This window comes from Salvelinus alpinus, chromosome 14 (genome assembly GCF_045679555.1).
Source record: "Salvelinus alpinus chromosome 14, SLU_Salpinus.1, whole genome shotgun sequence".
Lineage (NCBI taxonomy): Eukaryota > Metazoa > Chordata > Actinopteri > Salmoniformes > Salmonidae > Salvelinus > Salvelinus alpinus.
The window spans coordinates 49,173,858-49,318,036 of NC_092099.1; the positions used below are offsets into that span (position 1 = coordinate 49,173,858).

General features: G+C 44.6%; 1 protein-coding gene and 1 non-coding gene across 3 annotated transcripts; both read left to right on the forward strand.

The window, feature by feature from the left end:
• Window positions 1–14,863: 14,863 nt before the first annotated feature.
• Window positions 14,864–94,905, forward strand: LOC139539010 (SH3 domain-binding protein 4). 2 transcript variants are annotated; one of them, XM_071341666.1, is made up of 5 exons: window positions 14,864–14,999; window positions 53,166–53,392; window positions 53,561–55,950; window positions 89,187–89,375; window positions 93,255–94,905. In XM_071341666.1, the coding sequence occupies exons 2-5, from the start codon at window positions 53,269–53,271 to the stop codon at window positions 93,477–93,479; spliced, it is 2,928 nt and encodes a 975-aa protein (XP_071197767.1). In that variant the 5' UTR covers window positions 14,864–14,999; window positions 53,166–53,268; the 3' UTR covers window positions 93,480–94,905. The 2 variants fall into 2 exon arrangements, with proteins under 2 accessions (XP_071197767.1, XP_071197769.1); XM_071341668.1 differs by having other exon boundaries at window positions 14,867–15,004.
• On the forward strand, window positions 49,245–49,321 carry trnaa-ugc (transfer RNA alanine (anticodon UGC)). Its single transcript has one exon. It is a non-coding gene; the product is annotated as a tRNA-Ala (tRNA).
• Window positions 94,906–144,179: the final 49,274 nt, after the last annotated feature.

Here is a 144,179-nt window from a genome sequence, read left to right on the forward strand (position 1 = left end):
GACACCTAAGTATTTGTAGTTGAACCGTCCAGAGTAGTGATGCTGGGCGGGCGGGCAAGTGCAGGCAGCGATCGGTTGAAGAGCATGCATTTAGTTTTACTTGTATTTAAGAGCAGTTGGAGGCCACGGAAGGAGAGTTGTATTTCATTGAAGCTTGTTTGGAGGGTTGTTAACACAGTGTCCAAAGAAGGGCCAGAAGTATACAGAATGGTGTCGTCTACGTAGAGGTGGATCAGAGAGTCACCAGCAGCAAGAGCGACATTATTATGAGATATTATGTAATGTATTGTGATGTATTATGTAATGTATTGTGATGTACTATGTAATGTATTGTGATGTACTATATAATGTATTGTGATGTACTACGTAATGTATTGTGATGTATTACGTGATGTATTGTGGTGTATTACGTAATGTATTGTGTTACATTATGTAATGTATTGTGATGCATTATGTAATGTATTGTGATGTATTACAGTATGTAATGTATTGTGATGTATTTTGTAATGTATTGTGATGTACTATGTAATATATTGTGATGTACTATGTAATGTATTGTGATGTATTACAGTATGTAATGTATTGTGATGTATTATGTAATGTATTGTGATGTTTTACAGTATGTAATGTATTGTGATGTATTATGTAATGTATTGTGATGTACTACGTAATGTATTGTGCTGTATTATGTAATGTATTGTGATGTATTATGTAATGTATTGATATGCATTATGTCATGTATTGTAATGTATCATGTAATGTATTGTGATGTATTGTGTAATGTATTACGATGCATTATGTAATGTATTGTGATGCATTATGTAATGTATTGTGTTACATTATGTAATGTATTGTGATGCATTATGTGATGTATTACAGTATGTAATGTATTGTGATGTATTATGTAATGTATTGTGATGTATTATGTAATGTATTGATATGCATTATGTCATGTATTGTAATGTATCATGTAATGTATTGTGATGTATTATGTAATGTATTGTGATGCATTATGTAATGTATTGTGATGTATTACAGTATGTAATGTATTGTGATGTATTATGTAATGTATTGTGATGCATTATGTAATGTATTGTGATGTATTACAGTATGTAATGTATTGTGATGTATTATGTAATGTATTGATATGCATTATATAATGTCTTGTGATGTATCATGTAATATATTGTGATGCATTATGTAATGTATTGTGATGCATTATGTAATGTATTGTGATGCATTATGTATTGTATTGTGATGTATTATGTAATGCAGTGTGATATATTATGTAATGTATTGTGATGCATTATGTAATGTATTGTGATGCATTATGTAATGTATTGTGATGTATTATGTAATGTATTGTGATGTATTATGTAATGTATTGTGCTGTGCTGTATTATGTAATGTATTGATATGTATTATGTAATGTATTGTGATGTATCATGTAATGTATTGTGATGCTTTTTGTAATATAGTGTGATCAAGTACAGTGCATTTGCAAAGTATTCAGACCCCTTGACTTTTTCCACATTTTGTTACGTTACAGCATTATTCTAAAATGTATAAAATATATTTTTTTCTCATCAATCTAAACACAATACCCCATAATGACAAAGCAAAAACAGGTTTTTATAATTTTTTATAACGTTTTTGCAAATGGATTAAAAATAAAAACACTTATTTACATAAGTATTCAGACCCTTTGCTATGAGACTTGAAATTGAGCTCAGGTGCATCCTGTTTCCACCGATCACTCTTGAGAGGTTTCTACAACTTGATTGGAGTCCACCTGTGGTAAATCCAATTGATCGGACATGATTTGGAAAGGCACACACCTGTCTATATAAGGTCCCACAGTTGACAGTGCATGTCAGAGCAAAAACCAAGCTATGAGGTCGAAGGAATTGTCATTTACATTACATTTACATTTAAGTCATTTAGCAGACGCTCTTATCCAGAGCGACTTACAAATTGGTGCATTCACCTTATGATATCCAGTGGAACAACCACTTTACAATAGTGCATCTAACGTTTTTAAGGGGGGGGGTTAGAAGGATTACTTTATCCTATCCTAGGTATTCCTTAAAGAGGTGGGGTTTCAGGTGTCTCCGGAAGGTGGTGATTGACTCCGCTGACCTGGCGTCGTGAGGGAGTTTGTTCCACCATTGGGGTGCCAGAGCAGCGAACAGTTTTGACTGGGCTGAGCGGGAACTGTACTTCCTCAGAGGTAGGGAGGCGAGCAGGCCAGAGGTGGATGAACGCAGTGCCCTTGTTTGGGTGTAGGGCCTGATCAGAGCCTGAAGGTACGGAGGTGCCGTTCCCCTCACAGCTCCGTAGGCAAGCACCATGGTCTTGTAGCGGATGCGAGCTTCAACTGGAAGCCAGTGGAGAGAGCGGAGGAGCGGGGTGACGTGAGAGAACTTGGGAAGGTTGAACACCAGACGGGCTGCAGCATTCTGGATGAGTTGTAGGGGTTTAATGGCACAGGCAGGGAGCTCAGCCAACAGCGAGTTGCAGTAATCCAGACGGGAGATGACAAGTGCCTGGATTAGGACCTGTGCCGCTTCCTGTGTGAGGCAGGGTCGTACTCTGCGAATGTTGTAGAGCATGAACCTACAGGAACGGGTCACCGCCTTGATGTTAGTTGAGAACGACAGGGTGTTGTCCAGGATCACGCCAAGGTTCTTAGCACTCTGGGAGGAGGACACAATGGAGTTGTCAACCGTGATGGCGAGATCATGGAACGGGCAGTCCTTCCCCGGGAGGAAGAGCAGCTCCGTCTTGCCGAGGTTCAGCTTGAGGTGGTGATCCGTCATCCACACTGATATGTCTGCCAGACATGCAGAGATGCGATTCGCCACCTGGTTATCAGAGGGGGGAAAGGAGAAGATTAATTGTGTGTCGTCTGCATAGCAATGATAGGAGAGACCATGTGAGGATATGACAGAGCCAAGTGACTTGGTGTATAGCGAGAATAGGAGAGGGCCTAGAACAGAGCCCTGGGGGACACCAGTGGTGAGAGCACGTGGTGCGGAGACAGATTCTCGCCACGCCACCTGGTAGGAGCGACCTGTCAGGTAGGACGCAATCCAAGCGTGGGCCGCGCCGGAGATGCCCAGCTCGGAGAGGGTGGAGAGGAGGATCTGATGGTTCACAGTATCAAAGGCAGCCGATAGGTCTAGAAGGATGAGAGCAGAGGAGAGAGAGTTAGCTTTAGCAGTGCGGAGCGCCTCCGTGACACAGAGAAGAGCAGTCTCAGTTGAATGACTAGTCTTGAAACCTGACTGATTTGGATCAAGAAGGTCATTCTGAGAGAGATAGCAGGAGAGCTGGCCAAGGACGGCACGTTCAAGAGTTTTGGAGAGAAAAGAAAGAAGGGATACTGGTCTGTAGTTGTTGACATAGGAGGGATCGAGTGTAGGTTTTTTCAGAAGGGGTGCAACTCTCGCTCTCTTGAAGACGGAAGGGACGTAGCCAGCGGTCAAGGATGAGTTGATGAGCGAGGTGAGGTAAGGGAGAAGGTCTCCGGAAATGGTCTGGAGAAGAGAGGAGGGGATAGGGTCAAGCGGGCAGGTTGTTGGGCGGCCGGCCGTCACAAGACGCGAGATTTCATCTGGAGAGAGAGGGGAGAAAGAGGTCAAAGCACAGGGTAGGGCAGTGTGAGCAGAACCAGCGGTGTCGTTTGACTTAGCAAACGAGGATCGGATGTCGTCGACCTTCTTTACAAAATGGTTGACGAAGTCATCCGCAGAGAGGGAGGAGGGGGAGGAGGATTCAGGAGGGAGGAGAAGGTGGCAAAGAGCTTCCTAGGGTTAGAGGCAGATGCTTGGAATTTAGAGTGGTAGAAAGTGGCTTTAGCAGCAGAGACAGAAGAGGAGAATGTAGATAGGAGGGAGTGAAAGGATGCCAGGTCCGCAGGGAGGCGAGTTTTCCTCCATTTCCGCTCGGCTGCCCGGAGCCCTGTTCTGTGAGCTCGCAATGAGTCGTCGAGCCACGGAGCAGGAGGGGAGGACCGAGCCGGCCTGGAGGATAGGGGACATAGAGAGTCAAAGGATGCAGAAAGGGAGGATAGGAGGGTTGAGGAGGCAGAATCAGGAGATAGGTTGGAGAAGGTTTGAGCAGAGGGAAGAGATGATAGGATGGAAGAGGAGAGAGTAGCGGGGGAGAGAGAGCGAAGGTTGGGACGGCGCGATACCATCCGAGTAGGGGCAGTGTGGGAAGTGTTGGATGAGAGCGAGAGGGAGAAGGATACAAGGTAGTGGTCGGAGACTTGGAGGGGAGTTGCAATGAGATTAGTGGAAGAACAGCATCTAGTAAATTGCAGATAAACTACACTTTGAAAGTATTCAGACCCCTTGATCTCTATTGTCCATAGAGATCCGAGACAGGAAACATTTCTAAAAAACAGTTTTGCTTTGTCATTATGGGGTATTGTGTGTAGATTGATGAGAAAAACAACAACAGTTTATCCATTTTAGAAGAAGGCTGTAACGTAACAACATTTGAAAAAAGTCAAGGGGTCTGAATACTTTCAAAGTGTAGTTTATCTGCAATTTAAAAACGTGGTTACACACTTTCGTCCTCACTGTCCTCTGTGGTATTTGACAGTAATACCTCCATTACATACTGTATCTGTGGCACTTCCACATGTGTCATTGAAGTACAGCGCATAGATCCCAGAGGATTGACAGAAAAGGGTTAACGTAAATGCAAAAGCAGCTGACTGAAATTCTTATTACACTTCCTCTATTTTACAGTTACTTAAAAAGTCAATTAAAAAGGCCATTATCTTTTCATTTTTCAAATGTAATATGAAAACAAATTAATTTTATCCTTTGTGGTTTTTGCTGTCATTACATTAGTTTTTTGTTTTTGTTTAGTATTTTTCATCTATCTGTTTATAGAATTGGACCATTATTTTTCTCTAACTCCTGAAGGTGAGGTTTGATGTTTCTCCGTCCTCTTTATTCCCACTTGTCCAACACTGAATGTCATCTAAATGTCTTTTTGCCTTTTTATATTCATGATATCCCACTTTATACTCTTCGACCAATTTCATTGAAATTGCAATGGAGCAAAGTGTGTGGATATTTAGTAGAAAAAAGAAAAGTCTGACTTCACATACTGAACACAAATATAAACGCACCATGCAACAATTTCAAAGATTTTACTGAGTTACAGTTCATATAAGGAAATCAGTCATTTGAAATAAATTAATTAGGCCCTAATCTATGGATTTCAAATGACTGGACAGAGGCACAGCCATGGGTGGGCCTGGGAGGACATAGGACCGCCCACTGGGGAGCCAGGGCCAATCAATCAGAATGAGTTTTTCGCCACAAAAAGAGATTTATTACAGACAGAAATACTCCTCAGCTTCATCAACTGTCCGGGTGGCTGGTTTCAGATGACCCCACAGGTGAAGAATTCCATTCCAGCTATTACAACTAGCCCATCATCCTATAGCTCCTCCCACCAGCCTGCACTGCTGCTGGTCTGTGGATGTTTGGATCATGCTGCTGAGGACTTCCTCATATTTTTGAATATATTTTTTTGTATTCATGCTGAGACAAAGGGCTCGATTCAATCAGGTCCGCTTTAGCCAACATCCGCATAGCGATTGTTTTCGTAGTGTCAGAGTTTGAACTTTGTTTGAGCTGTCAAATCCACAAGTGTCTCCTGGCATTCAACTTAAAGCGGGCATTGCCATTGTTGCATAAAGATACATCCCATGAAGCCTTGTTTAAAAGTCCGAACAATGGAATGTGAGATGTAATCTACACCTCCATTAGGATTATATATATCCTCATTATTTTGTTTAGTGATTTTCAATTTGAGTGTAATCATTTCTATATAGCCTACACTTTCTCATTCTGAACTTCTAACGCGAGTGGGGCGGATGCGACTTTGTGGCAATGATCGCAAGAGCAGCTGCTTAACGATTTGACTGCTCCAACGCAGTTCCACCTCTCGAACTCCATTATCAAATTCACTGCCAACACGACAGTAGTACCCTGATCACTAAAAATGACGAGACAGCCTACAAGGAGGAGGTAGACACTTCTGACGGTGTAATGCCAGGTAAACAACCTCTCCCTCAATGTCAGCAAGACAAAGGAGCTGATTGTGGTCTTCAGGAGGAACCAGGCTGGGCATGCCCCCATCCTCATCAACTGGGCCACCGTGGAGACAGTCAAAAACATCAAGTTCTTTGGCATACACATCTCGGAGCTGAAATGGTCAAACTACATGGACACCGTGGTGAAGAAGGCACGACAGCAAATCTTTAACATCAGAAGGTTGAAGAAATTCAGCCTGTCCCCGAGGGCCCTTAGTGTTCTATTCGAGCACCATCGAGAGCATACTGTCGGGCTGCATCACACCCTCTTCTCCCCACTTCCATCACTCAGACGCAGACAGTACTGGAGCATAATGGCTAAAACGAACAGACTGGCCAATAGCTTCTACCCCCAGGTTGCTGAATAGCCACCACAAGTCAGGAACTTGCTCCCCCTGTCCCCCTCCTGCCCACACCTCCCCATGAAAACACAGCCATGGAAACACAGCAAATTTGAGGGATTACAAGAACACAAACTAGGGGATAGAGCGAGGGAGTTGAAGAAAGAGAGATTGATATATACGTAAAAATACAGGTGAAGTCGGAAGTTTACATACACCTTAGCCAAATACATCTAAACTCAGTTTTTCACAATCCCTGACATTTAATCCTAGTAAAAATGCCCCGTCTTAGGTCAGTTAGGATCACCACTTTATTTTAAGAATGGGAAATGTCAGAAAAATAGTAGAGAGAATTATTTATTTCAGCTTTTATTTATTTCATCACATTCCCAGTGGGTCAGAAGTTTAAATACACTCAATTAGTAATTGGTAGCATTGCCTTTAAATTGTTTAACTTAGGTCAAACGTTTCGGGTAGCCTTCCACAAGCTTCCCACAATAAGGTGGGTGAATTTTGGCCCATTCCTCCTGACAGAGCTGGTGTAACTGCGTCAGGTTTGTAGGCCTCCTTGCTCGCACATGCTTTGCTTTTCCAGTTCTGACAACAAATGTTCTATAGGATTGAGGGCTTTGTGATGGCCATTCCAATACCTTGACTTTGTTGTCCTTAAGCATTTTGCCACAACTTTGGAAGTATGCTTGGGGTCACTGTCCATTTGGAAGACCCATTTGCGGCCAAGCTTGAACTTCCTGACTGTTGTCTTGAGATGTTTTTTCAATATTCCCACATCATTTTCCTGCCTCATGATGCCTTCTATTTCGTGAAGTGCACCAGTCCCTCCTGCAGCAAAGCAACGCCACAACATGATGCCGCCACCCCCGTGCTTCACCGTTGGGATGATGTTCTTTGACTTGCAAACCTCCCCCTTTTTCCTCCAAACATAACAATGGTCATTATGGCCAAACAGTTCTATTTTTGTTTCATCAGACCAGAGGACATTTCTCCAAAAAGTACGATCTTTGTCCCCATGTGCAGTTGCAAACCATAGTCTGGCTTTTTTATGGCGGTTTTGGAGCAGTGGCTTCTTCCTTGCTGAGCGGCTTTTCAGGTTATGTCGATATAGGACTTGTTTTACTGTGGCTATAGATACTTTTTTACCCGTTTCCTCCAGCATCTTCACAAGGTCCTTTGCTGTTGTTCTGGGATTGATTTGCACTTTTCGCACCAAAGTACGTTCATCTCTAGGAGACAGAACGTGCCTCCTTCCTGAGCTGTATGATGGCTGCATGGTCCCATGGTGTTTATACTTGCGTAATATTGTTTTGTACAGATGAACGTGGTACCTTCAGGCGTTTGGAAATTGCTCCCAAGGATGAACCAGACTTGTAAAAATAGAAACAGAAATACCTTATTTACATAAGTATTCAGACCCTTTGCTCTGAGATTAGAAATTGAGCTCAGGTGCATCCTGTTTCCATTGATCATGCTTGAGATGTTTCTACAACTTGATTGGACATGATTTGTAAAGGCACACACCTGTCTATATAAGTTCCTACAGTTGGCAATGCATGTCGGAGCAAAAACCAAGCAGTGAGTTGAAGGAATTGTCCGTATAGCTCCAAGACAGCATTGTGTCGAGGCACAGATCTGAGGAAGGGTACCAAAAAAATGTCTGCAGCATTGAAGGTCCCCAATAACACAGTGGCCTCCATCCTTCCTAAATGGAAGAAATTTGGAACTACCAAGACTCTTCCTAGAGCTGGCCGCCCGGCCAAAATGAGCAGTCAGGGGAGAAGGGCTTTGGTCAGGGAGGTGACCAAGAACCCGATGGTCACTCAGACAGAGCTCTAGAGTTCGTATTTGGAGATGGGAGAACCTTCCAGAAGTACAACCATCTCTGCAGCACTCCACCAATTGGAGTTTGCCAAAAAGGAACCTAAAGACTCTCAGACCATGAGAAACAAGATTGTCTGGTCTGATGAAACCAAGATTTAACTCTTTGGTCTGAATGCCAAGCGTCACGTCGGAGGAAACCTGGCACCATCCCTATGGTGAAGCATGGTGGTAACAGCATCATGCTGCGGGGATGTTTTTCAGCGGCAGGGACCGGGAGACTAGTCAGGATCGAGGCAAAGCTGAACGGTGCAAAGTACAGGAAGATCCTTGATGAAAACCTGCTCCAGAGCGCTCAGGTCCTCAGACTGGGGGGAAGGCTCAACTTCCAACTGGACAATGACCCTAAGCACACAGCCAAGACTACGCAGGAGTGGCTTCGGGACAAGTCTCTGAATTTCCTCGAGTGGCCCAGCCAGAGCCCGGACTTGAACCCGATCAATCATCTCTGGAGACACCTGAAATTAGCTGTGCAGCGACGCTCTCCATCCAACCTGACAGAGATTAAAAGGATCTGCAGAGAGGAATGGAAGAAACTCCCCAAATACAGGTGTGCCAAACTTGTTGTGTCATACCCAAGAAGAATCCATGCTGTAATTGCTGCCAATGGTGCTTCAACAGGGTACTGAGTAAAGGGTCTGAATACTTCTGTAAATGTATATTATTATTATTTATTTTTGGATAAATTCGCAAAAAATTATAAAAACCTCTTTTTGCTTTGTCATTATGGGGTATTGTGTTCAGATTGACGAGGGGGAAAAAACAATGTAATCAATTTTAGAATAAGGCTGTAACGTAACAAAATGTGGAAAAAGTCAAGGGGTCTGAATACTTTCCGAAGGCACTGTATATATGTATAGATATAGAGAAAAGAGAAAGTGCAATAGAGAGAAAGAGAAAGCGGGAGAGTGAGAAGGAGAGAGGGGGGGTGGGGGAGAGAGAAAACGATAGAGAGGGGGGAGCTTTAGGTATGTGATACATTCATTTGGAGATGATATTCAGCCATTGGGCAATATACTCCAGAGCACCCCTACAACTCCAGAGCACCTCTACAACTCCAGAGCACCCCTACAACTCCAGAGCACCTCTACAACTCCAGAGCACCCCTACAACTCCAGAGCACCTCTACAACTCCAGAGCACCTCTACAACTCCAGATCACCTCTACAACTCCAGAGCACCCCTACAACTCCAGACCACCTCTACAACTCCAAAGCTCATCTACAACTCAAGAGCTCATCTACAACTCCAGAGCACCTCTACAACTCCAGAGCACCCCTACAACTCCAGAGCACCCCTACAACTCCAGAGCACCCCTACAACTCCAGATCACCTCTACAACTCCAGAGCACCCCTACAACTCCAGAGCACCTCTACAACTCCAGAGCACCTCTACAACTCCAGAGCTCATCTACAACTCCAGAGCTCATCTACAACTCCAGAGCACCCCTACAACTCCAGAGCACCTCTACAACTCCAGAGCACCTCTACAACTCCAGAGCACCTCTACAACTCCAGAGCTCATCTACAACTCCAGAGCACCTCTACAACTCCAGATCACCTCTACAACTCCAGAGCACCCCTACAACTCCAGAGCACCTCTACAACTCCAGAGCACCTCTACAACTCCAGAGCACCTCTACAACTCCAGAGCACCTCTACAACTCCAGAGCACCTCTATAACTCCAGAGCACCTCTACAACTCCAGAGCTCATCTACAACTCCAGAGCTCATCTACAACTCCAGAGCTCATCTACAACTCCAGAGCACCCCTACAACTCCAGATCACCTCTACAACTCCAGATCACCCCTACAACTCCAGAGCACCTCTACAACTCCAGAGCTCATCTACAACTCCAGAGCTCATCTACAACTCCAGAGCTCATCTACAACTCCAGAGCTCATCTACAACTCCAGAGCTCATCTACAACTCCAGAGCACCTCTACAACTCCAGAGCACCTCTACAACTCCAGAGCTCATCTACAACTCCAGAGCACCTCTACAACTCCAGATCACCTCTACAACTCCAGAGCACCCCTACAACTCCAGAACACCCCTACAACTCCAGAGCACCCCTACAACTCCAGAGCACCCCTACAACTCCAGAGCACCCCTACAACTCCAGAACACCCCTACAACTCCAGAACACCCCTACAACTCCAGAGCACCCCTACAACTCCAGAACACCCCTACAACTCCAGAGCACCCCTACAACTCCAGAGCACCTCTACAACTCCAGATCACCTCTACAACTCCAGAGCACCCCTACAACTCCAGACCACCTCTACAACTCCAGAGCACCCCTACAACTCCAGAGCACCTCTACAACTCCAGAGCACCTCTACAACTCCAGAGCTCATCTACAACTCCAGAGCACCCCTACAACTCCAGAGCACCCCTACAACTCCATACTGTGTGAGGAGAAGTGAATGTGTTGACTCTCTCCTTGCCTCATAGGGGGCAAGCAAAGCCTTGGGGATTCCTCAATCAATATTTAATGTTGTTTTTCAGCATTTCACTCAAGGCGGGCCTTTTTTGTATTGCGAAGCGATAACTCCTTTTATTACCATTTTGAAAAGTGTCCCAATATTATCTGCGTTAAAGCATGTCCGCTGTCTCGCACACTACTTAGGCGAGAGGAGACTAAGGCTGTTTAAAAAGGCATCCCGATTCTTGATAATTTTTCCACTAATTGGTCTATGACCAATCACATCAGATCTTTTCACATCAGCTCTTTTTCAGCGCTTATCTGATTAGTCAAAAGACCATTTATCATGAAAAAAAATATCTGATTTGGGCTGCCTGTCTAAACGCAGCCATACAGAAACTTTTGGAGGTTGTAGAATTATTTACACCGCAGCACTCAGTTCTAAAGGTAGGTATTGTGTGTGTGTATGTGTGTGCGTGTGTGTGTGTGGCTATATTGTATTCTACAGTACCTTGTTAATGACCTAATTCAATTAGAGTAAAACAAGAAGTGGAGAAAAGCACAATGTGTGTTGCTTATCAATGGCTGTGGAGAGGTTGGTGTTCCTGTTCTTTGTGTGGCTGCTTCCACCTTTTCTTCCAGAAGTGGTACAGTAGTTTCCCTCTCTTAGGTTATGCCAGATGTAATGAGTTTTTTTTAAATGGCCATGTTTACAGTTGTTTTGATAGTTACCATTCACCACTTTGTCTTTTTTGTTGTTGTTTTATATCCTCAAATTCAGCTATGAAACGTGCTATTAAATATACTACAGTATGGATGGACTGTCATTCGACAATTTACCAATTTCACACAAACAATCCTTTAACCTGTAGACGTTTACTCGCAGGACAAGAACCGATACCGAAAACTGAGTCCAACACTTAGACATGAGTGATGACACTCACAGTTTATGCTCCAACATAAGCAAAGCCACAAACCAGTTTTGAGGACATGACAGAACATGTGCTCCCCACTGTAATTCTGTCCATGCACATATTGCCCCTGAGCAGTTCCACCTCCTTGCAAGGGTCACAAGACAGAAGTAGATATGTATTATATTCATAAATATAAACTTGTCACGATCGTCGTAATGATGAGACCAAGGCGCAGCGTGCATAGAGTTCCACATACTTTTAATAAAGAGAAACTCACTAAACAAAAACAATAAAGAACAACGAACGAACCGCTATACGAATAGTGCAGACAGGCTACTAAACATAGAACAAGATCCCACAAACACAAAAGGGAAATGGCTACCTAAATATGATCCCCAATCAGAGACAACGATAAACAGCTGTCTCTGATTGGGAACCATATCAGGCCAATATAGACATACAATACACCTAGATGACAACACCCCTAGACATACAAAAACCCTAGACATACAAACTAGCGTACCCACCCTAGTCACACCCTGACCTAACCAAAATATATAGAACAACAGAGGTATCTAAGGTCAGGGCGTGACAAAACTGGATGGTTCGAGCTCTGAATACTGATTGGCTGACAGTCTCTGGTATATCAGACCATAAACACTGGTATGACAAAACATTTATTTTTACTGCTGTAATTATATTGGTAACCAGTTTATAATAGCAATAAGGCACCTCGGGGGTTTGTGGTATATGGCCAATATACCACGGCTAAGGGCTGTGTCCAGGCACTCGCAATGCGCCGTACATAAGAACAGCCCTTAGCCGTGGTATATTGGCCACATACCACACCTCCTGAGGCCTTATTGTTTAAATAGGCATTGCTTACGGCTTTGCTAGTCATGAGGCTTTTACTCCAGTTGCTTATGGTCTGAGGCATGTGATGTTTGCAAGTTTTTATGTCACATCCACAAGTACAGTGAATTACCCATAATAGTGTAAGTTGTATCTGTATAACGGATTCATTAGCTAATCAATCACACAACTTCTATTAGATCAATCACACAACTGACAATATTTTAATCTGTAATGCAACAATTTCTATGTGAAACAGGACTAAGATCAACTGGATATCAACTTGAATACCACACTCTCTCTGCCAAGGAAGACAGTTGTCCCACCCAGAAACGCTTCCATTGAATTGAATTTTGATTGAATTGGGCTTTCAGTCCGTAGAAATAGAATAAGTATATATCTATGCCTCAGACTTTACACAGGCTGCATCAGGTATCTTCCTGTCTTTGTTCTGTGAGCTCAGTTTCATTGCTGGCGCATGCCTGCTGCTGTTGTATGTTTAAATAGCAGTTCTGTCACTCAGGATGTGGAGTCAGATAAGCAGCCAGGTCCCACTCTCTGGTTGATTAGACACTGGCTCCCAAAGCCAATTACTCAACACATCCCTAACTCGTTATCTATCAACCGACCCAGCTTTTTTAAAACGTTATTATAATTTCAGCCACTAGTTTTGAAAGTGGTGCTCACGAGCCAAAAACATTTTTTTTTGTGTACTACGTCATCCAAATGTGTAACACGTGTCATCCAATTGTCTACCATGTGTCATCCAATTGTGTACTACGTCGTCCATTTTGTATGATATGTTACGTCCTGCAATTTTTAGCAATTCTTATTATATGTTATTGTATGCTGCTAATGTCTAGTTCATTAACCTACATGTCACATTGGTTTTGCAAACACCATTTGCATATGGTCAGATAAGCCTATTTTGCCAAATTGCAGCCTGAGGCGTCTGCAAATAGGTTCTGTTTGCTCCTAGGCATAAGCGAATGTCTGTGCTTGCATACTCCCAAAAAGGCCTTCACTTGCAAAATGAGAAAAAAAGGTAGTATTACTGGTTTGTCCCTCTTGAGACACCATAGCAACAACACAGCCAGTACACTTCCTCTCTAAGAGAAATCAAGAAATCTGCAATTCATTTTTATGTTTTTGCCAAGGAGGTCTTAGTCGCAAAATTTTACATCCAGCTAAGATGTTTGTTGCAGTATTTCTCAAGTGAAAAAAGCTGCATGAAAACTAGTCGTCTCTCGTTGAATGACAACAAACACTTAATTGAAGAATCCTGTCCATAGTACCCACTCTTACTGGGAGTAGTACTGTTGACCAATCACTGATGAAGGTGAGTAGACTTCGGCCATCGAACTTCGACTTGCCTTAAGAAAAAAATGTGGTGTGAGCAAACAGCTGGTAAAAAACCCTGCCGAACACATAAACGAACAAAAAAGTCACAAAATGTGGTCATAATACTGTATATGCGCAAACTGTTTCGACTGGGAAGCAACAGGCTTTATAACCTCCCTTGTCTGTCAGACACAGGTTTGGCTCTGCATGCTTTTATCTTACCTCATTTGCACACACTGTATATAGACTTTTTCTACTATATTATTGACTGTATGTTTGTTTATTCCATGTGTAACTCTGTGTTGTTGTATGTGTCGAACTGCTTTGCTTTATCTTGTAAATGAGAACTTGCTCTCAATTAGCCTACCTGGTTAAATAAAGGTGAAATAAAAAAATATAAATACATGCCTGATCGGTATTCCGGCCATGGGTAGGCTACCCTTCCTTCCTACTATCCTCACTCCCACCTTCCCATAAACCCAGAATGGGCTACTAATGGTTAGCAATAAACAATATCCTAGCCTACACTGCAAACAAATAAGTCAAACAAATCAAGTATGTTATCTAATGGAATTACTTAAAACTTCCAAGAACCTGTTTCTTCTCCTTTCTTGCATAAAATACATGAATATTGGTTGGATGGTGTGATTCACTGAGAATAAAATGCAACCAGCCATTACCAAGACCAGTCATAGATAGTCTCTAGCTCCTGATAAAGTCCTGCTGTACTTCGTACATCTGATTTTGACATCCAACGGGTCTGTTTATGAGAACGATATGCCTATTGATCTTACAAATCTCTTACGTGGTATTTTCAAACAGTGAGGTATGATGAGAATGAGAGTAGTAGGCCATTCTATTAGATTTTTTAAAATGACATTACAGTACAGTGAAAAGTAATCTGAAACTCCTAAAATTACATCATATCCATATGAAACTACTCTGATCCATGCCCCTCCCTCGCGGTGACATCAGCAGGGTCCTGCTCTCGCTCTCTCTTCCCATCGCCAAAGACTCACAAAGGACTACAACTGGATAGTCGGAACTCGCAAAACTACGCCCGTTTGATGCATTTATTCCAAAGGATTTATTTAAGGGACTTTTACTAGGTGAGGTAAGATTTAAAAGTTCTTATTCCCATGTTTTCAAATGTTAAACTTATGCTCTCATCCAAACATAAGTGCTCGCGTCGACAAAACAGTTTGCATGATGTAGTTGCGTTCTCATAGTTTAGGAACCTCATTAGTTCATTTATGAATAACTTTTTTTTCAAAATTCAGAATGGAGACCGTAGTTGTGATGTTTATTTTAATAGAAACTATTGTCATTTTAATGTTTGGATATTTTTACGAGCCGAAGGGGCAGTGCAGCCACTTAGCTGACTAAAGGTGGGTGGGTTTTTCTGTCTTTGCGGTGCTAATTTGTAGCTCTACCTACATTGTTTCTTCTTACCACGTCATGCGCCCTATAAATCACTATATCTCTCTGCCTCCACACAAGTTTTGCTGCCAATTATAAAAACAGTTTTGCCTTGAGTAATAGCAGTCGTAAATTGTCGAAATTGTCTCCACTCTCCATCACCTATTGAACACAACAATTTAAAATGTTTTAAGAGTGGTGCATTCGTAACATTGATGTTATGCAGTGACAGTCGGTGCCGATCAAGATTAGGGAGGACGATTTTTTAATGATCATGGCCTTATTTCTATCACAATATATTGGATGACTGTCATTCATATTCCATTCACCCAGCTCAAGGCTACTCGAATATGCCATATACCCATCATGTGCTTGCTACAACCTAGCCTACAACTGAAAGTTTATAATTTAGGTGAACAGGTCTAGAGATAAATTGGAGTAATCAAGGTGACACGTTCAATAATGCCTTGTATACTCTTGCCTGTATCGAGCTGATCTTGTGTGTAAACATTAGTCCAAACAGTTAAAATGAGAGTTTCTATTGGACAAATTAATATAGGCCCCTCCCCGTTTCATTCCGTTTGCTTCCGTTTAAGAAACATTTTGCAACAGAATCGGCGGGAATGAATACACCCCTAATCATCTGCGTGCGCACACAGTTCTTTCGTAGCAGCCACATTCAGCATCATCACTTTGGTCGATGTAAACTCAGCAAAAAAATAAACATCCTCTAACTGTCAACTGTGTTTATTTTCAGCAAACTTAACATGTGTAAATATTTGTATGAGCATAACAAGATTCAACAAATGAGACATAAACTGAACAAGTTCCACAGACATGTGAGTAACAGAAATTGAATAATGTGTCCCTGAACAAAGGGGGGTCAAAATCAAAAGTAACAGTCAGTATCTGGTAGAGGTCGACCGATTATGATTTTTCAACGCTGATACCGATTATTGGAGGACCAAAAAAAGCCGATGCCGCTTAATCGGCCAATTTTTATTTTATTTATTTGTAATAATAACAATTACAACAATAGTGAATGAACACTTATTTGAACTTAATATAATACATCAATAAAATCAATTTAGCCTCAAATAAATTATGAAACATGTTCAATTTGGTTTAAATAATGCAAAAACAAAGTGTTGGAGAAGAAAGTAAAAGTGCAATATGTGCCGTGTAAGAAAGCTAACGTTTAAGTTCCTTGCTCAGAACATGAGAACATATGAATGCTGGTGGTTCCTTTTAACATGAGTCTTCAATATTCCCAGGTAAGAAGTTTTAGGTTGTAGTTATTATAGGAATTATAGAACTATTTCTTGACTATTGGATGTTCTTATAGGCACTTTAGTATTGCCAGTGTAACAGTATAGCTTCCGTCCCTCTCCTCGTCCCTACCTGGGCTCGAACCAGGAACACGTCGACCACATCCACCCTCGAAGCAGCGTTACCCATGCAGAGCAAGGGGAACAACCACTCACAAGTCTCAGAGCAAGTGACGTTTGAAACGCTATTAGCGCGCACCCCGCTAACTAGCTAGCCATTTCACATCAGTTACACCAGCCTAATCTCGGGAGTTGATAGGCTTGAAGTCATAAACAGCTCAATGCTTGAAGCACAGCGAAGAGCTGCTGGCAAAACGCATGAAAGTGCGAGCCTGCTACTCAACAACCCGACTCAAACATAGAGGAATGCTATTGGATCGTAGGTTTACTAACGCATTAGTTCTAGTTTGTTGACTATACCGTTAATATGATTACAACTTGATCCCAAAAGATACCAGTATTGCAATATTTGTTCGATGGCAAAAAGTAAAACATGAAGCAGAACAAACTATGGTCCATCAAAAAAAACTGCTGTGTGTAAAGTACTGTGTTCTATAGCTTGGAAAATAAATGTGACTCTGGATGACAACATAATTATGTTTGTTGTTTCTTTTTTTTCCTCATTAGGGCTATTTTCCTAAAAAAGTTAAATTAGCTTTGTATTTTGTTTCCTTGCCACGATTCTACTAAGTATCGTGATACTAGTATGGTCCAGGTCCTAGTGACAATAGTCAAAGGTATATGAAATACAAATCGTATAGAGAGAAATAGTCCTATAATTCCTATAGCAACTACAACCTAAAACTTCTTACCTGAGAATATTGAAGACTCATGTTAAAAGGAACCACCAGCTTTCATATGTTCTCATGTTCTGAGCAAGGAACTTAAACGTTAGCGCTTTTACATGGCACATATTGCACTTTTACTTTCTTCACAAACACTTTGTTTTTGCACTATTTAAACCAAATTGAACATGTTTCATAATTTATTTGAGGCTAAATTGATTTTATTGATGTATTATATTAAGTTAAAATAAGTGTTCATTCAGTATTGTTGTAATTGTCATTATTACAAATATATATATATTTTTTAATCGCCCCATTAATTGGCATCGCCTTTTTTTGGTCCTCCAATAATCAGTATCGGCGTTGAAAAATCATAATCGATCGACCTCTACTGTGTACTACTCCCTTCAAAGAACAGCACAAACTGTCTCTAACCAGAATAGGAGTGGGAGGCCCCGGTGCACAACTGAGCAAGTGAACAAGTGCATTAGTTTGTCTAGTTTGAGAAACAGACGCTTCACAAGTCCTCAACAGGCAGCTTCATTAAATAGTACCCAAAAAACACCAGTCTCATCGTCAACAGTGAAGAGGCGACTCCGGGATGCTGGCCTTCTAGGCAGAGTTGCGAAGAAAAGCCATATCTCAGACTGGCCAATTAAAGATTAAGATGGGCAAAAGAAGACAGACACTGGACAGAGGAACTCCATACAAAATCAGCCGTTTCCAGCCACAATAGTCATTTACATCATTAACAATGTCTGCACTGTATTTCTAATCAATTTCATGTTATTTTAATGGCACCCTAGTTCCAGAATTAATTCAGTCAACTTTCACCCGGTGAAAAAATATGCCCGCTCAGATGAATCTGATTCCCTCATTCTGTTCTCTTTACTTTATCCTATCTGCATTCAAAATTATTAAGTAAAAAAAAACATCAATGTACACACATAGTGACAAAGCAAAAACAGTAATTCTTGAATTTTTGCTAATTTATTCAAACTCAAAAAACAGATACCTTATTTACGTAATTGTTCAGACACCTGGGAGTATAATAATTAGCCTTTAAAGTGCGTACTTAAAATCTGCCTGCGGAACGGTATATAATCTCAAATGCTTGTCTTTTCCGATCATACTGTCAGTCACCTTCAAGCTTCATAATTAGTACAAAATCTCTACAAATGTATTTTGCACAACTGTTCATTCATCTTTATACAGTGAACAAAAATACACTGCTCAAAAAAATAAAGGGAACACTTAAACAACACAATGTAACTCCAAGTCAATCACACTTCTGTGAAATCAAACTGTCCACTTAGGAAGCAACACTGATTGACAATAAATTTCACATGCTGTTGTGCAAATGGAATAGACAAAAGGTGGAAATTATAGGCAATTAGCAAGACACCCCCAATAAAGGAGTGATTCTGCAGGTGGTGACCACAGACCACTTCTCAGTTCCTATGCTTCCTGGCTGATGTTTTGGTCACTTTTGAATGCTGGCGGTGCTTTCACTCTAGTGGTAGCATGAGACGGAGTCTACAACCCACACAAGTGGCTGAGGTAGTGCAGCTCATCCAGGATGGCACATCAATGCGAGCTGTGGCAAGAAGGTTTGCTGTGTCTGTCAGCGTAGTGTCCAGAGCATGGAGGCGCTACCAGGAGACAGGCCAGTACATCAGGAGACGTGGAGGAGGCCGTAGGAGGGCAACAACCCAGCAGCAGGACCGCTACCTCCGCCTTTGTGCAAGGAGGAGCACTGCCAGAGCCCTGCAAAATGACCTCCAGCAGGCCACAAATGTGCATGTGTCAGCATATGGTCTCACAAGGGCTCTGAGGATCTCATCTCGGTACCTAATGGCAGTCAGGCTACCTCTGGCGAACACATGGAGGGCTGTGCGGCCCCACAAAGAAATGCCACCCCACACCATGACTGACCCACCGCCAAACCGGTCATGCTGGAGGATGTTGCAGGCAGCAGAACGTTCTCCACGGCGTCTCCAGACTCTGTCACATGTGCTCATGTGCTCAGTGTGAACCTGCTTTCATCTGTGAAGAGCACAGGGCGCCAGTGGCGAATTTGCCAATCTTGGTGTTCTCTGGCAAATGCCAAACGTCCTGCACGGTGTTGGGCTGTAAGCACAACCCCCACCTGTGGACGTCGGGCCCTCATACCACCCTCATTTAGTCTGTTTCTGACCGTTTGAGCAGACACATGCACATTTGTGGCCTGCTGGAGGTCATTTTGCAGGGCTCTGGCAGTGCTCCTCCTTGCACAAAGGCGGAGGTAGCGGTCCTGCTGCTGGGTTGTTGCCCTCCTACGGCCTCCTCCACATCTCCTGATGTACTGGCCTGTCTCCTGGTAGCGCCTCCATGCTCTGGACACTACGCTGACAGACACAGCAAACCTTCTTGCCACAGCTCGCATTGATGTGCCATCCTGGATGAGCTGCACTACCTCAGCCACTTGTGTGGGTTGTAGACTCCGTCTCATGCTACCACTAGAGTGAGAGCACCGCCAGCATTCAAAAGTGACCAAACCATCAGCCAGGAAGCATAGGAACTGAGAAGTGGTCTGTGGTCACCACCTGCAGAATCACTCCTTTATTGGGGGTGTCTTGCTAATTGCCTATAATTTCCACCTTTTGTCTATTCCATTTGCACAACATCATGTGAAATTTATTGTCAATCAGTGTTGCTTCCTAAGTGGACAGTTTGATTTCACAGAAGTGTGATTGACTTGGAGTTACATTGTGTTGTTTAAGTGTTCCCTTTATTTTTTTGAGCAGTGTATAAATGCAGCATGTAAAGTGTTGATCCCATGTTTCATGGGCTGACATGTAAGATCCCAGAAATGTTCCATATGCACAAAAAGCTTATTTCTCTCATTTTGTGCACACTTTTGTTTACATCCCTGTTAGTGAGCATTTCTCCTTTGCCAAGATTATCCATCCACCTGACAGGCGTGACATATAAAGAAGTTGGTTGTACAGCATGATCATTACACAGGTGCACCTTGTGCAGGGGACAATAAAAGGCCACTCTAAAATGTGCAGTTTTTCCCACAACACACAACGCCACAGATGTGTCAAGTTTTGAGGGAGCGTGCAATTGACATGCTGACTGCAGGAATGTCCACCAGAGCTATTGCCAGAGAATTTAATGATAATTTCTTTACTATAAGCCGCCTTCAACGTCGTTTTAGAGATTTTGGCTGTACGTCCAACCGACCTCACAACCGCAAACCACGTGTATGGTTGGCATGCAGGGTTATGGAATGGGCAGGCATAAACTACGGAAAATGAACACAATTGCATTTTATCGATGGCAATTTTAATGCACAGAAATACTGTGCCAAGATCCTGATGCCCATTTAAGGAATCTTTGACCAAAAGATGCTTATCTTTATTCCCACTCATGTGAAATTCATAGATTAGTGCCTAATTCATTTCAAATGACTGATTTCCTCATATGAACTGTAACTCAGTAAAATCATTGAAATTGTTGCGTTTTAGATTTTTGTTCAGTATAAAATAAATAACTGATATCTTGGAGCAACATTAACCCATGTTTTTGCACAACACAGTGATCTATTTTAATAAATTAAAATGTTTTTCAGTTTGTGGGCCTGAGAAGAGTCTTGCTCTTTTACTTGGACTGAAGTTCATATTGAATAATGCATGGACTTGGTTAGTCCTTGTATGTTTTATGTAGTCAGCCGGGGCAGAGCGTCTTAGTGCACTAACGGGTGACATGGAGATCAGTCTTTTTTTATTGACATTTTTTTACTCCCTTTTCTTCTCCCCAATTTTTCAACTGGCTCGGGAGGCGAAGGTTGAGTCATGCATCTTCCGAGAAAACAGGACCCGCCAAACTGCACTTCCTAATACCCGCCCTCTTAACCCGGAAGCCAGCCGCACCAATGGTCACTTGTATAATACCAAAGCCTCTGCCTACTTTCTGCTATTTCTCAGGTCACTTGTATAATACGAAGCCTCTGCCAAAGCATAACTAATTTTTCCGTCTTTCAGAGCTCCCTCTTCAGTGACAAATGATTTAAATGGACTTCATTGTGTGAGTGAATGTGCATGTGATTCTAGATAAGCTGCTCCAACAGTGAGAACGTGCCTCTCCGCACTCTCTCTCTCCTCACTCTCCCTGTGGACATTAGTGCTGGGTCCAGCTGGTTAGTTACACCGTCCTTTACAACAGAGAGCACGCTGGCACAATTGGAATCAGACAGGGCAGCTTTGTTGGCCCTGGGGCACCCTGGGACCCTGTCTGACTCATGGATAATAGCCACTTATTGCCAAGTGTCACTCATACTAGAGGTTTGGTTGGGTCATTCTGTATCATTCCATTCAGCATGGGTTGTAAGTGATTGTGTTCTCTAAGTGTTGAACAGTTCTAATCAACAGTGATTTCTTAAGATGGAGGAGGCCGATCCCTCTAGTAGCTTCTGTTTGATGGTGTCCATGTTTCTAGTGCCCATCTCCACAGGGGTGTATTGACTGGATTACCTAGGCAACTTTTCTCTCAGCTTTATTTGTGTAACATTAGCCCATCAGCTTTATTTGTGTTACATTAGCCCATCAGCGTTATTTGTGTAACATTAGCCCATCAGCTTTATTTGTGTAACATTAGCCCATCAGCTTTATTTGTTTAACATTAGCCCATCAACTTTATTTGTGTAACATTAGCCCATCAGCGTTATTTGTGTAACATTAGCCCATCAGGTTTATTTGTTTAACATTAGCCCATCAACTTTATTTGTGTAACATTAGCCCATCAGCGTTATTTGTGTAACATTAGCCCATCAGCTTTATTTGTGTAACATTAGCCCATCAGCGTTATTTGTGTAACATTAGCCCATCAGCGTTATTTGTGTAACATTAGCCCATCAGCGTTATTTGTGTAACATTAGCCCATCAGCGTTATTTGTGTAACATTAGCCCATCAGCGTTATTTGTGTAACATTAGCCCATCAGCTTTATTTGTTTAACATTAGCCCATCAGCGTTATTTGTGTAACATTAGCCCGTCAGCGTTATTTGTGTAACATTAGCCCATCAGCTTTATTTGTTTTACATTAGCCCATCAGCTTTATTTGTGTAACATTAGCCCGTCAGCTTTATTTGTGTAACATTAGCCCGTCAGCTTTATTTGTGTAACATTAGCCCGTCAGCTTTATTTGTGTAACATTAGCCCGTCAGCTTTATTTGTGTAACATTAGCCCGTCAGCGTTATTTGTGTAACATTAGCCCGTCAGCTTTATTTGTGTAACATTAGCCCGTCAGCTTTATTTGTGTAACATTAGCCCGTCAGCTTTATTTGTGTAACATTAGCCCGTCAGCGTTATTTGTGTAACATTAGCCCGTCAGCGTTATTTGTGTAACATTAGCCCGTCAGCGTTATTTGTGTAACATTAGCCCGTCAGCGTTATTTGTGTAACATTAGCCCGTCAGCGTTATTTGTGTAACATTAGCCCGTCAGCGTTATTTGTGTAACATTAGCCCGTCAGCGTTATTTGTGTAACATTAGCCCGTCAGCGGTATTTGTGTAACATTAGCCCGTCAGCGGTATTTGTGTAACATTAGCCCGTCAGCGTTATTTGTGTAACATTAGCCCGTCAGCTTTATTTGTGTAACATTAGCCCGTCAGCGTTATTTGTGTAACATTAGCCCGTCAGCTTTATTTGTTTAACATTAGCCCGTCAGCGTTATTTGTGTAACATTAGCCCGTCAGCTTTATTTGTGTAACATTAGCCCGTCAGCTTTATTTGTTTAACATTAGCCCGTCAGCGTTATTTGTGTAACATTAGCCCGTCAGCTTTATTTGTGTAACATTAGCCCGTCAGCGTTATTTGTGTAACATTAGCCCGTCAGCGTTATTTGTGTAACATTAGCCCGTCAGCTTTATTTGTGTAACATTAGCCCGTCAGCTTTATTTGTGTAACATTAGCCCGTCAGCTTTATTTGTGTAACATTAGCCCGTCAGCTTTATTTGTGTAACATTAGCCCGTCAGCTTTATTTGTGTAACATTAGCCCGTCAGCTTTATTTGTTTAACATTAGCCCGTCAGCGTTATTTGTGTAACATTAGCCCGTCAGCTTTATTTGTGTAACATTAGCCCGTCAGCGTTATTTGTGTAACATTAGCCCGTCAGCGTTATTTGTGTAACATTAGCCCGTCAGCTTTATTTGTGTAACATTAGCCCGTCAGCTTTATTTGTGTAACATTAGCCCGTCAGCTTTATTTGTGTAACATTAGCCCGTCAGCGTTATTTGTGTAACATTAGCCCGTCAGCTTTATTTGTGTAACATTAGCCCGTCAGCTTTATTTGTGTAACATTAGCCCGTCAGCTTTATTTGTTTAACATTAGCCCGTCAGCTTTATTTGTGTAACATTAGCCCGTCAGCTTTATTTGTGTAACATTAGCCCGTCATTTTTTGGGTGTTCCAATTCTGAGTCTCGAATGTACAACCAGTGTTGTTGATAACCTGGAACATGCAGTGTCGTTTAGAAAGAGATTAGGAAGTGAAACCAGAGGCTACATTTCCCTTTGGATTCCAATGTTACCATGGCATTCCTCATACTTCATGGTGAGACTAGCAATGTGATGAGATGAGAATTCTACTGAAATGTCTGATTTTATAAAGCCTGCATTGACAGTTGGAAGACACCCTATTTTTTTTATCGAAAGAATGATTCCTTTTCACTTCATCCCTTGTGCCAATTTACAATGAAATATTTATGTTCAAAGCTTTCAAGTGAATGAAGTGGAGAGGGATAGCCAAAGCTAGTAGAGGTTTTCCACAGCCATTTAATAAGGCATAATGCCAGTTTTAGACTCTTTGCAATGTGATACACAAGCACAACATAGTTTTAATGCATCTTCAGTTAAAGTGTTGAAAGGAAATTGTATTTCCATGTATGATTTGCAAGACAGACGTTTGCATGCATAGAAATGTCGGGCTATTAGACAAATGTTTACCAACCCATTCAAATCTCCTCACTGGCTGTAAACCAATCTTAGTACCATGTGAGACAGATGATGTCACTGAAGAATCTAGAATCTGATGCTGTCATCAGAATCAGTCAATGTACACAGTGAGGCTTCTGTTATGGTTCTCCGTCAACATTGGTCTTTGATTACATTATCTTTGACCGGCCAATAGTCAATAGAGCCACACACAGTGTCATGAAGAGTGTCTCTGTATTATGTTGGAGCTACATTTGTAGAAGGTTGTATGGACCACCGTTTATCCGCAGGCTATAAGGACCACAAGGTGGTTATAAAACTCACCACACCGAGGAGTCTAGATCGATGCTGAAACATTCACCTCTGGGATAACACCTATTCTTTAGTGCAGGGATCAAATCAAATACAACAGGTGTGACCTTACAGTGAAATGCTTACTGACAAACCCTGAACCAACAATGCAGTTTTAAGAAAAATAAGTGTTAAGTAAAAAATATAAATAACAAATGGTTAAAGTGCAGCAGTAAAATAACAGTAGCGAGGCTATATACAGGGGGTACCGGTACAGAGTCGATGTGTGGGGGCATCAGTTAGTCAAGGTAATATGTACATGTAGGTAGAGAAAGTGACTATACATAGATAACCAGAGAGTAGCAGCAGCGTAAATGTGTGGGGGGGGGGCACACAATGCAAATAGTCTTGGTAGCCATTTGATTAGCTGTTCAGGAGTCTTCTGGCTTGGGGGTAGAAGCTATTAAGAAGCCTTTTGGACCTAGACTTGGCGATCCGGTACTGCTTGCCGTGTGGTAGCAGAGAGAACTGTCTAATATGACTAGGGTGTCTGGAGTCTTTGACAATTTTTAGGGCCTTCCTCTGACACCGCCTGGTGTAGAGGTCCTGGATGGCAGGAAGCTTGGCCCCAGTGATGTACTGGGCCGTACGCACTACCCTCGGCAGCCGAGCAGTTTCCATACCAGGCAGTATGCTCTCGATGGTGCAGCTGTAGAACCTTTTGAGGATCTGAGGACCCATGCCATATCTTTCCAGTCTCCTGAGGAATAGGCTTTGTCGTGCCCTCTTCACGACCGACTTGGTCTGTTTGGACCATGATAATTTTTTGGTGATGTGGACACCAAGGAACTTGAAGCTCTCAACCTTCTCCACTACAGCTCTGTCGATGAGAATGGGGCGTGCTCATCCTCCTTTTCCTGTAGTCCACAATCATCTCCTTTGTCTTGATCACGTTGAGGGAGAGGTTGTTATCCTGGCAACACACGGCCAGGTCTCTGGCCTCCTCCCTATAGGCTGTCTCATCGTTGTCGGTGATCAGGCCTACCACTGTTGTGTTGTCAGCCAACTTAATGATGGTGTTGGAGTCGTGCCTGGGCGGCAGCCATCTCCTCCAGCGCCTTTCTTTCAATCATCAATCATCACCCCAACCTACGTCCCCGATATCTCTCTTTCTCGTGCGAATCACGGGGACTTGGGCCTTGTCTGGTGTCTGAAGTAGATCCTTCTCACCCGACTTGTTAAAGAAAAAATCTTTGTCCAGTACGAGGTGAGTAATCGCTGTGCTGATATCCAGAAGCTCTTTTCAGTCATGAGATGGTGGCAGAAACATTATGTACAAAAACTTGAAAAAATACACACAATAACACAATTGGTTAAGTGCACGTAGAACGGCAGCGTCGTTTTTAATCATCATCTGAGTGGATGGTCGGGGTGCCGGAACATAATATATTTTTACACTGCAAATTGACCGCAAGAAGCGTAAACAGATGTAATATTTGAGTAAAACACAATACTTTCAAACCAATTTTGATTATATTTGGGAACATTGTTCTGCGTAAGGTGGCGTCTTTCAGATGGGACGTTAAAACGGGTGTCCTGACTCCGTGGTTATTCAAAATCCCATGGTGCTAATTGTAAGAGTAGGGGTGTTCACCTTGGTGTCATGGCCACCTAATCATCCCCCTCGTTCCTAATTGGCATATACTGTATCACTCCTCACCTCTCCACCTGATAGCTGATGTGTGGTGAAAGTTCTGGCACAAAAATGGTCGCTGTGAATCACCCAAGTGGGTGCTAAACATTGATGGTGGATGAGGTGAGTTTCCCCCTACAATATAAAGTGCTTTAAGTACCTCAGTTGGTAGAAAAGTGCTCTGCAATAAAATGCAAATGAATTACTTAAAAATCATACAATGTGATTTTCTGGATTTTTGTTTTAGATTCCGTCTCTCACAGTTGAAGTGTACCTATGATAAAAATTACAGACCTCTACATGCTTTGTAAGTAGGAAAACCTGCAAAATCGGCAGTGTATAAAATACTTGTTCTCCCCACTGTATATCTCTGTATTATGTGTGGAAATACTTGGGAACAGATTTCCTAAATTAAATCCATTGGATGTGATTTCCTGGTGTTTTACACTCTCTTTTATGTCCAACTATGAACATTTTACAGTTTTTTTTTTCTTCTGCTCGGAGAACTTGGGGGGCCAAATAAAACCATGCGCAGACCAAATTCGGCCCACAGGCCACCAGTTGGGGAACCCTGCTTTACTGCATGCTTTCAGTAGATGTGTGGTAGCCAAAGATAATCAGGTTTCAGGAAGACTGGTTACAATGGATTACAAGTGAGCTTATTATTATTATCAACTTTTTTGCCATATTCCATAGATTTTTTAAAAACTTCTCAATATTGGCTTGCAGTTTATTTTTAATTTGCAAGAGCTGAGAACAATGCACAGTCAAGCTGAGTCACAGTTGAAGTCAGGGGATGTTGGGGAGGAGACAGTGAGGCACATGGGGGATCTGGCTGCCCCTCATCACAAAGGCATTTCCTTCTTGTTGCTGCTCCTCAGGCATGTCCTGTTCATGAACAGCCCTCCTTAGACATAGAGGCAAGAACTTCCTCTGTTCCAATGTACTAGGGATGGACATTTTGAAATTATTTCACTATTCAAACAATATCATAGTATTTTTTTCGGATAGCCGGGTAGTTGAAATGCATGTTTTAAAGACGTTTATTTTTTATTTTTTTACTTCAATGGGGGCTTGTTTGCGCCACTCAGTAGAGGCGATGCACGCAGCTTGTTGTTAGACTAGCGCAAGTTAACCAATTGCAGTGACAATGTAAACAAGCTTTAACAATAACAAGATAAGTGTGAAAAGTGTTCAGGCTACCGGCACTGGTGTAAAGTACTTAAGTAGCAATACTTTAAAGTACTACTTAAGTAGGTTTTCGGGGTATCTGTACTTTTTTGACAACTTTTACTTCACTACATTCCTGAAAATATTGTACTTTTTACTCCATACATTTTCCCTGACAACCAAAAGTACTCTTTACAGTTGGAATGCTTAGCAGGACAGGAAAATTGTCAAATTCAAGCATTTATCAAGAGAACACTGCCTCTGGCCTGGCGGACTCACTAAACACAATTGCATCTTTTGTAAATAATGCTTGAGTGTTGGAGTGTGCCCAGGGCTATCCATACATTTTAAAAACAAGAAAATGGTGCTGTCTGCTTTGCTTAATATAGGGAATTTTAAAATATTTATACTTTTACTTGTATTTTTTAATATTTAAGTATATTTAAAACCAAATACTTTTAGACTTTTACTCAAGTAGTATTTTACTGGCTGACTTTCACTTTTACTTGAGTAACTTTCTATTAAGGTATCTATACTTTTACTCAAGTATGACAGTTGGGTACTTTTTCCACCACTGGCGCACTCATAACTGATTGTTTTATTAAAACGTCTAATGTCATGGTCTATCCTTGTATGTCACACAGATAATTACATTTTAAGCGAAGCATTTTCATTTAAATAGGCCTCCGTTTTTTAAACATTTTTTAAAATGAATACTCTCGCAAGTAATCAAATACTAACGTCCTGTTCAGATATTGAAATAACCGTGCCCATCCCTACTCTGGACTGTATGCCAAAGAGAATATGAACCCAAATCTCTAAGCTATCAATATCCTTTTTCTTACCACAGGGTGCAAGCTTGTACTGTGCCTGTCCTGTGTCTTTGGCCTTGAACACAAATGTACTACAATTGTAATGACAATTTTCAGCGTTCGTCTCTTCCTGTACACACACACACACACTGCCCCATAATGTTCTGAGAATGTTCCCCACTCCTCTCTGTTGAGTGGAACACTTTACATTACACAGTGATCTGCAGTACAACAGCAGGAAAGTGGCAGTCCATTTTCATGATATTAAAACTAGCGTTTGGAAGTTGTTACTCACGCTCACTCACTTTTACAGCTGTGATGACCAGTGATGTCTGGTAACGTCCTCGGCCAGCCAGCACTGTGCCACACTTGTCTGATGTGCACGGTCATTCCCAAAACAGGACAGCAGCAGCTCAAGCCTTAGGTTGAATTAATAACACCACAACGACGGTAGTACTTTACATAAAAAATATACTGTATGACATACAGTTGGAGTCGGAAGTTTACATACACTTAGGTTGGAGTCATTAAACTCGTTTTTCAACCAGTCCACACATTTCTTGTTAAAAAACTATAGTTTTGGCAAGTCGGTTAGGACATTACTTTGTGCATGACACAAGTCATTTTTACAACATTTGTTTACAGACAGATTATTTCACTTATAATTCACTATCACAATTCCAGTGGGTCAGAAGTTTACATACACTATGTTGACTGTGCCTTTACACAGCTTGGGAAATTCCAGAAAATGATGTCATGGCTTTAGAAGCTTCTGATAGCCTAATTGACATAATTTGAGTCAATTGGAGGTGAACCTGTGGATGTATTTCAAGGCCTTCCTTCAAACTCATTGCCTCTTTGCTTGACATCATGGGAAAATCAAAAGAAAACAGCGAAGAAAAAAAAAATGTGAGGACCTCCACAGGTCTGGTTCATCCTTGGGAGCAATTTACAAATGCCTGAAGGTACCACGTTCATCTGTACAAACAATAGTACGCAATTATAAACACCATGGTACCACGTAGCCGTCATACCGCTCAGGAAGGAGACGCGTTCTGTCTCCTAGAGATGAACGAACTTTGGTGCGAAAAACCCTGTGAAGATGCTGGAGGAAACGGGTACAAAAGTATCTATATCCACAGTAAAACGAGTCCTATATCGACATAACCTGAAAGGCCGCTCAGCAAGCAAGAAGCCACTGCTCCAAAACCGCCATAAAAAAGCCAGACTATGGTTTGCAACTGCACATGGGGACAAATATCGTACTTTTTGGAGAAATGTACTCTGTTCTGATGAAACAAAAATAGAACTGTTTGGCCATAATGACCATTGTTATGTTATGAGGAAAAAGGAGGAGGCTTGCAAGCCGAAGAACACCTTTCCAACCGTGATGCATGGGGGTGGCAGCATCATGTTATGGAGGTGCTTTGCTGCAGGAGCGACTGGTGCACTTCACGAAATAGATGGCATCATGAGGCAGGAAAATTATATGGGAATATTGATGCAACATCTCAAGACATCAATCAGGATGTTCAAGCTTGGCCGCAAATGGGTCTTCCAAAAGGACAATGACCCCAAGCATACTTCCAAAGTTGTGGCAAAATGGCTTAAGGACAACAAAGTCAAGGTATTGGAGTGGCCATCACACAGCCCTGACCTCAATCCTATAGAAAATGTGTGGGCAGAACTGAAAAAGCGTGTGTGAGCAAGGATGCCTAAAACACTTTTTGACTGTTTTTATTTCACCTTTTATTTAACCAGGTAGGCTAGTTGAGAACAAGTTCTCATTTACAACTGCGACCTGGCCAAGATAAAGCAAAGCAGTGCAACACAAACAACAACACAGAGTTACACATGGAATAAACAAACATAGACAATATTACAATAGAACAAGTCTATATACAGTGTTTGCAAATGAGGTAGGATAACGGAGGTAAGGCAATAAATAGGCCTTAGTGGCGAAATAATTACAATAATGCAATTAAACACTGGTGTGATAGATGTGCAGAAGATGAGTATACAAGTAGAGATACTGGGGTGCAATGGAGCAACATAAATCAAATTGATAACAGTATGGGGATGAGGTAGTTGGATGGGCTAATTACAGGTGGGCTATGTACAGGTGCAGTGATCTATGAGCTGCTCTGACAGCTGGTGCTTAAAGTTAGTGAGGGAGATATGAGTCTCCAGCTTCTGTGATTTTTGCAATTTGTTCCAGTCATTGGCAGCAGAGAACTGGAAGGAAAGGCGGCCGAAGGAAGAATTGGCTTTGGGGGTGACCAGTGAAATATACCTGCAGGAGCACGTTCAACGGGTGGGTGCTGCTATGGTGACCAGTGAGCTGAGATAAGGCGGGGCTTTACCTAGCAAAGAGATATAGATGACCTGGAGCCAGTGGGTTTGGCGACGAATATGAAGCGAGGGCCAGCCAACGAGAGCATACAGGTTGCAATGGTGGGTGGTATATGGGGCTTTGGTGACAAAACGGATGGCACTGCGATAGACTGCATCAAATTTTCTGAGTAGAGTGTTGGAGGCTATTTTATAAATGACATCGTGGAGGATCGGTAGGATAGTCAGTTTTACGAGGGTATGTTTGGCAGCATGAGTGAAGGATGCTTTGTTGTGAAATAATTAATTTTGGATTGGAGATGCCTAATGTGATTCTGGAAGGAGAGTTTACAGTCTAACCAGACACCTAGGTATTTGTAGTTGTCCACATATTCTAAGTCAGAATCATCCAGAGTAGTGATGTTGGGCGGGCGGGCAGCGATCGGTTGAAGAGAATGTATTTAGTTTTACTTGCATTTAAGAGCAGTTGGAGACCACGGAAGGAGAGTTGTATGGCATTGAAGCTCGTCTGGAGGTTAGTTAAGACAGTGTCCAAAGAAGGGCCAGAAGTATACAGAATGGTGTCGTCTGCGTAGAGATGGATCAGAGAGTCACCTGCAGCAAACCTGACTTTTTCACCAGCTCTGTCAGGAGGAATGGGCCAAAATTCACCCAACTTATTGTGGGAAGCTTGTGTAAGGCACCCAAAACATTGACCCAAGTTAAACAATTTAAAGACAATGCTACCGAATACTAATTGAGTGTATGTAATCTTCTGACCCACTGGGAATGTGATGAAAGAAATAAAAGCTGAAATAAATAATTATTTCTTAGTTCTGCCATTTCACATTCTTAATATAAAGTGGTGATCCTAACTGAATTTCTACTAGAATTAGATGTCAGGAATTGTGAAAAATTGATCTAAAATGTATTTGGCTAAGAGCTATGTAAACTTCCGACTTCAACTGTATGTATTACTAATGCGGTACGCACAAGTGAAATCTCATCACTGGACCGCTCTGTCCATCTGGGGTCCGTACATTTTTTTTGTTGCACAGTCTGTCAGGGATGCAGTGCCACTGTCAATAGGGAGCCAACAATGAGCCAACAGAATGTACCCTCCAACAGAAGAATAGCTCTACATGGAACGTTAACCACATCACCTTGGTGTATGAGTCTATATCCTGTGTGGAGGGTGATGGGGGACTATGTCAAGGGCCTTTCATTTCTAAATCAAATAGCAAAATGATCCTTAGTATGACCTTAAAACATTTCCTTATAGCTTAGTAGGACACCCCCCCGGGCTTAAATTGTAATGGGTTAGTCATGGTGGCTGAGTCCAAATCCTGTGTGGAGGATGATGGGGAATTGAGAATAGCTTTATACCTGAAGACATACTTGTTTTGATGGAAATGGCTGGAAATGATGTCATTGTTGTTTTGACTGTTGGAAACATTACACAATATCCTTTGTAGATATTGTTTTACTTTGTTTCCTTTGGACACACCATCCCTTTGAAACGTGAAAGCAGCGTCACACTTCTCTTCCCTATTTCAGTTGGACCTCTCAAGACCTCTTCACACTAATCCTCTAATGAACTGTAGGGCTGGTATCTTTTTCCATTTTCACATTCAGCAGATTCAGTATGATAACAGAAAGTAGCCTAGCTATGCAGGAGAGCTGGATTGATATGGTGCCAATTCAACAGGGATTCTTTAATTATCTTTTCACTTTCTTATGCACCTATAGTTTTTGTGAGCGTAGATATATTCCTACAGTATGAATAATGTCAGCACCAGGGCCCATTTCATTTACATTTCAGTGGACATATTGATGACTTTTGTGTTTTTTGCAGGATGTATTTGATGACATATTTCCTCATGTCACACCTCAGATGAGGAATATATGAGCACCTGTATCTGACCTGGAAGTAAAAGACAGGCATAGCATCGTCATCCGCTCCTCTGTAATACAATCTATTTGCACCAGCGCTCCCCTGGGGCCCAGAACACAGCAGGAACCAAATCACTGGATAAAATGAGTGGTGTGGATGAGATTCACAGTGCGTTTCCTCTGTGGGGATATTTGCAAAAAGGGAAAGAGTATTTGGGCTGTTCTGTCATAGCCTCAGAGCTGTATCAGAGTTTGATAGGCTAATCCGCTTACGCTGCCTTCCTGGTGCTGCGGTTGACTTACCCGCCACCATCTAGCTGCCTGCCACTCTTCTCTCTCACTCACTCTTCCCTTTGAACGTAGGCTTAAACTCACTAACACATACACAGACAACAGGCTACACACGCTGTAGACAGATCTTGACAGGCAGTGTTATAAGGCAGCCATTTGAAGTTAAGAATGTTGACTGGCAGTACTGGTAAAGTATAAGTATGAGGAGCAGTAGGGCAGTTTAATTTCAGCCGTAAATAATTATGTTTTTAATTTTCTTCATGTGACTTTAATGGTGTAATTAATTTGGCAAGTAAGGTTTACAATGAGATGGCCTGCAGTAATGGTAGATATCGGGTTTACTATGAGGTGATGGCCTGCAGTGATGGTAGATATCAGGTTTACAATGAGATGATGGCCTGCAGTAATGGCAGATATCAGGTTTACAATGAGATGATGGCCTGCAGTAATGGTAGATATCAGGTTTACAATGAGATGATGGCCTGCAGTAATGGTAGATATCAGGTTTACTATGAGATGATGGCCTGCAGTAATGGTAGATATCAGGTTTACAATGAGATGATGGCCTGCAGTAATGGTAGATATCAGGTTTACAATGAGATGATGGCCTGCAGTAATGGTAGATATCAGGTTTACAATGAGATGATGGCCTGCAGTAATGGTAGATATCAGGTTTACAATGATATGATGGCCTGCAGTAATGGTAGATATCGGGTTTACTATGAGATGATGGCCTGCAGTAATGGTAGATATCAGGTTTACAATGAGATGGCCTGCAGTAATGGTAGATATCAGGTTTACTATGAGATGGCCTGCAGTAATGGTAGATATCAGGTTTACTATGAGATGGCCTGCAGTAATGTTAGATATCAGGTTTACAATGGAGATGGCCTGCAGTAATGGTAGATATCAGGTTTACAATGAGATGGCCTGCCGTAATGGTAGATATCAGGTTTACAATGAGATGGCCTGCAGTAATGGTAGATATCAGGTTTACAATGAGATGGCCTGCCGTAATGGTAGATATCAGGTTTACAATGAGATGGCCTGCAGTAATGGTAGATATCAGGTTTACAATGAGATGGCCTGCAGTAATGATTTAATTAAAGGCATCACCTTTAGGTTGATTTTATTTGTTTTAAAAGACAAATTAAGAAACCTCATGCAAACTGCATTCCCCCCTCACTGTTATTCATTTTGTTTTGTAAACATTGGCTACTACCGATTGCCTGACGATTCGTCCTGCATTTAATTCCACTGCTCTATCCATCGGTTTGAATGTGTTGGCATTCCAGAAGTCATCGTAGAGAAGAAACGTTAGTGGGCGTGGCGTTTGACCAGCGCCACGTGGAAGGGTAGCCAGGCAGTATTACCACTGTCTAACGTGTCATATTTAAAGCATATTTTTAAATATGCACTTTTCTGAAATTGTGGGCTAGAATAGATACTGTTGCTTTGAGAGCAAGAGATGAGAGAGAACATGTAGCAAGCAGTTCAACCTGTGTTACATTGCTGTAATATCCTGCTAAAGGACCTGCGTTTGAGCATGAAATAGTCACGAGATAAATCCCTGATTAGTTGCCTGAAGTAGCCATATTAACTTTATCTCCCTATTAGGTGAACCAAGGAGGCAGAGAGAGCAGCTAAGCAGAGCAAAAATGGTGTCTGGCACATCCAATGGGACTCCAGACGACATGAAACCTCATTTCGCTCTCTCTCCAAACGCTTTCTTACTGCGTGTGCTACTTTTGCAACTACTTAGATTTACGTCTCAGGTAACATCCTTACCAGTTGTTTCTGTTTGTTGAATTCCAGACGCCACTTCCCGCTATTGTCCTTCTTGAACTGCTGCTGTGAGGTTAAGTATGGTATGGTGATCACTGGTCAAGGCCAGGGGATAGGTCTAGAGATGTACATTGGCTTGTGAAAGTATTCACCCCCTTAGCATTTTTCCTATTTTGTTGCCTTACAACCTGGAATTAAAATGTATTTTGGGGGGTTTGTGTCTTTTGATTTACACAACCTGACTACCACTTTGAAGATTAAAAATATATTTTATTGTGAAACAAACATGAAATAAGACAAAAAACAGAACTTGAGCGTGCATAACTATTCACCCGCTGAAAGTCAATACTTTGTAGAGCCACCTTTTGCACCTTTCACTCGAGTGTTGCTTTAGCAGTATGTTTAGGGTCATTGTCCTGCTGGAAGGTGAACCTCCGTCCCAGTCTCAAATCTCTGGAAGCCTGAAACAGGTTTCCCTCAAGAATTTCCCTGTATTTAGCGCCATCCATCATTCCTTCAATTCTGACCAGTTTCCCAGTCTCTGCCGATGGAAAAACACCCCCACAGCATGATGCTGCCACCACCATGCTTCACTGTGGGGATGGGGTTCTCGGGATGATGAGAGGTGTTGGGTTTGTGCCAGACATAGCGTTTTCCTTGATGGCCAAAACATTTTAGTCTCATCTGACCAGAGTACCTTCTTCCATATGTTTGGGGAGTCTCCCACATGCCTTGACCCAACCCTGATTTGTACTTCTCCACAACTTTGTCACTGACCTGTTTTGGAGAGCTCCTTGGTCTTCATGGTGCCGCTTGCTTGGTGGTGCCCCTTGCTTAGTGGTGTGGCAGACTCTGGGGCCTTTCAGAACAGGTGTATATATACTGAGATCATGTGACAGATCATGTGACACTTAGATTACACACAGGTGGACTTTATTTAACTAATTATGTGACTTCTGAAGGTAATTGGTTGCACCAGATCTTATTTAGGGGCTTCATAGCAAAGGAGGTGAATACATATGCACGCACCCCTTTTCTGTTTTTTATTTTTTAGAATTTTGTGAAACAAGTCATTTTTTTCATTTCACTTCACCAATTTGGACTATTTTGTGTATTTTCCATTACATGAAATCTAAATAAAAATCAATTTAAATTACAGGTTGTAATGCAACAAAATAGGAAAAAAGCCAAGGGAGTGAATACTTTTGCAAAGCACTGTAGACCACCCAGGGGTAGTGTGAAAGTAGATGGACACATGCATTTGATACAGACCATCAAATTCACCCAAACTCTTTATCAAAGGCGTATGTTGGCAGTCGTAGGACAGAATGGGCTCATCTTCACCACTTTGTGAAGCAACGCTGCAGTCCTCATTATACTCTTCCTTCACAGCCTGGAGGAGCACCCTTAGAATCACTCATGCTTTAGTAAAAACATGTCAGTGGATTCATAAGACATTTCTCCCATGAAAACTTAAAGAGGTTATTGAATTATAGATGGGATGTAAAAAAGCTCAGAGTAGTTTGTTTGTATGTGTCGAGACAGAGCTGGGTTCCGTTGACCCACATCTGGTTTCAAAGATAGGCCAAGAGTTGAGAGATACAGGTAACTGCCAAAATAATGGGATAAATGAGGGATACAAATTAGGGATGCACGATATATCAGTGAACATATTGGAATCGGCCGATATTATCTAAAAATGCCAACATCGGTATCGGCCCGATGTCTATTTTAACGCCAATGTGAAAAACCGATGTCACATATGACGTGCATACCTATATAACGTAGATACATGAAATATGACGCCACATAAAATGTCGCGCTACACGTGCAACACAGCATTCCTAACCTAACCCACAATGCCTGCTGTGTGGATTGAGCAGTCAACAAGTCAAGCAGTCATTTACATTTACATTTAAGTCATTTAGCAGACGCTCTTATCCAGAGCGACTTACAAATTGGTGCATTCACCTTATGATATCCATTTGAAAGAGTAAGAACATTTCAGAGAGACAACTCAAAGGTGAAATCCATTAACCTGTCTAGGACTGGCCCCCCACATTCCACTGAAAAGGCAGCGCGGGAAATTCAAAAATATTTTTTTGAAATATTTAACTTTCACACATTAACAAGTCCAATACAGCAAATGAAAGATAAACATCTTGTGAATCCAGCCAACATGTCCGATTTAAAAAAAAATGTTTTACAGCGAAAACACCACGTATATTTATGTTAGCTCACCACCAAATCCAAAAAAGCACAGACATTTTATTCACAGCACAGGTAGCTTTCACAAAACCCACAAATAGAGATAAAATGAATCACTAACCTTTGAACATCTTCATCAGATGAGTCATATAACATCATGTTACACAATACATTTATGTTTTGTTCAATAATGTGCATATATATATATATATATATTTAAAAAATCTCAGTTTACATTGGCGCATTACGTGCAGTAATGTTTTGATTCCAAAACATCTGGTGATTTTGCAGAAATACTCATAATAAACATTGATAAAAGATGCAAGTGTTATTCACATAATTAAAGATAAACTTATCCTCTATGCAACCGCTGTTTCAGATTTCAAAATAAACTTTACGGAAAAGATTAATCTGAGCACGGCGCTCAGACCACAATCCAGCCAAAGAAATAGTCGCCATTTTGGCGTCAACAAAAGCTACAAAAACACTATAAATATGCACTTACCTTCGAATAACTTTATCAGAAGGCACTCCCAGGATTCCCAGATCGACAATAAATGACTGAAAAGTTCCATAAAGCCCATCATTTAGCCACTTGTTGTTAGCATGTTCAGCCCAGGAATCCATTTTCATGACGCACGAGCAATCCCTCCAGACAAAAACTCAAAAAGTTCCGTTACAGGTCGTAGAAACAGGTCAAATTATGTTTGCAATCCATATTTAGTATGTGTTTTACATTAATCATCAATAAGGATCCAACCGGAGAATTTCATTGTCTGAAGAAAGAGCATTAGAACGAGAGCACTCTCTCTCGTGAGCGCGCCAAAAGAGACTGAAATATTCTGACGTCCACTCAGTAAAACAGCTCCTATGAGCCCCTCCTTTATAGTAGAATGTTGTTTTGAAAATCGAGTTCTCATTTCCTGTTTTGACCTCTTCTCAGGTTTTTGTCTGCCAAATGAGTTCTGTTATACTTACAGAAATAATTCAAACCGTTTTAGAAACTTCAGAGTGTTTTCTATACAATAGTAATAATAATATGCATGTATTACCTTCTGGGACAGAGTAGGAGGAAATTTCGTTTGGGCACGCAATTTGTTCAAAGTGGAAACACCGCCCCCTATCCCGATGAAGTTTTAATGCCAAGATAATGGTATTCATTGCCCTTGACAATCAACCGTTCTCTGTTGTGGGTGATGTTGGCTTTCGCGACTGGCGAACGGCCCAGTACATCACTGGGGCCAAGCTTCCTGCCATCCAGGACATCTATACCAGGCGGTGTCAGAGGAAGGCCCACCCTAGTCATAGACTTTTCGCTCTGCTAATGCACGGCATGCGGTACCGGAGCACCAAGTTTAGGTCCAAGAGGCTTCTAAACAGCTTCTACCCCCCAAGCCATAAGACTCCTGAACACCTAATCAAATGGCTACCAGGACTATTTCCGTTGTGCGTCTTCGTCGCCCAACCCCTCTTTTACACTGCTGCTACTCTCTGTTTATCATATATGCATAGTCACTTTAACTATACATTCATGTACATACTACCTCAATTAGCCTGACTAACCGGTGCCTGTATATTGCCTCACTACTGTATATAGCCTTGCTACTGTTGTTATTTACTGTCTTTTTAATGTTGTTTTTTATTTCCTTATCTATTGTTCACCTAATGCGTATGTTTTACTTCAAAATTGCACTGTTGGTTAGGGCCTGTAAGTAAGCATTTCACTGTAAGGTCTACACCTGTTGTATTGGGCGCATGTGACAAACTTTGATTTGATCACCTCAACTAACCGGTGTCTCCCTGCACATTGACTCTGTACCGGTACCCCCCTGTATATAGTCTCGCTATTGTTATTTTACTGATGCTGTTTAATTACTTGTTACTTTTATTTCTTATTCTTATCAACAACAAAAAAAATTAAACTGCATTGTTGGTTAGTGGCTTGTAAGTAAGCATTTCACTGTAAGGTCTACACCTGTTGTATTCGGCACATGTGACTATTAAAATGGGATTTGATTTGAAATAAGCTTTTAATTTGACATTTTAAACAACACCGTTCTATTATAGAATGTTGTGTGTAATGAATTTGCAAGTGCAAGCCAAGCGCCACCCTACCAACAGTAGCGCTGTCAAAGCTGTACAAAAAAGTCTGCAAACAATTAAGCACCATCCACGAATGATGTGTTTACAATTCCGCGTTTCACAACGTCCTCAAAAGATTTATCAGACTGCAAAACATCCACGCAGTATTGTTTTCCTCTGGAATAGTGTTCAATACACATGGGTTGACAATAAATGTGTCTCAATTCACATTCATTTTTGTCAAATTAACAAATGATTGTCTTTTTGTTGATTTTATAGAACATTCCAACCTCGTTTAGCATGATCTCTTCAATTATGGCATGATTATACTATTTGTATTCATTTGCATTACTGTCAATGACATTATTTTATTTTGAAGGCTAACCGCAAAGTCCACTATTGTGGCTAGCTTCACATACATGGGTCAGACCACCATTAATCAAATAAGAACTGTGTTAATTTCGAAGGTTATTTTAGATGATGACACCTAGCTATATAGTTAGCTAGCTAACTATAGCTACTATAACAGATTGTCTTTTTGCTATGTTTTTGGGGAAGAACATTGAGCTAGCTAGCTTTTTTATGACCAGCACTGTAAGTGCGTGAGACAATTTTACCAGCATCATAACATTATTACGTGACGTGCAGTCATATTCAGGTCCTGATTAGTCAACAAGCTTATTTGACACGTCATATAGTGTTATTCACGTCTCTATTTTTTGACATGCAAAGACCCAAACGGCATTCCATTGAAATCCTGGTTGGGAATGAAACGACAGAATAAATGAACAACGAAACAGCACAGCAAGGTGAAATAAATAGGTTTTGATTATGTTTTACTGGTAATGGGGACATATGTAAATGCCAACAAAATAACTTTTTAGTCTGTGTGTGTGTGTGTGTGTGTGTTTGACCTTTAATTAACTTCTTGACGCACGGATCCCTTTAGCATGATCATTTTCATCAACAACCGCTGAATTGCAGAGCGCCAATAAAAAAAAAAAATTGTTACAAATATTTATATTCATGAAATCACAAGTGCAATATAGCAAAACACAGCTTAGCTTGTTGTTAATCCACCTGTCGTGTCAGATTGTGAAAATATGCTTAACAGCGAAAACAATCCAAGCGTTTGTGTGAGTTTATCGATCACTAGAGAAAACATTACAAACACCTAGCAGCAATGTAGATTGGTCACGAAAGTCAGAAAAGCAATAAAATTAATCGCTTACCTTTGATGATCTTCGGATGTTTGCACTCACGAGACTTCCAGTTACACAATAAATGTTCCTTTTGTTCGATAAAGATTATTTTTATATCAAAAAACCTCCATTTGTTTGGCGCGTTATGTTCAGTATTCCACAGCCTTAGGCAGGTCATCAAGGGTTGACAAATTCTAAATAGTATCCGTAAAGTTTGTAGAAACATGTCAAATGTTTTTAATAATCAATCCTCAGGTTGTTTTTAACATAAATAATCCATAATATTTCAACCGGACGGTAAACTATTCAATAACAGAGATAAAGAAAATGTAGAGCTACAACTTTCGTGCGCATTAACTAATTAAAGGACATTCAGCTATCCACTGACGCGTTTTGATAAATCTCGCTCATTTTTCAGAATAAAAGCTTGAAACTATGTCTAAAGACTGTTCACACCCTGAGGAAGCCATAGGAAAAGGAATCTGGTTGATATCCCTTTAAATGGACGAAAGGCAGGCAATGGAACAGTGATTTTTCAAAATAAGAGGCACTTCCGGGTTGGATTTCCTCAGGTTTTTGCCTGCAAAATCAGTTCTGTTGTACTCACAAGCAATATTTTGACAGTTTTGGAAACGTTAGTGTTTTCTATCCTACTTTGTCAATTATATGCATATTCTAGCATCTGGACCTGAGAAATAGGCAGCTTACATTGGGAATGTTATTTTTCCAAACATAAAAATTCTGCCCCCTAGCTTCAAGAGGTAGGCAAGTCAGTTAAGAACAAATTCTTATTTACAATGACGGCCTACCCCGGCCAAATCCTGACGACGCTGGGCCAATTGTGCGCCGCCCTGTGGGACTCCCAATCACGGCCGAATGTGATACAGCCTGGATTCGAACCAGGGACTGTAGTGACGCCTCTTGCACTGAGATGCAGTGCCTTAGACCGCTGCGTCCATGTATGTGTGTTAACTATTTAACTGTACTAGAATGCTTTGAAAGGCTGCTCAAATTTTAAATATCGGTTATCGATTTTGGGTTTTTTTGGGGGCAAGGAAAAGTTGGATATCGATATCAGCCAAAAATGTACAATGTACACTGTGTACAAAACATTATGAACACCTGCTCTTTCCATGACAAACTGACAGCACCCCCTGCAAAATAGAAATATTATAATACAAAATAATTATAAAAAATGTAAACAAAAATATATTCTCTAAAATAGTTCACTGGGCATTTAACAAGTCTTGTATTAGCGGACTGATATAACCGTCTGTAGCTCATTTCTTTAAAACATCTGAGACCCCCCGTCCTCAATGCCCTGAAATCGTATTACAGTTCAAATGTTATATTTTGTCACATGCCACACCCACTGTGTGTTGTTTTTCTGACTGCACAGGGGAGCAGGCAGATGGGAGTTTTGGCACTTTACCCAAACCACCTCTCCTTGAGTGTGGGAGAGGCAGCAGATGTGACTGTTGATTTGATGTTTTGCCGTTTGGGTCATCCACAAAATATGGGGAAAGAAAACGGAGACTTGCTGAGATGAGGTCTGGCTTTTCAGTGAGTAGCAACACCTGGTCTGTTTTTGTTACAAGCGGCAAAGAATTATAAAAAGGCTTTTTTCACTTAGGTTGTCTTGAGCGAAAAGGCATGTTCTAAAAAGTAGACTAGAATAAATATTTTTAAGATTGAGCGAGAGTCACATTGTTTTGGGGCTGCAGCTCAAAGTGCTGTCTACTCCCCCTCCTGAAGGATCCGAGTCTGTCAGACAAAATGTTTACTTGAAATCAAATTGAGCTTTTTGGATATGCACTTCATTTATCATTCTGTTTCAGTATGGTTCTTTAGCTATCCCATTTCCTCTCCAATATATCTTCTTCCAGGTCTTTTTTCACATCTCTCTTAGTACAGAACCATCCTCTCCAAAGGATGATCACCGATCAAAAGTTTCAGAGGGAATGGATATGGAAATTAGCTTGACATACTATTTTTAACTAATATACATATTCTAGAAATCCCTTTCACTGAGATATCCTTGATGGTTAGATTTATTTCAAAGTACAGAAAAACTGAGTGAAGCGAAATCTCATGAAAACTGTTCAGACTCAAGGGTGTATTACTATTTCAAAGATTGTGTAACGAAAGGGCCCTACTAACATCAATAGGATATATTTCCAAGACAAGAGGAGGTAAACCACTCTCACTTTACTTTTTCCTACTAGCTCTGACTTTGCCAAGCTACTTTGAGAAAAATGTGTACTTACTATTATGACATGTGGTTATCCCACCCAGGTATCTTAAAAACTTCTTAGGGATAGGCGTCCCTCTAGCGGGACACCAGCCGACAACATCCGGTGAAATTGTAGGGCGCACAATTCAAATAAATAACCATAATATTAAACATTCATAAACATATAAGTATCTTATATAATTTAAAAGCTTATATTCTTGTTAATCTAACTGCGTTGTCCGATTTACAATAGGCTTTACGGCAAAAGCGTACCATGTGATTGTCTGAGGACGGCGCCCCAGATAATCATATTTTTCCACCAGCACAGGCTTCATAAAATCACAAATAGCGATTAAATAAATCACTTACTTTTGAAGATCTTCCTCTGTTTGCAATCCCAAGGGTCCCAGCTACAACATGAATGGTCGTTTTGTTAGATAAAATCCTTCTTAACTTCTCTGGGATATGTGGGACGGTAGCGTCCCACTTGGCCAAAAGCCAGAAAAGAAATTTGCGCGCCAAATTCAAATATATTACTATAAAAATCAATCTTTCATAAAATAACACATGAAAGACACCAAATTAAAGCTACACATGTTGTGAATCCAGCCAACATGTCTGATTCCAAAAAGGACTTACGGCGAAAGCACACCAAACGATTATGTTAGCTCAGTACATAGCCACAGAAAAACACAGCCATTTTCCCAGCAAAAGATAGTAGTCACAAAAAGCAGAAAAAGAGATACAATTAATCACTAACCTTTGATGATCTTCATCAGATGACACTCATAGGACATCATGTTACACAATACATTTATGTTTTGTTCGATAATGTGCATATTTATATCCACAAATCTCGGTTTACATTGGTGCCATGTTCAGAAATGCCTCCAAAATATCCGGAGAAATTGCAGAGAGCCACGTCAAATAACAGAAATACTCATCATAAACTTTGATGAAAGATACATGTTTTACATAGAATTAAAGATACACTTGTTCTTAATGCAACCGCTGTGTCAGATTTCAAAAAAACTTTGCGTAAAAAGCACACCATGCAATAATCTGAGACGGCGCTAAAAAACAACAACATTTCTCCGCCATGTTGGAGTCAACAGCAATACAAAATTACATCATAAATATTCCCTTACCTTTGATCATCTTCATCAGAATGCACTTCCAGGAAACCATAGTTCCACAATAAATCGTTGTTTTGTTCGATAATGTCCATTACTTATGTCTAAGTAGCTACTTTTGCTAGCATGTTTAGTGCACATGTCCAAACGCTCGCGCAGATGCAGGCGAACTCGGACGAAAACTTCAAAAAGTTATATAACAGGTCGAATAAACTGGTCAAACTAAGTAGAGAATCAATCTTCAGGATGTTGTTATCATATATATCCAATAACGTTCCAACTGGAGCATTCCTTCGTGTCTGTAGAAGTTATGGAACGCAAGGCGATTATCATGAGGAAAGCGCATGACCAGGAACTGGCAATCTGCCAGACCACTGACTCATTCCCCTCTCATCCGGCCCCACAACACAGCATAAGCTTCACTCTACGTTCTACGGACTGTTTACATCTAGTGGAAGGCGTAGGAAGTGCAAACAGATCCATATCTTACAGGGAATTGAATAGGCGATGAGTTGAACGTTGACCAGTCTCAGAATTCTCACTTCCTGTTTGGATTTTTTCTTAGGTTTTTGCCTGCCATATGAGTTCTGTTATACTCACAGACATCATTCAAACAGTGTTAGAAACTTCAGAGTGTTTTATATCCAATAGTAATAATTATATGCATATATTCGCATCTGGGACAGAGTAGTAGGCAGTTCACTATGGGCACGCAATTCATCCAAAAGTAAAAATGCTGCCCCCTATATCAAAGAAGTTAATATCCCAAAAGTCTGTTTAGTTGGCGCCATCGATTTCAGTAACCCACTCGTTCAACGTCCAGACAAAGGAGTCCAAAAAGCTACCACTAAACTTTGTCCAAACAAGTCAAACGACGTTTCTATTTTGTCCTCAGGTACTCTAAAATGTAAATAAACTATAATATTTCATACAGAAAGTAGTATGTTCAATAGGAAAGCAAAATGAGTAAGTGCGCGCTCTCTCCCTCGTGCGCCGAACGACTGATATTGTTCCGGTGCTCTTCTCACCAAAACTCCAAATCCTTGCATGTTTTTCAAAAAACAAACCCGATACCTTGAATAAAGACTGTTGATATCTAGTGGAAGCCATAGGAATTGCAATCTGGGAGACTGAATTACATAGGAACAATAACATTCCATTATAAGAGCCTGGGACCTCAACAAAAAAACTATTCTGGTTGGTTTTTCTTCTGATTTTTGCCTGCCATATCAATTCTGTTATAGTCTCAGGCATTATTTTAACAGTTTTAGAAAATTAAGTGTTTTCTATCCAATGCTATCAATTACATGCATATCCTGGCTTCTGGGCCTGAGTAACAGGCAGTTTACTTTGGGCATGTCAGTCAGGCGGAAATTCAGGAAACTAGACCCTATCCCAGAGTTAAGATGAATGCACAATTGTATTTTTTATTTAATCTTTATTTAACTAGGCAAGTCAGTTAAGAACAATTTTTTTATTTACAATGACGGCCTACCCCGGCTAAACCCGGATGACACTGGGCCACTAACTGTAAGTCACATGACTTAATTGCAAAAAAGATAGCAAGCTGTTGGTTCAATCAAATCAATCAAATTATTTATAAAGCCCTTCTTACATCAGCTGATATCTCAATGTGCTGTACAGAAACCCAGCCTAAAACCCCAAACAGCAAGCAATGCAGGTGTAGAAGCACGATGGCTAGGAAACCTCCCTAGAAAGGCCGGAACCTAGGAAGAAACCTAGAGAGGAACCAGGCTATGAGGGGTGGCCAGTCCTCTTCTGGCTGTGCCGGGTGGAGATTATAACAGAACATGGCCAAGATGTTCAAATGTTCATAGATGACCAGCAGGGTCAAATAATAATAATCACAGTGGTTGTCGAGGGTGCAACAGGTCAGCACCTCAGAAGTAAATGTCAGTTGACTTTTCATAGCCGATCATTCAGAGAATCTCTACCACTCCTGCTGTCTTTAGAGAGTTGAAAACAGCAGGTTGCATTTTCTGTATTCTCACAATACCAGAATTTTGACTCAATACTATCACGATACTCAATACCAAAACGATTCCACAGCATCAAAAGAAGGCATATTAGCAGGTCACAGTGGAATTTTATCCAGACAGATCTTTGTAGTAAAAAAAAATAAAAATGGGGGAGAATGTATGCATTAATGAATCAATTATGCAATCATAGAATCAATTTTACTTAGTTTTGACTTACCATTCTAACTGCATAACATATTGGTTGTAATTTATTGTAATGGTAAATCTATATTGATAAACTGTGTAAATCAAGATACAGCCTGCGCCAATTCACAATACAGGTGAATGCATATTTAATAGGAGTGTGTGCATGCATTGAGTTATTGAACTTGTTTTGGCTAATTTCATGGGGCTACAGATGACAAACAATCCTTTTCCCTTCCATTTGGGACTTATTTTTTTGTACTAGGCCTGGTTTCCCAATAGCAATGGAACGAAGGTTTACGAGTGTTTTAACGATGCATCATTCCTACAACACCATGCAGACAGAACGGTCGCTAAGTGCTTCATTCGAGCATGTGTCGATTACTGATGGGATCGAAAGAAAGGGAGCGCTGCTTTCGAATCACGTTTCTCCATTCAAATCTTTCCTTAACATTATAATTATTTCACAATACTGATGACGGATCAGCTCCCGCACGCACATGTTAGAAAACAGATCATGAAATATATAGAAACAAGTTAGACAGTAGCCTTGCACCCCAGTATCTATACTTGCACATTCATCTTCTACACATCTATCACTCCAGTGTTTAATTGCTAAAAGTGTAATTATTTTGCTACTATAGCCTAATCTTACTTCATTCGCACACACTGTATATAGACTTTTCTATTGTGTTATTGACTGTACATTTGTTTATTCCATGTGTAACTCTGTGTTTGTGTCACACTGCTTTGCTTTATCTTGGCCAGGTCGCAGTTGTAAATGAGAACTTGTTCTCAACTGGCCTACCTGGTTAGATAAAGGTGAAATAAAGAAAAAAAGAAGCAAAATAGAACTCAGTTGATTGATCATGAAATGTATTTCAATATGATTGAAGTAGGCCTATAGCCTACTGTTTGTTTTAATGCAGTCATCTTGATTTTCATTTGAAGCACCTTTTCATACGTCGCTTGTTTGTATCAATTGCAACGACATCGGCAACTTTGTATTTTTAGTCAACTTTGGTCTGAAGTTGTCGGCTGTCACTGAGATGCGGATGCGATTTTTTTTGTGTGTATAAAGTGACAGGAGGGCAAAATGCATCTACCGACGCACTTAACTGTTCTACAAGTGGTCTGAGGCAGGCGTTTTAAAGTGCAATGTTAATAAGGATGGTTTTTGGAAAAAACTTGGAGATTTAACAATGCTGGTACGAAGGTTCTAACGATGAATTTATCCTTAAGATGATTTGGGGAAACTGGGCCCTGATCAACAACATTTGCACTTATAATTGTGTGCTCTGTATCTTTTGCACTGTCTCTTTAAGACCCATGACCTCATTCACATACACAGGCTTGAGCAAAGAGGATCTTGACTGGAAGAGACGTGAGGCAGGGGAGACAAAGTTAAAGAATGTTTTTGGTGACCATCAGCTTTGAAATCTGAAATATTTTGTATTATGGTTACGGTACTAGGCAGGGTTGTTAAGTACAAATACTTTAAAGTACTACTTAAGTAGTTTTCTGGGGTGTCTGTACTTTACTATTTATATTTTTCACAACTTTTACTTTTACTTCACTACATTCCTAAAGAAAATAATGTACTTTTTACTCCATACATTTTCCCTGACACACAAAGGCAGGACAGGAAAATGCTCCAATGCACGCACTTGTCTAGAGAACATCCCTTGTCATCCCTACTGCTGCTGATTTGGTGGACTCACTAAACACACATTTGTTGGTAAATTATGTTTAAGTGGAGTAAGCCCTGACGCCCAATCGAAGTAACATTAAAAAAAAATCCCCATCAAAATCTGTCAGTTTAATCCACCGGATCCGTCGATGTCGCACTTCTGCATCTCACGAAAACGTCTGTAGCGGCCGAACGGTTTCACCTGGTAACTAGTAGGACTGTCACGAACGTGATGGTGTTTGCCGTTTTGCTCTACGACCCACACACACGTCTTGGGACTCATATGAAGGTAGTTTTGTGCCAACCCCTAAAAAGTGTTGAATACAGTTGAAGTCGAAAGTTGAAAGTTTACATACACCTTAGCCAAATACATCAGTTTTTCCACAATTCCTGATGTTTAAATCTAGTAAAAATTCCCTGTCTTAGATCAGTTAGGATACCCACTTTGTTTTAAGAATGTGAAATTTCAGAATAATAGAAGAAATAATTATTTATTTCAGCTTTTATTTCTTTCATCACATTCCCAGTGGGTCAGAAGTTTACATGCACTCAATTAGTATTTGGTAGCATTGCCTTTAAATTGTTTAACTTGGGTCAAACGTTTCGGGTAGCCTTCCACAAGCTTCTCACAATAAGTTGGGTGAATTTTGGCCCATTCCTCCTGACAGAGCTCGTGTAACTGAGTCAGGTTTGTAGGCCTCCTTGCTCACACACACTTTTTCAGTTCTGCCCACAAATTTTCTATGAGCTTGAGCTTTGTGATGGCCACTCCAATACCTTGACTTTGTTGTCCTTAAGCCATTTTGCCACAACTTTGGAAGTATGCTTGGGGTCATTGTCCATTTGGAAGACCCATTTGCGACCAAGCTTTAACTTCCTGACTGATGTCTTGAGATGTTGCTTCAATATATCCACATAATTTTCCTCCCTCATGATGCCATCTATTTTGTGAAGTGCACCAGTCCCTCCTGCAACAAAGCACCCCCACAACATGATGCTGCCACCGCTGTGCTTCACGGTTTCGGATGGTGTTCTTCGGCTTGCAAGCCTCCCCCTCTTTCCTCTAAACGTAACGATGGTCATTATGGCCAAAAAATACGATCTTCGTCCCCATGTGCAGTTGCAAACCGTAGTCGTTTTTTTTGCTGGCAGGTTTGGAGCAGTGGCTTCTTCCTTGCTGAGTGGCCTTTCAGGTTATGTCGATATAGGACTCGTTTTACTGTGGATATAGATATTTTTGTACCTGTTTCCTCCAGCATCTTCACAAGGTCCTTTGCTGTTGTTCTGGGCTTGATTTGCACTTTTCGCACCAAAGTTCGTTCATCTCTAGGAGACAGAACGCGTCTCCTTCCTGAGTGGTATGACAGCTGCGTGGTCCCATGGTGTTTATACTTGCGTACTATTGTTTGTACAGATGAGCGTGGTACCTTCAGGCGTTTGGAAATTGCTCCCAAGGATGAACCAGACTTGTGGAGGTCTACAATTTTTTTCTGAGCTCTTGGCTGATTTCTTTTGATTTTCCCATGATGTCAAGCAAAGAGGCACTGAGTTTGAAGGTAGGCCTTTAAATACATCCACAGGTACACCTCCAATTGACTCAAATGATGTCAATTAGTTTATCAGAAGCTTCTAAAGCCATGACATCATTTTCTGGAATTTTCCAAGCTGTGTAAAGGCACAGTCAACTTAGTGTATGTAAACTTCTGACCCACTGGCATTGTGATACGGTGAATTATAAGTGAAATAATCTGTCTGTAAACAATTGTTGGAAAAATGACTTGTGTCATGCACAAAGAAGATGTCCTAATCGACTTGCCAAAACTATAGTTTGTTAACAACTTTCATCCTGGTCCCGTGTGGCTCAGTTGGTAGAGCATGGCGCTTGCAACGCCAGGGTTGTGGGTTCAATTCCCACGGGGGGACCAGGATGAAAATGTATAAACTTTCCAATGTGTAAGTCGCTCTGGATAAGAGCGTCTGCTAAATGACTTAAATGTAAATGTAAAAAACAAGAAAGTTGTGCACTGGTTGAAAAATGAGTTTTAATGACACCAACCTAAGTGTATGTAAACTTCCGACTTCAACTGTATATGTAAAAATATATTTATACATCTCATTCCAAAATCATGAGCATTAGTATGGAATTGGTTTCCACTTTGCTGTTATAACAGCCTCCGCTCTTCTGGGAAGGCTTCCCACTAGATGTTGGAACATTGCTGCGGGCCAGTCAAGTTCTTTCAAACCTTTTCTTCGCTTTGTGCACAGGGGCATTGTCATGCTGAAACAGGAAAGGGCCTTCCCCAAACTGTTGCCACAAAGTTGGAAGCACAGAATTGTCTAGAATGCCATTGTATGCTGTAGCGTCAAGATTTTCCTTCACTGGAACTAAGGGGCCTAGCTCGAACCATGAAAAACCATTAATCACTCCACAGAACGTGTTTCCACTCCTCCAGAGTCCAATGGCGGCAAGCGTTACACCCCTCCAGCTGACGTTTGGCATTGCGCATGGTGATCTTAGGCTTGTGTATGGCTGCTTGGCCATGAATACCCATTTCGTGAAGCTACCGACAAACAGTTATTGTGCTGACTTTGCTTCCAGGGGCAGTTTGGAACTCGGTTGTGAGTGTTGCAACCAAGGACAGATCATTTTTACGCGCTTCAGCACTCTGCAGTCATGCTCAGTGAGCTTGTATGGCCTACCACTTCGCGGCTGCGCAGTTGTTGCTCCTAGACGTTTCCACTTCACAATAACATCACTTACAGTTGACCGGGGCAGCTCTAGCAGGGCAGAAATTTGACAAATTGACTTGTTGGAAAGGTGGCATTCTATGACGGTGCCACATTGAACGTTACTGAGCTCTTCAGTAAGGCCATTCTACTGCCAATGTTTGGCTATGGAGATTGCATGGCTTTGTGCTCGATTTTATACACCTGTCAGCAAGGGGTGTGGCTGAAATAGCCAAATCCACTAATTTGAAGTGTGTTCACATTTTTTTGTGTGTATAATAAAAATAAATAAATATATATATATACAGTGGGGAGAACAAGTATTTGATACACTGCCGATTTTTCAGGTTTTCCTACTTACAAAGCATGTAGAGGTCTGTAATTTTTATCATAGGTACACTTCAACTGTGAGAGACGGAATCTAAAACAAAAATCCAGAAAATCACATTGTATGATTTTTAAGTAATTAATTTGCATTTTATTGCATGACATAAGTATTTGATCACCTACCAACCAGTAAGAATTCCGGCTCTCACAGACCTGTTAGTTTTTCTTTAAGAAGCCCTCCTGTTCTCCACTCATTACCTGTATTAACTGCACCTGTTTGAACTCGTTACCTGTATGAAAGACACCTGTCCACACACTCAATCAAACAGACTCCAACCTCTCCACAATGGCCAAGACCAGAGAGCTGTGTAAGGACATCAGGGATAAATTGTAGACCTGTACTAGGCTGGGATGGGCTACAGGACAATAGCCAAGCAGCTTGGTGAGAAGGCAACAACTGTTGGCACAATTATTAGAAAATGGAAGAAGTTCAAGATGACGGTCAATCACCCTCGGTCTGGGGCTCCATGCAAGATCTCACCTCGTGGGGCATCAATGATCATGAGGAAGGTGAGGGATCAGCCCAGAACTACACGGCAGGACCTGGTCAATGACCTGAAGAGAGCTGGGACCACAGTCTCAAAGAAAACCATTAGTAACACACTACGCCGTCATGGATTAAAATCCTGCAGCGCACGCAAGGTCCCCCTGCTCAAGCCAGCGCATGTCCAGGCCCGTCTGAAGTTTGCCAATGACCATCTGGATGATCCAGAGGAGGAATGGGAGAAGGTCATGTGGTCTGATGAGACAAAAATAGAGCTTTTTGGTCTAAACTCCACTCGCCGTGTTTGGAGGAAGAAGAAGGATGAGTACAACCCCAAGAACACCATCCCAACCGTGAAGCATGGAGGTGGAAGCATCATTCTTTGGGGATGCTTTTCTGCAAAGGGGACAGGACGACTGCACCGTATTGAGGGGAGGATGGATGGGGCCATGTATCGCGAGATCTTGGCCAACAACCTCCTTCCCTCAGTAAGAGCATTGAAGATGGGTCGTGGCTGGGTCTTCCAGCATGACAACGACCCGAAACACACAGCCAGGGCAACTAAGGAGTGGCTCCGTAAGAAGCATCTCAAGGTCCTGGAGTGGCCTAGCCAGTCTCCAGACCTGAACCCAATAGAAAATCTTTGGAGGGAGCCGAAAGTCCGTATTGCCCAGCGACAGCCCCGTAAACCTGAAGGATCTGGAGAAGGTCTGTATGGAGGAGTGGGCCAAAATCCCTGCTGCAGTGTGTGCAAACCTGGTCAAGAACTACAGGAAACGTATGATCTCTGTAATTGCACACAAAGGTTTCTGTAGGAAATATTAAGTTCTGCTTTTCTGATGTATCAAATACTTATGTCATGCAATAAAATGCAAATTATTTACTTAAAAATCATACAATGTGATTTTCTGGATTTTTGTTTTAGATTCCGTCTCTCACAGTTGAAGTGTACCTATGATAAAAATTACAGACCTCTACATGCTTTGTAAGTAGGAAAACTTGCAAAATCGGCAGTGTATCAAATACTTGTTCTCCCCACTGTATATATATATATATTATATTTCCTGAACTTTCTTATATCTCCTAGATATAGGGACAAATCACTTCAAAACCTTGTTTCTTATGATACATTTTTTGTCATTCATGAATGTGTTATTCAATGCGTTTCTCTGGGCTATAGGAAGTAAAGGCCAAATTCAATATTTTTGGGGATTACTACACGGGTCCTAAAATTCCATATCAAATAGCTTATTTTGTAATGAAGTTTCAACATTTCTACATGCCTTGTTACATTATTCAGTTGTGTTCTGTGTAGAATAAGAGGTGATGCAGCCCAGACTCCCAGTGAGTTCAGTGGTTCCTCAGGACAGTATGAGAGGTTGATCTAACATGATGCAGCCCAGACTCCCAGTGAGTTCAGTGGTTCCTCAGGACAGGCTAGAGCTAGCAATGAGTAAGTGGAGCAGTCACTGTGCTCTAGCACTATAAGGGGACATGAGTTGTGCTGATAGACAGACTTCATCCTCTCTCAATCAGTGGACGACGTGAGACTCATTTGACAGAAGTGCCGAAAGTAACAAATTCTACTACCTAACCGTTGTTCATGTTCTATTATTGGAAAAAGTACATACGTTTTGGTATACCATGCAACTACTCTCAGGACGACCTGTCTTTTTGGTATAGTTTAACAGAATGTAGAATTTCAAGATTGTAGACCAAGGAGAGATGAGATTAAGACAATTCAGTGTCTATAGAGTTTCACACGAATGTCCAATAATATTTTTTGTCATTCTATAAGAAATGATCATGCATTCTTTGGAGTCTCACATTGAATGTCCTCTCCACCCACCTCGAGGAAGAGAACTTTGTGTGTGCAGGAATTACGTGGTCAGACAACTCTCACACACGCACGCACACACTAGGGACTAGGGGTGTTTTTCTTTCACTTGCCACATTCAAATTCCTGCCACATGTGAACCTTGCAAATATCTGGGGGATATTTACATCCTGTCAGCATTTGGTAATCCATTATTTGTTCCTCTTGATTATATTAGTGAGCGGGTTGCAAGTCTGATTTATTTTTCTAATCAGAATGCATCTGGCCCATTTAATGAGATTGTCAAGTGTAGCTAAAAGCTAATTAAATCCAGTTTTTTCTCTCTCTCCTCCAGACACCATGGAAGGCTGTTGATGGCTAACTCTGCCTTTGGCTAAAACGTAACTCAGGAGAGCAGCATGAACACATAGGTTGGGTGTGCAGGGAAATAACCAACAATGGCCGCCCATCGAATCAGAGCGACAAACAACAACATTGCACTGCCGCGCTGCAAGTCAGAGGGGACACTCATTGACCTCAGTGATGGAGTGTCTGAATCCAACTGTCTCACAGATGTCAAAGGTACGCTATGAGGTTGATTATTATGCGTTAATTAACTGCGTAAAAAAAAACGTTTTGCTCGTGTAAATGTACTGTACATGTACATGACTACGATAAACCTTTATGTTGAGATATTTGTCGTAATATTGATTCTCTGATTTCCTATTGTTTTATGTTCTGTTTTTCCAGTGCCTTCTCCCAGTGCCTTAAGACTGGATGCCACTGCCTCCTTCGGCACTGCCAGGGAAGTCGTTGCTATTAAGGATTACTGTCCCTCCAGCTTCACCACCCTCAGGTTCTCCAAGGGAGAACATCTCTTTGTGCTGGACACATCGGGTGGAGAGTGGTGGTACGCCCACAACAGCACTGAGATGGGTTACATCCCTGCGACATACGTCCAGCCCATCAACTACCGGGACTCCTCATTCAGTGACAGCGGTATGATCGACAGCCTAGGAGACTGCTCTGTTGAGGAGGGAGCCAAGGAGCTGGACCTCCTTGGAGATTGGCCCGGGGTGACGCTGAAACCTACTGCCCCCCAAAACGGGAACCCCTTTGCCCCCCATCACCAGCACCTTAGCCGTAGCTTCACTAACCCTTTCCTCAACGGGGCCCTTCAAGGTTCTTTGGATCAGAACAGTAATGAGAACAGTAAGTCAGTGGACCTTCTTCTATTTGACAACCTAGCCCCCTCTGTCCCACCAAACTCTACCAGCAGTAGCATCAACATCAACGGCTTTGGCAGCAGCATTTTCGATCTGAAACCCATCAGCCCCAGTTTGGGAGTGGGCCAGATGTTACGCAGGGACAACCCATTCTTCAGGAGCAAGCGATCCTACAGTCTCTCAGAACTTTCAATCCTGCAAGCTCAGAATGACGCCCCTCAGGCATCCTCAGGTTTTTTTGGAGGCCTGAAAGCCCCTGCACCTGAACAGTTCCAGAGCAGAGAGGACTTCCGGGCGGCGTGGCTCAATCACCGCAAGCTAGCCAGGTCCTGCCATGACCTGGACTCCTTGGGTCAGAACCCAGGCTGGGGACAAACACAGCCAGTGGAGACCAACATTGTGTGCCGTTTAGACAGTTCTGGAGGGGCCGTCCAGCTTCCAGACACCAGCATCAGCATCCACATCCCGGAGGGCCACGTGGCCCCTGGAGACTCCCAGCAGATCTCCATGAAGGCCCTGCTGGACCCACCGCTGGAGCTCAACAACGACCGAACAACGACCGTGAGCCCTGTGGTGGAGATCAAGCTCGGCAACATGGAGACCAAAACCACAGTCACCCTTGAGATGAAGGTGTCCGTTGTGGTGAAGAAGGAGAGCAGGCAAACGACAAAGGTCATATGTGTGAGGAGTGACTGCAAGGAGGGGCCCTACACACCAATCCCCCAAGCCTATATGTATGGGGACACCATCCAGGTCTGTCTGGATAACCTTGAGCCCTGCATGTATGTGTCTGTTGTGGCCCAGGCCCAGTCAGTTGCTCCAGAAACCACTGTTTGGGACAACGTGGTGAAGAAGGTCACCCTGGGTGTCTATGGTCCCAAGCACATTCACCCATCCTTTAAGGCTGTGGTGGCCATCTTCGGCCATGACTGTGCCCCAAAAACATTACTGGTGAGTGAAGTAGGGAAGCAGGCCCACGCCACCCCTCCAGTGGCTCTTCAGCTCTGGGGGAAGCACCAGTTTGTCCTGGCAAGGCCCCAGGACCTTCGGGTTGGTGTTTACTCCAGCATGGCCAACTATGAGGTAAAGGCCAGTGAGCAGGCCAGGGTGGTTAGGGGTTTCCAGGTCAAACTGGGAAAGGTTAGCCGGATAGTCTATGTGATCGCCTCACGCACTGCTGATGATGTCTCAGATTTCACATTACGTGTCCAGGTCAAGGATGACCAAGACTGTATTCTCGCCCAGTTTTGTGTTCAAACTCCAACACCTCCACCCAAGACTGGTCCACAAACATCTGTGCAGAGGCGCTTCCTGAAGAAGAAGGAACTAGGGAAAATTGTCTTGTCCCCTTTGGCCATCACTACCAAATACCCTGTGTTCCACGACCGACGAATCCGCAACCTGAAGTTTGGCAAGTTGATCAAAACAGTCATCCGTCAGACCAAGAACCAGTACTTACTGGAGTACAAAAAGGGGGATTACTTTGCCCTTCTGAGCGAAGAGAAAATCAAATTGAAGGGACAGTTGTGGACTAAGGAATGGTACATCTGTTACTATCAGGGTAGAACAGGGCTTGTACATGCAAAAAATGTTCTGTTGGTGGGGAAAGTAAAACCCATTTACTTCAGTGGGGCTGAACTAACCACTACACTCTTACTGGATCAGATCCTGAAGCCCTGCAAGTTCCTGACGTACATCTATGCCTCTGTGAGGACTATACTGATGGAGAACGTAGGAAGCTGGAGGGCGTTTGCCGATGCCCTGGGTTACGTTAACCTACCGCTCTCACACTTCTGCCGTGCAGAGCTGGACAGCGAGCCTGAGAGGGTGGCGTCTGTTCTGGAGAAGCTGAAAGAGGACTGCAATAATACAGAGGGCAAGGAGAGGAAATCCTTCCAGAAGGAACTTATGACAGTAAGTTAGCATTTCCTTTCAACTATTATTCAGTCAGAAATGGGTGCTTTTGTCTTTCTTTTTTTGTTTGTGTGTTTCGTCTAGTGTGCAACTTTTTTGTTTGTCTGTTTCATCTAGTTGTCTGCATGCTTCAGCCCCTTATCTACTTACAGCTGCTTGAGGCTATGGTCCAGTGGGCTAATCCTGTTGAGAGTGCAGTCAATAAGTGCTGTGTGGGCATCGACATCTAAGGAGTTGTGGAGAGCAGCAGAATATTTTGGCGTAGTCCAACCCCAACCGTCTCTTTCTTGTATATCACATTGAGTTAGAGATGTGCTGCATTCGTAAATCCAACTGAGGGCTCAGCCTGCCTAGATAATGCTCTGTCTTCATTTCTTGTGTAAATCAAAACCTACCAGAAAACAACAGTACTGTCAAACTATGTTTATGAAAAAGTGCCTGACTTTTGTCATTGGTTGATTTTTGGAAGTCATATTCAGTGTTCTGACCATTGTAGAGGGTGTGGTGAATACTATTATGTGACTTAACATGATAAACTCAGATACACTGAAGAAGAGATACATAGAAACGTCTCTACTAGAGGTCGACCCATTTTAAGATTGTTCAACGCCGATACCGATTATTGGAGGACCAAAAAAAGCCGATACCGATTAAGCGGACAATTTTTATATTTATATATTTGTAATAATGACAATTACAACAATACTGAATGAACACTTTTATTTTAACTTAATATAATACATCAATAAAATCAATTTAGCCTCAAATAAATAATGAAACATGTTCAATTTGGTTTAAATAATGCAAAAACATAGTGTTGGTGAAGAAAGTAAAAGTGCAATATGTGCCGTGTAAGAAAGCTAACGTTTAAGTTCCTTGCTCAGAACATGAGAACATATGAAAGCTGGTGGTTCCTTTTAACATGAGTCTTCAATTCCCAGGTAAGAAGTTTTAGGTTGTAGTTATTATAGGACTATTTCTCTCTATACCATTTGTATTTCTTATACCTTTGACTATTGGATGTTCTTATAGGTACTTTAGTATTGTCAGCCTAATCTCGGGAGTTGATAGGCTTGAAGTCATAAACAGCGCAATGCTTGAAGCACAGCGAAGAGCTGCTGGCAAACGCAGTGAAGGGCTGTTTGAATGAATGCTTACGAGCCTGCTGCTGCCTACCACCGCTCAGTCAGACTGCTCTATCAAATCATAGACTTAATTATAATATAATAACACATAGAAATAGGAGCCTTAGTTCATTAATATGGTCAAATCCGGAAACTATCATTTACCGTGGCTCCTTGCTGCACTCGCATAACAGGTACTCAGCCTGCCACGCGGTCTCCTCGTGGAGTGCAACGTAATCGGCCATGATCGGTGTCCAACAATGCAGATTAATGATTGTTATGAAAACTTGAAATCGGCCCTAATTAATCGGCTATTCCGATTTAATCGGTCGACCTCTAGTCTCTACTGCCCCTTTCAGAAAGTATCACTATGCTCCCTGTTCTCTTTGATAGCTGAGATTTATGTCATGCTGTAACAGTGACATCGATATTATGCAAGACTGTTTCCCCTCAGATGTGTTTGAGATGGGAGGCCACACACAAGACATAACTATTGGTGTCATTACTTTTGACATTTTAGTCATTTAGCAGACACTCTTATCCAGAGCGACTACCAGGAACAATTAGGGTTAAGCATTTTAAACATCTGCATTAGTCAGTCATCACTGTCCCTGTTGGTAACCCTGACGTGTCAAAACTCTTAACACTGTGGCCTTACCCCACTAGACCAGAAACCAGCTAGTTTGGGCCTGACTTCAAAACTTTCCCGTAAACCCAACCCTTTGTCTGTTTCCCTTTCTCACACTATTGTCTGGAAAGATGTTGGTCTCAAAATAGTTTTGTTCAGAATTGCCCAGGATTGCCTTTGGCAAAATTGACAACAGGTCCCGCAGTAAGTTTCTACACAAACCAATATTGAAAGAAAATTATATATGAAGTCTTTCCTTCCCTCCTTATGTTTCAAAGTGTTGACAACATCTAAGAGATGTGATATTGATTTGATAATCATCAATGTTGTCATCTGCGTGTCAATTTCATTGAATTTTAGATGCACTGCGTGTGTGCTATTTGAGAATTCTCACATACTTAAAGTGCAAGAAAACTTCAGCCTCCCTCACTCTCTGTACCTCATAATACATTTTTCAATAAAAAAATGTAAGTCCCTTAGAAGTCATGGACTTAAAGAGGTAAGCTGGAACATAAGCTATAATTTAAGTTGGGTTGTAAACACCAGTTACAACCATTTATAGACATGGGGGGAGCTTCAGTGTGGAGAAGAAGAACTTAATATAAAGATGTGTCCATGGTGGTGAACAAAAGGCCCAATTTCTCAGGGCCCTGTTTAATTCAGTTGTTTGGTGTATACGTTTTAATTATGTGATACAATCAGCATTAATAGTTGGTGCGTTTTCCCTTTTCATATGTACATAGAACATCTTGGCAAATAGGATGTACCTCATTGGATGGATCTTTGGAAGCGATGGTGCAGCAACCAATAATACTGATGTTATTACAGAATTCCAAAGTATACACAAAACAAGTGGCATGCTTATACCAAACTCCTCCAGCCTTGCATTCATAGAATGTACAATTCCTGATGGATGACTCCCAAAGACCTTAACATTCACTCTTTTAGTTTATTTATGGCAAATATCGCAGCGTAAACAAGTTCACACAATGTTATTTGGTGCTTATGCAGAGTGGAAATGGAAAAAGTTAATCCACTTCCTTCCACTGAGAGGATGTTAGTCTTATGAGGCTCCACTGAGTTAGCCCAAGGTACAAGGGAACTGAAACTTGCAGGTTGGATATTTGTTAGCAACTGTGTTGTCATCTACATGTCAGTCATCTAGCAGACACTCTTATCCAGAGCGACGTACAGTAGAGTGCATACAATTTTTTTAGCTGGTCCCCCATGGGAATTGAACACACAACCATGGCTTTGCAAACACCATGCTCTACCAACTGAGCCACACAGGACCCATCAATGTACATGCATCTTTACTTGTTAGGATTCAGTTAATAGGTTAATCCAATGTAGGTAATCACTTTTCTTGTGTACACAACAATAACAAAACTGTTGTTGCTTTTTGCACCGTTGTATTTCAAGAGCTTTTTAAATGCATAAACGAGCAGCCATTTTAAGAGAAGCATCTTGTGTGTATCCCCCAAGATATTACATGTCATACATCGTGGTGGGCCTCCATTGTGGTCTTCCGAAGCTTAGTATGTGGCTGTGAATTGAATTACCATCTCCTACGTCTCTCGCCAATTAAGTGTTTTCACTGACACTGAAAACAATTCTTCCTGACTTATTTGCATGTCAAATGACGGAGAGCTGAGAGTGTATTTTTAGATACAAAGCAAATCAAAAGGGATTGTGTGCGCCTCTGAAAGGGAGATGACAGCCTTTGTGCTCAAGCATCTGAATGCATGCAGAGTTTCTCTCATTGTTCTGGAAGAAAGGAATTATCAGGTATTATCATGGGACTATACCCACTCCTCCCAAATAGAGAGATTCCTCTGTGTTAGACATGGGACTATACCCACTCCTCTCAAATAGAGAGATTCCTCTGTGTTAGACATGGGACTATATCTACTCCTCCCAAATAGAGAGATTCCTCTGTGTTAGACATGGGACTATACCCACTCCTCTCAAATAGAGAGATTCCTCTGTGTTAGACATGGGACTATATCTACTCCTCTCAAATAGAGAGATTCCTCTGTGTTAGACATGGGACTATATCCACTCCTCCCAAATAGAGAGATTCCTCTGTGTTAGACATGGGACTATATCTACTCCTCTCAAATAGAGAGATTCCTCTGTGTTAGACATGGGACTATACCCACTCTTCTCAAATAGAGAGATTCCTCTGTGTTAGACATGGGACTATATCCACTCCTCTCAAATAGAGAGATTCCTCTGTGTTAGACATGGGACTATATCTACTCCTCCCAAATAGAGATTCCTCTGTGTTAGACATGGGACTATACCCACTCCTCTCAAATAGAGAGATTCCTCTGTGTTAGACATGGGACTATATCCACTCCTCTCAAATAGAGAGATTCCTCTGTGTTAGACATGGGACTATATCCACTCCTCCCAAATAGAGAGAGAATCCTCAGATTTTCTCCCTCTGCCTCCCCCATTTTACCTTCTCTGAGTTAGTGGAACTGCATTGCCTGTAGTAATTGCCTGTTGAAGCATAATCCAATTAATTAGAAACACTTTCTATATAAAAAAAAAGATGGATAATGAGTCTGCGTATGATAATAGCGACCACCAATTGAACATCACTGCTAAAGCACAAAACTGCAGTACCCATGCTAAATCTATATCTAGCAGCAGGCCAGTGAACTAAACTTTGTTTTAATGAAATCTGTGATGCCTATGGGGTTACCTTAATACCATGTATGAGAAAATATGTTTAGTGCATTCTGTTAATTTTGCATGTATATTTCATGCAAGGTTCCAGCTATGATATGCTTTTGTGATCTAACTAATTTGCCCATGACTGATTTTGTAGGAGTTTTGCTGTGGATGTATTTTTCAGAGCTAAGGTAGTAAAGTACTAATTATATTCTATTTGAGTCTTGTCTAACCTACATTTGAACCAAAACACCCTGATGTTTATCCTGATAATTGAGCTGAGCAGACCATTATTTTTCTGGTAAGTAGGCTACAATCCTCCAGGCTTTTCCGAATAAGCCCCCAGATTCACTGTAGACTTTAGCAATGAAATACAGAGCTCCTCAAGGGCCCTGCCAAAAGCCTAACGGGTTGATGGTACGATGGGCTATTTATTACAAACACAAAGCCTGAAGCAAGCTAAGCAGAAAGATTGGAATGCCCCACTCTGTCACATCAGATATCCTTTCAGCAACAATACATTGCAACATTGACAGAACTCAAAAATATATATTTATTGCATATTTTTATCATCTACATACTTGCCCGAACAGATGAAACTGTGGTGGACTACTGTACACCTCAGCAAAAATATATATATATATTCTGGCACAGAACGTATGACAGAAACTAGTCATGACCCTCATAGTGGTGCAAATATTGAGACTGATTTTGTTTGTTTGCAAATCATTGTACTCCGAATGAATCCAGTGGCAGTTTTTTTTCTCATTCAACCCACTGAGAAGAATGCCACATTACTTCTCTTTCATCTGGAAGAGTAAAGCTCTTTTGAAGCAGGGCTTTTGGAGATACGTTCCTTTTACCCAGAGCTTGGCCCTCATCTGTCAGTCATGCCGTTCTCTCGTAGCTAGCCAAAAGGGGTAATACAACACAAAAGTACTTGATCCAATATGATCCCTGCACTGGGCAGAGTTACACCTACCCCAGCTTAACCTGCACTCAGTCATTATTCTCCAATATCCATGAGTCAACAAAGCTCAGTAGTCTGGGTCAACATAGGTATTAGGCTTGGGCGGTATACCTTATATACCGTATACTGGGGTATTTGGAAAAAGCCACGGGATGGTTTTTCACTAATGTCAATTTCGTCAGAACTATTTCTTTGAAGTGTTTCAATAGATTTGAATATTTGTAGCTACTTTTTAAGTTAATGCCTGCAGACAAATTGCACAATAAGTTAGGGGATAAAGCATATTGCGATCTTCATTTCACAGGTCACATTATTTTACATTATGAAGTTTACCATAGTTCCCCAGAACAGTTGAGCCATTCACATGTTTGTTGTAAAGAGCACAACAAGAGAAAGTGGGAGCTGGTGAGTCCATAGCGTTCTATCGGCGAGTCTCTGCTGGTGAGTCCATAGCGTTCTATCGGCGAGTCTCTGCTGGTGAGTCTCTGCTGGTGAGTCCATAGTGTTCTATCGGCGAGTCTCTGCTGGTGAGTCTCTGCTGGTGAGTCCATAGCGTTCTATCGGCGAGTCTCTGCTGGTGAGTCCATAGTGTTCTATCGGCGAGTCTCTGCTGGTGAGTCCATAGTGTTCTATCGGCGAGTCTCTGCTGGTGAGTCCGTAGCGTTCTATCGGCGAGTCTCTGCTGGTGAGTCCATAGCGTTCTATCGCCGAGTCTCTGCTGGTGAGTCCATAGTGTTCTATCGGCGAGTCTCTGCTGGTGAGTCCATTGTGTGCTATGCCGGTAATACTATAAATCCCAGGATGGCAGAGGAATGGTATGAAAATGTGGATACCGCCCAAGCCTAATGGGTATTGAACAGGATGTTTTTCAAGACAAATGTAATCGGCCACTGCTTTTGACACACGTGCGTGCGTGTATTTGTATTTATTAGGGATCCCCATTAGCTGTTGCCAAGGCAGCAGCTACTCTTCCTGGGGTCCAAACACGTTAAGGCACTTACATGACATATAAAACAAAAGTTAAAACAGTACATCATATAACATTATTACACCACTACATATCTACAATACAAAATGTATAATACCACCATACAATAATATTACAATGTACGTGTGTGTGTAGATGTGTATGTATGTGTGTGTGTGTCTTCACAGTCCCTGTTGTTCCATAAGGTATGTTTTTACCTGTTTTAAAAGTAATAATAATTGTATCTAATTCTACTGTTTGAATCAGTTACCTAATGTGGAATAGAGTTCCATGTAGCCATGGCTCTGTGTAGAACTGTGTGCCTCCTAGTAGTTTAAACCGGCAGCTTGGTACATTTTAGCTTGTCAACACTTCTTACAAAAACAAGTAGTGATGAAGTCAATCTCTCCTCCACTTTGAGCCATGAGAGATGCATATCATTAATGTTAACTCCCCATGTACTTTTAAGGGCCAGCCGTGCTGCCCTGTTCTGAGCCAAATATAATTTTCCTACTTCCCTCTTTGTGGCACGTGACCACACGACTGAACATTAGTCCAGGTGCGACAAAACTAGGGCCTGCAGGACCTGTCTTGTTGATAGTGTTGTTAGGAAGGCAGAGTAGTGCTTTATTATGGCCAGACTTCTCCCTATCTTAGCTACTGTTGTATCAATATGTTTTGACCATGACAGTTTACAATCCAGGGTTACTCCAAGCAGTTTAGGCACCTCAACTTGCTCATTTCCACATAATTTATTACAAGATTTAGTTGTGGTTTAGGGTTTAGTGAATGATTTGTCCCAAATACAATGCTTTTATATTTTCTAATATTTAGGACTAACTTTCCTTGCCACCCATTCTGAAAATAACTGCAGCTCTTTGTTAAGTGCTGCAGTCATTTCAGTTGCTGTAGTAGCTGATGTGTATATAGTGTTGAGTCATCCGCAAACACAGACACACTGGCTTTACTAAAAGTAAAGATTGAAAAAAAGTAAGGGGCCTAGACAGCTGCCCTGGGGAATTCCTAATTCTACCTGGATTATGTTGGAGAGGCTTCCATTAAAGAACACCCCTCTGTGTTCTGTTAGACATTTAAGTCATTATCCACAATAAAGGCATAACACAAGTTTTTCCAGCAGCAGACTATGATCAATATGTCAAAAGCTGTACTGAAGTCTAACAAAACAACCCCCACAATCTTTGGCTGAGAGAAATTGATGATTACAATCAGTAATTTGTGTAAGTGCTGTGCTTGTTGAATGTTCGTCCCTATAAGCGTGCTGAAAGTCTGTTTATTTTTTTTTACTGTAAAATATCATTGTATCTGGTCAAACACCATTTTTTCCAAAAGTTTACTAAGGTTTGCTAACAGGCTGATTGGTCGGATTTAGGATCCAGTAAAGGGTTCTTTACTGTTCTCAGGTAGCGGAATGACTTTTGCTTCCCTCCAGGCCTGTGGGCACACACTTTTTAGTAGGCTTAAATTGAAGATATGGCAAATAGGAGTGGTAATATCGTCTGCTATTTCCCCCAGTAATTTTCCATCCAGGTTGTCAGACCCCAGTGGCTTGTCATGTTGATAGACAACCATTTTTTTCACCTCTTCCGCATTCACTTTACAGAATTCAAAAATACAATGCTTGTCTTTCATAATTTGGTCATATATACTTGATGTGTAGTGTCAGCGTTTGTTGCTGGCATGTCATGCCTAAGTTTGCTAATCTTGCCAATGGAAAAAATAATAAAGTAGTTTGAAATATCAGTGGGTTTTGTGATGAAGGAGCCATCTGATTCAATGAATGATTGAGCCAAGTTAGCTTTTTTGCCCTAAATTTCATTTCATTTTTATTGAGTTTAGTCACATGATTTCTCAATTTGCAGCACGTTTTCCAATCAGTTGTGCCAGACTTATTTGCCATGCCTTTTGCCTCATCTCTCTACACAATACAATTTTTCAATTCCTCATCAATCCAAGGGGATTTAAGCTTTTACAGTCATTTTCATAATGGTTGCATACTTATTAGTAACTGGAGTAAGCAATTTAATAAATATTTCAAGTATAGTGTATGGTTGCTTACAGACTAGCAAATATTCTTTACATCATCAACATAAGAATCACTACAGAACTTCTGATATGACCTCTTGTACAATATATTATTACGCCCAGCCTTTGGAACTTTGGTTTTCCTAGATATGGCTACTTTATTTTAATCACTACGTCCTATGTGTGTGTGATCACTACATATTGTGTGTGTGTGTTGTAACCATGTATGGGTTCTTGTTTGTGCCCTGCTTTTTAACAGTGTTTTGTGTTACTTTCTCCATGGCATTTGTTATATCACAGACTCCCACTTTGGAAGGAAATGACAAAGCTTCTAAATCAGTTTATTAACCCCCCCCCAAGGTTGTAAGATTAAAGTCCCCTGTAGATTCTAACATTATGGAAGCGTTTAAACTTCACATGCATCCTGGGTGTATAACATGACCACTTCAAATCAAAATCAAATCAAATTTTATTGGTCACATACACATGGTTAGCAGATGTTAATGCGAGTGTAGCGAAATGCTTGTGTTTCTAGTTCCGAGAATGCAGTAATATCTAACAGATTCACAACAACTACCTTATACACACAAATGTAAAGGGATGAATAAGAATATGTACATATAAATATATGGATGGTGGGGTTATGGTATGGGCAGGCATATGCTACGGACAACGAACACAATTGCATTTTAATCTATGGAAATTTTAATGCACAGATTTCCGTTGAGAGATCCTAAGGCCCATTGTCGTGCCATTCATCCACCGCCATCACCTCATGTTTCAGCATGATAACGCACAACCCCATGACGCAAGGATCTGTACACAATTCCTGGAAGCTGAAAATGTCACAGTTCTTCCATGGCCTGCATACTCATACGTGTCATCCGTTGAGCATGTTTGGGATGCTCTGGATCGACGTGTACGACATCGTGTTCCTATTCCCGCAAATATCAGCAACTCCGCACAGCATTTAAAGAGTGGGACCACGTTCCACAGGCCACATTTAACAGCCTGATCAACTCTATGTGAAGGAGATGTCGGGCTGCATGAAGCAAATGGTGTTCACACCAGATACTGACTGGTTTTCTAATCCACACCCCTGTCTTTTTTTAAGGTATTTTAGAACAGCATATGCATATCTGTATTCCCAATCATGTGAAATCCATAGATTAGAGCCTAGAGCCGGATTTCCTTCTATGAACTGTAAATCAGTAAAATCTTTAATTGTTGCTGTGCGTATATATTTTTGTTCAGTGTATTTGGGGTTACATAAAACTGACAGACAAAGCAAAGCGCAAGAGAGTGTGTCTTCTAAAGGAATTGTTTGTCATTATTATCCTGTTGCTGTGCATCTTAAAAAAACAGTTAGTAGACCGAGGCTGAATGCTGAGGACAACTTAGCATTAAAATATTGTCTAGACTCACAAGTGCTGAAATAGTCAAATCAATAGAAGAGCCTGACCACCAAGCGTTGATGTGACGCATATTGCACACATACTATGCAAAGTGTGACTATTAAAACCTTTCCTAACCAGAAACTGTGGATGGATGGCAGCATTAACGCAAAACTGAAAGCGCACACCACTGCTTTTAATCATGGCAAGGCGACTGGAAACATGACCGAATACAAACAGTGCAGCTATTCCCTCTGCAAGGCAATCAAACAAGCAAAGAGTCAGTATAGAGACAAAGTAGAGTCGCAATTCAACGGCTCAAAGACGAGACGTATGTGGCAGGGTCTACAGTCAATCACGGATTACAAAAAGAAAACCAGCCCCGTCGCAGACATCGACGTCTTGCTCCCAGACAAATTAAACAACTTCTTTGCTCGCTTTGAGGACAATACAGTGCCACTGACACGGCCCACTACCAAAGCCTCTGGGCTCTCCTTCTCCGTGGCCAACGTGAGTAAAACATTTAAACTTGTTAACCCTCTCAAGGCTGCCGGCTCAGACGGCATCCCTAGCTGCGTCCTCAGAGCATTTGCAGACCAGCTGACTGGTGTGTTTACGGACATATTCAATCAATCCCAGTCTGTTGTCCCCACATGCTTCAAGATGGCCACCATTGTTCCTGTTCCTGTTCCCAAGAAAGCTGAGGTAACTGAACTAAGTGACTATCACCCCGTTGCACTCACTTCTATCATCATGAAGCGCTTTGAGAGACTAGTCAAGGATCATATCACCTCCACCCTACCTAGACCCACTCCAATTTGCTTACCGCCCCAATAGGTCCACTGACGATGCAATCGCCATCACACTGCCCTATCCCATCTGGACACGAGGAATACCTATGTAAGAATGATGTTCATTGACTGCAGCTCAGCATTTAACGTCATAGTACCATCCAATCATTAAGCTCGAAACCCTGGGTCTCGACCCCGCCCTGTGCAACTGGGTCCTGGACTTTCTGATGGGCCGCCCCCAGATGGTGAGAGTAGAAAACATCTCCACCACGCTGATCCTCAACACTGGGGCCCCACAAGGGTGCTTTCTCAGCCCTCTCCTGTACTCCCTGTTCACCCATGACTGCGTGGCCATGCACACTTCCAACTCAATCATAAAGTTTGCAGACAACACTACAGTGGTAGGCCTGATTACCAACAATGACGAGACGGCCTACAGGGAGGAGGTGAGGGCCTTCGGAGTTTGGTGTCAGGAAAATAACCTCTCACTCAACGTCAACAAAATAAAGGAGGTGATCGTGGACTTCAGGAAACAGCAGAGGGAGCATCCCCCTATCCACATCAACGGGACAGTAGTGGGGAGGGTAGAAAGTTTTAAGTTCCTCGGCATACACATCATGAACAAACTGAAATGGTCCACCCACACAGACAGCGTGGTGAAGGCGCACCAGCGCCAGGGGCGAAAATCTGATATCAACCTTGGAGGGGACAATTACATTACATTTTCTCAAGAGCAATTCCTGAGGGGGACACCAAAAGTAGTGCTGTAACACATAGTATACGTTGTTATATGTTAAATGTATATTGAGGAACCATAATTCCTACAACTGGATAATTGATAGGTACAGTAGTTAACTGAAGGGTTTTCCCAACTTGTTCAAATGTTTAAATCATTATAATTCTACTACTAATAATAGTTATAGCAGTGCTCCTTACCAGTCCAGTATGTATGCAGGTATTCGTACTTACAACCAGCAATATCAAGAAAGGTCAGTAGGTGACAATGGTACTGTACACTGTATGGGTGTAGTTTTCATAAATACAATGAACATGGTGTGATCACATCTAAAAGAATCTCCATTGAGAACCATCACAAAGTTGGTCTCCGTATTGAATTGACCTTTTAATTTGACTTTTTCTGATACATTTATATAGTCATTAAATATGTGCACCTGGCCTGAGTCTACTACAATATCTTTGCAAGAACAAAAAGCTTAAAATAAGTACAGTTCTAAAAGCAAAATAACTACTTCAATGAAAAACCCAAATAAATCAAACAAAATATCCTTCAGTCAGTGTCTCAACTCTTCAAACAGCAGCTATGGACAAGTATGTCGCACAAAGTATGCTATTTTAAATAAAATAACATGAAATAAATAATTTGTAAGTGTACTGAAAACTACTAAACAAAAGAACAAATATCAATTACACCAGGGGTTCTCAAACAGGGGTCCATGGACTAATTGCAAGGGGTCCGTGAAATATAAAAGTGTAATGAATGTAGTCAGTACCACAAGGTTTCCAGTAAGTTTACATATAATATAGAGGGGGTGGAGGTCCCTGAGGACCGCTCAAAACCTTGCCTGCCTTGCCTCAAAATATGCAGGGGTTCCAGTACACCAAAAAGGTTGAGAACCACTGCTATACACACTACTGAACAAAAGAACCGAGCATATGTTTGCGGGTTTCCTCAACAACACATCAGTTGCCACTTTCGCAATGCCCTCGCCTGTTGTCTCCGACACCCTGTATAGCCCAATAAACTCCTTGTGAGGGACATGGTCATGGTCAACATAACGCAGACAGACATTCTCCTGTTCAGCACCAGAGACATCTTGAGTACCATCAACAATTAATGAAAATTGTACAATCGGAAGAGACCTAATCTCAGCTGCAATGCCTCAAATGACTATTGGCCATGATGTTCAGAATTTCATTCTGTGCTTTGGGGCCTGTGTACATTGTGGTACGCTCTGTTAACCACTTCAGTAAAATGGGATCATCCTCTTCTGCCCTAAGTTTCAAAAGCTGGTATAAATTCCCACTGTCATCCGTGTGGCCTCTAAAGGCTTGTCCCTGTCTTACTACATGCCGCACCGAACTAACAATTTTCATCAAGCAATGCCTTGCGTCCTCCTGCTGTTTACCCCACGCGCTGGATAACTGGACACTGATTGGATTTAGCTGGTGTGCTGTTACAATTACAAAGTGGCGGTGGGTTTGGCAGTTTTGATGTGCTGTGAATTTTTCAATGGCTTTTCTCCAGTTCCTAAATCCTGCACTAAAGAAGGCAGCATCTGCTCTTTGGCCAAAAGATGGCTGGCTTGAAAACCCTTGGCTCCAGTGAAAACACAACACTCCTTTTACTGATGGATTATAATGTAGCCAGGGGAAATCGCGAAACCATCTCTCTTGAAACGTCAACACTCTGTTGGCAAGAGTTTGCGGTTCTATAAATTGTGGGTGTGGCTGATATGGTTTTGTGCCATCACTGAGGTAACTGGACAATGCTGTGCCACTGTCCCCTATACTGGTGCTGCTGGCAACAAGGGTGACACTTGGTCCTGCCGTGGCTGTGACACTGTCCTCTGAAGTCTCTCTCCCTGGCTCTTTCCCTTTCATCACCCTAACTGACTCACAGTCTGTCTCCTAGAAAAGAAATAAGGTGTTTGCCGTACTCCTAACTACCGGTACCCAAAACTACACAATTAATCACAACAGCAATACCATTGCCGTAAACAAATCTTAGTTTAGTCACCAGTTTAAGTTGAGAGTGGGGGTATCCATGGCATTTTCCAATTATGTCCCTATTTTACAAGTCAAAAAAATTGAGAACCTTTCATAATGTTGCCAAACAAAGACTCAACAAACTTACCTGAGACTCCCTGTCTCTGCCAATCTGTCCCTGCATATCTGTCCCCAGCTCTGCTGTCTGTGTGCCATCTGTTGCCTGCTCTGCCTAATGACATCATTGTGAAACATTCCCATTAGCATTTCACTTCTTTCTTATGAACATTTTATCAACTAGTCTTTGAGATATTAGGCTACTAGAGTTCTTACTATGCGTTTTGGTGTACTGACAAATACTCTGATGTCCGTCTTCTTACTTTTTTCTGCCATTTTTCTACCTGGCTGGCTGGCCTAGCTGCACACACACACATTTACACAACACATTACAACCTTTTGTAATTTTAATAGTTTGTTTCATATTGGCTGGCTTCCAACAATAGCTGAATTTGTAAAGCTAGCGAGCACCAATTCCGTTTCTGTGTGTTTGCTATAATCTTTGCTACCTGGTTAAATAAAGGTGAAATAAAAATAAATAAAAAAAGTTCACTAGCGACAATTTATCTTTTGCAACGAGACCATTATATATATTTAAGACAATGGTAGAAGAGAGTGTAGTTCTGTTCTGTTCAGTTTGGACTTCAGTTTATCGCTAACCTTATCACAGGGACGTCGAAGCACTACAGCTGCATGCTGATCTTGGATTAAACTGACGATAGCAAAGATTCCATCTTTGACGACGCCACATAAATGGAATAGGTACTAGCTAGCTTGATAGTTAATGTTTGCTTTAGTTTGCGCGCTAGCTCTGCAAATTCAGCTAGTGTGCGAACCCTGCCAACATAAAAATAAATAAATAACATTGCTATGGACCTGCTATGGATTGACTGGATTAACCTCACGTCAGTTACGTACATGTGCCTTTCGGACAGTAGATACGAACCCTCTATTACCTTGCCAGCTAAAGAACTGGCAGTGGATCAAACCATTGTGAGGCAAAGGGCGGGGGGGGTCGCAATCTTTTGAAACTTAAAAACGCGCTATTAAGTGTCTATAACCAGCACAAGTGCTTTCATTGCGTATTATTAATATTATTGAAATTACATAGTTATGTTTACAGTGATATATTGGGGGGGACAAATCATATTTTTCCCAAGATGGGGGGGTCGTGTCCCCCCCGTCCCCCCTGGGATTTCCGCCTATGACCAGCGCCTCTTCAACCTCAGGAGGCTGAAGAAATTTGGCTTGTCGCCTAAAACACTCACAAACTTTTACAGATGCACAATTTAGAGCATCTTGTCGGGCTGTATCACCGCCTGGTACGGCAAGAGCACCGCCCTCAATCGCAAGGCTTTCCAGAGGGTAGTGCGGTCTGCACAATGCATCACCGGGGGCAAACTACCTGCCCTCCAGGACACCTACAGCACCCGATGACACAGGAAGGCCAAAAAGATCATCAAGGACAAAAACCACCCGCGCCACTGCCTGTTCACCCCGCTATCATCCAGAAGGCGAGGTCAGTACAGGTGCATCAAAGCTGGGACCGAGAGACTGAAAAACAGCTTCTATCTCAAGGCCATCAGACTGTTAAACATCCATCAATTACATAGAGTGGCTGCTGCCAACATACTGACTCAAATCTCTGGCCATTTAAATCAATGGACTTAAGATATCTCTAGTCAGTTTAAATAACGTCACTTTAATAATGTTTACATATCCTACATTACTCATCTCATATGTATATACTGTATGCTATACCATCTACTGCATCTTGCCTATGCCGCACTGCCATCGCTCAACGTTGACATCAGCAAACCGCTCGCCCACACAACGCCATACATGCTATCTGCCCAGTACATTTGAAACTGATATTCATCCGTGAAAAGCACACTTCTCCAGCGTGCCGGTGGCTATCAAAGTTCAGCATTTGCCCACTAAAGTCGGTTACGATGCCGAACTGCAGTCGGGTTAAGACCCTGGTGAGGACGACGAGCACGCAGATGAGCTTCCCGGATACGGTTTCTGACAGTTTGTGCAGAAATTCTTTGGTTGTGCAAACCCACAGTTTCATCAACTGTCTGGGTGGCTGTTCTCAGACGATCCTGCAGGTGAAGAAGTGGAGGTCCTGGGCTGGCGTGGTTACACGTTGTGTGGCCGGTTGGACCTACTGCCAAATTCTCTAAAATGACGTTGGAGGTGGCTTATGGTAGAGAAATGAACATTCAATTATCTGGCAACAGCTCTGGTGGACATTATTGCAGTCACCATGCCAATTGCACGCTCCCTCAACTTGACACATCTGTTCCATTGTGTTGTGTGACAAAACTGCTCATTTTAGAGTGGCCATTTATTGTCCCCAGCACAAGGTGCACCTGTGTAATGATCGAGCCGTTTAATCAGTTTCTTGATATACCACACCTGTCAGGTGGATGGATTATCTTGGCGAAAGAGGAATGCTTACTAAAAGGCATTTAAAAACAATTCTGCCCAAAACTTGAGAGACATGTTTTTAGTGCGTATGGAACATTTCTGGGATCTTTTATTTCAGCTCATGAAACATGGGACCAAAACTTTACAGGTTGCATTCAAATTTTTTGTTCAATGTAGAAAGAGCCCAATTCTCTATAAGATGTACGGATGTTCTCGCTCACTCTTTGTGTATGAAATCAAGCCTCAGCTGTGATGTCTGAGCTCTGCGCTCCAACATCAAACAGCCAGCCCTGTCACTGACTGAGAGACAAAAATAATCACACTATTTTGTGTTTTATGTGTATTGCGTCTACTAGACTCTCACAAATGTAGGATCTTAATTTGATCAATGAGAGAAACTTAAAACTTGTAGTATATTTGGTGTTTTAAAAGGGCTTTAATTTCCACTTTGAAATTTTACTTTATTTTCTCTTACGAAAAATATCAACCTCTACAAAAATGTCAATTTAATTAAATTAATTTCACAGAATCCTGTTGCTGCAGGATCATTTTCCTGCTGTAGCAAACTGGCTCAAATGATGATCCTACACATAACAATAATGTGGGCTTGTATCAACCCCATTCTGATAACTAGAGGTCTGTGTGTAATGACCATGGAGTGTGGTGTATGATGGACATGGGCCAGGTTATGTTTCTGTGGAGGATCACAGCCCCACAGATGTTTCCTGTCTCATTGTTAACAGGCTAAACAGAAGCGCCAGTTATGGACCAAGAGGCGCCTGCTGTCCACTTGACCTCCCCTTTACCCCCTTGGATAGCCCCTCTACCTCAGCCCAGCTATTACCAGACAACCTACCTCAGCCCAGCTAGGACCAGACAATTATGCAGAAACACTCCCTGTGCTGTCTGTCCGGTGTTGTTGGGTCATGAATTGGAGGTCAGAGAGATAGAGAGAAAGAGAGTGTGTGTGTGTGTGTGTGTGTGTGTGTGTGTGTGTGTGTGGGCTCTGACCGAGCCACCTTTGCACCCGTTCCATTCTGCAAATAGGATTTGGGAAAAAAGGGAAAATCTGAGGAGGTTCTAAACGGCGTAGGTGGGCACCCCACTGTGTCCTGTGCTGAGAGGGATTCTGTTCCCAACTCTGTAGCAGACCCCTACTCTACTCTTTGAATTATTTGCAGAGAGGGAGATCCCATGCAGTTGGTAGTACTCAGGAGTAATAATAACAATCTGTTTCTGGAAGACTACTTTGAAAGTTGGAAGCGGCCATCGGGATGATTATGTGCGGTTAGCTCTGTGCTTTGCCATTTTTGTACACAGCCCCCACTTTTTTCCCAGCATCCCTAGACTCCATCTTCTGTTCTTCACTTTCTGATCTACGCTCTTCTGTTTTCCCTCCCACCCTTCCTTCCTTCCCTCCTTCAGCAGTAAGGTGTGGCCAACTACTGTGATGGTGCAGTTGACAGCTCTCCATATCTGTTTCTCTCCGGAGATTTGAGACATTTGTTTGTTTTCACTCTTCTGCCAGTCTGGGTAGAATGGTGGGGGTTCATGCAAAGGGGTGGAGTGACACAATCAGAACCCAGAATTCTCTAATCGCAGCTAAGCAGACTCTTGTTTTGGTTGAGGGTATGGAGGTGTTCAGTTGGATATGTCTATTCAAACAGGAAAACATGAAGAGAGCCTACAGGTTGAAAGGGAAAAGTAGAACTAAGAACGAGAGCGTGACTAAAATACAGAGTGAGTGTCTGAGATGGGACGATGGAGCAGAAATGGAGAGCGAAATGAAGACAGGTGGATAAGATGGAAGTAGAGAGACTGACAAAGTGGATATACACAGTACATGAGTAATGGGAGATTTTATAAATGTTTTAAATATTTTTAGTTGAGAACAAATTCTTATTTACAATGACGGCCTACCCCGGACAACGCTGGGCCAATTGTGCGCCGCCCTATGGGACTCCCAATCACGGCCGGTTGTGATACAGCCCGGGATCGAACCAGTGTTTATAGTGAAGCCTCTAGCACTGAGATGCAGTGCCTTAGAACGCTGCGCCACTCGGGAGCCCTCGAGATGATTAGAGAATAAGGAGGAGTCTAGAGAGACGAGAGAGATCGCTATTCTTCAAGAAGCATCACATTCCTCAAATGAATTCCCTCAGTTCTCAACCTGCCATTGATCACTCGGAGCTATCCTTAGATCTTGCTTTCATACACTTTGTTTACAAGTAGTAAACGATCGAGCCAAGACTGATTCACACTGTGTAAAGCCCTGCCCGCCCCTCTCAGAAATATGCCTGCCGGAGTTGCATTCAGTGAGATGATTTATGCAGTGCAGAGTATGCGTACTGACTGCTGTGCTGGTGTAAACATTAGTTGTGAAATTTCGCTAAACCACTCGTTCACACACACATGCAGACACACGCACACAGACACACACTCGAACACACAGCCACACACGCATCACACACAAAACACCAATCCTTTATTCCTCAGTGACATTTGAGAATAACAGCACAGCGTATAATTCCTCTTCAGCTGTCTGTGATGGTCTGTGGCCTGAAGTTGTGTGAATGGCAATTATGCCCTGCATGGATTTAACCCATTGTCTATTGGTGGACAATTATTAAGTAGAAATTGACTTCAAATACCATAAAAATTTGAAAGATATGTTTGCTCAAACTTCCTTGAATCCTGTCCCAGTGCCGAGATGTTATCATACGACTCTTGCCAATGTAAATACATGATGCGTGTCACACATTATAACAGTAGTAACACTTCATTTTCAGGAAACTAGCCGTGTGTCACTACTTCACAGGAGGGCCATTTTAATTGTTTTTATTTTTTTGCCTTCTGGAACTTTCATGTCCCTTAATAACAAACATGTATGCCATCTGAAAATACGAATGCATTTGTAAAATTACGAGCCTAGTTGGTTTATCCACAGAAAAAGACAGCAATCTTCCCGTGGCTTTTTTGAAAGATATCACATAGAACTGCAAAAGCATTGCTCTCCCTTTTCTGGTGGACCGAGTTTCGAAATCAGTGGAATTCGAGTATGATAGCTAAGGAGATGTAGAAAATTATTCTGGTTGTTTGCAAAATGCAGACGGAGGCAAAAGGAGATCACACGGAAGGCTGTCGTATAAAACACCTCTCTCCGGATTACATCTTCAAACTAAGGGCAACCATGGCATCCGTGACAGAGAGGGAGAAGCTTCCATCCATATACAGTATATGGGTAAGATAGTCTAGCTGGCAACATTTTCAGATATTACATGTTTCTAATTTTGTCAAAGTTCTTTTCATTTCAAGTTAGTGTACTGTGAGCTAGCTAGCTAACGTTAGCTGGCTGGCTGGCTCACTAGCTAACGTTAAGTGCATGATCTGTGTAGTTATATTATTCTTATCTCAGAGCCATTTGCATTGCTAGTTATAGCCTGTTAGCTAGCTAATGTTGAACCTGGTTGGTTATCTACCAGCAGATTCATGCAGGGTCGGGATGTTATGAGTTGGGATTATGGTTCATTGTTTAGCTAGCTAGCTACATGTCTAAACAAAAGGCCACTATACAAGTAACCATTTCAATAGAATGTTCATTATGTCACTGTGACAACTGTGGATAGATGTAGCTGGTAAATTCGCTCAGGCTATCTACTCCAATTTCAGAGAACTCTCGCTCGTCTGACAGTGCCAGAGTGCAGAATAACTGACAAATTTACGAATGCTTAACACACGTTAAATATGGCAGGTGTCAGTAAACGTTGGCAAAAAATAGTAATTAAATTGTTGCCAGCTGCACAGTTGCAGTCACCAATGCTCTGGATAACATGAAAACAGCCTAACCAGCTCTGCTAGGGTGAGTAAAATGGTCAGTGAGCTGTTCTCTCATTTGTGTCTGGAAGTAGCTAGCAAGCTAGCCAATGTTAGCCAGTTAGCTTGGGTGCTTGACTGCTGCTGTTCTGGTAAGAATACTCGTATCAACCCTACACCTCGGCCAGAGCGTCCAGTGTGCACTCTGAACGCTCCGAGAGCGAAACACTCTGAATTTATGAACTGACAATCTGACAACTCTCTGAGTTTACGAATGCCCAGAGAGTGCACTCTGATCACACTGGCACTCCAGATTAAATTTCCAAACACACCCATAGTATAAACCAGCCTTTGGTTGTTTAGCACATGGCCTCACATGTGAATCCTTAAAAAGATGGGTGGGGCTAAAGCTTAAGAGGGTGTGAACAATGCGGCAGATAGCCTAGTTGTTAGAGCATTGGGCCAGAATCCGAAAGGTTCCTGGATCGAATCCCCGAGCTGACAAGGTAAAAATCTGTCGTTCTGCCCCTGAACAAGGCAGTTAACCCACTGTTCCCCGGTAGGCCGTCATTGTAATAAGAATTTGTTCTTAACTGACTTGCTTAGTTAAATAAAGGTAAAATTTAAAAAATGAATGGTTGTAGACAAGACGAGCTCTCCAGTAGGTACCAAAACATTGAAGGGCCATTTTCTCAAAAGTGAGGTTACAGAACAGAATTACTTTCCCATTGTTCCTCAACTGTAGTGTATGATATACCATAATCGTCTCAACTGTTATCCAAGGTAAAAAAACACTTTCAAATTTTGCTACATATGATCAAACTGGTCGGTCACATATTGTCTTTTGAGTATGTAGCTATATTCATTATGCTCTGTGCTCATAAACTTTCACCCCACATCCACTCCTCAACAATGGATATATTGACGACTATGTCCAACCCTTAGTCAATAGTTGTCATTTCTGGATCTCCACTTACCCTCATAAACTGGTAATACTGGGCAGCAGCCTTCACAGTTCAGCAACAAGTCACAGTGAAGGGGACACGCATTACCCTGCAGGTAGACTGGACATGGCAGTACTAAGGCAGTACTAACAGTGAAGGGGACACGCATTACCCTGCAGGTAGACTGGACATGGCAGTACTAACAGTGAAGGGGACACGCATTACCCTGCAGGTAGACTGGACATGGCAGTACTAAGGCAGTACTAACAGTGAAAGGGGCACACATTACCCTGCAGGTAGACTGGACATGGCAGTACTAACAGTGAAGGGGACACGCATTACCCTGCAGGTAGACTGGACATGGCAGTACTAAGGCAGTACTAACAGTGAAGGGGAGGGATCAGACATGGATTACCCTGCAATTAAACTGGAGCTGGCAGCATTATCAGTGAAGGGGAGTATTGTTCCTGACAGCTTCCTTTAATTAATCAGTCACAGGCAGTTAGCTTTTTAGTCACAGGTGGAAATTAGATGAAGGCCCTCTTAACTATTTGGATTTGTCATCCCGGGCAAACAGTTTAGTATACAAAACTTTAGGAGCACCTTCCTAATATTGACTTGCACACAATTTTGCCCTCAGAACAGCCTCAATTCGTCGGGGCATGGACTATAAGGTGTCACGCGTTCCACATAGATGCTGGGCCATGGTGACTCCAATGCCCTATATGTAGGACCTTCCACCTGGGATATGGGTCGAAACGTTGTCGAAACGTTGTAAATAAATATCACCTGGGAGCATGAGCAGCAGTGTGCTCAGTTTTTCTCTTCTGACTCCAATGCTTCCCACGGTTGTGTCAAGTTGGCTGGATGTCCTTTGGGTGGTGGACCTTTGTTCATGCACGGGAAACTGTTGAGCATGAAAAACCCAGCAGTGTTTCAGTTCTTGATACACTCAAACCGGTGCGCCTGGCACCTACCACATTACCCTGTTCAAAGACACTTAAACATGTTGTCTTGCCCATTCACACTCTGCATGGCACACATACACAATCCGTCTCAATTGTCTCAAGGCTTTAACATCCTTATTTAACCTTTCTCCTCCCCTTCATCTATACTGATTTGAAGTGGATTTAACAGGTGACATCAATAAGGAATCATAGCTTTCACCTGGATTCACCAGGTCAGTCTGTAATGGAAAGAGCAGGTGTTCTTAATGCTTTGTACACTCAGTGTATGTCAACACAGAAACTGTTTGTGTTGTGTGCAAAGTCAACTTTACTGGCTCTATATGTGCAGTATTATTGTATGTCTGTTAGCACCAGGACTCCTGGCTGGGTCAGGTGTGAGCAGAGAACCAGGACTCCTGGCTGGGTCAGGTGTGAGCAGAGAACCAGGACTCCTGGCTGGGTCAGGTGTGAGCAGAGCACCAGGACTCCTGGCTGGGTCAGGTGTGAGCAGAGCACCAGGACTCCTGGCTGGGTCAGGTGTGAGCAGAGCACCAGGAATCCTGGCTGGGTCAGGACCTAGCTGAAGGTGACTTGGGAAGCAATCTCCTTGATTCCTGCAGGGAATTTCCTGTTGCTGTTATCCAGAGAGGAAGCAGGTGCTTGTCTCAGGTCTTACTTATCCTGTACAAATGCACACAGATGGGAACAGAATCCTTATTTTGAATGTCCTTGTTATTCTCTCTGGATAAGGGTATATATAATGTAGACTGGGCGGAAGTGAAAACTCCCTCTGCTGTTGAACTCTGATCTGGGCTGAAACTGTGCACTCATGGGTAGCCGTTAGCAGGAACTCCAGGCATCCATCCCGCTATCTTATACTCTTGTCTGTAACCTGTCTATGTCTCTGTACACACAGAGAGAGAGCATCTCCACCATCCACATTCCTCTCCCACCCCCCCCACCCTGCCCGTTTCCTGTCATTCCATGTATTCCTGCCCGTGGAACAAATAAGAGCTTTAGTTGGCGGAGCTCTGAGTCTGCTAGTCAGAGAACGGATCAGAGTCACTAAGCTTAACCATGTGTGCTGTGATTGCTGAGTATCAGTAAAGGATGGGTCATTGGCGTGTACATGGGTTTGTTGTGTGTTCATATATGTGCTTGGGTCAATGACTTTGCATGCTGCACTTCAGTCATGCCCTATGATTCTCTCTGCCTGTGGCTGTGCTACATGAAAACATATTCAGATTCCATGAGCACAGGCATAGTTTGCTTTCACCTCAACTTGACAAGACTGAGGGTTTTAAAGGGCGACTGGTTGGTCTGGGCGATACTCCAAATAGATTAGATATACAGAAACAAGCCATTGACTACACTGCCACAAAATAGTTTCAGACTCCTAATTATCCTTACAGCTCTGAAGACTCTAGCCACTCCCATGCCAGTCGGAAGAACTAAGGTGTTTTATCTCTGATATGATACGTGTTATTGCTCCAAACAAATGATTAAATATTTTCTACAAGTTCTTTAAAATACGATGAAAAAAACTTGACTGTAAAGAAATCATTACAACAACAATGGATAAAACATTTTTTTTAAACTTTCAAACGAAAGGAATCTTCTTGGCAGGGAAAAACACATTTGAATAAATGTGGGTTTTGACAGTCTTTTGTAGGTGTCATAATATACACTACATCTCTAATAAAAATATAAAACATTTATAACATAAAACATATAAGTAAAAAATTATATATTCCCAAACCCCCTTCCAAAGTTATGAAATAACAAAAAAATGACAAGCTCTCAGCGGTGCAATACACGTTTATAAAAAAAATAAACATAATATCAAGACAATTTATTAAAAAAAATATAAGTAATAAAGAAGAGGATGTTCTGTGAGTGCGTATATGTAAGGCTGGGTGAGTGAGTGGGAGTCGGTGCAATAAGTCTCTTGAGGAGCAAGTGTGAAGAGTCAGTGAAAATAGTCTGTGGTCTATTGCACATTCGGTTGTTCTGGGTAGGGCTGCGTTTGACGTGGACGGTTGCTCCGGTTTTTGTTCTGACTGCGCTTTTTCTCCCCAAAAGCTTGCTTGGCCCTTTTCCGTTCTGCTGATGCAATCAGGTCCTAAAACTCTGGGGAGTGCCAGGGTGGGAGGTTATTAAAAATTCATCCGGATACTCTTCTCTTCAGCAGAGCGTCTGAGAGTCTGTGACATTACAGGAGACAATAAGTTATTATGCAACAACAACAAAAAAGTACACATTAAAGTCTGTGGAACAAGTCTGAACTTTTCAAAACTCAGTACTGTATTGAAAATGTATGGATTGGTTTACATTTATAATTAAACCTGTCTCTGGCGACGCCACCTTTTTTATGTCCCGTTCCTTTGCTCTGTCTGGGGTGTCCGACGACTTAAACCTCTCTTTCAGTTCAATACCGATTTTACATCTGAGGAGTCAGTGTGGTGTATTATCAATGGTTATATGCATCAAAATCATTGAGAAAGTTGTAAGATGTAGAACTATGTAGGTCATTCCATGTTTTTAATCACCTTCAACTTAAACTCTGCCATGCGTCACTTTCCGTCTGTGTACCTTAACCTCAGCTGACTGAACAGCAGACAGTACATGGGTGTTGTGCAGCGTGTTCTTCCTGAGACATGACAAAGAAAAAACATGAAATTAAGTTTGTGCATGATATTCACACCACTATTTCATGTAACATATTTGACAATGTTAAGATAACCATCCTACAACAACCTGATTGCTTGGTTGGATGTCGTTTTTTAAATATATATTTATACAGTACCAGTCAAATGTTTGGACACACCTACTCAGATTCAGTTTTTCTTTATTTTTACTATTTTCTACATTGTAGAATAATAGTGAAGACATCAAAACTATGAAACAACACACATTTGTTAAATAACACATTTAATAACACATTTAAATAACACATTTGTTATAAAATATATTTTGATTTGTTTAACACTTTTTTGGTTAGTGCATGATTCTATATGTGTTATTTCATAGTTAATGTCTTCACTATTATTCTACAATGTAAAAAATAGTAAAAACAAAGAAAACCCCATGAATGAGTAGGTGTGTACAAACTTTTGACTGGTACTGTATATATTTTATCAAAGTCAAACCAAATAGACATTTGTAGTCACTTTTCTTGTGGCTTATATTTGTCCTACAAGTCAGCATTAATGTGTAGATCCCTTGCTGCCTGCTATTAGAACAGAAAATAACATCATTAGCAAATTAACAGGATTAAAATATTCAACATTAGCTACCATCAAATTGCAAGTTATGAAGATAAACATTGAACTTGTGGATAGCTCATTCCGTCTTGCTCGACAAACTCCTGTTCTGTTGCAGTCGCTGGAGGAGTGCTCTGCTATAGCTTCTGCTTCTGTTGTTGGAATAGTTGAGTTACTTGTCAGCCTTTCGTTCATATCAGCCACCGTGTTGTAGTCTGGCATCTGATTCCGCATGGCCATGAGTTGTTGGAAATCCATTACCTCATTTGATGATGCATCGTTCCCACTTACTAATTGTATCAAAACAATACAAATAAAATGTCAATAGCCGCTTTTCTCCTTTTGCTGTATTTTACTAGACTTGGTTAGTGAGCTAGCTACCAAGCAATCTGTTCTCCCACCAACATTGGATAGCAAACGTTAGCTAGCTAGCTACCAAAGGATATTTGGCTAACTTTGCTTGCCAGCTAACATTAGCTTGTTTTAGTCAAATACAGCAACATGCAATTTTTTACTCCTACAATTAAATCCATGTAACATTATCATGTTAACTACAAAATACTCTAATGTCAAAGTGGAAGAAAAAAAAAAGATTTTCTAAAGATTTTCTAACATTTACTGAGATTAATATTCAACCCCCTGAGTCAATACATGTTAGAATCACCATTGGTAGCAATTACAGCTTTGAGTCTTTCTGGGTAAGTCTCTAAGAGCGTTGCACATCTGGATTGTACATTATTTGCCCATTCTTTTGGGCAATATTTGCCCAACTCTTCAAGCTCTGTCAAGTTGGATGTTGATCATTGCTAGACGACCATTTTCAAGTCTTGCCATAGATTTTCAAGACAATTTTTAAGTCAACACTGTAACTAGGCCACTCAGAAATGTTCAATGTTGTCTTGGTAAGCAACTCCAGTGTATATTTGGCCTTAAGTTTTAGGTTATTGTCCTGCTGAAAAGTTAGTTTGTCGCCCAGTGTCTGTTGGAAAGCAGACTGAACCAGATTTCCTCTAGGATTTTGCCTGTGCTTAGCTCTATTCTGAGGTAAATAATTTTTATTTTTTTTAACTCCCAAGCTCTGGCCGATGACGAGCATATCCATAACTTGATGCAACCACCATGCTTAAAAATATTAAGAGTACTCAGTGACGTGTTGGATTTGACCCAAACATAACGCTTTGTATTGAGTACAAAAAGTTCATATCTTTGCCACACTTTTTTTCAGTATTTCTTTAGTGCCTTATTGCAAACAGGATGCATGTTTAGGAATATTATTTTGTACAGACTTCTTTCTTTTCACTCTGTCATTTAGGTTAGAATTCTGGAGTAACTACAATGTTGTTGATCCGTCCTCAGTTTTCTCCTTTCACAGTCATTAAACTTTGTTTTAAAATCACTATTGGCCTCATGGTGATATCCTTGAGCGATTTCTTTCCTCTCAGGCCACTGAGTTAGGAAGGACGCCTGTATCTTTGTAGTGACTGCGTGTATTGATGCACCATCCAAATCGTAATTAATAACTTCACCATGCTCAAAGGGAAATTCAGTGTCTGCTTTTTTTTTTACCCATCTGCCAATAGGTGCCCTTCTTTCCAAGGCATTAGAAAATCTCTCTGGTCTTTGTGGTTGAATCTGTGCTTGAAATTCACTGCTCGACTGAGGGACCTTACAATAATTATCTATATGTGTGGGGTACAGAGATGAGTTAGTCATTCAAAAATTACTTTAATATTATTGCAAATAGTGAGTCCATGCAACTTATTATGTGACTTATTAAGCTAATTTTTATTCCTGGACGTTTTAAGGCTTGTCATAACAAAGGCGTTGAATACTTATTGACTCAAGACAATTTTATTAATTTGTAAAAAATTCTCTAAACAAAATTCCACTGACATTGTGTGTAGATCAGTGGCACTAAATCTCAATTTTATCCACTGTATAGTCTAACACTGTTCTGTACGGTGAGTGTTGTGCACTTCATGAAATTGAATCAAATTCTGTTCTTTACATTCTTACTGACAAGCAATATAAAGGTTGTGAATTAAAGAAATATACACTGCATGCTGTAGCGACGCTGACATGCAATCAATTTGCATTCAGTAAGAATCTTTGTGGACAATTTAATCACATCTTACAATTCCATGTTGCACAATCACAAATAATACAAGGTACAGGTACAAGAACATGAAGTAATGGCAAACAACCAAGCATATCCCATATGCTGCAAAAACACCTATATGTTCTCATTGTCGTAGCCTATGCATTCACTACTGTACCTGGTTATATTTTGAGAACCTCACAAAAATACTAAATAAGTCTTGTGAGTGTTAGGAAGAGCTTGGGCTTGTATTTAATATTTCTTTATCAGGATATTAATTCCTTGGAACATGTTGATCATGTGAATGATATAAAAAAGTGGATTGGCATCACTGCCCCCGACTTCAATCGTTGACTTCCGTCTACTTTCGCCTTACCACTCAAACGCGCCCAAAAACAGTTTAGAAACCCTGTGGCAGTTTTCAAATCGCGTTCTTTTGACTGGTCATTTTCAACAGTCACGCCCTCACTTCTGGTTTTGTTAGTTTGATTGGATTATTTACCTTTCAACCACTACGCCTTCCCTTCAATTCCCATGCATTTGATTGGCTGATGAGTTTGTGCTTGTGTTTCATGAAGCTACACTTTCTGTTCCATCGAAACAGCGTCTGCGTTCGAGCAGATCTATTTTGTCAAGTCTTTCAAAGTCTGTTGCATTATGGGGATAAATATTTTCCGACTTGCGCCTATGTGTAGATTTTCGGCTGTTGCTACTCACAAGCTGCAACTTAAAGCCATCACCTTCATTGTGGGGGGCACTATTTGTCAATGAATCATTAGTGGGGGTGTTTAACCCACGCGAACGGGACCAAAGACGTGACTGAAACAGGAAGCATCTTTGCCGCCATTCTATAACTATTCAGTGGATAGGTATACATTAATGTGATATTTGAGGCTCTCTCTCCCCAATTGATAAATCAATGTACACATATATTTACAGTTTGTGTGGGTGATACTTTCATAAAAATGGCAACATTGCCTTATTGCATTGAGCCTTGCTGTTGGAAAACCACATCAGTGGCCGACTTTCAGCTGTAGCAGATGCAGCTCCCCTGACTTCACTCCTCGACTTTCGTCTGCTGTAGATTGCTTCAGCCTTACCACTCAAACAAGCACAGAAACTCTGGGCGTCGCTAGTTACCACCGTCACAAAGCCATAAACCCCACCTATTTCTACAATTTATCTTCTTAAAATTAGATTTTAAACCTTAACCACACCACTAACCTTATGCCTAACCTTCAATTGAGACCAAAGAGCAAATGTTTGTTTTCATTCATTTTTACGATTTTGACATCTAGTGGACACTGTGATACAAGTTATTTTTTTGTTTGTTTACTAGGCAAGTCAGTAAAGAGCAAATTCTTATTTACAATGACGGCCAAACCCGGACGACGCTGGGCCAATTGTGCGCCGCCATATGGGACTCCCAATCATGGCCGGATGTGATACAGCCTGGATTCAAACCAGGGACTGTAGTGACGCCTCTTGCACTGAGATGCCTTGCACCGCTGCGCCACTCGGCAGCCAAGTGTGTCACTCCCAATGACTGTATATGGTTGCTCCAGCATAGACTGCAAATGTTTTCTAGTTCATATACTAGTAGACCAGACCCAGCTGCTATCGCATTGGTGTCTATGGGAGAGCCACCCCTTAAGTAGACAGGAACTGTGACCATTTTGTCAATGGTAAAAGACCTGAGTAAGACATCTTCATTTATCCACCATCTTTGGCTCTAGGTGCACAGATCCACAAGACTTAGCTCCAAGCCTGTGTCTGCAAAAATCTCTGAAGTTGGAGACTTTTATCTCCCTCAACAACTTTAAAAATCTGCTATCCGAGCAGCTAACCGATCGCTGCAGCTGTACATAGTCCATCTGTAAACTACCCACCCAATTTACCTACCTCACCCCCCATACTGCTTTTATTTATTTACTTTTCTGCTCTTTTGCACACCAGTATCTCTTCTTGCACATGATCATCTGATGATTTATCACTCCAGTGTTAATCTGCTAAATTGTAATTATTCGATTTATTGTCTACCTCATGCCTTTTGCACACATTGTATATAGATTCTCTTTTTTTTTCTATTTTTTTACCATGTTATTGACTTGTTTATTGTTTACTCCATGTGTAACTCTGTGTTGTCTGTTCACACTGCTATGCTTTATCTTGGCCAGGTCGCAGTTGCAAATGAGAACTTGTTCTCAACTAGCCTACCTGGTTAAATAAAGGTGAAATAAAAAAAATAAAAAAAAATAATTCGACATAAAGTATCTCTGCCTCACATATTATTTATTGACGATTGGCTGTAAAAATAGATTGTGTCGCAATCATGAAAAAGCGCAAGGCAGATCTCAAACCTAGATCACTGCCGCAGACTTTTGAGAAAGACCGCATACGATAATGAACATCATTTTATAAAACTAAGTTCTATGATAAATTCACTCAATGGACAGTTGAACAGCAAGATACAGCCACCTTTCCAGAGGAAAGACACAGCCACCTTTCCAGATGATTTATATTGCAGCCAGAACAGACCCAGGAGTTATTTTGGCAGGCTGAACATGTTTTGTGTGTGTTTATTATTACAGAGTTTTTTGCGTCTCTGTAAAAGCGTTAATAATCTTGTCTCCCAGTAGCCTATTCTTCAACTAACAACTAGTGTACATCGGTGACATTTCATAACTATTTATACAGTTGGCTACTTTATTGCTAAGCCTTTCAGGCCCCTGTTTATTTTCAATGTCATTTTATTAGAAACTTTTTTTTTTCTTTAGTGTTATGTTTTTAACTTCCATGTAGTCTACTTGGGATTTCACCACTGTGTTTTTATCTGCTCAACAACACAGATCCATGTCACGCTCACACAGGTTGCAACAAATGCCTACAGACATTTCCATGGAACTTGGGTAAAACAAAAAGCAGATTACTCCATCATGCAGTGGACAGACAACCAAGTACTGCAACATCAGAATGAAGTTCACAAAATGCAACAGAGTATGTGGACACAGGCAAAGACCAAGGCACACAGGAAAACAATAGAGACTGAAACTGAGATTCTCAGAGCTATTTAAATTGCCATATTTCATGCCCATGGACATGGCTGTAGTGGACTCTATGCATCATCTTACTCTGGGCATCAAAACACGTTTTGACCCTCTGGGAGAATATTGGTGTGCTGGATGATGGAATGATAAGAAATATTCAGCTTAAGTTGGCCACCTGCTCGCTAAAATCTAATCAGGGTTTTCTCATTTCAATGCACATGAATGTAAAAATGTGACATGCGTTTACTCCTTACTCGCTCTGTTATGATTGCTGGACCTATTTTGTCTACGCCTGTACCGTCTTATGTACAAAATGTATCACCTTGGAGCGAGTTGGCTCTTTTCCACTTGCAACAGTTATGTGAGAACTTTGCAAGGTTGTATGGAAAACAGTATTGCACATCGAATATGCACCTCCGTAGCCACTTGAAGAAATGTGTTTTGGACTATAGTACAATGTGTGACCAACCGGCTCAAGTCGGTCTAATGTAGCCTCAGAGCTACAAAATGGTATATCATACACTGCATTTGAGGAACAATGGAAAAGTAATTTTGCTTTGAAAGTTGATTAAACTGGTAAACTTCCTTTTTGAGAAAATGGTCTTTGAATGTTTTGGTACTATTACTGGAGAGCCCTTCCTTGTCTACACCCATTCAGCATCATTCACACCCTCTTAAGCTTTAGCCCCACCCATCTCTTTAAGGGTTGATCTGAGCATTCTGTACTAACAACAGCAGTCAAGCACCCCTGTAAAGACCTTTATTATAAACAGATTCAAAATAGCTATTGATATCAAATGTGTATTTTGTGCTTGTGACTCAGGCACTCAACCTTTTATTTTGGGACTGTTCTTATGTCAGAAGATTTTGAAGTAAGTTAGATTTTATTTTCAAATAAACTACTATTAATGTTAGTTTGAAAGACTGATATTATGTTTTATTTTGATCGAAATTTTATGGACCCTGATTTAACTTTCATTGTTAATTTGTTTATTTTTCATGGCAGATTCTTTATCCGTAAAATGAAGTGGGCAGAGAACAAACCCCTCTTCACATAGAATTTAAATATTATTTTTGAAATGATCAGTAAGTGTAAAAACAAAAAAGCAATACGTACCATAAAACTTTGACAAATTGAAAATGTATCTCAAAATGTAATACCCCTGTCTGTTAGGTTTATGTACTCTTGTATTTGTTTTGTTCATAATAATACTTTTTTTAAATAGCAGTCAAGCACCCAAGCTAACTTGCTAGCTACTTCCAGACAGAACAGCTCACTGAACATTACTCACCCTAGCAGAGCTGGTTAGGCTGTTATGTTTTCCAGAGCGTTAGTGACTGCAACTGTGCTGTCAGATTGTCAGTTCGTAAATTCAGAGCGTTACGCTCTCGGAGCGTTCAGAGAGCACGTTGGATGCTCTGGCCGATGAGTAGGGTTGATCTGAACGTTCTGACCTCACAACGGCAGTCAAGCACCCAAACTAACTGGCTAACATTGGCCAGCTTGCTAGCTACTTCCAGACACAAATGAGAGAACACCCCACTCTGACCATTTTACTCGCCCTAGCAGAGCTGGTTAGGCTGTTTTCATGTTATCCAGAGCATTGCTGATTGTAACTGTGGTGCTGGAAATACTTTAATTCAGCTTTTTTGCCAACGTTTACTGACACCGGCCATATTCAACGGGTGTTGAGCATTCATAAATTCTTCAGTTATTCTGCGCTCTGCCACACTCAGATGAGAGTGCTCTGAAATTGGAGTAGTTGGCCAGACTGAATTTACGAACGTACCCGAAATGGTTACTTGCATAGTGGGGTCTTTTGTTAAGACATCTAATTAGCTAATGTTAGTTGGCTAACAGTATACTTTAACTTGAAATGAAACCCCTTTTCATAGATGGATGCGTCTCCAGTCGCAGATGCCATGGTTGCCCTTAGTTTGAAGATGTAATCCGGAGACAGGTGTTTTCTCCATCTCCTGAGCTATCATACTCGAATTCCACTGAACTCAGTCGTCCAGAAAGTGGAAAGCAACACGTATGCAGTTTTACTACTACGCAATAAAAAACATTTAAAAGCAGCGTTAGACAGGATTACCAACACATACTGACCAGCTCAAATAGACAGAAGCGTGCTATATGGCAGACCAATCCAAACTCATCTCTCAGCATGTCCAGCCCACTCATTATCTCAGCCAATCATGGCTAGCGGGAAGGTTGCTTTCGTTTTCTGTGGCTAAACCAACTGGGCTCGTAATTTGAACAATTTTATTCATATTTACAGATTGCATACAAGTTTGTTATTAAGGCACATGAAAGTTCACATGTTCATTTTATTGTTTTAAGTGTGTTGCTGTTTTAAATGTAATTCAAATAGTTTTAATTTAAGTTTGATATTAGATCTTTATTGATCATTGTATGAATATAGACACCATTAACTTTATAGTCTATACTTCTTGTTAAGACTTTAAAAAAAAAATATATGTACTAGGTTATAAACCTACTAAATACATGTTTGGAGTAGTTTGCCTGCTGAGCTGAACTGGGCCGTGATATGAGGACAATAGACAAGGTGTTAGAGGCTATTAGCGTGTGTAAATATCCATGACCTTCCAGAGTCGACTGGTCAGACTCTGTTTTTGTTCTGACTTCTCAATACTGCTTTTCTACTTCTTATCATTAAAGATATTCTGATTTACATGTACACACTTGGAAACAGGCCATTTTACACAGTGCTAGCCAGTCAAATGTCTCTCTCTCCATTTTAATTAGTGTAAAACAGCATGGGTTTCCTGCTGTTTGCTGTGCTCCATACTGGCACATAGTCCCCTGGTCTGCTCCCCTGCCTATCGCTGAGTTAATCAAACAGGAATCACTCTCCTCCTCTCAGCCCAGCAGCACAGCCAGCTACTGTACCTAGCTGGAGCCAGAGAGTTGGAGCCTGGATGGCTCTGGAATGCTGTAGCCCTCCTGGTGAGGTGGTGCTTAGCGCTGTAGAGGCTCTGTTCCCGTCAGGCCCTCCGGAATACATCTGAAAAATAACAGACCTGAGATTATGGAAAATTACACAGATTTGAGGTTATGGGAAATGACACAGTTGAGATTATGGAAAATAGGATATTTAGGAACAATGGGAAGCATAGCCAAGAAACAAAACTCTTAATCTTGTGTTCTTGTGTGTGTTTGTTCCTGTGTGTTTTGTATGTTATCCTGTCCTAACCAGCTCTCCTCGTGGAATTGTACTGGCAAGAATGTACAGTTTGTGTTTTCATTTTTTCTTTTTTAACCAGTCTCTGTCTTCCCCCCTCAGGCGTTGCTGAAGATGGACTGCCAGGGCCTGGTGGCCAGGCTGGTGATGGACTTTGTCCTGCTGACCACGGCGGTGGAGGTGGCTGGGCGGTGGAGGGAACTGGCTGAGAGGCTATCCAAACTGTCTCGTCTGCAGCTGGATGCATACGAGGGACCGCACAGAGACAGGAACGGAGTGCTGGACAACGAGGTGAGGCTAGCTTCTGATCTGGCATTATTCAAATACTACACACAGGTTTTGGAAATTACATGACCTGTGAACTGTAAATGGTTAAATACTTTTTGTGCTTTACATACTTTTGGATTGATATACTGTGAATGTCAGCCACATAACCATTGTTAAACTGGTGGAGCATAACATGCCAGTTCCATGTGATTTTATTGTCACCCTCACTTCAATATGTTCCCTTCAATTACCACCCCACATTGTCCTCTGTCCTTATCTCTCCCTGTGCTGCACTGTGGGTAAGCCAACAACATCAATATGACCATAGTAAGTAAATAACCTTGCACGAGCGTTGGCTTGTGCGAGCTAGAACAGCAGGAGCCTATCTCCTGTTTCTGTAGCGTGAGGCAGCTTGATGTACAAGTGCACCCCCTGGACAGGACGCCAGTCTATCTCCTGTTTCTGTAGCGTGAGGCAGCTTGATGTACAAGTACACCCACTGGACAGGACGCCAGTCTATCTCCTGTTTCTGTAGCGTGAGGCAGCTTGATGTACAAGTACACCCCCTGGACAGATAGGACGCCAGTCTATCTCCTGTTTCTGTAGCGTGAGGCAGCTTGATGTACAAGTGCACCCCCTGGACAGATAGGACGCTAGTCTATCTCCTGTTTCTGTAGCGTGAGGCAGCTTGATGTACAAGTACACCCCCTGGACAGATAGGACGCTAGTCTATCTCCTGTTTCTGTAGCGTGAGGCAGCTTGATGTACAAGTGCACCCCCTGGACAGATAGGACGCCAGTCTATCTCCTGTTTCTGTAGCGTGGGGCAGCTTGATGTACAAGTACACCCCCTGGACAGATAGGACGCCAGTCTATCTCCTGTTTCTGTAGCGTGAGGCAGCTTGATGTACAAGTACACCCCCTGGACAGATAGGACGCTAGTCTATCTCTTGTTTCTGTAGCGTGAGGCAGCTTGATGTACAAGTACACCCCCTGGACAGATAGGACGCTAGTCTATCTCTTGTTTCTGTAGCGTGAGGCAGCTTGATGTACAAGTACACCCCCTGGACAGATAGGACGCCAGTCTATCTCCTGTTTCTGTAGCGTGAGGCAGCTTGATGTACAAGTACACCCCCTGGACAGATAGGACGCCAGTCTATCTCCTGTTTCTGTAGCGTGAGGCAGCTTGATGTACAAGTACACCCCCTGGACAGATAGGACGCCAGCCTATCTCCTGTTTCTGTAGCGTGAGGCAGCTTGATGTACAAGTACACCCCCTGGACAGGACGCCAGTCTATCTCCTGTTTCTGTAGCGTGAGGCAGCTTGATGTACAAGTACACCCACTGGACAGGATGCCAGTCTATCTCCTGTTTCTGTAGCGTGAGGCAGCTTGATGTACAAGTACACCCCCTGGACAGATAGGACGCCAGTCTATCTCCTGTTTCTGTAGCGTGAGGCAGCTTGATGTACAAGTGCACCCCCTGGACAGATAGGACGCTAGTCTATCTCCTGTTTCTGTAGCGTGAGGCAGCTTGATGTACAAGTACACCCCCTGGACAGATAGGACGCTAGTCTATCTCCTGTTTCTGTAGCGTGAGGCAGCTTGATGTACAAGTGCACCCCCTGGACAGATAGGACGCCAGTCTATCTCCTGTTTCTGTAGCGTGAGGCAGCTTGATGTACAAGTACACCCCCTGGACAGATAGGACGCCAGTCTATCTCCTGTTTCTGTAGCGTGAGGCAGCTTGATGTACAAGTACACCCCCTGGACAGATAGGACGCCAGTCTATCTCCTGTTTCTGTAGCGTGAGGCAGCTTGATGTACAAGTACACCCCCTGGACAGATAGGACGCTAGTCTATCTCTTGTTTCTGTAGCGTGAGGCAGCTTGATGTACAAGTACACCCCCTGGACAGATAGGACGCTAGTCTATCTCTTGTTTCTGTAGCGTGAGGCAGCTTGATGTACAAGTACACCCCCTGGACAGATAGGACGCTAGTCTATCTCTTGTTTCTGTAGCGTGAGGCAGCTTGATGTACAAGTACACCCCCTGGACAGATAGGACGCCAGTCTATCTCCTGTTTCTGTAGCGTGAGGCAGCTTGATGTACAAGTACACCCCCTGGACAGATAGGACGCCAGTCTATCTCTTGTTTCTGTAGCGTGAGGCAGCTTGATGTACAAGTACACCCCCTGGACAGATAGGACGCTAGTCTATCTCTTGTTTCTGTAGCGTGAGGCAGCTTGATGTACAAGTACACCCCCTGGACAGATAGGACGCTAGTCTATCTCCTGTTTCTGTAGCGTGAGGCAGCTTGATGTACAAGTACACCCCCTGGACAGATAGGACGCTAGTCTATCTCCTGTTTCTGTAGCGTGAGGCAGCTTGATGTACAAGTGCACCCCCTGGACAGATAGGACGCCAGTCTATCTCCTGTTTCTGTAGCGTGAGGCAGCTTGATGTACAAGTACACCCCCTGGACAGATAGGACGCCAGTCTATCTCCTGTTTCTGTAGCGTGAGGCAGCTTGATGTACAAGTACACCCCCTGGACAGATAGGACGCCAGTCTATCTCCTGTTTCTGTAGCGTGAGGCAGCTTGATGTACAAGTACACCCCCTGGACAGATAGGACGCTAGTCTATCTCTTGTTTCTGTAGCGTGAGGCAGCTTGATGTACAAGTACACCCCCTGGACAGATAGGACGCTAGTCTATCTCTTGTTTCTGTAGCGTGAGGCAGCTTGATGTACAAGTACACCCCCTGGACAGATAGGACGCCAGTCTATCTCCTGTTTCTGTAGCGTGAGGCAGCTTGATGTACAAGTACACCCCCTGGACAGATAGGACGCCAGTCTATCTCCTGTTTCTGTAGCGTGAGGCAGCTTGATGTACAAGTACACCCCCTGGACAGATAGGACGCTAGTCTATCTCTTGTTTCTGTAGCGTGAGGCAGCTTGATGTACAAGTACACCCCCTGGACAGATAGGACGCTAGTCTATCTCCTGTTTCTGTAGCGTGAGGCAGCTTGATGTACAAGTACACCCCCTGGACAGATAGGACGCCAGTCTATCTCCTGTTTCTGTAGCGTGAGGCAGCTTGATGTACAAGTACACCCCCTGGACAGATAGGACGCTAGTCTATCTCTTGTTTCTGTAGCGTGAGGCAGCTTGATGTACAAGTACACCCCCTGGACAGATAGGACGCTAGTCTATCTCCTGTTTCTGTAGCGTGAGGCAGCTTGATGTACAAGTACACCCCCTGGACAGATAGGACGCCAGTCTATCTCCTGTTTCTGTAGCGTGAGGCAGCTTGATGTACAAGTACACCCCCTGGACAGATAGGACGCCAGTCTATCTCCTGTTTCTGTAGCGTGAGGCAGCTTGATGTACAAGTACACCCCCTGGACAGATAGGACGCTAGTCTATCTCCTGTTTCTGTAGCGTGAGGCAGCTTGATGTACAAGTACACCCCCTGGACAGATAGGACGCTAGTCTATCTCTTGTTTCTGTAGCGTGAGGCAGCTTGATGTACAAGTACACCCCCTGGACAGATAGGACGCTAGTCTATCTCTTGTTTCTGTAGCGTGAGGCAGCTTGATGTACAAGTACACCCCCTGGACAGATAGGACGCTAGTCTATCACAGGGCCTTACAATCTATATCCTTAATGCTGAGTGCCAAGCAGAGACGCGTTGAGTCCCATTTTTACAGTCTTTGGTATGAAGTGGCCGAGAATTAAACTCCCAACCTTCCAATCTCAGGGCGGGCAATCTAATCACAAGGTCACTGAGTTTATTTAATTATTACCATAGAAACATCAGAAAACAGCATGCAATTCCCATGTGATCTATTGTCAGTTCAATATGCTCCCTTCAATCGCCACCTCTCTCTCTTTCTCCCTGTGTAGGCCATGTGGAAGCCAGCCTATGACTTCCTACTGACGTGGGCGGCCCAGATTGGGGACAGCTACCGGGACGTGATCCAGGAGCTCCACATGGGCCTGGACAAGATGAAGAGCCCCATCACCAAGCGTTGGAAACACCTGACGGGAACGCTCATCCTCGTCAACTGCCTGGATACGCTCCGGAGCTCAGCCTTCAGCCCCGCCTCTCAGGACGACTGTGCCATATAGACCAAACTGACCATAATCATCGTCATCATCACTCATAGGGTGCAGCTTGTCTCCTTCCCTTATATCTCAGCTAATTGGAAAGCAATTTATTTCCCACCCGTATAGATGCTAGATAGAAGAGGATGAACATTTGGACTGTTGATATAGACTCCGCCTCCTGCTGTCCTTCCTATGTCCATCACCATCCTATCCCCACCCCTGACCTGACCCTACCCTTGTGGATCATTTTTGCATATCTTCCTATGCTCCACAACCTTATTCCCTGTTTGTATTGAAGATTCTGAACAACAGCTGTCTGTCTGGTCCCTCTGAGTCCTGATTCCTCCGAATCTGCCTTTAGTCCTCATGGGGGTGAGGGGCTGGACTGCTAGACTGTCTCCCCTCACCCCTAGGAGGACTAGACTCCCCCTCACCCCTAGGAGGACTAGACTCCCCCTCACCCCTAGGAGGACTAGACTCCCCCTCACCCCTAGGAGGACTAGACTCCCCCTCACCCCTAGGAGGACTAGACTCCCCCTCACCCCTAGGAGGACTAGACTCCCCCTCACCCCTAGGAGGACTAGACTCCCCCTCACCCCTAGGAGGACTAGACTCCCCCTCACCCCTAGGAGGACTAGACTCCCCCTCACCTCCAGGAGGACTAGACCCCCCCTCACCTCTAGGAGGACTAGACTCCCCTTCACCTCCAGGAGGACTAGACTGCTAGTCCTCAACCACCCATCTTTGTATAGCCACCAGCCAAACTACACAATGCTACAGTCTCAGTATTCACAAAGACTATTTTAATCTTCATTGTCTGGCATAGTATGTATTTTTTTACTCTAAATATGGCACAGCATTTTTAAAGACACTTTGACACCTTTCGTTCATAATCGTGGACTCGATCCAGTGCTAAGACAAACTTTTTAAATGGTATCCTTGTTCTCTAGCCTTGTCACGTGAGCTAAATATAATGTGTTTATTTATAAAGCTTTGGAGTTGTTCAGAAGAAAGCGCTCTCTTATTGTTTCCTCCTACTGTAGTCCGTTTTATTTCAACTACTTTGTTAGTGAACATATTTCTAAGGACCGAGTTAATAACTGCATAACTCACAGATTAACTTTGTTCTTTCATTTAAATTCATCTCTCACCGCTTTACCACCTCTCTAACTATCTTTTCAAATTAAACCATATGGCCTGCAGTTATTTATATACTAGACTTAGTGAATATATTGTACCGAAGCTTGTCAGCAGTTAATATGACTCTACATATAACTACATATATGCCTCATTCAATATCCAACCACTGTTACAATGCCAACTGTTAAAGATTCTGGGTATGTTTTGTCCCCTGTATGTGTTGTTCATACACATTTCACATCTGTTTTGTGACTGCATACTTTTGTGGAGAATATAAATAAAATGTGAATATTTTTACGCAATTCATTATGCTGATTGCTGAATGATCGGATTTCTTACCTACCACAGTAGCAATAATTTATATTCATGTTAGATTTGTCTGTGTTCTTGAATTACATTTTCCCTTACAAGCGTGGAAATAATATTAGAGATGGAACAGGTTAAGTTTGGTCTTCTAATCAGCGTTATGTTTGTGCTGACCACCCAACGACATCCCAGAGAATACAGCATGTTCTGTTGAGAGGAGATGTACTGGCACAGAGGGAGAAAAAGGTAAGATGGGGGTGAGACACTAACAATTAATTGGCTGATACTGATGAAGTGAAATAGAGGTTGAAATACACCAGCGAGAGATGGACACCCATGAAAGAGAGGAAGAGGAATAGATGGAGACGGATGGAACGGAGGAGTTGAATTTTTGGATGACCTCCAGCAGCCTGTTTGTTTATCCAACTTTCTGCTTTGCCAAGCATTCCCATCACTCCATAAGTCTGATGTTGAAAGCAACCATCAAACCGTTTACAGCTCCAGCAAAATGGTTCCAAAGGTCTCTCTCTCCCTGCACCATACTGTAGGTGTCTCTCTCCCTGCACCATACTGTATGTCTCTCTCTCCTTGCACCATACTGTATGTCTCTCTCCCTGCACCATACTGTATGTCTCTCTCTCCTTGCACCATACTGTATGTCTCTCTCCCTGCACCATACTGTATGTCTCTCTCTCCCTGCACCATACTGTATGTCTCTCTCTCCCTGCACCATACTGTAGGTCTCTCTCTCCCTGCACCATACTGTAGGTCTCTCTCTCCCTATACCATACTGTAGGTCTCTCTCTCCCTGCACCATACCATACTGTCTCTCTCTCTCTCCCTGCACCATACTGTATGTCTCTCTCCCTGCACCATACTGTAGGTCTCTCTCCTTGCACCATACTGTGTCTATCCCTGCACCATACTGTATGTCTCTCTCCCTGCACCATACTGTAGGTCTCTCTCCTTGCACCATACTGTGTCTATCCCTGCACCATACTGTATGTCTCTCTCTCCTTGCACCATACTGTAGGTCTCTCTCCTTGCACCATACTGTGTCTATCCCTGCACCATACTGTATGTCTCTCTCTCCTTGCACCATACTGTAGGTCTCTCTCTCCTTGCACCATACTGTATGTCTCTCTCTCCTTGCACCATACTGTAGGTCTCTCTCTCCCTGCACCATACTGTATGTCTCTCTCTCTCTCCTTGCACCATACTGTAGGTCTCTCTCCCTGCACCATACTGTAGGTCTCTCTCCCTGCACCATACTGTATGTCTCTCTCTCTCTCCCTGCACCATACTGTAGGTCTATCTCTCCCTGCACCATACTGTATGTCTCTCTCTCCCTGCACCATACTGTATGTCTCTCTCTCCCTGCACCATACTGTATGTCTCTCTCTCCCTGCACCATACTGTAGCTCTCTCTCTCCCTGCACCATACTGTAGGTCTCTCTCTCCCTGCACCATACTGTATGTCTCTCTCTCCTTGTACCATACTGTATGTCTCTCTCTCTGCACCATACTGTATGTATCCTTGCACCATACTGTATGTCTCTCTCTCCCTGCACCATACTGTATGTCTCTCTCCCTGCACCATACTGTATGTCTCTCTCTCCTTGCACCATACTGTAGGTCTCTCTCCCTGCACCATACTGTAGGTGTCTCTCTCCTTGCACCATACTGTAGGTCTCTCTCTCCTTGCACCATACTGTAGGTATCTCCCTGCACCATACTGTAAGTCTCTCTCCCTGCACCATACTGTATGTCTCTCTCTCCCTGCACCATACTGTATGTCTCTCTCTCCTTGCACCATACTGTATGTCTCTCTCCCTGCACCATACTGTAGGTCTCTCTCTCCTTGCACCATACTGTGTCTATCCCTGCACCATACTGTATGTCTCTCTCTCCCTGCACCATACTGTATGTCTCTCTCTCCCTGCACCGTACTGTATGTCTCTCTCTCTCTCCTTGCACCATACTGTAGGTCTCTCTCTCCCTGCACCATACTGTATGTCTCTCTCTCTCCCTGCACCATACTGTAGGTCTCTCTCCCTGCACCATACTGTATGTCTCTCTCTCTCTCTCTCCTTGCACCATACTGTAGGTCTCTCTCCCTGCACCATACTGTAGGTCTCTCTCTCCTTGCACCATACTGTAGGTCTCTCTCTCCTTGCACCATACTGTAGGTCTCTCTCTCCTTGCACCATACTGTATGTCTCTCTCTCCCTGCACCATACTGTATGTCTCTCTCTCCCTGCACCATACTGTAGGTCTCTCTCTCCCTGCACCATACTGTAGGTCTCTCTCCCTGCACCATACTGTATGTCTCTCTCTCCTTGCACCATACTGTATGTCTCTCCCTGCACCATACTGTATGTCTCTCTCTCCCTGCACCATACTGTAGCTCTCTCTCTCCCTGCACCATACTGTAGCTCTCTCTCTCCCTGCACCATACTGTAGGTCTCTCTCTCCCTGCACCAAACTGTATGTCTCTCTCTCCTTGCACCATACTGTATGTCTCTCTCTCTGCACCATACTGTATGTCTCCTTGCACCATACTGTATGTCTCTCTCTCCCTGCACCATACTGTAGGTCTCTCTCCCTGCACCATACTGTAGGTCTCTCTCCCTGCACCATACTGTATGTCTCTCTCTCCTTGCACCATACTGTAGGTCTCTCTCCCTGCACCATACTGTAGGTCTCTCTCTCCTTGCACCATACTGTAGGTCTCTCTCTCCTTGCACCATACTGTAGGTATCTCCTTGCACCATACTGTAGGTATCTCCCTGCACCATACTGTAAGTCTCTCTCCCTGAACCATACTGTAGATCTCTCTCTCCTTGCACCATACTGTATGTCTCTCTCCTTGCACCATACTGTATGTCTCTCTCTCCCTGCACCATACTGTAGGACTCTCTCTCCTTGCACCATACTGTATGTCTCTCTCTCCCTGCACCATACTGTATGTCTCTCTCTCCCTGCACCATACTGTAGCTCTCTCTCTCCCTGCACCATACTGTAGGACTCTCTCTCCCTGCACCATACTGTATGTCTCTCTCTCCCTGCACCATACTGTATGTCTCTCTCTTTCCCTGCACCATACTGTATGTCTCTCTCTCCCTGCACCATACTGTATGTCTCTCTCTCCCTGCACCATACTGTATGTCTCTCTCTCCCTGCACCATACTGTATGTCTCTTTCTCCCTGCACCATACTGTATGTCTCTCTCTCTCTCCTTGCACCATACTGTATGTCTCTCTCCCTACACCATACTGTATGTCTCTCTCTCCCTGCACCATACTGTAGGACTCTCTCTCCTTGCACCATACTGTATGTCTCTCTCCCTGCACCATACTGTAGCTCTCTCTCTCCCTGCACCATACTGTAGGACTCTCTCTCCTTGCACCATACTGTATGTCTCTTTCTCCTTGCACCATACTGTATGTCTCTTTCTCCTTGCACCATACTGTATGTCTCTCTCTCCCTGCACCATACTGTATGTCTCTCTCTCCCTGCACCATACTGTATGTCTCTCTCTCCCTGCACCATACTGTATGTCTCTCTCTCCCTGCACCGTACTGTATGTCTCTCTCTCCCTGCACCGTACTGTATGTCTCTCTCTCCCTGCACCATACTGTATGTCTCTCTCTCCCTGCACCATACTGTATGTCTCTCTCCCTGCACCATACTGTATGTCTCTCTCTCTCTCCTTGCACCATACTGTAGGTCTCTCTCTCCCTGCACCATACTGTATGTCTCTCTCCCTGCACCATACTGTATGTCTCTCTCTCTCTCCTTGCACCATACTGTAGGTCTCTCTCTCCCTGCACCATACTGTATGTCTCTCTCTCTCTCCTTGCACCATACTGTAGGTCTCTCTCCCTGCACCATACTGTATGTCTCTCTCCCTGCACCATACTGTATGTCTCTCTCTCCTTGCACCATACTGTAGGTCTCTCTCTCCTTGCACCATACTGTATGTCTCTCTCTCCTTGCACCATACTGTAGGTCTCTCTCTCCCTGCACCATACTGTATGTCTCTCTCTCCTTGCACCATACTGTAGGTCTCTCTCCCTGCACCATACTGTAGGTCTCTCTCCCTGCACCATACTGTATGTCTCTCTCTCTCTCCCTGCACCATACTGTAGGTCTATCTCTCCCTGCACCATACTGTATGTCTCTCTCTCCCTGCACCATACTGTATGTCTCTCTCTCCCTGCACCATACTGTATGTCTCTCTCTCCCTGCACCATACTGTAGCTCTCTCTCTCCCTGCACCATACTGTAGGTCTCTCTCTCCCTGCACCATACTGTATGTCTCTCTCTCCTTGTACCATACTGTATGTCTCTCTCTCTGCACCATACTGTATGTATCCTTGCACCATACTGTATGTCTCTCTCTCCCTGCACCATACTGTATGTCTCTCTCCCTGCACCATACTGTATGTCTCTCTCTCCTTGCACCATACTGTAGGTCTCTCTCCCTGCACCATACTGTAGGTGTCTCTCTCCTTGCACCATACTGTAGGTCTCTCTCTCCTTGCACCATACTGTAGGTATCTCCCTGCACCATACTGTAAGTCTCTCTCCCTGCACCATACTGTATGTCTCTCTCTCCCTGCACCATACTGTATGTCTCTCTCTCTCTCCTTGCACCATACTGTATGTCTCTCTCCCTGCACCATACTGTAGGTCTCTCTCTCCTTGCACCATACTGTGTCTATCCCTGCACCATACTGTATGTCTCTCTCTCCCTGCACCATACTGTATGTCTCTCTCTCCCTGCACCGTACTGTATGTCTCTCTCTCTCTCCTTGCACCATACTGTAGGTCTCTCTCTCCCTGCACCATACTGTATGTCTCTCTCTCTCCCTGCACCATACTGTAGGTCTCTCTCCCTGCACCATACTGTATGTCTCTCTCTCTCTCTCTCCTTGCACCATACTGTAGGTCTCTCTCCCTGCACCATACTGTAGGTCTCTCTCTCCTTGCACCATACTGTAGGTCTCTCTCTCCTTGCACCATACTGTAGGTCTCTCTCTCCTTGCACCATACTGTATGTCTCTCTCTCCCTGCACCATACTGTATGTCTCTCTCTCCCTGCACCATACTGTAGGTCTCTCTCTCCCTGCACCATACTGTAGGTCTCTCTCCCTGCACCATACTGTATGTCTCTCTCTCCTTGCACCATACTGTATGTCTCTCCCTGCACCATACTGTATGTCTCTCTCTCCCTGCACCATACTGTAGCTCTCTCTCTCCCTGCACCATACTGTAGCTCTCTCTCTCCCTGCACCATACTGTAGGTCTCTCTCTCCCTGCACCAAACTGTATGTCTCTCTCTCCTTGCACCATACTGTATGTCTCTCTCTCTGCACCATACTGTATGTCTCCTTGCACCATACTGTATGTCTCTCTCTCCCTGCACCATACTGTAGGTCTCTCTCCCTGCACCATACTGTAGGTCTCTCTCCCTGCACCATACTGTATGTCTCTCTCTCCTTGCACCATACTGTAGGTCTCTCTCCCTGCACCATACTGTAGGTCTCTCTCTCCTTGCACCATACTGTAGGTCTCTCTCTCCTTGCACCATACTGTAGGTATCTCCTTGCACCATACTGTAGGTATCTCCCTGCACCATACTGTAAGTCTCTCTCCCTGAACCATACTGTAGATCTCTCTCTCCTTGCACCATACTGTATGTCTCTCTCCTTGCACCATACTGTATGTCTCTCTCTCCCTGCACCATACTGTAGGACTCTCTCTCCTTGCACCATACTGTATGTCTCTCTCTCCCTGCACCATACTGTATGTCTCTCTCTCCCTGCACCATACTGTAGCTCTCTCTCTCCCTGCACCATACTGTAGGACTCTCTCTCCCTGCACCATACTGTATGTCTCTCTCTCCCTGCACCATACTGTATGTCTCTCTCTCTCCCTGCACCATACTGTATGTCTCTCTCTCCCTGCACCATACTGTATGTCTCTCTCTCCCTGCACCATACTGTATGTCTCTCTCTCCCTGCACCATACTGTATGTCTCTTTCTCCCTGCACCATACTGTATGTCTCTCTCTCTCTCCTTGCACCATGCTGTATTTCTCTCTCCCTACACCATACTGTATGTCTCTCTCTCCCTGCACCATACTGTAGGACTCTCTCTCCTTGCACCATACTGTATGTCTCTCTCCCTGCACCATACTGTAGCTCTCTCTCTCCCTGCACCATACTGTAGGACTCTCTCTCCTTGCACCATACTGTATGTCTCTTTCTCCTTGCACCATACTGTATGTCTCTTTCTCCTTGCACCATACTGTATGTCTCTCTCTCCCTGCACCATACTGTATGTCTCTCTCTCCCTGCACCATACTGTATGTCTCTCTCTCCCTGCACCATACTGTATGTCTCTCTCTCCCTGCACCGTACTGTATGTCTCTCTCTCCCTGCACCGTACTGTATGTCTCTCTCTCCCTGCACCATACTGTATGTCTCTCTCTCCCTGCACCATACTGTATGTCTCTCTCCCTGCACCATACTGTATGTCTCTCTCTCTCTCCTTGCACCATACTGTAGGTCTCTCTCTCCCTGCACCATACTGTATGTCTCTCTCCCTGCACCATACTGTATGTCTCTCTCTCTCTCCTTGCACCATACTGTAGGTCTCTCTCTCCCTGCACCATACTGTATGTCTCTCTCTCTCTCCTTGCACCATACTGTAGGTCTCTCTCCCTGCACCATACTGTATGTCTCTCTCCCTGCACCATACTGTATGTCTCTTTCTCCTTGCACCATACTGTATGTCTCTCTCTCCCTGCACCATACTGTATGTCTCTCTCTCCCTGCACCATACTGTAGCTCTCTCTCTCCCTGCACCATACTGTAGGTCTCTCTCTCCCTGCACCATACTGTATGTCTCTCTCTCCCTGCACCATACTGTATGTCTCTCTCTCTGCACCATACTGTATGTCTCTCTCTCCTTGCACCATACTGTATGTCTCTCTCTCCCTGCACCATACCATACTGTCTCTCTCTCTCTCCCTGCACCATACTGTATGTCTCTCTCCCTGCACCATACTGTAGGTCTCTCTCCTTGCACCATACTGTGTCTATCCCTGCACCATACTGTATGTCTCTCTCCCTGCACCATACTGTAGGTCTCTCTCCTTGCACCATACTGTGTCTATCCCTACACCATACTGTATGTCTCTCTCTCCTTGCACCATACTGTAGGTCTCTCTCTCCTTGCACCATACTGTATGTCTCTCTCTCCTTGCACCATACTGTAGGTCTCTCTCTCCCTGCACCATACTGTATGTCTCTCTCTCTCTCCTTGCACCATACTGTAGGTCTCTCTCCCTGCACCATACTGTAGGTCTCTCTCCCTGCACCATACTGTATGTCTCTCTCTCTCTCCCTGCACCATACTGTAGGTCTATCTCTCCCTGCACCATACTGTATGTCTCTCTCTCCCTGCACCATACTGTATGTCTCTCTCTCCCTGCACCATACTGTATGTCTCTCTCTCCCTGCACCATACTGTAGCTCTCTCTCTCCCTGCACCATACTGTAGGTCTCTCTCTCCCTGCACCATACTGTATGTCTCTCTCTCCTTGTACCATACTGTATGTCTCTCTCTCTGCACCATACTGTATGTATCCTTGCACCATACTGTATGTCTCTCTCTCCCTGCACCATACTGTATGTCTCTCTCCCTGCACCATACTGTATGTCTCTCTCTCCTTGCACCATACTGTATGTCTCTCTCTCCTTGCACCATACTGTAGGTATCTCCCTGCACCATACTGTAAGTCTCTCTCCCTGGACCATACTGTATGTCTCTCTCTCCCTGCACCATACTGTATGTCTCTCTCTCTCTCCTTGCACCATACTGTATGTCTCTCTCCCTGCACCATACTGTAGGTCTCTCTCTCCTTGCACCATACTGTGTCTATCCCTGCACCATACTGTATGTCTCTCTCTCCCTGCACCATACTGTATGTCTCTCTCTCCCTGCACCGTACTGTATGTCTCTCTCTCTCTCCTTGCACCATACTGTAGGTCTCTCTCTCCCTGCACCATACTGTATGTCTCTCTCTCTCCCTGCACCATACTGTAGGTCTCTCTCCCTGCACCATACTGTATGTCTCTCTCTCTCTCTCCTTGCACCATACTGTAGGTCTCTCTCCCTGCACCATACTGTAGGTCTCTCTCTCCCTGCACCATACTGTATGTCTCTCTCTCTCTCCTTGCACCATACTGTAGGTCTCTCTCCCTGCACCATACTGTATGTCTCTCTCCCTGCACCATACTGTATGTCTCTCTCTCCTTGCACCATACTGTATGTCTCTCTCTCCCTGCACCATACTGTAGCTCTCTCTCTCCCTGCACCATACTGTAGGTCTCTCTCTCCCTGCACCATACTGTATGTCTCTCTCTCCCTGCACCATACTGTATGTCTCTCTCTCTGCACCATACTGTATGTCTCTCTCTCCTTGCACCATACTGTATGTCTCTCTCTCCCTGCACCATACCATACTGTCTCTCTCTCTCTCCCTGCACCATACTGTATGTCTCTCTCCCTGCACCATACTGTAGGTCTCTCTCCTTGCACCATACTGTGTCTATCCCTGCACCATACTGTATGTCTCTCTCCCTGCACCATACTGTAGGTCTCTCTCCTTGCACCATACTGTGTCTATCCCTGCACCATACTGTATGTCTCTCTCTCCTTGCACCATACTGTAGGTCTCTCTCTCCTTGCACCATACTGTATGTCTCTCTCTCCTTGCACCATACTGTAGGTCTCTCTCTCCCTGCACCATACTGTATGTCTCTCTCTCTCTCCTTGCACCATACTGTAGGTCTCTCTCCCTGCACCATACTGTAGGTCTCTCTCCCTGCACCATACTGTATGTCTCTCTCTCTCCCTGCACCATACTGTAGGTCTATCTCTCCCTGCACCATACTGTATGTCTCTCTCTCCCTGCACCATACTGTAGCTCTCTCTCTCCCTGCACCATACTGTAGGTCTCTCTCTCCCTGCACCATACTGTATGTCTCTCTCTCCTTGTACCATACTGTATGTCTCTCTCTCTGCACCATACTGTATGTATCCTTGCACCATACTGTATGTCTCTCTCTCCCTGCACCATACTGTATGTCTCTCTCCCTGCACCATACTGTATGTCTCTCTCTCCTTGCACCATACTGTATGTCTCTCTCTCCTTGCACCATACTGTAGGTATCTCCCTGCACCATACTGTAAGTCTCTCTCCCTGCACCATCCTGTATGTCTCTCTCTCCCTGCACCATACTGTATGTCTCTCTCTCTCTCCTTGCACCATACTGTATGTCTCTCTCCCTGCACCATACTGTAGGTCTCTCTCTCCTTGCACCATACTGTGTCTATCCCTGCACCATACTGTATGTCTCTCTCTCCCTGCACCATACTGTATGTCTCTCTCTCCCTGCACCGTACTGTATGTCTCTCTCTCTCTCCTTGCACCATACTGTAGGTCTCTCTCTCCCTGCACCATACTGTATGTCTCTCTCTCTCCCTGCACCATACTGTAGGTCTCTCTCCCTGCACCATACTGTATGTCTCTCTCTCTCTCTCCTTGCACCATACTGTAGGTCTCTCTCCCTGCACCATACTGTAGGTCTCTCTCTCCTTGCACCATACTGTATGTCTCTCTCTCCCTGCACCATACTGTAGGTCTCTCTCTCCCTGCACCATACTGTAGGTCTCTCTCTCCCTGCACCATACTGTAGGTCTCTCTCTCCCTGCACCATACTGTAGGTCTCTCTCCCTGCACCATACTGTATGTCTCTCTCTCCTTGCACCATACTGTATGTCTCTCTCTCCCTGCACCATACTGTATGTCTCTCTCTCCCTGCACCATACTGTAGCTCTCTCTCTCCCTGCACCATACTGTAGGTCTCTCTCTCCCTGCACCATACTGTATGTCTCTCTCTCCTTGCACCATACTGTATGTCTCTCTCTCTGCACCATACTGTATGTCTCCTTGCACCATACTGTATGTCTCTCTCTCCCTGCACCATACTGTAGGTCTCTCTCCCTGCACCATACTGTAGGTCTCTCTCCCTGCACCATACTGTAGGTCTCTCTCTCCTTGCACCATACTGTAGGTCTCTCTCCCTGCACCATACTGTAGGTCTCTCTCTCCTTGCACCATACTGTAGGTCTCTCTCTCCTTGCACCATACTGTAGGTATCTCCTTGCACCATACTGTAGGTATCTCCCTGCACCATACTGTAAGTCTCTCTCCCTGAACCATACTGTAGATCTCTCTCTCCTTGCACCATACTGTATGTCTCTCTCCTTGCACCATACTGTATGTCTCTCTCTCCCTGCACCATACTGTAGGACTCTCTCTCCTTGCACCATACTGTATGTCTCTCTCTCCCTGCACCATACTGTATGTCTCTCTCTCCCTGCACCATACTGTAGCTCTCTCTCTCCCTGCACCATACTGTAGGTCTCTCTCTCCTTGCACCATACTGTATGTCTCTTTCTCCTTGCACCATACTGTATGTCTCTTTCTCCTTGCACCATACTGTATGTCTCTCTCTCCCTAAACCATACTGTATGTCTCTCTCTCCCTGCACCATACTGTATGTCTCTCTCTCCCTGCACCATACTGTATGTCTCTCTCTCCCTGCACCATACTGTATGTCTCTTTCTCCCTGCACCATACTGTATGTCTCTCTCTCTCCTTGCACCATACTGTATGTCTCTCTCCCTACACCATACTGTATGTCTCTCTCTCCCTGCACCATACTGTAGGACTCTCTCTCCTTGCACCATACTGTATGTCTCTCTCCCTGCACCATACTGTAGCTCTCTCTCTCCCTGCACCATACTGTAGGACTCTCTCTCCTTGCACCATACTGTATGTCTCTTTCTCCTTGCACCATACTGTATGTCTCTTTCTCCTTGCACCATACTGTATGTCTCTCTCTCCCTGCACCATACTGTATGTCTCTCTCTCCCTGCACCATACTGTATGTCTCTCTCTCCCTGCACCGTACTGTATGTTTCTCTCTCCCTGCACCATACTGTATGTCTCTCTCTCCCTGCACCATACTGTATGTCTCTCTCCCTGCACCATACTGTATGTCTCTCTCCCTGCACCATACTGTATGTCTCTCTCTCTCTCCCTGCACCATACTGTAGGTCTCTCTCTCCTTGCACCATACTGTGTCTATCCCTGCACCATACTGTATGTCTCTCTCTCCCTGCACCATACTGTATGTCTCTCTCTCCCTGCACCGTACTGTATGTCTCTCTCTCTCTCCTTGCACCATACTGTAGGTCTCTCTCTCCCTGCACCATACTGTATGTCTCTCTCTCTCCCTGCACCATACTGTAGGTCTCTCTCCCTGCACCATACTGTATGTCTCTCTCTCTCTCTCCTTGCACCATACTGTAGGTATCTCTCCCTGCACCATACTGTAGGTCTCTCTCTCCCTGCACCATACTGTATGTCTCTCTCTCTCTCCTTGCACCATACTGTAGGTCTCTCTCCCTGCACCATACTGTATGTCTCTCTCCCTGCACCATACTGTATGTCTCTCTCTCCTTGCACCATACTGTATGTCTCTCTCTCCCTGCACCATACTGTAGCTCTCTCTTTCCCTGCACCATACTGTAGGTCTCTCTCTCCCTGCACCATACTGTATGTCTCTCTCTCCCTGCACCATACTGTATGTCTCTCTCTCTGCACCATACTGTATGTCTCTCTCTCCTTGCACCATACTGTATGTCTCTCTCTCCCTGCACCATACCATACTGTCTCTCTCTCTCTCCCTGCACCATACTGTATGTCTCTCTCCCTGCACCATACTGTAGGTCTCTCTCCTTGCACCATACTGTGTCTATCCCTGCACCATACTGTATGTCTCTCTCCCTGCACCATACTGTAGGTCTCTCTCCTTGCACCATACTGTGTCTATCCCTGCACCATACTGTATGTCTCTCTCTCCCTGCACCATACTGTAGGACTCTCTCTCCTTGCACCATACTGTATGTCTCTCTCCCTGCACCATACTGTAGCTCTCTCTCTCCCTGCACCATACTGTAGGACTCTCTCTCCTTGCACCATACTGTATGTCTCTTTCTCCTTGCACCATACTGTATGTCTCTTTCTCCTTGCACCATACTGTAGGTCTCTCTCTCCCTGCACCATACTGTATGTCTCTCTCTCTCTCCTTGCACCATACTGTAGGTCTCTCTCCCTGCACCATACTGTATGTCTCTCTCCCTGCACCATACTGTATGTCTCTCTCTCCTTGCACCATACTGTATGTCTCTCTCTCCCTGCACCATACTGTAGCTCTCTCTCTCCCTGCACCATACTGTAGGTCTCTCTCTCCCTGCACCATACTGTATGTCTCTCTCTCCCTGCACCATACTGTATGTCTCTCTCTCTGCACCATACTGTATGTCTCTCTCTCCTTGCACCATACTGTATGTCTCTCTCTCCCTGCACCATACCATACTGTCTCTCTCTCTCTCCCTGCACCATACTGTATGTCTCTCTCCCTGCACCATACTGTAGGTCTCTCTCCTTGCACCATACTGTGTCTATCCCTGCACCATACTGTATGTCTCTCTCCCTGCACCATACTGTAGGTCTCTCTCCTTGCACCATACTGTGTCTATCCCTGCACCATACTGTATGTCTCTCTCTCCTTGCACCATACTGTAGGTCTCTCTCTCCTTGCACCATACTGTATGTCTCTCTCTCCTTGCACCATACTGTAGGTCTCTCTCTCCCTGCACCATACTGTATGTCTCTCTCTCTCTCCTTGCACCATACTGTAGGTCTCTCTCCCTGCACCATACTGTAGGTCTCTCTCCCTGCACCATACTGTATGTCTCTCTCTCTCTCCCTGCACCATACTGTAGGTCTATCTCTCCCTGCACCATACTGTATGTCTCTCTCTCCCTGCACCATACTGTATGTCTCTCTCTCCCTGCACCATACTGTATGTCTCTCTCTCCCTGCACCATACTGTATGTCTCTCTCTCCCTGCACCATACTGTAGCTCTCTCTCTCCCTGCACCATACTGTAGGTCTCTCTCTCCCTGCACCATACTGTATGTCTCTCTCTCCTTGTACCATACTGTATGTCTCTCTCTCTGCACCATACTGTATGTATCCTTGCACCATACTGTATGTCTCTCTCTCCCTGCACCATACTGTATGTCTCTCTCCCTGCACCATACTGTATGTCTCTCTCTCCTTGCACCATACTGTATGTCTCTCTCTCCTTGCACCATACTGTAGGTATCTCCCTGCACCATACTGTAAGTCTCTCTCCCTGGACCATACTGTATGTCTCTCTCTCCCTGCACCATACTGTATGTCTCTCTCTCTCTCCTTGCACCATACTGTATGTCTCTCTCCCTGCACCATACTGTAGGTCTCTCTCTCCTTGCACCATACTGTGTCTATCCCTGCACCATACTGTATGTCTCTCTCTCCCTGCACCATACTGTATGTCTCTCTCTCCCTGCACCGTACTGTATGTCTCTCTCTCTCTCCTTGCACCATACTGTAGGTCTCTCTCTCCCTGCACCATACTGTATGTCTCTCTCTATCCCTGCACCATACTGTAGGTCTCTCTCCCTGCACCATACTGTATGTCTCTCTCTCTCTCTCCTTGCACCATACTGTAGGTCTCTCTCCCTGCACCATACTGTAGCTCTCTCTCCCTGCACCATACTGTATGTCTCTCTCTCTCTCCTTGCACCATACTGTAGGTCTCTCTCCCTGCACCATACTGTATGTCTCTCTCCCCGCACCATACTGTATGTCTCTCTCTCCTTGCACCATACTGTATGTCTCTCTCTCCCTGCACCATACTGTAGCTCTCTCTCTCCCTGCACCATACTGTAGGTCTCTCTCTCCCTGCACCATACTGTATGTCTCTCTCTCCCTGCACCATACTGTATGTCTCTCTCTCTGCACCATACTGTATGTCTCTCTCTCCTTGCACCATACTGTATGTCTCTCTCTCCCTGCACCATACCATACTGTCTCTCTCTCTCTCCCTGCACCATACTGTATGTCTCTCTCCCTGCACCATACTGTAGGTCTCTCTCCTTGCACCATACTGTGTCTATCCCTGCACCATACTGTATGTCTCTCTCCCTGCACCATACTGTAGGTCTCTCTCCTTGCACCATACTGTGTCTATCCCTGCACCATACTGTATGTCTCTCTCTCCTTGCACCATACTGTATGTCTCTCTCTCCTTGCACCATACTGTATGTCTCTCTCTCCTTGCACCATACTGTAGGTCTCTCTCTCCCTGCACCATACTGTATGTCTCTCTCTCTCTCCTTGCACCATACTGTAGGTCTCTCTCCCTGCACCATACTGTAGGTCTCTCTCCCTGTACCATACTGTAGGTCTCTCTCTCTCTCCCTGCACCATACTGTAGGTCTATCTCTCCCTGCACCATACTGTAGGTCTATCTCTCCCTGCACCATACTGTATGTCTCTCTCTCCCTGCACCATACTGTAGCTCTCTCTCTCCCTGCACCATACTGTAGGTCTCTCTCTCCCTGCACCATACTGTATGTCTCTCTCTCCTTGTACCATACTGTATGTCTCTCTCTCTGCACCATACTGTATGTATCCTTGCACCATACTGTATGTCTCTCTCTCCCTGCACCATACTGTATGTCTCTCTCCCTGCACCATACTGTATGTCTCTCTCTCCTTGCACCATACTGTATGTCTCTCTCTCCTTGCACCATACTGTAGGTATCTCCCTGCACCATACTGTAAGTCTCTCTCCCTGCACCATCCTGTATGTCTCTCTCTCCCTGCACCATACTGTATGTCTCTCTCTCTCTCCTTGCACCATACTGTATGTCTCTCTCCCTGCACCATACTGTAGGTCTCTCTCTCCTTGCACCATACTGTGTCTATCCCTGCACCATACTGTATGTCTCTCTCTCCCTGCACCGTACTGTATGTCTCTCTCTCTCTCCTTGCACCATACTGTAGGTCTCTCTCTCCCTGCACCATACTGTATGTCTCTCTCTCTCCCTGCACCATACTGTAGGTCTCTCTCCCTGCACCATACTGTATGTCTCTCTCTCTCTCTCCTTGCACCATACTGTAGGTCTCTCTCCCTGCACCATACTGTAGGTCTCTCTCTCCTTGCACCATACTGTATGTCTCTCTCTCCCTGCACCATACTGTAGGTCTCTCTCTCCCTGCACCATACTGTAGGTCTCTCTCTCCCTGCACCATACTGTAGGTCTCTCTCCCTGCACCATACTGTATGTCTCTCTCTCCTTGCACCATACTGTATGTCTCTCTCTCCCTGCACCATACTGTATGTCTCTCTCTCCCTGCACCATACTGTAGCTCTCTCTCTCCCTGCACCACACTGTAGGTCTCTCTCTCCCTGCACCATACTGTATGTCTCTCTCTCCTTGCACCATACTGTATGTCTCTCTCTCTGCACCATACTGTATGTCTCCTTGCACCATACTGTATGTCTCTCTCTCCCTGCACCATACTGTAGGTCTCTCTCCCTGCACCATACTGTAGGTCTCTCTCCCTGCACCATACTGTATGTCTCTCTCTCCTTGCACCATACTGTAGGTCTCTCTCCCTGCACCATACTGTAGGTCTCTCTCTCCTTGCACCATACTGTAGGTCTCTCTCTCCTTGCACCATACTGTAGGTATCTCCCTGCACCATACTGTAAGTCTCTCTCCCTGAACCATACTGTAGATCTCTCTCTCCTTGCACCATACTGTATGTCTCTCTCCTTGCACCATACTGTATGTCTCTCTCTCCCTGCACCATACTGTAGGACTCTCTCTCCTTGCACCATACTGTATGTCTCTCTCTCCCTGCACCATACTGTATGTCTCTCTCTCCCTGCACCATACTGTAGCTCTCTCTCTCCCTGCACCATACTGTAGGACTCTCTCTCCTTGCACCATACTGTATGTCTCTTTTTCCTTGCACCATACTGTATGTCTCTTTCTCCTTGCACCATACTGTATGTCTCTCTCTCCCTAAACCATACTGTATGTCTCTCTCTCCCTGCACCATACTGTATGTCTCTCTCTCCCTGCACCATACTGTATGTCTCTCTCTCCCTGCACCATACTGTATGTCTCTTTCTCCCTGCACCATACTGTATGTCTCTCTCTCTCCTTGCACCATACTGTATGTCTCTCTCCCTACACCATACTGTATGTCTCTCTCTCCCTGCACCATACTGTAGGACTCTCTCTCCTTGCACCATACTGTATGTCTCTCTCCCTGCACCATACTGTAGCTCTCTCTCTCCCTGCACCATACTGTAGGACTCTCTCTCCTTGCACCATACTGTATGTCTCTTTCTCCTTGCACCATACTGTATGTCTCTTTCTCCTTGCACCATACTGTATGTCTCTCTCTCCCTGCACCATACTGTATGTCTCTCTCTCCCTGCACCATACTGTATGTCTCTCTCTCCCTGCACCGTACTGTATGTTTCTCTCTCCCTGCACCATACTGTATGTCTCTCTCTCCCTGCACCATACTGTATGTCTCTCTCCCTGCACCATACTGTATGTCTCTCTCCCTGCACCATACTGTATGTCTCTCTCTCTCTCCCTGCACCATACTGTAGGTCTCTCTCTCCTTGCACCATACTGTGTCTATCCCTGCACCATACTGTATGTCTCTCTCTCCCTGCACCATACTGTATGTCTCTCTCTCCCTGCACCGTACTGTATGTCTCTCTCTCTCTCCTTGCACCATACTGTAGGTCTCTCTCTCCCTGCACCATACTGTATGTCTCTCTCTCTCCCTGCACCATACTGTAGGTCTCTCTCCCTGCACCATACTGTATGTCTCTCTCTCTCTCTCCTTGCACCATACTGTAGGTCTCTCTCCCTGCACCATACTGTAGGTCTCTCTCTCCCTGCACCATACTGTATGTCTCTCTCTCTCTCCTTGCACCATACTGTAGGTCTCTCTCCCTGCACCATACTGTATGTCTCTCTCCCTGCACCATACTGTATGTCTCTCTCTCCTTGCACCATACTGTATGTCTCTCTCTCCCTGCACCATACTGTAGCTCTCTCTTTCCCTGCACCATACTGTAGGTCTCTCTCTCCCTGCACCATACTGTATGTCTCTCTCTCCCTGCACCATACTGTATGTCTCTCTCCCTGCACCATACTGTATGTCTCTCTCTCTGCACCATACTGTATGTCTCTCTCTCCTTGCACCATACTGTATGTCTCTCTCTCCCTGCACCATACCATACTGTCTCTCTCTCTCTCCCTGCACCATACTGTATGTCTCTCTCCCTGCACCATACTGTAGGTCTCTCTCCTTGCACCATACTGTGTCTATCCCTGCACCATACTGTATGTCTCTCTCCCTGCACCATACTGTAGGTCTCTCTCCTTGCACCATACTGTGTCTATCCCTGCACCATACTGTATGTCTCTCTCTCCTTGCACCATACTGTAGGTCTCTCTCTCCTTGCACCATACTGTATGTCTCTCTCTCCTTGCACCATACTGTAGGTCTCTCTCTCCCTGCACCATACTGTATGTCTCTCTCTCTCTCCTTGCACCATACTGTAGGTCTCTCTCCCTGCACCATACTGTAGGTCTCTCTCTCTCTCCCTGCACCATACTGTAGGTCTATCTCTCCCTGCACCATACTGTATGTCTCTCTCTCCCTGCACCATACTGTAGCTCTCTCTCTCCCTGCACCATACTGTAGGTCTCTCTCTCCCTGCACCATACTGTAGGTCTCTCTCTCCCTGCACCATACTGTATGTCTCTCTCTCCTTGTACCATACTGTATGTCTCTCTCTCTGCACCATACTGTATGTCTCTCTCTCCCTGCACCATACTGTATGTCTCTCTCCCTGCACCATACTGTATGTCTCTCTCTCTCTCTCCTTGCACCATACTGTAGGTCTCTCTCCCTGCACCATACTGTAGGTCTCTCTCTCCTTGCACCATACTGTATGTCTCTCTCTCCCTGCACCATACTATAGGTCTCTCTCTCCCTGCACCATACTGTAGGTCTCTCTCTCCCTGCACCATACTGTAGGTCTCTCTCTCCCTGCACCATACTGTAGGTCTCTCTCTCCCTGCACCATACTGTAGGTCTCTCTCCCTGCACCATACTGTATGTCTCTCTCTCCCTGCACCATACTGTATGTCTCTCTCTCCCTGCACCATACTGTATGTCTCTCTCTCTCCCTGCACCATACTGTAGGTCTCTCTCCCTGCACCATACTGTATGTCTCTCTCTCTCTCTCCTTGCACCATACTGTAGGTCTCTCTCCCTGCACCATACTGTAGGTCTCTCTCTCCCTGCACCATACTGTATGTCTCTCTCTCTCTCCTTGCACCATACTGTAGGTCTCTCTCCCTGCACCATACTGTATGTCTCTCTCCCTGCACCATACTGTATGTCTCTCTCTCCTTGCACCATACTGTATGTCTCTCTCTCCCTGCACCATACTGTAGCTCTCTCTCTCCCTGCACCATACTGTAGGTCTCTCTCTCCCTGCACCATACTGTATGTCTCTCTCTCCCTGCACCATACTGTATGTCTCTCTCTCTGCACCATACTGTATGTCTCTCTCTCCTTGCACCATACTGTATGTCTCTCTCTCCCAGCACCATACCATACTGTCTCTCTCTCTCTCCCTGCACCATACTGTATGTCTCTCTCCCTGCACCATACTGTAGGTCTCTCTCCTTGCACCATACTGTGTCTATCCCTGCACCATACTGTATGTCTCTCTCCCTGCACCATACTGTAGGTCTCTCTCCTTGCACCATACTGTGTCTATCCCTGCACCATACTGTATGTCTCTCTCTCCTTGCACCATACTGTAGGTCTCTCTCTCCTTGCACCATACTGTATGTCTCTCTCTCCTTGCACCATACTGTAGGTCTCTCTCTCCCTGCACCATACTGTATGTCTCTCTCTCTCTCCTTGCACCATACTGTAGGTCTCTCTCCCTGCACCATACTGTATGTCTCTCTCTCTCTCCCTGCACCATACTGTAGGTCTATCTCTCCCTGCACCATACTGTATGTCTCTCTCTCCCTGCACCATACTGTAGCTCTCTCTCTCCCTGCACCATACTGTAGGTCTCTCTCTCCCTGCACCATACTGTATGTCTCTCTCTCCTTGTACCATACTGTATGTCTCTCTCTCTGCACCATACTGTATGTATCCTTGCACCATACTGTATGTCTCTCTCTCCCTGCACCATACTGTATGTCTCTCTCCCTGCACCATACTGTATGTCTCTCTCTCCTTGCACCATACTGTATGTCTCTCTCTCCTTGCACCATACTGTAGGTATCTCCCTGCACCATACTGTAAGTCTCTCTCCCTGCACCATCCTGTATGTCTCTCTCTCCCTGCACCATACTGTATGTCTCTCTCTCTCTCCTTGCACCATACTGTATGTCTCTCTCCCTGCACCATACTGTAGGTCTCTCTCTCCTTGCACCATACTGTGTCTATCCCTGCACCATACTGTATGTCTCTCTCTCCCTGCACCATACTGTATGTCTCTCTCTCCCTGCACCGTACTGTATGTCTCTCTCTCTCTCCTTGCACCATACTGTAGGTCTCTCTCTCCCTGCACCATACTGTATGTCTCTCTCTCTCCCTGCACCATACTGTAGGTCTCTCTCCCTGCACCATACTGTATGTCTCTCTCTCTCTCTCCTTGCACCATACTGTAGGTCTCTCTCCCTGCACCATACTGTAGGTCTCTCTCTCCTTGCACCATACTGTATGTCTCTCTCTCCCTGCACCATACTGTAGGTCTCTCTCTCCCTGCACCATACTGTAGGTCTCTCTCTCCCTGCACCATACTGTAGGTCTCTCTCTCCCTGCACCATACTGTAGGTCTCTCTCCCTGCACCATACTGTATGTCTCTCTCTCCTTGCACCATACTGTATGTCTCTCTCTCCCTGCACCATACTGTATGTCTCTCTCTCCTTGCACCATACTGTATGTCTCTCTCTCTGCACCATACTGTATGTCTCCTTGCACCATACTGTATGTCTCTCTCTCCCTGCACCATACTGTAGGTCTCTCTCCCTGCACCATACTGTAGGTCTCTCTCCCTGCACCATACTGTATGTCTCTCTCTCCCTGCACCATACTGTAGCTCTCTCTCTCCCTGCACCATACTGTAGGTCTCTCTCTCCCTGCACCATACTGTATGTCTCTCTCTCCTTGTACCATACTGTATGTCTCTCTCTCTGCACCATACTGTATGTATCCTTGCACCATACTGTATGTCTCTCTCTCCCTGCACCATACTGTATGTCTCTCTCCCTGCACCATACTGTATGTCTCTCTCTCCTTGCACCATACTGTATGTCTCTCTCTCCTTGCACCATACTGTAGGTATCTCCCTGCACCATACTGTAAGTCTCTCTCCCTGCACCATCCTGTATGTCTCTCTCTCCCTGCACCATACTGTATGTCTCTCTCTCTCTCCTTGCACCATACTGTATGTCTCTCTCCCTGCACCATACTGTAGGTCTCTCTCTCCTTGCACCATACTGTGTCTATCCCTGCACCATACTGTATGTCTCTCTCTCCCTGCACCATACTGTATGTCTCTCTCTCCCTGCACCGTACTGTATGTCTCTCTCTCTCTCCTTGCACCATACTGTAGGTCTCTCTCTCCCTGCACCATACTGTATGTCTCTCTCTCTCCCTGCACCATACTGTAGGTCTCTCTCCCTGCACCATACTGTATGTCTCTCTCTCTCTCTCCTTGCACCATACTGTAGGTCTCTCTCCCTGCACCATACTGTAGGTCTCTCTCTCCTTGCACCATACTGTATGTCTCTCTCTCCCTGCACCATACTGTAGGTCTCTCTCTCCCTGCACCATACTGTAGGTCTCTCTCTCCCTGCACCATACTGTAGGTCTCTCTCTCCCTGCACCATACTGTAGGTCTCTCTCCCTGCACCATACTGTATGTCTCTCTCTCCTTGCACCATACTGTATGTCTCTCTCTCCCTGCACCATACTGTATGTCTCTCTCTCCTTGCACCATACTGTATGTCTCTCTCTCTGCACCATACTGTATGTCTCCTTGCACCATACTGTATGTCTCTCTCTCCCTGCACCATACTGTAGGTCTCTCTCCCTGCACCATACTGTAGGTCTCTCTCCCTGCACCATACTGTATGTCTCTCTCTCCTTGCACCATACTGTAGGTCTCTCTCCCTGCACCATACTGTAGGTCTCTCTCTCCTTGCACCATACTGTAGGTCTCTCTCTCCTTGCACCATACTGTAGGTATCTCCTTGCACCATACTGTAGGTATCTCCCTGCACCATACTGTAAGTCTCTCTCCCTGAACCATACTGTAGATCTCTCTCTCCTTGCACCATACTGTATGTCTCTCTCCTTGCACCATACTGTATGTCTCTCTCTCCCTGCACCATACTGTAGGACTCTCTCTCCTTGCACCATACTGTATGTCTCTCTCTCCCTGCACCATACTGTATGTCTCTCTCTCCCTGCACCATACTGTAGCTCTCTCTCTCCCTGCACCATACTGTAGGACTCTCTCTCCTTGCACCATACTGTATGTCTCTTTCTCCTTGCACCATACTGTATGTCTCTTTCTCCTTGCACCATACTGTATGTCTCTCTCTCCCTAAACCATACTGTATGTCTCTCTCTCCCTGCACCATACTGTATGTCTCTCTCTCCCTGCACCATACTGTATGTCTCTCTCTCCCTGCACCATACTGTATGTCTCTTTCTCCCTGCACCATACTGTATGTCTCTCTCTCTCTCCTTGCACCATACTGTATGTCTCTCTCCCTACACCATACTGTATGTCTCTCTCTCCCTGCACCATACTGTAGGACTCTCTCTCCTTGCACCATACTGTATGTCTCTCTCCCTGCACCATACTGTAGCTCTCTCTCTCCCTGCACCATACTGTAGGACTCTCTCTCCTTGCACCATACTGTATGTCTCTCTCTCCCTGCACCATACTGTATGTCTCTCTCCCTGCACCATACTGTATGTCTCTCTCCCTGCACCATACTGTATGTCTCTCTCTCTCTCCTTGCACCATACTGTAGGTCTCTCTCTCCCTGCACCATACTGTATGTCTCTCTCCCTGCACCATACTGTATGTCTCTCTCTCTCTCCTTGCACCATACTGTAGGTCTCTCTCTCCCTGCACCATACTGTATGTCTCTCTCTCTCTCCTTGCACCATACTGTAGGTCTCTCTCCCTGCACCATACTGTATGTCTCTCTCCCTGCACCATACTGTATGTCTCTCTCTCCTTGCACCATACTGTATGTCTCTCTCTCCCTGCACCATACTGTAGATCTCTCTCTCCCTGCACCATAATGTAGGTCTCTCTCTCCCTGCACCATACTGTATGTCTCTCTCTCCCTGCACCATACTGTATGTCTCTCTCTCTGCACCATACTGTATGTCTCTCTCTCCTTGCACCATACTGTATGTCTCTCTCTCCCTGCACCATACTGTATGTCTCTCTCTCCCTGCACCATACTGTAGCTCTCTCTCTCCCTGCACCATACTGTAGGTCTCTCTCTCCCTGCACCATACTGTATGTCTCTCTCTCCCTGCACCATACTGTATGTCTCTCTCTCTGCACCATACTGTATGTCTCTCTCTCCTTGCACCATACTGTAGGTCTCTCTCTCCCTGCACCATACTGTATGTCTCTCTCTCTCCCTGCACCATACTGTAGGTCTCTCTCCCTGCACCATACTGTATGTCTCTCTCTCTCTCTCCTTGCACCATACTGTAGGTCTCTCTCCCTGCACCATACTGTAGGTCTCTCTCTCCTTGCACCATACTGTATGTCTCTCTCTCCCTGCACCATACTGTAGGTCTCTCTCTCCCTGCACCATACTGTAGGTCTCTCTCTCCCTGCACCATACTGTAGGTCTCTCTCTCCCTGCACCATACTGTAGGTCTCTCTCCCTGCACCATACTGTATGTCTCTCTCTCCTTGCACCATACTGTATGTCTCTCTCTCCCTGCACCATACTGTATGTCTCTCTCTCCTTGCACCATACTGTATGTCTCTCTCTCTGCACCATACTGTATGTCTCCTTGCACCATACTGTATGTCTCTCTCTCCCTGCACCATACTGTAGGTCTCTCTCCCTGCACCATACTGTAGGTCTCTCTCCCTGCACCATACTGTATGTCTCTCTCTCCTTGCACCATACTGTAGGTCTCTCTCCCTGCACCATACTGTAGGTCTCTCTCCTTGCACCATACTGTAGGTCTCTCTCTCCTTGCACCATACTGTAGGTATCTCCTTGCACCATACTGTAGGTATCTCCCTGCACCATACTGTAAGTCTCTCTCCCTGAACCATACTGTAGATCTCTCTCTCCTTGCACCATACTGTATGTCTCTCTCCTTGCACCATACTGTATGTCTCTCTCTCCCTGCACCATACTGTAGGACTCTCTCTCCTTGCACCATACTGTATGTCTCTCTCTCCCTGCACCATACTGTATGTCTCTCTCTCCCTGCACCATACTGTAGCTCTCTCTCTCCCTGCACCATACTGTAGGACTCTCTCTCCTTGCACCATACTGTATGTCTCTTTCTCCTTGCACCATACTGTATGTCTCTTTCTCCTTGCACCATACTGTATGTCTCTCTCTCCCTAAACCATACTGTATGTCTCTCTCTCCCTGCACCATACTGTATGTCTCTCTCTCCCTGCACCATACTGTATGTCTCTCTCTCCCTGCACCTTACTGTATGTCTCTTTCTCCCTGCACCATACTGTATGTCTCTCTCTCTCTCCTTGCACCATACTGTATGTCTCTCTCCCTACACCATACTGTATGTCTCTCTCTCCCTGCACCATACTGTAGGACTCTCTCTCCTTGCACCATACTGTATGTCTCTCTCCCTGCACCATACTGTAGCTCTCTCTCTCCCTGCACCATACTGTAGGACTCTCTCTCCTTGCACCATACTGTATGTCTCTTTCTCCTTGCACCATACTGTATGTCTCTTTCTCCTTGCACCATACTGTATGTCTCTCTCTCCCTGCACCATACTGTATGTCTCTCTCTCCCTGCACCATACTGTATGTCTCTCTCTCCCTGCACCGTACTGTATGTTTCTCTCTCCCTGCACCATACTGTATGTCTCTCTCTCCCTGCACCATACTGTATGTCTCTCTCCCTGCACCATACTGTATGTCTCTCTCCCTGCACCATACTGTATGTCTCTCTCTCTCTCCTTGCACCATACTGTAGGTCTCTCTCTCCCTGCACCATACTGTATGTCTCTCTCCCTGCACCATACTGTATGTCTCTCTCTCTCTCCTTGCACCATACTGTAGGTCTCTCTCTCCCTGCACCATACTGTATGTCTCTCTCTCTCTCCTTGCACCATACTGTAGGTCTCTCTCCCTGCACCATACTGTATGTCTCTCTCCCTGCACCATACTGTATGTCTCTCTCTCCTTGCACCATACTGTATGTCTCTCTCTCCCTGCACCATACTGTAGCTCTCTCTCTCCCTGCACCATACTGTAGGTCTCTCTCTCCCTGCACCATACTGTATGTCTCTCTCTCCCTGCACCATACTGTATGTCTCTCTCTCTGCACCATACTGTATGTCTCTCTCTCCTTGCACCATACTGTATGTCTCTCTCTCCCTGCACCATACTGTAGGTCTCTCTCCCTGCACCATACTGTATGTCTCTCTCTCCTTGCACCATACTGTATGTCTCTCTCTCCTTGCACCATACTGTAGGTCTCTCTCTCCTTGCACCATAATGTAGGTCTCTCTCTCCCTGAACCATACTGTAGATCTCTCTCTCCTTGCACCATACTGTAGGTCTCTCTCCCTGCACCATACTGTAGGACTCTCTCTCCTTGCACCATACTGTATGTCTCTCTCCCTGCACCATACTGTAGCTCTCTCTCTCCCTGCACCATACTGTAGGACTCTCTCTCCCTGCACCATACTGTATGTCTCTTTTTCCTTGCACCATACTGTATGTCTCTTTCTCCTTGCACCATACTGTATGTCTCTCTCTCCCTGCACCATACTGTATGTCTCTCTCTCCCTGCACCATACTGTATGTCTCTCTCTCCCTGCACCATACTGTATGTCTCTCTCTCCCTGCACCATACTGTATGTCTCTCTCTCCCTGCACCATACTGTATGTCTCTCTCTCTCTCCTTGCACCATACTGTATGTCTCTCTCCCTACACCATACTGTATGTCTCTCTCTCCCTGCACCATACTGTAGGACTCTCTCTCCTTGCACCATACTGTATGTCTCTCTCCCTGCACCATACTGTAGCTCTCTCTCTCCCTGCACCATACTGTAGGACTCTCTCTCCTTGCACCATACTGTATGTCTCTTTCTCCTTGCACCATACTGTATGTCTCTTTCTCCTTGCACCATACTGTATGTCTCTCTCTCCCTGCACCATACTGTATGTCTCTCTCTCCCTGCACCATACTGTATGTCTCTCTCTCCCTGCACCATACTGTATGTCTCTCTCTCCCTGCACCGTACTGTATGTCTCTCTCTCCCTGCACCATACTGTATGTCTCTCTCTCCCTGCACCATACTGTATGTCTCTCTCCCTGCACCATACTGTATGTCTCTCTCCCTGCACCATACTGTATGTCTCTCTCTCTCTCCTTGCACCATACTGTATGTCTCTCTCTCCCTGCACCATACTGTATGTCTCTCTCTCCCTGCACCATACTGTAGCTCTCTCTCTCCCTGCACCATACTGTAGGTCTCTCTCTCCCTGCACCATACTGTAGGTCTCTCTCCCTGCACCATACTGTATGTCTCCTTGCACCATACTGTATGTCTCTCTCTCCCTGCACCATACTGTAGGTCTCTCTCCCTGCACCATACTGTAGGTCTCTCTCCCTGCACCATACTGTATGTCTCTCTCTCCTTGCACCATACTGTAGGTCTCTCTCCCTGCACCATACTGTAGGTCTCTCTCTCCTTGCACCATACTGTAGGTCTCTCTCTCCTTGCACCATACTGTAGGTATCTCCTTGCACCATACTGTAGGTATCTCCCTGCACCATACTGTAAGTCTCTCTCCCTGAACCATACTGTAGATCTCTCTTTCCTTGCACCATACTGTATGTCTCTCTCCTTGCACCATACTGTATGTCTCTCTCTCCCTGCACCATACTGTAGGACTCTCGCTCCTTGCACCATACTGTATGTCTCTCTCTCCCTGCACCATACTGTATGTCTCTTTCTCCTTGCACCATACTGTATGTCTCTCTCTCCCTGCACCATACTGTATGTCTCTCTCTCTCTCCTTGCACCATACTGTATGTCTCTCTCCCTACACCATACTGTAGGTCTCTCTCTCCTTGCACCATACTGTATGTGTCTCTCTCCCTGCACCGTACTGTATGTCTCTCTCTCCCTGCACCATACTGTATGTCTCTCTCTCTCTCCTTAAACCATACTGTATGTTTCTCTCTCTCTCCTTGCACCATACTGTAGGTCTCTCTCTCCCTGCACCATACTGTATGTCTCTCTCCCTGCACCATACTGTATGTCTCACACTCTCCTTGCACCATACTGTAGGTCTCTCTCTCCCTGCACCATACTGTATGTCTCTCTCTCTCTCCTTGCACCATACTGTAGGTCTCTCTCCCTGCACCATACTGTAGGTCTCTCTCCCTGCACCATACTGTATGTCTCTCTCCCTGCACCATACTGTATGTCTCTCTCTCCTTGCACCATACTGTATGTCTCTCTCTCCCTGCACCATACTGTAGCTCTCTCTCTCCCTGCACCATACTGTAGGTCTCTCTCTCCCTGCACCATACTGTATGTCTCTCTCTCCCTGCACCATACTGTATGTCTCTATCTCTGCACCATACTGTATGTCTCCTTGCACCATACTGTAGGTCTCTCTCTCCCTGCACCATACTGTAGGTCTCTCTCTCCCTGAACCATACTGTAGGTCTCTCTCCCTGCACCATACTGTAGGTCTCTCTCTCCTTGCACCATACTGTATGTCTCTCTCTCCCTGCACCATACTCTATGTCTCTCTCTCCCTGCACCATACTGTAGCTCTCTCTCTCCCTGCACCATACTGTATGTCTCTCTCTCTCTCCCTGCACCATACTGTATGTCTCTCTCTCCCTGCACCATACTGTATGTCTCTCTCTCTCTCCTTGCACCATACTGTATGTCTCTCTCTCCCTGCACCATACTGTATGTCTCTCTCTCTCTCCCTGCACCATACCTTATGTCTCTCTCTCCCTGCACCATACTGTATGTCTCTCTCTCCTTGCACCATACTGTATGTCTCTCTCTCCCTGCACCATACTGTATGTCTCTCTCTCCCTGCACCATACTGTATGTTTCTCTCTCTCTCCTTGCACCATACTGTAGGTCTCTCTCTCCCTGAACCATACTGTATGTCTCTCTCCCTGCACCATACTGTATGTCTCTCTCTCTCTCCTTGCACCATACTGTAGGTCTCTCTCTCCCTGCACCATACTGTATGTCTCTCTATCTCTCCTTGCACCATACTGTAGGTCTCTCTCCCTGCACCATACTGTAGGTCTCTCTCCCTGCACCATACTGTATGTCTCTCTCTCTCTATCTCCTTGCACCATACTGTATGTCTCTCTCCCTGCACCATACTGTAGGTCTCTCTCTCCTTGCACCATACTGTAGGTCTCTCTCTCCTTGCACCATACTGTATGTCTCTCTCTCCCTGCACCATGCTGTATGTCTCTCTCTCCCTGCACCATACTGTAGGTCTCTCTCCCTGCACCATACTGTATGTCTCTCTCTCCTTGCACCATACTGTGTGTCTCTCTCTCCATGCACCATACTGTGTGTCTCTCTCTCCATGCACCATACTGTAGCTCTCTCTCTCCCTGCACCATACTGTAGGTCTCTCTCTCCCTGCACCATACTGTATGTCTCTCTCTCCTTGCACCATACTGTATGTCTCTCTCTCTGCACCATACTTTGTCTCCTTGCACCATACTGTATGTCTCTCTCTCCCTGCACCATACTGTAGGTCTCTCTCCCTGCACCATACTGTAGGTCTCTCTCCCTGCACCATACTGTATGTCTCTCTCTCCTTGCACCATACTGTAGGTCTCTCTCCCTGCACCATACTGTAGGTCTCTCTCTCCTTGCACCATACTGTAGGTCTCTCTCTCCTTGCACCATACTGTAGGTATCTCCCTGCACCATATTGTAAGTCTCTCTCCCTGAACCATACTGTAGATCTCTCTCTCCTTGCACCATACTGTATGTCTCTCTCCTTGCACCATACTGTAGGTCTCTCTCCCTGCACCATACTGTAGGTCTCTCTCTCCTTGCACCATACTGTATGTCTCTCTCTCCTTGCACCATACTGTATGTCTCTCTCTCTGCACCATACTTTGTCTCCTTGCACCATACTGTATGTCTCTCTCTCCCTGCACCATACTGTAGGTCTCTCTCCCTGCACCATACTGTAGGTCTCTCTCCCTGCACCATACTGTATGTCTCTCTCTCCTTGCACCATACTGTAGGTCTCTCTCCCTGCACCATACTGTAGGTCTCTCTCTCCTTGCACCATACTGTAGGTCTCTCTCTCCTTGCACCATACTGTAGGTATCTCCCTGCACCATATTGTAAGTCTCTCTCCCTGAACCATACTGTAGATCTCTCTCTCCTTGCACCATACTGTATGTCTCTCTCCTTGCACCATACTGTAGGTCTCTCTCCCTGCACCATACTGTAGGTCTCTCTCTCCTTGCACCATACTGTATGTCTCTCTCTCCCTGCACCATACTGTAGGTCTCTCTCCCTGCACCATACTGTAGGTCTCTCTCTCCCTGCACCATACTGTAAGTCTCTCGCTCTCTCTCCCTGCACCATACTGTAGCTCTCTCTCTCCCTGCACCATACTGTATGTCTCTCTCTCCCTGCACCATACTGTATGTCTCTCTCTCCCTGCACCATACTGTATGTCTCTCTCTCTCTCCTTGCACCATACTGTATGTCTCTCTCCCTGCACCATACTGTAGGTCTCTCTCTCCTTGCACCATACTGTGTCTATCCCTGCACCATACTGTATGTCTCTCTCTCCCTGCACCATACTGTATGTCTCTCTCTCCCTATACCATACTGTATGTCTCTCTCTCCCTATACCATACTGTATGTCTCTCTCTCCCTATACCATACTGTATGTCTCTCTCCCTGCACCATACTGTAGGTCTCTCTCTCCTTGCACCATACTGTGTCTATCCCTGCACCATACTGTAGGTCTCTCTCTCCCTGCACCATACTGTAGGTCTCTCTCTCCCTGCACCATACTGTAGGTCTCTCTCTCCTTGTACCATACTGTAGGTATCTCTCTCCCTGCACCATACTGTAAGTCTCTCTCTCCCTGCACCATACTGTAGGTCTCTCTCTCCTTGCACCATACTGTGTCTATCCCTGTACCATACTGTATGTCTCTCTCTCCCTGCACCATACTGTAGGTCTCTCTCCCTGCACCATACTGTAGGTCTCTCTCCCTGCACCATACTGTATGTCTCTCTCTCCTTGCACCATACTGTAGGTCTCTCTCCCTGCACCATACTGTAGGTCTCTCTCTCCTTGCACCATACTGTAGGTCTCTCTCTCCTTGCACCATACTGTAGGTATCTCCCTGCACCATATTGTAAGTCTCTCTCCCTGAACCATACTGTAGATCTCTCTCTCCTTGCACCATACTGTATGTCTCTCTCCTTGCACCATACTGTAGGTCTCTCTCCTTGCACCATACTGTAGGTCTCTCTCTCCTTGCACCATACTGTATGTCTCTCTCTCCCTGCACCATACTGTATGTCTCTCTCTCCCTGCACCATACTGTAGCTCTCTCTCTCCCTGCACCATACTGTAGGTCTCTCTCTCCCTGCACCATACTGTATGTCTCTCTCTCCTTGCACCATACTGTATGTCTCTCTCTCCTTGCACCATACTGTATGTCTCTCTCTCCTTGCACCATACTGTATGTCTCTCTCTCTGCACCATACTGTATGTCTCCTTGCACCATACTGTATGTCTCTCTCTCCCTGCACCATACTGTAGGTCTCTCTCCCTGCACCATACTGTAGGTCTCTCTCCCTGCACCATACTGTATGTCTCTCTCTCCTTGCACCATACTGTAGGTCTCTCTCCCTGCACCATACTGTAGGTCTCTCTCTCCTTGCACCATACTGTAGGTCTCTCTCTCCTTGCACCATACTGTAGGTATCTCCTTGCACCATACTGTAGGTATCTCCCTGCACCATACTGTAAGTCTCTCTCCCTGAACCATACTGTAGATCTCTCTCTCCTTGCACCATACTGTATGTCTCTCTCCTTGCACCATACTGTATGTCTCTCTCTCCCTGCACCATACTGTAGGACTCTCTCTCCTTGCACCATACTGTATGTCTCTCTCTCCCTGCACCATACTGTATGTCTCTTTCTCCTTGCACCATACTGTATGTCTCTCTCTCCCTGCACCATACTGTATGTCTCTCTCTCTCTCCTTGCACCATACTGTATGTCTCTCTCCCTACACCATACTGTAGGTCTCTCTCTCCTTGCACCATACTGTATGTCTCTCTCTCCCTGCACCGTACTGTATGTCTCTCTCTCCCTGCACCATACTGTATGTCTCTCTCTCTCTCCTTAAACCATACTGTATGTTTCTCTCTCTCTCCTTGCACCATACTGTAGGTCTCTCTCTCCCTGCACCATACTGTATGTCTCTCTCCCTGCACCATACTGTATGTCTCTCTCTCTCCCCTTGCACCATACTGTAGGTCTCTCTCTCCCTGCAACATACTGTATGTCTCTCTCTCTCTCCTTGCACCATACTGTAGGTCTCTCTCCCTGCACCATACTGTAGGTCTCTCTCCCTGCACCATACTGTATGTCTCTCTCCCTGCACCATACTGTATGTCTCTCTCTCCTTGCACCATACTGTATGTCTCTCTCTCCCTGCACCATACTGTAGGTCTCTCTCTCCCTGCACCATACTGTATGTCTCTCTCTCTGCACCATACTGTATGTCTCCTTGCACCATACTGTAGGTCTCTCTCTCCCTGCACCATACTGTAGGTCTCTCTCTCCCTGAACCATACTGTAGATCTCTCTCTCCCTGCACCATACTGTAGGTCTCTCTCCCTGCACCATACTGTAGGTCTCTCTCCCTGCACCATACTGTAGGTCTCTCTCTCCTTGCACCATACTGTATGTCTCTCTCTCCCTGCACCATACTTTATGTCTCTCTCTCCCTTCACCATACTGTAGCTCTCTCTCTCTCTGCACCATACTGTATGTCTCTCTCTCTCTCCCTGCACCATACTGTATGTCTCTCTCTCCCTGCACCATACTGTATGTCTCTCTCTCTCTCCTTGCACCATACTGTATGTCTCTCTCTCCCTGCACCATACTGTATGTCTCTCTCTCTCTCCCTGCACCATACCTTATATCTCTCTCTCCCTGCACCATACTGTATGTCTCTCTCTCCTTGCACCATACTGTATGTCTCTCTCTCCCTGCACCATACTGTATGTCTCTCTCTCCCTGCACCATACTGTATGTTTCTCTCTCTCTCCTTGCACCATACTGTAGGTCTCTCTCTCCCTGCACCATACTGTAGGTCTCTCTCCCTGCACCATACTGTATGTCTCTCTCTCTCTATCTCCTTGCACCATACTGTATGTCTCTCTCCCTGCACCATACTGTAGGTCTCTCTCTCCTTGCACCATACTGTAGGTCTCTCTCTCCTTGCACCATACTGTATGTCTCTCTCTCCCTGCACCATGCTGTATGTCTCTCTCTCCCTGCACCATACTGTAGGTCTCTCTCCCTGCACCATACTGTATGTCTCTCTCTCCTTGCACCATACTGTGTGTCTCTCTCTCCATGCACCATACTGTAGCTCTCTCTCTCCCTGCACCATACTGTAGGTCTCTCTCTCCCTGCACCATACTGTATGTCTCTCTCTCCTTGCACCATACTGTATGTCTCTCTCTCTGCACCATACTGTATGTCTCCTTGCACCATACTGTATGTCTCTCTCTCCCTGCACCATACTGTAGGTCTCTCTCCCTGCACCATACTGTAGGTCTCTCTCCCTGCACCATACTGTATGTCTCTCTCTCCTTGCACCATACTGTAGGTCTCTCTCCCTGCACCATACTGTAGGTCTCTCTCTCCTTGCACCATACTGTAGGTCTCTCTCTCCTTGCACCATACTGTAGGTATCTCCCTGCACCATATTGTAAGTCTCTCTCCCTGAACCATACTGTAGATCTCTCTCTCCTTGCACCATACTGTATGTCTCTCTCCTTGCACCATACTGTAGGTCTCTCTCCCTGCACCATACTGTAGGTCTCTCTCTCCTTGCACCATACTGTATGTCTCTCTCTCCCTGCACCATACTGTAGGTCTCTCTCCCTGCACCATACTGTAGGTCTCTCTCTCCTTGCACCATACTGTATGTCTCTCTCTCCCTGCACCATACTGTATGTCTCTCTCTCTCTCCTTGCACCATACTGTATGTCTCTCTCCCTGCACCATACTGTAGGTCTCTCTCTCCTTGCACCATACTGTGTCTATCCCTGCACCATACTGTATGTCTCTCTCTCCCTGCACCATACTGTATATCTCTCTCTCCCTGCACCATACTGTATGTCTCTCTCTCTCTCCTTGCACCATACTGTATGTTTCTCTCTCTCTCCTTGCACCATACTGTAGGTCTCTCTCTGCCTGCACCATACTGTATGTCTCTCTCTCTCTCCTTGCACCATACTGTAGCTCTCTCTCTCCCTGCACCATACTGTAGGTCTCTCTCTCCTTGCACCATATTGTATGTCTCTCTCTCCCTGCACCATACTGTATGTCTCTCTCTCCCTGCACCATACTGTGTGTCTCTCTCTCCATGCACCATACTGTAGCTCTCTCTCTCCCTGCACCATACTGTAGGTCTCTCTCTCCCTGCACCATACTGTATGTCTCTCTCTCCTTGCACCATACTGTATGTCTCTCTCTCTGCACCATACTGTATGTCTCCTTGCACCATACTGTATGTCTCTCTCTCCCTGCACCATACTGTAGGTCTCTCTCCCTGCACCATACTGTAGGTCTCTCTCCCTGCACCATACTGTATGTCTCTCTCTCCTTGCACCATACTGTAGGTCTCTCTCCCTGCACCATACTGTAGGTCTCTCTCTCCTTGCACCATACTGTAGGTCTCTCTCTCCTTGCACCATACTGTAGGTATCTCCCTGCACCATATTGTAAGTCTCTCTCCCTGAACCATACTGTAGATCTCTCTCTCCTTGCACCATACTGTATGTCTCTCTCCTTGCACCATACTGTAGGTCTCTCTCCCTGCACCATACTGTAGGTCTCTCTCTCCTTGCACCATACTGTATGTCTCTCTCTCCCTGCACCATACTGTAGGTCTCTCTCCCTGCACCATACTGTAGGTCTCTCTCTCCTTGCACCATACTGTATGTCTCTCTCTCCCTGCACCATACTGTATGTCTCTCTCTCTCTCCTTGCACCATACTGTATGTCTCTCTCCCTGCACCATACTGTAGGTCTCTCTCTCCTTGCACCATACTGTGTCTATCCCTGCACCATACTGTATGTCTCTCTCTCCCTGCACCATACTGTATATCTCTCTCTCCCTGCACCATACTGTATGTCTCTCTCTCTCTCCTTGCACCATACTGTATGTTTCTCTCTCTCTCCTTGCACCATACTGTAGGTCTCTCTCTGCCTACACCATACTGTATGTCTCTCTCTCTCTCCTTGCACCATACTGTAGGTCTCTCTCCCTGCACCATACTGTATGTCTCTCTCCCTGCACCATACTGTAGGTCTCTCTCCCTGCACCATACTGTAGGTCTCTCTCTCCTTGCACCATATTGTATGTCTCTCTCTCCCTGCACCATACTGTATGTCTCTCTCTCCCTGCACCATACTGTATGTCTCTCTCTCCCTGCACCATACTGTAGGTCTCTCTCTTCCTGCACCATACTGTATGTCTCTCTCTCCTTGCACCATACTGTATGTCTCTCTCTGTGCACCATACTGTATGTCTCCTTGCACCATACTGTATGTCTCTCTCTTTCCCTGCACCATACTGTAGGTCTCTCTCCCTGCACCATACTGTATGTCTCTCTCTCCTTGCACCATACTGTAGGTCTCTCTCCCTGCACCATACTGTAGGTCTCTCTCTCCTTGCACCATACTGTATGTCTCTCTCTCCTTGCACCATACTGTAGGTATCTCCCTGCACCATACTGTAAGTCTCTCTCCCTGAACCATACTGTAGATCTCTCTCTCCTTGCACCATACTGTATGTCTCTCTCCTTGCACCATACTGTAGGTCTCTCTCCCTGCACCATACTGTATGTCTCTCTCCTTGCACCATACTGTATGTCTCTCTCTCCCTGCACAATACTGTATGTCTCTCTCCTTGCACCATACTGTAGGTCTCTTTCTCCTTGCACCATACTGTATGTCTCTCTCTCCCTGCACCATACTGTATGTCTCTCTCGCCCTGCACCATACTGTATGTCTCTCTCTCCCTGCACCATACTGTATGTCTCTCTCCCTGCACCATACCATACTGTCTCTCTCTCTCTCCCTGCACCATACTGTGTCTCTCCCTATACCATACTGTATGTCTCTCTCTCCCTGCACCATACCATACTGTCTCTCTCTCTCCCTGCACCATACTGTAGGTCTCTCTCTCCTTGCACCATACTGTGTCTATCCCTGCACCATACTGTATGTCTCTCTCTCCCTGCACCATACTGTATGTCTCTCTCTCCCTGCACCATACCATACTGTCTCCATACTCTCTCCTTGCACCATACTGTAGGTCTCTCTCTCCCTGCACCATACTGTATGTCTCTCTCTCCTTGCACCATACTGTATGTCTCTCTCTGCCTGCACCATACTGTAGGTCTCTCTCTCCCTGCACCATACTGTAGGTCTCTCTCCCTGCACCATACTGTATGTCTCTCTCTCCCTGCACCATACTGTAGCTCTCTCTCTCCATGCACCATACTGTATGTGTCTCTCCCTGCACCATACTGTAGGTCTCTCTCCCTGCACCATACTGTATGTCTCTCTCTCCCTGCACCATACTGTATGTCTCTCTCTCCTTGCACGATACTGTATGTCTCTCTCTCCCTGCACCATACTGTAGCTCTCTCTCTCCCTGCACCATACTGCAGCTCTCTCTCTCCCTGCACCATACTGTACGTCTCTCGCTCTCTCTCCCTGCACCTTACTGTATGTCTCTCTCTCCCTGCACCATACTGTATGTCTCTCTCTCCCTGCACCATACTGTATGTCTCTCTCTCCCTGCACCATAATGTAGCTCTCTCTCTCCCTGCACCATACTGTAGGTCTCTCTCTCCTTGCACCATACTGTATGTCTCTCTCTCTCTCTCCCTGCACCATACCTTAGCTCTCTCTCCCTGCACCATACTGTATGTCTCTCTCTCCCTGCACCATACTGTGTCTATCCCTGCACCATACTGTAGGTCTCTCGCTCTCTCCCTGCACCATACTCTAGGTCTCTCGCTCTCTCTCCCTGCACCATACTGTAGGTCTCTCTCTCCCTGCACCATACTGTATGTCTCTCTCTCCCTGCACCATACTGTAGCTCTCTCTCTCCCTGCACCATACTGTATGTCTCTCTCTCCCTGCACCATACTGTATGTCTCTCTCCTTGCACCATACTGTAGCTCTCTCTCCCTGCACCATACTGTATGTCTCTCTCCTTGCACCATACTGTAGGTCTCTCTCTCCCTGCACCGTACTGTATGTCTCTCTCTCCCTGCACCATACTGTATGTCTCTCTCTCTCTCCTTAAACCATACTGTATGTTTCTCTCTCTCTCCTTGCACCATACTGTAGGTCTCTCTCTCCCTGCACCATACTGTATGTCTCTCTCCCTGCACCATACTGTATGTCTCTCTCTCTCTCCTTGCACCATACTGTAGGTCTCTCTCTCCCTGCACCATACTGTATGTCTCTCTCTCTCTCCTTGCACCATACTGTAGGTCTCTCTCCCTGCACCATATTGTAGGTCTCTCTCCCTGCACCATACTGTATGTCTCTCTCCCTGCACCATACTGTATGTCTCTCTCTCCTTGCACCATACTGTAGGTCTCTCTCTCCCTGCACCATACTGTAGGTCTCTCTCTCCCTGCACCATACTGTATGTCTCTCTCTCCCTGCACCATACTGTATGTCTCTCTCTCTGCACCATACTGTATGTCTCCTTGCACCATACTGTAGGTCTCTCTCTCCCTGCACCATACTGTAGGTCTCTCTCTCACTGAACCATACTGTAGATCTCTCTCTCCCTGCACCATACTGTAGGTCTCTCTCCCTGCACCATACTGTAGGTCTCTCTCCCTGCACCATACTGTAGGTCTCTCTCTCCTTGCACCATACTGTATGTCTCTCTCTCCCTGCACCATACTTTATGTCTCTCTCTCCCTGCACCATACTGTAGCTCTCTCTCTCCCTGCACCATACTGTATGTCTCTCTCTCTCTCCCTGCACCATACTGTATGTCTCTCTCTCCCTGCACCATACTGTATGTCTCTCTCTCTCTCCTTGCACCATACTGTATGTCTCTCTCTCCCTGCACCATACTGTATGTCTCTCTCTCTCTCCCTGCACCATACCTTATGTCTCTCTCTCCCTGCACCATACTGTATGTCTCTCTCTCCTTGCACCATACTGTATGTCTCTCTCTCCCTGCACCATACTGTATGTCTCTCTCTCCCTGCACCATACTGTATGTTTCTCTCTCTATCCTTGCACCATACTGTAGGTCTCTCTCTCCCTGAACCATACTGTATGTCTCTCTCCCTGCACCATACTGTATGTCTCTCTCTCTCTCCTTGCACCATACTGTAGGTCTCTCTCTCCCTGCACCATACTGTATGTCTCTCTCTCTCTCCTTGCACCATACTGTAGGTCTCTCTCCCTGCACCATACTGTAGGTCTCTCTCCCTGCACCATACTGTATGTCTCTCTCTCTCTATCTCCTTGCACCATACTGTATGTCTCTCTCCCTGCACCATACTGTAGGTCTCTCTCTCCTTGCACCATACTGTAGGTCTCTCTCTCCTTGCACCATACTGTATGTCTCTCTCTCCCTGCACCATGCTGTATGTCTCTCTCTCCCTGCACCATACTCTAGGTCTCTCTCCCTGCACCATACTGTATGTCTCTCTCTCCTTGCACCATACTGTGTTTCTCTCTCTCCATGCACCATACTGTAGCTCTCTCTATCCCTGCACCATACTGTAGGTCTCTCTCTCCCTGCACCATACTGTATGTCTCTCTCTCCTTGCACCATACTGTATGTCTCTCTCTCTGCACCATACTGTATGTATCCTTGCACCATACTGTATGTCTCTATCTCCCTGCACCATACTGTAGGTCTCTCTCCCTGCACCATACTGTAGGTCTCTCTCCCTGCACCATACTGTATGTCTCTCTCTCCTTGCACCATACTGTAGGTCTCTCTCCCTGCACCATACTGTAGGTCTCTCCTTGCACCATACTGTAGGTCTCTCTCTCCTTGCACCATACTGTAGGTATCTCCCTGCACCATATTGTAAGTCTCTCTCCCTGAACCATACTGTAGATCTCTCTCTCCTTGCACCATACTGTATGTCTCTCTCCTTGCACCATACTGTAGGTCTCTCTCCCTGCACCATACTGTAGGTCTCTCTCTCCTTGCACCATACTGTATGTCTCTCTCTCCCTGCACCATACTGTAGGTCTCTCTCCCTGCACCATACTGTAGGTCTCTCTCTCCTTGCACCATACTGTATGTCTCTCTCTCCCTGCACCATACTGTATGTCTCTCTCTCCCTGCACCATACTGTATGTCTCTCTCTCCCTGCACCATACTGTATGTTTCTCTCTCTCTCCTTGCACCATACTGTAGGTCTCTCTCTCCCTGAACCATACTGTATGTCTCTCTCCCTGCACCATACTGTATGTCTCTCTCTCTCTCCTTGCACCATACTGTAGGTCTCTCTCTCCCTGCACCATACTGTATGTCTCTCTCTCTCTCCTTGCACCATACTGTAGGTCTCTCTCCCTGCACCATACTGTAGGTCTCTCTCCCTGCACCATACTGTATGTCTCTCTCTCTCTATCTCCTTGCACCATACTGTATGTCTCTCTCCCTGCACCATACTGTAGGTCTCTCTCTCCTTGCACCATACTGTAGGTCTCTCTCTCCTTGCACCATACTGTATGTCTCTCTCTCCCTGCACCATGCTGTATGTCTCTCTCTCCCTGCACCATACTGTAGGTCTCTCTCCCTGCACCATACTGTATGTCTCTCTCTCCTTGCACCATACTGTGTGTCTCTCTCTCTCCATGCACCATACTGTAGCTCTCTCTCTCCCTGCACCATACTGTAGGTCTCTCTCTCCCTGCACCATACTGTATGTCTCTCTCTCCTTGCACCATACTGTATGTCTCTCTCTCTGCACCATACTGTATGTATCCTTGCACCATACTGTATGTCTCTATCTCCCTGCACCATACTGTAGGTCTCTCTCCCTGCACCATACTGTAGGTCTCTCTCCCTGCACCATACTGTATGTCTCTCTCTCCTTGCACCATACTGTAGGTCTCTCTCCCTGCACCATACTGTAGGTCTCTCTCTCCTTGCACCATACTGTAGGTCTCTCTCTCCTTGCACCATACTGTAGGTATCTCCCTGCACCATATTGTAAGTCTCTCTCCCTGAACCATACTGTAGATCTCTCTCTCCTTGCACCATACTGTATGTCTCTCTCCTTGCACCATACTGTAGGTCTCTCTCCCTGCACCATACTGTAGGTCTCTCTCTCCTTGCACCATACTGTATGTCTCTCTCTCCCTGCACCATACTGTAGGTCTCTCTCCCTGCACCATACTGTAGGTCTCTCTCTCCTTGCACCATACTGTATGTCTCTCTCTCCCTGCACCATACTGTATGTCTCTCTCTCTCTCCTTGCACCATACTGTATGTCTCTCTCCCTGCACCATACTGTAGGTCTCTCTCTCCTTGCACCATACTGTGTCTATCCCTGCACCATACTGTATGTCTCTCTCTCCCTGCACCATACTGTATATCTCTCTCTCCCTGCACCATACTGTATGTCTCTCTCTCTCTCCTTGCACCATACTGTATGTTTCTCTCTCTCCTTGCACCATACTGTAGGTCTCTCTCTGCCTGCACCATACTGTATGTCTCTCTCTCTCTCCTTGCACCATACTGTAGGTCTCTCTCCCTGCACCATACTGTATGTCTCTCTCTCCCTGCACCATACTGTAGGTCTCTCTCCCTGCACCATACTGTAGGTCTCTCTCTCCTTGCACCATATTGTATGTCTCTCTCTCCCTGCACCATACTGTATGTCTCTCTCTCCCTGCACCATACTGTATGTCTCTCTCTCCCTGCACCATACTGTAGGTCTCTCTCTTCCTGCACCATACTGTATGTCTCTCTCTCCTTGCACCATACTGTATGTCTCTCTCTGTGCACCATACCGTATGTCTCCTTGCACCATACTGTATGTCTCTCTCTTTCCCTGCACCATAATGTAGGTCTCTCTCCCTGCACCATACTGTATGTCTCTCTCTCCTTGCACCATACTGTAGGTCTTTCTCCCTGCACCATACTGTAGGTCTCTCTCTCCTTGCACCATACTGTATGTCTCTCTCTCCTTGCACCATACTGTAGGTATCTCCCTGCACCATACTGTAAGTCTCTCTCCCTGAACCATACTGTAGATCTCTCTCCTTGCACCATACTGTATGTCTCTCTCCTTGCACCATACTGTAGGTCTCTCTCCCTGCACCATACTGTATGTCTCTCTCCTTGCACCATACTGTATGTCTCTCTCTCCCTGCACAATACTGTATGTCTCTCTCCTTGCACCATACTGTAGGTCTCTTTCTCCTTGCACCATACTGTATGTCTCTCTCTCCCTGCACCATACTGTATGTCTCTCTCACCCTGCACCATACTGTATGTCTCTCTCTCCCTGCACCATACTGTATGTCTCTCTCCCTGCACCATACCATACTGTCTCTCTCTCTCTCCCTGCACCATACTGTGTCTATCCCTGCACCATACTGTAGGTCTCTCTCTCCTTGCACCATACTGTAGGTCTCTCTCTCCCTATACCATACTGTATGTCTCTCTCTCCCTGCACCATACCATACTGTCTCTCTCTCTCCCTGCACCATACTGTAGGTCTCTCTCTCCTTGCACCATACTGTGTCTATCCCTGCACCATACTGTATGTCTCTCTCTCCCTGCACCATACTGTATGTCTCTCTCTCCCTGCACCATACCATACTGTCTCCATACTCTCTCCTTGCACCATACTGTAGGTCTCTCTCTCCCTGCACCATACTGTATGTCTCTCTCTCCTTGCACCATACTGTATGTCTCTCTCTGCCTGCACCATACTGTAGGTCTCTCTCTCCCTGCACCATACTGTAGGTCTCTCTCCCTGCACCATACTGTATGTCTCTCTCTCCCTGCACCATACTGTAGCTCTCTCTCTCCCTGCACCATACTGTATGTCTCTCTCTCCTTGCACCATACTGTATGTCTCTCTCTCCCTGCACCATACTGTAGCTCTCTCTCTCCCTGCACCATACTGTATGTGTCTCTCCCTGCACCATACTGTAGGTCTCTCCCTGCACCATACTGTATGTCTCTCTCTCCCTGCACCATACTGTATGTCTCTCTCTCCTTGCACGATACTGTATGTCTCTCTCTCCCTGCACCATACTGTAGCTCTCTCTCTCCCTGCACCATACTGCAGCTCTCTCTCTCCCTGCACCATACTGTACGTCTCTCGCTCTCTCTCCCTGCACCATACTGTATGTCTCTCTCTCCCTGCACCATACTGTATGTCTCTCTCTCCCTGCACCATAATGTAGCTCTCTCTCTCCCTGCACCATACTGTAGGTCTCTCTCTCCTTGCACCATACTGTATGTCTCTCTCTCTCTCTCCCTGCACCATACCTTAGCTCTCTCTCTCCCTGCACCATACTGTATGTCTCTCTCTCCCTGCACCATACTGTGTCTATCCCTGCACCATACTGTAGGTCTCTCGCTCTCTCCCTGCACCATACTCTAGGTCTCTCGCTCTCTCTCCCTGCACCATACTGTAGGTCTCTCTCTCCCTGCACCATACTGTATGTCTCTCTCTCCCTGCACCATACTGTAGCTCTCTCTCTCCCTGCACCATACTGTATGTCTCTCTCTCCCTGCACCATACTGTAAGTCTCTCGCTCTCTCTCCCTGCACCATACTGTAGCTCTCTCTCTCCCTGCACCATACTGTATGTCTCTCTCTCCCTGCACCATACTGTATGTCTCTCTCTCCCTGCACCATACTGTATGTCTCTCTCCTTGCACCATACTGTAGCTCTCTCTCCCTGCACCATACTGTATGTCTCTCTCCTTGCACCATACTGTAGGTCTCTCTCTCCTTGCACCATACTGTATGTCTCTCTCTCCCTGCACCATACTGTATGTCTCTCTCTCTCTCCTTGCACCATACTGTATGTCTCTCTCCCTGCACCATACTGTAGGTCTGTCTCTCCTTGCACCATACTGTGTCTATCCCTGCACCATACTGTATGTCTCTCTCTCCCTGCACCATACTGTATGTCTCTCTCTCCCTATACCATACTGTATGTCTCTCTCTCCCTATACCATACTGTATGTCTCTCTCTCCCTATACCATACTGTATGTCTCTCTCCCTGCACCATACTGTAGGTCTCTCTCTCCTTGCACCATACTGTGTCTATCCCTGCACCATACTGTAGGTCTCTCTCTCCCTGCACCATACTGTAGGTCTCTCTCTCCCTGCACCATACTGTAGGTCTCTCTCTCCCTGCACCATACCATACTTTCTCTCTCTCTCTCCCTGCACCATACTGTAGGTCTCTCTCTCCTTGCACCATACTGTGTCTATCCCTGTACCATACTGTATGTCTCTCTCTCCCTGCACCATACCATACTGTCTCCATACTCTCTCCTTGCACCATACTGTAAGTCTCTCTCTCCCTGCACCATACCATACTTTCTCTCTCTCTCTCCCTGCACCATACTGTAGGTCTCTCTCTCCTTGCACCATACTGTGTCTATCCCTGTACCATACTGTATGTCTCTCTCTCCCTGCACCATACTGTATGTCTCTCTCTCCCTGCACCATACCATACTGTCTCCATACTCTCTCCTTGCACCATACTGTATGTCTCTCTCTCCTTGCACCATACTGTATGTCTCTCTCTCCCTGCACCATACTGTAGGTCTCTCTCCCTGCACCATACTGTATGTCTCTCTCTCCCTGCACCATACTGTAGCTCTCTCTCTCCCTGCACCATACTCTATGTCTCTCTCTCCTTGCACCATACTGTATGTCTCTCTCCCTGCACCATACTGTAGCTCTCTCTCTCCCTGCACCATACTGTATGTCTCTCTCTCCCTGCACCATACTGTAGGTCTCTCTCTCCCTGCACCATACTGTATGTCTCTCTCTCCCTGCACCATACTGTATGTCTCTCTCTCCTTGCACCATACTGTATGTCTCTCTCTCCCTGCACCATACTGTAGCTCTCTCTCTCCCTGCACCATACTGTAGGTCTCTCTCTCCCTGCACCATACTGTAAGTCTCTCGCTCTCTCTCCCTGCACCATACTGTAGCTCTCTCTCTCCCTGCACCATACTGTAGCTCTCTCTCTCCCTGCACCATACTGTAGGTCTCTCTCTCCCTGCACCATACTGTAAGTCTCTCGCTCTCTCTCCCTGCACCATACTGTAGCTCTCTCTCTCCCTGCACCATACTGTATGTCTCTCTCTCCCTGCACCATACTGTATGTCTCTCTCTCCCTGCACCATACTGTATGTCTCTCTCTCTCTCCTTGCACCATACTGTATGTCTCTCTCCCTGCACCATACTGTAGGTCTCTCTCTCCTTGCACCATACTGTGTCTATCCCTGCACCATACTGTATGTCTCTCTCTCCCTGCACCATACTGTATGTCTCTCTCTCCCTATACCATACTGTATGTCTCTCTCTCCCTATACCATACTGTATGTCTCTCTCTCCCTATACCATACTGTATGTCTCTCTCCCTGCACCATACTGTAGGTCTCTCTCTCCTTGCACCATACTGTGTCTATCCCTGCACCATACTGTAGGTCTCTCTCTCCCTGCACCATACTGTAGGTCTCTCTCTCCCTGCACCATACTGTAGGTCTCTCTCTCCTTGCACCATACTGTAGGTCTCTCTCTCCCTGCACCATACTGTAAGTCTCTCTCTCCCTGCACCATACTGTAGGTCTCTCTCTCCTTGCACCATACTGTGTCTATCCCTGTACCATACTGTATGTCTCTCTCTCCCTGCACCATACTGTAAGTCTCTCTCTCCCTGCACCATACCATACTGTCTCCATACTCTCTCCTTGCACCATACTGTATGTCTCTCTCTCCTTGCACCATACTGTATGTCTCTCTCTCCCTGCACCATACTGTAGGTCTCTCTCCCTGCACCATACTGTATGTCTCTCTGTCCCTGCACCATACTGTAGCTCTCTCTCTCCCTGCACCATACTGTATGTCTCTCTCCCTGCACCATACCATACTGTCTCTCTCTCTCTCCCTGCACCATACTTTAGGTCTCTCTATCCTTGCACCATACTGTGTCTATCCCTGCACCATACTGTAGGTCTCTCTCTCCCTGCACCATACTGTAGGTCTCTCTCTCCCTATACCATACTGTATGTCTCTCTCTCCCTGCACCATACCATACTGTCTCTCTCTCTCCCTGCACCATACTGTAGGTATCTCTCTCCTTGCACCATACTGTGTCTATCCCTGCACCATACTGTATGTCTCTCACCCTGCACCATACTGTATGTCTCTCTCTCCCTGCACCATACCATACTGTCTCCATACTCTCTCCTTGCACCATACTGTATGTCTCTCTCTCCCTGCACCATACTGTATGTCTCTCTCTCCTTGCACTATACTGTATGTCTCTCTCTGCCTGCACCATACTGTAGGTCTCTCTCTCCCTGCACCATACTGTAGGTCTCTCTCCCTGCACCATACTGTATGTCTCTCTCTCCCTGCACCATACTGTAGCTCTCTCTCTCCCTGCACCATACTGTATGTCTCTCTCTCCTTGCACCATACTGTATGTCTCTCTCTCCCTGCACCATACTGTAGCTCTCTCTCTCCCTGCACCATACTGTATGTGTCTCTCCCTGCACCATACTGTAGGTCTCTCTCCCTGCACCATACTGTATGTCTCTCTCTCCCTGCACCATACTGTATGTCTCTCTCTCCTTGCACGATACTGTATGTCTCTCTCTCCCTGCACCATACTGTAGCTCTCTCTCTCCCTGCACCATACTGCAGCTCTCTCTCTCCCTGCACCATACTGTACGTCTCTCGCTCTCTCTCCCTGCACCATACTGTATGTCTCTCTCTCCCTGCACCATACTGTATGTCTCTCTCTCCCTGCACCATACTGTATGTCTCTCTCTCCCTGCACCATAATGTAGCTCTCTCTCTCCCTGCACCATACTGTAGGTCTCTCTCTCCTTGCACCATACTGTATGTCTCTCTCTCTCCCTGCACCATACCTTAGCTCTCTCTCTCCCTGCACCATACTGTATGTCTCTCTCTCCCTGCACCATACTGTGTCTATCCCTGCACCATACTGTAGGTCTCTCGCTCTCTCCCTGCACCATACTCTAGGTCTCTCGCTCTCTCTCCCTGCACCATACTGTAGGTCTCTCTCTCCCTGCACCATACTGTATGTCTCTCTCTCCCTGCACCATACTGTAGGTCTCTCTCTCCCTGCACCATACTGTATGTCTCTCTCTCCTTGCACCATACTGTATGTCTCTCTCTCCCTGGACCATACTGTAGGTCTCTCTCTCCCTGCACCATACTGTAGGTCTCTCTCTCCCTGCACCATACTGTAAGTCTCTCGCTCTCTCTCCCTGCACCATACTGTAGCTCTCTCTCTCCCTGCACCATACTGTATGTCTCTCTCTCCCTGCACCATACTGTAGCTCTCTCTCTCCCTGCACCATACTGTAGGTCTCTCTCTCCCTGCACCATACTGTATGTCTCTCTCTCCCTGCACCATACTGTAGCTCTCTCTCTCCCTGCACCATACTGTATGTGTCTCTCCCTGCACCATACTGTAGGTCTCTCTCCCTGCACCATACTGTATGTCTCTCTCTCCCTGCACCATACTGTATGTCTCTCTCTCCTTGCACGATACTGTATGTCTCTCTCTCCCTGCACCATACTGTAGCTCTCTCTCTCCCTGCACCATACTGCAGCTCTCTCTCTCCCTGCACCATACTGTACGTCTCTCGCTCTCTCTCCCTGCACCATACTGTATGTCTCTCTCTCCCTGCACCATACTGTATGTCTCTCTCTCCCTGCACCATACTGTATGTCTCTCTCTCCCTGCACCATAATGTAGCTCTCTCTCTCCCTGCACCATACTGTAGGTCTCTCTCTCCTTGCACCATACTGTATGTCTCTCTCTCTCCCTGCACCATACCTTAGCTCTCTCTCTCCCTGCACCATACTGTATGTCTCTCTCTCCCTGCACCATACTGTGTCTATCCCTGCACCATACTGTAGGTCTCTCGCTCTCTCCCTGCACCATACTCTAGGTCTCTCGCTCTCTCTCCCTGCACCATACTGTAGGTCTCTCTCTCCCTGCACCATACTGTATGTCTCTCTCTCCCTGCACCATACTGTAGGTCTCTCTCTCCCTGCACCATACTGTATGTCTCTCTCTCCTTGCACCATACTGTATGTCTCTCTCTCCCTGGACCATACTGTAGGTCTCTCTCTCCCTGCACCATACTGTAGGTCTCTCTCTCCCTGCACCATACTGTAAGTCTCTCGCTCTCTCTCCCTGCACCATACTGTAGCTCTCTCTCTCCCTGCACCATACTGTATGTCTCTCTCTCCCTGCACCATACTGTAGCTCTCTCTCTCCCTGCACCATACTGTAGGTCTCTCTCTCCCTGCACCATACTGTATGTCTCTCTCTCCCTGCACCATACTGTAGCTCTCTCTCTCCCTGCACCATACTGTATGTCTCTCTCTCCCTGCACCATACTGTAAGTCTCTCGCTCTCTCTCCCTGCACCATACTGTAGCTCTCTCTCTACCTGCACCATACTGTATGTCTCTCTCTCCCTGCACCATACTGTATGTCTCTCTCTCCCTGCACCATACTGTATGTCTCTCTCCTTGCACCATACTGTAGCTCTCTCTCCCTGCACCATACTGTATGTCTCTCTCCTTGCACCATACTGTAGGTCTCTCTCTCCTTGCACCATACTGTATGTCTCTCTCTCCCTGCACCATACTGTATGTCTCTCTCTCTCTCCTTGCACCATACTGTATGTCTCTCTCCCTGCACCATACTGTAGGTCTCTCTCTCCTTGCACCATACTGTGTCTATCCCTGCACCATACTGTATGTCTCTCTCTCCCTGCACCATACTGTATGTCTCTCTCTCCCTATACCATACTGTATGTCTCTCTCTCCCTATACCATACTGTATGTCTCTCTCTCCCTATACCATACTGTATGTCTCTCTCCCTGCAACATACTGTAGGTCTCTCTCTCCTTGCACCATACTGTGTCTATCCCTGCACCATACTGTAGGTCTCTCTCTCCCTGCACCATACTGTAGGTCTCTCTCTCCCTGCACCATACTGTAGGTCTCTCTCTCCTTGCACCATACTGTAAGTCTCTCTCTCCCTGCACCATACCATACTTTCTCTCTCTCTCTCCCTGCACCATACTGTAGGTCTCTCTCTCCTTGCACCATACTGTGTCTATCCCTGTACCATACTGTATGTCTCTCTCTCCCTGCACCATACTGTATGTCTCTCTCTCCCTGCACCATACCATACTGTCTCCATACTCTATCCTTGCACCATACTGTATGTCTCTCTCTCCTTGCACCATACTGTATGTCTCTCTCTCCCTGCACCATACTGTAGGTCTCTCTCCCTGTACCATACTGTATGTCTCTCTCTCCCTGCACCATACTGTATGTCTCTCTCTCCCTGCACCATACCATACTGTCTCCATACTCTCTCCTTGCACCATACTGTATGTCTCTCTCTCCTTGCACCATACTGTATGTCTCTCTCTCCCTGCACCATACTGTAGGTCTCTCTCCCTGCACCATACTGTATGTCTCTCTCTCCCTGCACCATACTGTAGCTCTCTCTCTCCCTGCACCATACTGTATGTCTCTCTCTCCTTGCACCATACTGTATGTCTCTCTCTCCCTGCACCATACTGTAGCTCTCTCTCTCCCTGCACCATACTGTATGTCTCTCTCTCCCTGCACCATACTGTAGGTCTCTCTCCCTGCACCATACTGTATGTCTCTCTCTCCCTGCACCATACTGTATGTCTCTCTCTCCCTGCACCATACTGTAGCTCTCTCTCTCCCTGCACCATACTGTATGTCTCTCTCTCCTTGCACCATACTGTATGTCTCTCTCTCCCTGCACCATACTGTAGCTCTCTCTCTCCCTGCACCATACTGTATGTCTCTCTCTCCCTGCACCATACTGTAGGTCTCTCTCCCTGCACCATACTGTATGTCTCTCTCTCCCTGCACCATACTGTATGTCTCTCTCTCCCTGCACCATACTGTATGTCTCTCTCTCCTTGCACCATACTGTAGCTATCTCTCTCCCTGCACCATACTGTAGGTCTCTCTCTCCCTGCACCATACTGTAGGTCTCTCTCTCCCTGCACCATACTGTAGCTCTCTCTCTCCCTGCACCATACTGTATGTCTCTCTCTCCCTGCACCATACTGTAGGTCTCTCTCTCCCTGCACCATACTGTAGGTCTCTCTCTCCCTGCACCATACTGTAAGTCTCTCGCTCTCTCTCCCTGCACCATACTGTAGCTCTCTCTCTCCCTGCACCATACTGTATGTCTCTCTCTCCCTGCACCATACTGTATGTCTCTCTCTCCCTATACCATACTGTATGTCTCTCTCTCCCTATACCATACTGTATGTCTCTCTCCCTGCACCATAGTGTAGGTCTCTCTCTCCTTGCACCATACTGTGTCTATCCCTGCACCATACTGTAGGTCTCTCTCTCCCTGCACCATACTGTAGGTCTCTCTCTCCCTGCACCATACAGTAGGTCTCTCTCTCCCTGCACCATACTGTAAGTCTCTCTCTCCCTGCACCATACTGTAGGTCTCTCTCTCCTTGCACCATACTGTGTCTATCCCTGTACCCTACTGTATGTCTCTCTCTCCCTGCACCATACTGTAAGTCTCTCTCTCCCTGCACCATACCATACTGTCTCCATACTCTCTCCTTGCACCATACTGTATGTCTCTCTCTCCTTGCACCATACTGTATGTCTCTCTCTCCCTGCACCATACTGTAGGTCTCTCTCCCTGCACCATACTGTATGTCTCTCTCTCCCTGCACCATACTGTAGCTCTCTCTCTCCCTGCACCATACTGTATGTCTCTCTCTCCTTGCACCATACTGTATGTCTCTCTCTCCCTGCACCATACTGTAGCTCTCTCTCTCACTGCACCATACTGTATGTCTCTCTCTCCCTGCACCATACTGTAGGTCTCTCTCTCCCTGCACCATACTGTATGTCTCTCTCCCTGCACCATACTGTATGTCTCTCTCTCCCTGCACCATACTGTATGTCTCTCTCTCCTTGCACCATACTGTATGTCTCTCTCTCCTTGCACCATACTGTAAGTCTCTCGCTCTCTCTCCCTGCACCATACTGTAGCTCTCTCTCTCCCTGCACCATACTGTATGTCTCTCTCTCCCTGCACCATACTGTAGCTCTCTCTCTCCCTGCACCATACTGTAGGTCTCTCTCTCCCTGCACCATACTGTATGTCTCTCTCTCCCTGCACCATACTGTAGCTCTCTCTCTCCCTGCACCATACTGTATGTCTCTCTCTCCCTGCACCATACTGTAAGTCTCTCGCTCTCTCTCCCTGCACCATACTGTAGCTCTCTCTCTCCCTGCACCATACTGTATGTCTCTCTCT

Excerpts from the sequence above, each read along its gene's own strand:
- LOC139539010 (XM_071341666.1), top strand. The coding sequence starts at position 53,269 with ATGGCCGCCCATCGAATCAGAGCGACAAACAACAACATTGCACTGCCG. Across the intron at positions 53,393-53,560 it reads CTGTCTCACAGATGTCAAAG|TGCCTTCTCCCAGTGCCTTA; the intron begins GTACGCTATGAG and ends CTGTTTTTCCAG. Across the intron at positions 89,376-93,254 it reads ACGGAGTGCTGGACAACGAG|GCCATGTGGAAGCCAGCCTA; the intron begins GTGAGGCTAGCT and ends CTCCCTGTGTAG.